At 42.0% G+C, this 144,179-nt stretch overlaps 7 protein-coding genes and 1 long non-coding RNA gene across 11 annotated transcripts in view; 4 read left to right on the top strand and 4 right to left on the bottom strand.

Moving 5' to 3' along the window:
- Positions 1-21,055: 21,055 nt before the first annotated feature.
- LOC124288173 (TBC1 domain family member 7-like) lies at positions 21,056-34,276 on the bottom strand. The gene is made up of 6 exons (XM_046724755.1): positions 34,005-34,276; positions 32,081-32,265; positions 31,666-31,806; positions 31,026-31,177; positions 24,996-25,125; positions 21,056-21,665 (listed from the first exon to the last, which is right to left on the bottom strand). The coding sequence occupies exons 1-6, from the start codon at positions 34,189-34,191 to the stop codon at positions 21,546-21,548; spliced, it is 915 nt and encodes a 304-aa protein (XP_046580711.1). The 5' UTR covers positions 34,192-34,276; the 3' UTR covers positions 21,056-21,545.
- A 3,529-nt stretch (positions 34,277-37,805) lies between these two features.
- LOC124288152 lies at positions 37,806-60,980 on the top strand. 4 transcript variants are annotated; one of them, XR_006901401.1, is made up of 9 exons: positions 37,806-37,948; positions 40,347-40,504; positions 55,264-55,416; positions 55,894-56,012; positions 56,161-56,339; positions 58,502-59,834; positions 60,143-60,204; positions 60,448-60,509; positions 60,767-60,980. XR_006901401.1 is itself a non-coding variant. In XM_046724723.1 (6 exons), exons 1-6 carry the CDS (start codon positions 37,842-37,844, stop codon positions 58,626-58,628), a joined length of 843 nt encoding a protein of 280 aa, XP_046580679.1. In that variant the 5' UTR covers positions 37,806-37,841; the 3' UTR covers positions 58,629-59,884. The 4 variants fall into 4 exon arrangements, 1 of the variants encoding a protein (XP_046580679.1); XR_006901400.1 differs by having other exon boundaries at positions 60,644-60,980; XR_006901399.1 differs by lacking the exons at positions 60,143-60,204; positions 60,448-60,509; positions 60,767-60,980 and adding an exon at positions 59,897-60,013.
- Positions 60,981-64,392: 3,412 nt separating this feature from the next.
- LOC124288151 (leucine-rich repeat protein SHOC-2-like) lies at positions 64,393-96,200 on the bottom strand. Its single transcript, XM_046724721.1, has 20 exons — positions 96,096-96,200; positions 95,276-95,994; positions 87,713-87,841; positions 86,714-86,782; positions 82,720-82,749; positions 82,183-82,368; positions 81,110-81,205; positions 79,163-79,283; positions 78,816-78,924; positions 76,871-76,964; positions 76,287-76,391; positions 75,479-75,593; positions 74,619-74,743; positions 73,926-74,013; positions 72,534-72,603; positions 71,323-71,390; positions 70,432-70,601; positions 69,163-69,897; positions 67,899-68,987; positions 64,393-67,718 (listed from the first exon to the last, which is right to left on the bottom strand). The coding sequence occupies exons 2-18, from the start codon at positions 95,507-95,509 to the stop codon at positions 69,865-69,867; spliced, it is 1,842 nt and encodes a 613-aa protein (XP_046580677.1). The 5' UTR covers positions 95,510-95,994; positions 96,096-96,200; the 3' UTR covers positions 64,393-67,718; positions 67,899-68,987; positions 69,163-69,864.
- Positions 96,201-97,949: 1,749 nt separating this feature from the next.
- Positions 97,950-105,698, top strand: LOC124288155 (60S ribosomal protein L32-like). The gene is made up of 4 exons (XM_046724725.1): positions 97,950-98,071; positions 99,968-100,069; positions 102,279-102,431; positions 105,504-105,698. Exons 2-4 carry the CDS (start codon positions 99,977-99,979, stop codon positions 105,660-105,662), a joined length of 405 nt encoding a protein of 134 aa, XP_046580681.1. The 5' UTR covers positions 97,950-98,071; positions 99,968-99,976; the 3' UTR covers positions 105,663-105,698.
- A 7,630-nt stretch (positions 105,699-113,328) lies between these two features.
- LOC124288154 lies at positions 113,329-123,067 on the bottom strand. The gene is made up of 7 exons (XM_046724724.1): positions 122,983-123,067; positions 121,289-121,392; positions 120,753-120,826; positions 120,270-120,407; positions 119,998-120,112; positions 115,931-116,003; positions 113,329-114,574 (listed from the first exon to the last, which is right to left on the bottom strand). The coding sequence occupies exons 2-7, from the start codon at positions 121,385-121,387 to the stop codon at positions 114,450-114,452; spliced, it is 624 nt and encodes a 207-aa protein (XP_046580680.1). The 5' UTR covers positions 121,388-121,392; positions 122,983-123,067; the 3' UTR covers positions 113,329-114,449.
- Positions 123,068-125,763: 2,696 nt separating this feature from the next.
- LOC124288159 (probable serine/threonine-protein kinase fhkB) lies at positions 125,764-127,050 on the top strand. Its single transcript, XM_046724737.1, is given in 5 exon segments — positions 125,764-126,080; positions 126,134-126,371; positions 126,373-126,545; positions 126,599-126,731; positions 126,733-127,050. Coding segments are annotated over 5 exon segments (1,179 nt in total).
- A 6,218-nt stretch (positions 127,051-133,268) lies between these two features.
- LOC124288172 lies at positions 133,269-134,092 on the top strand. The gene is made up of 3 exons (XR_006901403.1): positions 133,269-133,500; positions 133,722-133,796; positions 134,046-134,092. It is a non-coding gene; the product is annotated as an uncharacterized LOC124288172 (long non-coding RNA).
- Positions 134,093-136,310: 2,218 nt separating this feature from the next.
- Positions 136,311-144,179, bottom strand: part of LOC124288171 — a 99,718-nt gene continuing 91,849 nt past the window's right edge. The window contains exons 6-7 of the mRNA XM_046724753.1: positions 141,004-141,243; positions 136,311-136,693 (exon numbers count right to left, since the gene is read on the bottom strand). Coding sequence (XP_046580709.1) covers positions 136,376-136,693; positions 141,004-141,243 — 558 coding nt within the window. The 3' untranslated portion in view covers positions 136,311-136,375. The remainder of the gene's footprint in view (positions 136,694-141,003; positions 141,244-144,179) is intronic.

Genomic DNA, 144,179 nt, shown 5'->3' with positions numbered 1-144,179 from the left:
GAATGTGTTTAACACATATTTTTCTACTTCTTTTAGTTGTATCAAAGAGGTTTAATTATTTCAAATAGATAAAAACGAAAACAGCAATACAATATATGAGTGCATCGGTGATATTAAGTACCATTGGAATCAAACAGAAATAGATTCATCGTTCTTTTTTAAAGTAGTTCTGATGTTCATGCGCCAATATGAAATCCTAGCACGAGTCGCTATTCGGCTTGTACCGAAATAACACGAGTTGTTCACGAATGGGTCTTGGGGGCTAGAATGTTAGTGTGTACGTCTTTGTGAGTGGTTTAATGGTTTGATTATGTCCACAAAACAAGAGTGGATATGGTAATGTTTAAAGACAGACTTGAAATAACCTGAAGATCACACACCAATTACAGCACAGAATTTCTCTGCGAGTTCTGGGGCAGTGTCCTCGAACGTTTGGAAATCCGACAGGTGGATCACGTGACCTTCGTCAGATGCAATAGTCTCCAGCTCCTTCTGATATCGAGCCAAGACGGCAGGGATAGTTTTCACATAGATCTCTATTCCAACTGTATAGATGGTGATGCTGCTGTCTTTAGCCCTCTGCGCCGCTGCCAACGTCCGCTCGGGACGTGTGGAGAGTCCGTCTGTCACTACGATCATGATCCGAGGTACGACCTTCCTACCCTGTGCCAGCAGCATGTCGGTTCCCGCGTCTATACCGTGGTCCGTGAACGTAGAACGGGCAGGGTACGCCATTTCGGTGATCTTATTGTCCAGGAAGAGCCAGTCATGGGTCATGTTGACTCTTTCCGTGACCGTCGTGCTGTACAACACAACGCCGATGTGAACGTCCTCGTTCGTCTGCAGCGTGGTGTTGATGAACTCCATCAGGGCTCGCTTCACAGTCACGAAATTACTGGCGCCAATACTCTCCGATCCGTCAACAACCAACACCGCGTCATAAATGGAATGACAACCTGCAACAAAATATCATATTGTAATATATGGCGGAAACCATCTACAACAGAAAATCATGTTGTACTATAAGGCGGAGACCATCTACAACAGAATATCATACTGTATTATAAGGCGGAGACCATCTACAACAGAATATCATACTGTAGTATAAGGCGGAGACCATCTACAACAGAATACCATATTGTACTATAAGGCGGAGACCATCTACAACAGAATATCATATTGTACTATAAGGCGGAGACCATCTACAACAGAATATCATATTGTATTATATTTAGGGAGAATCTACAACAGAATATCATATTGTACTATAAGGCGGAGACCATCTACAACAGAATATCATATTGTATTATAAGGCGGAGACCATCTACAACAGAATTTCATATTGTATTATAAGGTGGAGACCATCTACAACAGAATATCATACTGTAGTATAAGGCGGAGACCATCTACAACAGAATACCATATTGTACTATAAGGCGGAGACCATCTACAACAGAATATCATATTGTACTATAAGGCGGAGACCATCTACAACAGAATATCATATTGTATTATACGGCGGAAAAATCTACAACAGAATATCATACTGTATTATAAGGCGGAGACCATCTACAACAGAATATCATATTGTATTATAAGGCGGAGACAATCTACAACAGAATATCATTTGTATTATAAGGCGGAAATATCTACAACAGAATACCATATTGTATTATAAGGCGGAGACCATCTACAACAGAATATCATGTTGTATTATAAGGCGGAGACCATCTACAACAGAATATCATATTGTACTATAAGGGGGAGACCATCTACAACAGAATATCATGTTGTATTATAAGGCGGAGGCCATCTACAACAGAATATCATATTGTATTATAAGGCGGAGGCCATCTACAACAGAATATCATGTTGTATTATAAGGCGGAGACCATCTACAACAGAATATCATATTGTACTATAAGGCGGAGACCATCTACAACAGAATATCATATTGTATTATAAGGCGGAGACAATCTACAACAGAATATCATGTTGTATTATAAGGTGGAGGCCATCTACAACAGAATATCATATTGTACTATAAGGCGGAGACCATCTACAACAGAATATCATATTGTACTATAAGGTGGAGACCATCTACAACAGAATATCATGTTGTATTATAAGGCCGAGGCCATCTACAACAGAATATCATGTTGTATTATAAGGCGGAGGCCATCTACAACAGAATATCATGTTGTATTATAAGGCGGAGACCATCTACAACAGAATATCATATTGTACTATAAGGCGGAGACCATCTACAACAGAATATCATGTTGTATTATAAGGCGGAGACAATCTACAACAGAATATCATTTGTATTATAAGGCGGAAATATCTACAACAGAATACCATATTGTATTATAAGGCGGAGACCATCTACAACATCATGTTGTAGAATATGGAGACCATCTACAACAGAATATCATGTTGTATTATAAGGCGGAGACCATCTACAACAGAATATCATATTGTACTATAAGGCGGAGACCATCTACAACAGAATATCATGTTGTATTATAAGGCGGAGGCCATCTACAACAGAATATCATGTTGTATTATAAGGCGGAGGCCATCTACAACAGAATATCATGTTGTATTATAAGGCGGAGACCATCTACAACAGAATATCATATTGTACTATAAGGCGGAGACCATCTACAACAGAATATCATGTTGTATTATAAGGTGGAGGCCATCTACAGCAGAATATCATATTGTACTATAAGGCGGAGACCATCTACAACAGAATATCATATTGTACTATAAGGCGGAGACCATCTACAACAGAATATCATGTTGTATTATAAGGCGGAGGCCATCTACAAGAGAATATCATGTTGTATTATAAGGCGGAGACTATCTTCAACAGAATATCATATTGTACTATAAGGCGGAGACCATCTGCAACAGAATGGTTTGTTGTGCTATGAGGTGTAGACATTATAAACTGTAATAACCTGTAGTAATGTTTATGGGTTGTTAACCACTCTTAATTATTACCAGACGATCACAAACCGATAAATATGATTTGTCTATATGAACAAAAATGTGACAGTCTTATCAAACTCTGTGCTACAATATATTACTGTATGCAGGAAAGCCTAACACAAAACCAACTCCAAAACACACTCCCTCCTCTGGAATGTTGTGTAACAAGAGACGAGACTTTGACTTGTCGAGATGATTTCCATTACAAATACCATTGCTTCGCCACACCTAACAACATGGCTCGTTAGCTATTGTCAGTAAACAGTGTTACTTGCCGTGTGTTGGGAGACTACAACATACTGTGTGTTGGGGTGGGGGTAGGGGGGACTACAACATGGCGTGTGTTGGGGGACTACAACATGATGTGTGTTGGGGGACTACACATGCCGTGTGTTAGGGGACTACAACATGCCGTTTGTTGGGGGACTACAACATGGCGTGTGTTGGGGATTGACTACAACATACCGTGTGTTGGGGGACTACAACATGCCGTGTGTTGGGGGACTACAACATGCCGTGTGTTGGGGACTACAACATGCCGTGTGTTGGGGGACTACAACATACCGTGTGTTTGGGGGTACTACAACATGCCGTGTGTTGGGGGACTACAACATGCCGTTTGTTGGGGGACTACAACATGCCGTGTGTAAGGGGGACTACAACATGATGTGTGTCAGGGGACTACAACATGCCGTGTGTTGGGGGACTACAACATACCGTGTGTTGGGGGACTACAACATGATGTGTGTTGGGGGACTACAACATGCCGTGTGTTGGGGGACTACAACATGCCGTGTTGGGGGACTACAACATGCCGTGTGTTGGGGACTACAACATGCCGTGTGTTGGGGAACTACAACATGCCGTGTGTTGGGGGACTACAACATACCGTGTGTTAGGGGACTACAACATGCCGTGTGTTGGGGGACTACAACATGCCGTGTGTTAGGGGGACTACAACATGCCGTGTGTTGGGGACTACAACATGCCGTGTGTTGGGGACTACAACATGCCGTGTTGGGGGACCACAACATGCCGTGTGTTGGGGGACTACAACATGCCGTGTGTTGGGGGACTACATGATGCCGTGTGTTGGGGGACTACAATATGCCGTGTGTTTGGGGACTTCAACATGCCGTGTGTTGGGTATTGACTACAACATACCGTGTGTTAGGGGACTACAACATGCCGTGTGTTGGGGGACTACGACATGCCGTGTGTTAGGGGACTACAACATGCCGTGTGTTGGGGGACTACAACATACCGTGTGTTAGGGGACTACAACATGCCGTTTGTTGGGGGACCACAACATGCCGTGTGTTGGGGGACTATATGATGCCGTGTGTTGGGGGACTACAATATGCCGTGTGTTTGGGGACTTCAACATGCCGTGTGTTGGGTATTGACTACAACATACCGTGTGTTAGGGGACTACAACATGCCGTGTGTTGGGGGACTACAATATGCCGTGTGTTTGGGGACTTCAACATGCCGTGTGTTGGGTATTGACTACAACATACCGTGTGTTAGGGGACTACAACATGCCGTGTGTTGGGGGACTACAATATGCCGTGTGTTTGGGGACTTCAACATGCCGTGTGTTTGGGTATTGACTACAACATACCGTGTGTTGGGGGACTACATGATGCCGTGTGTTGGGGGACTACAATATGCCGTGTGTTTGGGGACTTCAACATGCCGTGTGTTGGGTATTGACTACAACATACCGTGTGTTAGGGGACTACAACATACCGTGTGTTAGGGACTTCGAGTGTTGTTTTACTTGTCAGAGACTCATAGCATTCTGCTCTACTAATGGCTGTTTATTGTCAGGAAGTATGCCTTTGATTAAAAACAGTTGGAGCTTCGTGTTGTAAGTTTAACTTCTAGTGTATTTTGTGTTCTGAAGTTGGGAGCAGTTTTTCCTTTGCGGAACAATTCTCCGCTGGTTTTTGGCAGCAGTTACCAAGATACGCTGCTTCACCTGCCCTTAACGAGACGAGGAACACGCCCGTTCATAAAACATCAGTTGAAATATGTTCCATCAGAGCGACACAAGATAATACCTATGTACAAGTTACACCGAGTCACGTGAAAGTATCCACCCGCTTGGTTTCTTCTCCGGTCCTGTCCGACACGCCTTCTACATTCAGCCTCCACCGACATTTCGGCTTGGCATACTTTGAGTACATCTCCAGTAATAGAACGACCAGTTAATTAGTTCACAGAACACAACGTTATTCCGCCCTGATGGCCTGGCTGGACAACCTATTGAAACGTGAAAACCCTGTCAGTTGTCCCTACTCTTACTTGTAGTGGTTATAACTGTATGTATTCTACATGCCTAGCTGTAGGTAATAACAGTATGGATTCTGCATGCCTGTAGGTTATAACAGTATTATTCTACATGCCCGTAGGTTATAACAGTATGTATTCTGCATGCCCGTAGGTTATAACAGTGTGTGTTCTGCATGCCCGTAGGTTATAACAGTATGTATTCTACATGTCTGCAGGCCATAACAGTATCATTCTACATGCCCGTAGGTTATAACAGCATGTATTCTGTATGCCTGTAGGTTATAAACGTATGTATTCTGCACGTCTGTAGGTTATAACAGTATGTATTCTGCATGCCTAGCTGTTGCTTATAAATGTATCCATTTTACATTCCTGTTGGTTAATACGGTTATATCTTTCACCATTGTATGTTAATACAGTATGTATCCTACACCATTGTATCTTAATACAGTATGTATCCTACACCATTGTACGTTAATACAGTATGTATCCTACACCACTGTATGTTAATACGGTTATATCTTTCAACATTGTATGTTAATACAGTATGTATCCTACACCATTGTATCTTAATACAGTATGTATCCTATACCATTGTACGTTAATACAGTATGTATCCTACACCATTGTATGTTAATATAGTATGTATCCTACACCATTGTGTGTTAATATAGTATGTATCCTACACCATTGTATGTTAATATAGTATGTATCCTACACCATTGTATGTTAATATAGTATGTATCCTACATCATTGTAAGTTAATATAGTATGTATCCTACACCATTGTATGTTAATACAGTATGTATCCTACACCATTGTATGTTAATACAGTATGTATCCTACACCATTGTATGTTAATATAGTATGTATCCTACACCATTGTATGTTAATACAGTATGTATCCTACACCATTGTATGTTAATACAGTATGTATCCTACACCATTGTATGTTAATACAGTATGTATCCTACACCATTGTATGTTAATACAGTATGTATCCTACACCATTGTATGTTAATATAGTATGTATCCTACACCATTGTATGTTAATATAGTATGTATCCTACACCATTGTATGTTGATATATAGTATGTATCCTACACCATTGTATGTTAATATAGTATGTATCCTACACCATTGTATGTTGATATGTATGTATCCTACACCATTGTATGTTAATACAGTATGTATCCTACACCATTGTATGTTAATATAGTATGTATCCTACACCATTGTATGTTAATATAGTATGTATCCTACACCATTGTATGTTAATACAGTATGTATCCTACACCATTGTATGTTAATACAGTATGTATCCTACACCATGGTATGTTATGTTATCCTATACCATGGTATGTTAATATGTATCCTACACCATTGTATGTTAATACAGTATGTATCCTACACCATTGTATGTTAATACAGTATGTATCCTACACCATTGTATGTTAATACAGTATGTATCCTACACCATGGTATGTTAATGCAGTATGTATCCTACACCATTGTATGTTAATATACAGTATGTATCCTACACCATTGTATGTTAATACAGTATGTATCCTACACCATTGTATGTTAATACAGTATGTATCCTACACCATTGTATGTTAATACAGTATGTATCCTACACCATTGTATGTTAATACAGTATGTATCCTACACCATTGTATGTTAATACAGTATGTATCCTACACCATTGTATGTTAATATAGTATGTATCCTACACCATTGTATGTTAATACAGTATGTATCCTACACCATTGTATGTTAATACAGTATGTATCCTACACCATTGTATGTTAATACAGTATGTATCCTACACCATGGTATGTTAATACAGTAGTATGTATCCTACACCATTGTATGTTAATACAGTATGTATCCTACACCATTGGTATGTTAATACGGTATGTATCCTACACCATTGTATGTTAATACAGTATGTATCCTACAACATGGTATGTTAATACAGTATGTATCCTACACCATTGTATGTTAATACAGTATGTATCCTACACCATGGTATGTTAATACAGTATGTATCCTACACCATTAATACGGTATGTTAATACATATATGTATCCTACACCATTGTATGTTAATACAGTATGTATCCTACACCATTGTATGTTAATACAGTATGTATCCTACACCATTGTATGTTAATACAGTATGTATGCCAATACCTACATCCTACATTGTATGTTAATACAGTATGTATCCTACACCATTGTATGTTAATACAGTATGTATCCTACACCATTGTATGTTAATACAGTATGTATCCTACACCATTGTATGTTAATACAGTATATATCCTACACCATTGTATGTTAATACAGTATATATCCTACACCATTGTATGTTAATACAGTATGTATTCCATATCCCTATTGCTTACGACCTTACACAGTCGCAGGATGTATCGTACACCTGTGTTGGTTACAACCAAATACAACTTCATCTTTGCTACGCTGTTGTTGGTGATAACTGTTTTTGCTGTATAAATATTGGTTGTAACCGCCATTACAAATCCGTTCTTCTAGTAAAGACTTGACACCAATAGCCACAGGGCCGCTCCATATGAAGTACTCACTGCTGTTGATGGCAGACAGATTGGTCTGGGCTGCAGCATGCGAGGCCAGGGTGGCCAGCAGCAGGTATATCAACATCGTGAACAGCGACTCTGGGGAAACACAGGGACACATGTACAAGACACAGGTATAATACACACTTACAAGAGAGGAGCAAGACAGTGGAGTTTAACACTGGTAAAACGTAGAAGACAGGAATATAACAATGGAATGAAATTCAGGTATAAGATACATGTTCAAGACGGGAACACGACACAGGTTGAACATACAGGTACAAGACGGGAACAAGACACAGGTAGAACATACAGGTACAAGACGGGAACAAGACACAGGTAGAACATACAGGTACAAGACGGGAACAGGACACAGGTAGAACATACAGGTACAAGACGGTAACTTGGGACTCAGGTAGAACATACAAGTACAGGACGGGGAACAAGACACAGGTAGAACATATAGGTACAAGACGGGAACAAGATACAGGAACATACAGGTAGAACATAGGAACAGGACACAGGTAGAACATACAGGTACAAGACGGGAACAAGACACAGGTAGAACATATAGGTACAAGACGGTAACAAGACACAGGTAGAACATACAAGGGTACAAGACGGGAACAAGACACAGGTAGAACATGCACAGGTACAGAGACGGGAACAAGATACAGGTAGAGACATATACAGGGTACAAGACTGGAACAAGATACAGGTAGAACATACAGGTACAAGACAGGGGAGGAACAAGATACAGGTAGAACATACAGGTACAAGACAGGAACAAGACACAGGTAGAGACACACAGGTACAAGACGGGAACAAGATACAGGTAGAACATACAGGTACAAGACGGGAACAAGATACAGGTGGAGAACATACTGGGTACAAGACAGGAACAAGATACAGGTGGGAACATATAGGTACAAGACGGGAACAAGATACAGGTACAGAACATACAGGTACAAGACGGAGAACAAGACACAGGTGTAGAACATATAGGTACAAGACAGGAACAGGATACAAGAACATACAGGTACAAGACAGGGAACAAGACACAGGCAGAAACACACAGGACGGTGAACAAGACACAGGGAACAGCACAAACATACAAGACGGGAACAAGATACAGGTAGAACATACCCTGGGTACAAGACGGGAACAAGACACAGGTAGAACATACAGGTACAAGACGGGAACAAGACACAGGTAGAACATACAGGTACAAGACGGGAACAGGACACAGGTAGAACATATAGGTACAAGACGGGAACAAGATACAGGTAGAACATACAGGTACAAGACGGGAACAAGACACAGGTAGAACATACTTGGGTACAAGACTGGGGAACAAGACACAGGTAGAACATACAGGTACAAGACGGGAACAAGACACAGGTAGAACATACAGGTACAAGACGGGAACAAGATACAGGTAGAACATACAGGTACAAGACGGGAACAAGACACAGGTAGAACATACAGGTACAAGACGGGAACAAGATACAGGTAGAACATACAGGTACAAGAGACAGGGAACAAGACACAGGTAGAACATACAGGTACAAGACAGGGAACAAGACACAGGTAGAACATACAGGTACAAGACAGGAACAAGACACAGGTAGAACATACAGGTACAAGACAGGGAACAGGAACATACAGGTACAATAGAACAGATGCAGGTGGGAACATATGGGTACAAGACAGGAACAAGATACAGGTAGAACATACAGGTACAAAGACAGGAACAAGACACAGGTAGAACATACAGGTACAGAGACGGGAACAAGACACAGGTAGAACACAGGTACAAAGACGGGAACAAGATACAGGTAGAACATATAGGTACAAGACGGGAACAAGACACAGGTAGAACATACAGGTACAAGACGGGAACAAGACACAGGTAGAACATACAGGTACAAGACAGGGAACAGGACACAGGTAGAACATACAGGTACAAGACACAGGAACAAGACACAGGTGGGAACATACAGGTACAAGACGGGAACAAGACACAGGTAGAACATACAGGTACAAGACGGGAACAAGATACAGGTAGAACATACAGGTACAAGACGGGAACAAGACACAGGTAGAACATACAGGTACAAGACGGGAACAAGACACAGGTAGAACATACAGGTACAAGACGGGAACAAGACACAGGTAGAACATATAGGTACAAGACGGGAACAAGATACAGGTAGAACATACAGGTACAAGACGGTACAAGACAGGTAGAACATAAGTACAAGACAGGGAACAAGACACAGGTAGAACATACAGGTACAGAGACGGGAACAAGACACAGGTAGAACATACAGGTACAAGACAGGAACAAGACACAGGTAGAACATACAGGTACAAGACAGGGAACAAGACACAGGTAGAACATATAGGTACAGAGACAGGGAACAAGATACAGGTGGGAGGACACAGAACAGGTACAAGACAGGGAACAAGACACAGGTAGAACATACAGGTACAAGACAGGGAACAAGACACGGGAACATGCAAGGTACAGAGGGGAACAAGACACAGGTAGAACATACAGGTACAAGACGGGAACAAGACACAGGTAGAACATACAGGTACAAGACAGGAACAAGACACAGGTAGAACAGCCACAGGTACAAGACAGGGAACAAGACACAGGTAGAACATACAGGTACAAGACAGGAACAAGACACAGGTAGAACATACAGGTACAGAGACAGGGAACAAGACACAGGTAAGAACATGCACAGGTACAAGACAGGGAACAAGACACAGGTAGAACATACAGGTACAAGACGGGAACAAGACACAGGTAGAACATACAGGTACAAGACGGGAACAAGACACAGGTAGAACATACAGGTACAAGACGGGAACAGGACACAGGTAGAACATACAGGTACAAGACGGGAACAAGACACAGGTAGAACATACAGGTACAAGACGGGAACAAGACACAGGTAGAACATACAGGTACAAGACGGGAACAAGACACAGGTAGAACATACAGGTACAAGACGGGAACAAGACACAGGTAGAACATACAGGTACAAGACGGGAACAAGATACAGGTAGAACATACAGGTACAAGACACGGAACAAGACACAGGTAGAACATACAGGTACAAGACAGGGAACAGACACAGGTAGAACATACAGGTACAGAGACGGGAACAAGACACAGGTAGAACATACAGGTACAAGACAGGGGAACAAGACACAGGTAGAACATACAGGTACAAGACGGGGAACAAGACACAGGTAGAAATACAGGTACAAGACAGGGAACAAGACACAGATAGACCATACAGGTACAAGACAGGAACAGGACACAGGTAGAAATACAGGTACAAGACGGGAACAAGACACAGATAGAACATACAGGTACAAGACAGGAACAGGACACAGGTAGAAAATACAGGTACAAGACACGGGAACAAGACACAGGTAGAACATACAGGTACAAGACGGGAACAGGACACAGGTAGAACATACAGGTACAAGACAGGAACAAGACACAGGTAGAACATACAGGTACAAGACAGGGAACAAGACACAGGTAGAACATACAGGTGGGACAGGGAACAAGACACAGGTGGGAACAGGTACAAGACAGGAACAAGACACAGGTAGAACATACAGGTACAAGACGGGAACAAGACACAGGTAGAACATACAGGTACAAGACAGGGAACAAGACACAGGTAGAACATACAGGTACAAGACGGGAACAAGACACAGGTAGAACATACAGGTACAAGAGAACAAGACACAATTAGAACATACAGGTACAAGAGAACAAGATACAGGTAGAACATACAGGTACAAGACAGGAACAAGACACAGGTAGAACATACAGGTACAAGACAGGAACAAGACACAGGTAGAACATATAGGTACAAGATGGGAACAAGACACAGGTACATGGGTACAAGACGGGAACAAGATACAGGTAGAACATACAGGTACAAGATGGGAACAAGGACAGGTAGAACATACAGGTACAAGAGACACACAGGTAAAACATATAGGAACAAGACACAGGTAGAACATACAGGTACAAGACGGGAACAAGACACAGGTAGAACATACAGGTACAAGACGGGAACAAGATACAGGTAGAACATACAGGTACAAGACGGGAACAGGACACATGTAGAACATACAGGTACAAGACTGAAACAAGACACAGGTAGGGGTGTTGGTAAACACCTATAGTTCACTGTGTGTACTTCAACGTTCTCTAACGTGTGTGCTGTCTGGGCGTCTGGCGGCGTGATAGTTATTACTTTATATCATGTATTGTAATATATGTCGACAGAGAGTTGCGTTGTTGAAAACATTGCACTTTGTGTATTCTGTGATGAAATACCATCAATGACAATATGTTATGCGAAAGAGAAAGGAAATTTTCATTTTGGTAAAAATGCCGTATTTTATAACCCCAAAAAACACTCATTGTTTGTTTGTTTGTTTGTTTTATGGCATATCCGGGAAGATTCATTGTGGGAGAGGTTCCTATCTGGACTTCTGAGCTCTGTGTTCTTGTTCTTCTGACAAACACCTACAGTCTTTCTAGTTAATTGGGATTGTATCAAACTTAGAGTCCTGTTTTGTATTGTGTCTAAATATAAGTGCAATTAATTATTTCGGCAATTACTTCGAATGTTGCTGAATTCCCATTCTACAACAAATTATATTAAAATTTTACTGAAACATTTCAGATAATAAAGTGGAAAACATGCATTCTACTTAAATCAAAAAACCAGATCATTCACTGTACTTTAAGAGGAACGAATCATTCACTGTATACTTTAAGAGGAACAGAATCATTCACTGTGTACTTTAAGAGGAACGAATCATCACTTTGTGTGTGTACTTTAGGAGGAACAGAATCATTCACTGTGTACTTTAAGAGGAAAGAATCATTCACTGTGTACTTTAAGAGGAACGAATCATTCACTGTGTACTTTAAGAGGAACGAATCATTCACTGTGTACTTTAAGAGGAAAGAATCGAATTTTAAGAGGAAAGAATCGTTCACTGTGTACTTTAAGAGGAACGGTAAAGAATCGTTCACCGTGTACTTAAAAAGAAACAAAATCATTAATTGTGTTTGTAATTGAAGAGAAACCAGTTAGTTTATACTTAATATCAAAGGAGGGACCAAATCATTACCTGTATCCTTAATGTTTACTTAAATAGGAATATTGAACATATATTTTAAAAGAAAAGAAATTAAATACACTGTAATTAAGAAATCAATAACGCTAGACCAAATCACTAACTTTGTGCTTAAAGAGAAATCAAATCGCAATATGCGTGCTTAAAGGTTATCCCCGGTTTTCTATAGCATGTTGTCTGATAAACGTGACATAACACGACGTAACCCCGGAGGTTACCTTCTGAAGCGTGTTGAAAACTCTTTACACTGAGTATTCTGTCAGCTTGAACTACAGCCAGACTGAGCGATAGTCAGTGAATGGTCTATCCTCAAATTTACAAAACGTGACTGAAATAAACGGTTTTTTCCATTTCTCTTCCTAGTGTGATTGAATTTGGTTGTGTTGAAAGTATTCAATAAGTGTATACAAATGTATTTCTAAGTATATATGAATATAATGTTTCTAGGGATATGTATCTTGTATAAGTATTAGTACATGTTGTGTAAGTATAAGCGCGAGTACAGTGATATTAGCGCGAGTACATGTTCTGTAAGTAGCGCGAGTACATGTTGTGTAAGTATTAGCGCGAGTACATGTTGTGTAAGTATTAGCGCGAGTACATGTTGTGTAAGTATTAGCCGGCCATTTCTGAAAGATAACCTGACTGACCAGAGTCAGTATTATTAAACATTTGTACCAATGTTGTTTCATGGAACCAAGAAATATGTAACGTTTCATAACGTCCCAACACCCATGGTGCCTCAACATGGTCAAGTCGAAACGACTAGAATTGAAGTCAGACTGAATTTGCGAAAAATAATGAAACGTCATCCGACGTTTTCATTTTTGACACCATAACACGGTGAATCATGAATGGTTTAACAGTTTAGCTTAACGTGGCAAGTGAAACATACACTTAGACATTGTATTAGACGTTGTATTAGACATTGTATTAAACATCGTATTAAACATTATAACAAATGATGTGTGAAAAAACGTACTAAAAAGACCATAACAGGAGCTTACACACTTACCTGCTACGCCTAAGCACAGTAGTTATACTCAATGACTAAATAGACGCAACTGAGTTCTCAAACGGCATGCATTTGTAGTACATAAAGTTAGTCCTTTCACTGATCACACCGTCGAGGCGTTGTATTGACAAGCGGCATGAGATAACTGCATACATATACACCTCCAGATCGTGGGAAGGATCTGCTACACATGACCGTCAATGGTCTAATTGAGATTTTATTACGGCATGAATGTTGCCTTGCGCCATTTCTACTACTCTGACAAAGCACGGTCCCCAATACACGGGGCTGTTTTGTTCCCCCTGACTCAGTGAGGTGGAACGACAGCACGAGTTGTTATTGGCCCGTGTCTGTGGAGGATCAAGGTGTGGGGATGGCACATTCTTACACGTGACCACTTCCGTGAACTAACATGTTGAACTAACAAACGTATGAATTCTGTTTATGGTGTTCACAACACGTGCACTAGCATAGCTGACTCATTGTTGACAGGGAAGCACGGTAATATTTGTTTGAAGGAATTCTAATGACTAAATTTGTAAAACCCCTTCTGTTTTCTGGAAGGGCAGCGGGAATTAATCTGTTACTATTGAGCTACAGATGAGGATGAGGATGAGGATTTGGAGATTTTACGTGCGCTTTCCGACATGATGCGAATTTCTCTACAGACTTTTGACGTGGGTATTATATATCCTAGCCAGAAATAATAAATACTCAATCAGGAAAACGTGAAACATGTTACAAGAGAAAAATATGAACCCCTTGTCATACAGTACACGTATGCAGGAGGTGAATGTGATGAACCCCTTGTCATACAGTCTACGTTCGCATGAGGCGACCATGATGAAATCCTTGTCATATAGTCCACGTACGCATGAGGCGACCGTGATGAAACCCTTTGTCATACAGTCCACGTACGCATGAGGTGACCGTGGCGACCGTGGTGAAACCCTTGTCACGCATGGGGCAGCGTGGTGAAACCCTTGTCATACGTTACGTACGCATGAGGCGAGCGTGGTGAAACCCTTGTCATACAGTCTACGTACGCATGAGGTGAGCGTGATGAAACCCTTGTCATACAGTCGACGTATGCATGAGGCGACCGTGATGAAACCCTTGTCATACAGTCTACGTACGCATCAGAAACGCCTTTGGTGTTGGTGATGTCATCTATGATCTATATCAACATCTTCCACAGTGGCGGTAGTTCATTTCCTTATCTTGGATCATCTTCTATACTCTTGCTCCCCTCATAAAACCGCTGCCCAAAGTTTATCGATGGCACTGCCAAAGGTTTACGCCATGCCCCCCATGTATGGCTGATGTTGTGAGGCTTCCATTTCGAGATACTTGATGGAGGCACTGTAGCCAGTTTTGTCCATTTTCACCAACATAATATACCCAGTCCGGTTGATGCCTGCAGCAGTATGGTAACAGGTTGTGTATTTGGTTCAGATGCAGACTTTAGGATGGAATTGTACTATCAATGTAAACTATTAATGGTATACTATACATCACAGTGATACCTTCATATCGTACTTCTCCGTGATACTGGCTCTAATACATCTTAGTGAGTAGTGATACGTGTGGTGTTCGAAGAATGTACAGCATGGTCGATGTTGAAAGAAAGGCATCAGGAAAGGTTGTGAAACCTCATCTCGAGACTTCTGTGAATGAAGGTTGTCCAAACAATGACTCCCTCCACTCCTTCAACTTAGCTTAGTTGTAAGAAGAGGAACGACTTACTTGATATTACTTACAAATGTATGTAGAGGTGATATTACCAAAGACAAATGTATGTAGAGGTACGACTTACTTGATATTACCAAAGACAAATGTATGTAGAGGTACGACTTACTTGATATTACAAAGTCTATGTATGTGATATTAACTTACTTGATAACAAAATGTATGTAGAGGTACGACTTACTTGATATTACCAAAGTCAATGTATGTAGAGGTACGACTTACTTGATATTACCAAAGTCAGATGTATGTAGAATATTACGAGACTTGATATTACCAACTTACTTGATATTACCAAAGTCATATTAGCACTTGATATTACCATATGTACAAATGTATGTACTTGTAGAGGTACGACTTACTTGATATTACCAAAGTCAGATGTATGTAGAGGTACGACTTACTTGATATTAACAGATGTATGTAGAGGTAAAGATATTCAAGATGTATGTAGAGGTACGACTTACTTGATATTACCAAAGACAAATGTATGTAGAATTTTGATATATTACCAAAGTCAGATGTATGTAGAGGTACGACTTACTTGATATTACCAAAGTCAGATGTATGTAGAGGTACGACTTACTTGATATTACCAAAGTCAAAAGTCAGATGTATGTAGAGGTACGACTTACTTGATACCAAAGTCAGATGTATGTAGAGGTACGACTTACTTGATATTACAAAGTCAGATGTATGTAGAGATACGACTTACTTGATATTACCAAAGACAAATGTATGTAGAGGTACGACTTACTTGATATTACCAAAGACAGATGTATGTAGAGGTACGACTTACTTGATATTACCAAAGACAAATGTATGTAGAGGTACGACTTACTTGATATTACCAAGTCAGATGTATGTAGAGGTACGACTTACTTGATATTACCCAGTCAGATGTAGATGTATGTAGAGGTACGACTTACTTGATATTACCAAAGTCAGATGTATGTAGAGGTACGACTTACTTGATATTACCAAAGTCAGATGTATGTACAGATGTATGTAGAATTTACGACTTACTTGATATTACCAAAGTCAGATGTATGTAGGAGATACGACTTACTTGATATTACCAAAGTCAGATGTATGTAGATTACCAAAGACAAATGTATGTAGAGGTACGACTTACTTGATATTACCAAAGACAAATGTATGTAGAGGTACGACTTACTTGATATTAACAAAGACAAATGTATGTAGAAGTACGACTTACTTGATATTACCAAAGTCAGATGTATGTAGAGGTACGACTTACTTGATATAACCTAAAGTCAGATGTATGTAGAGGTACGACTTACTTGATATTACCAAAGTCAGATGTATGTAGAGTACGTACGACTTACGACTTGATATTACAAAGTCAAATGTATGTAGAGGTACGACTTCACTTGATATACCAAAGTCAGATGTGTAGAGGTACGACTTACTTGATATTACCAAAGTCAGATGTATGTAGAGATACAAGTAACTATATATTACCTAAGTAGGTTTTACTTAATCATAGCACAGACAGATAAGTAGTTTTGATGTTCAGAGATAGCCAACGAACTGATTCGAAATATTTTACTCCAAAATTTTGCCATCCACTAAATCTAATGTGTCAACTATTTGTAAAAACGTTTGGAAGGCGTTGACAGAGACGGACACTTCTACACCCAGGTCACTACCCTACACCGTCCCCTGTGGTACACACTATACACTATCTGCTATACAGTTGGTCACACGGTCAGGGGGTCAATGTTTCCTAACTGGTTAGTCACCACTTACACTTGTCTTCCTCCCGCAGATCGAATAGGGTCACACAGATACATATGTAAAGGATTCACCACCATTCAGGTCGCCGGGCGGACAGAATGGCATGTGTTCCCAATTCTAATGCGCTTTCAACTACAGGCTGTCATACTCGGCGCCTTTTAACAGAGAGACAGATTATGTCTAATAATCTCCTCTAAATAGGTGATTTTGGTAGGAGTGGTTTTATGACTTATGCTAATGTGAAATGTGTTTGGTCCAAACCTACTGGTGTAGTTACTGATAGAAAATAGACGATTTACAGAAACACGATATTAAAACCTACTTTATCCGCAGCCAAAGAATCCATTGTGGTATCGATGATTGTTTGTGGGGACCTATTCAGGACCGTGACGATTCCAAAATGGGTAAACTCGGTGCATTCCTCTCTTGAAGGCGTCGGCCCGTGAGGATCCGGGGTAGAATAGGTATTCAGCAACCCATGCTTGCCACAAAAGGCGACTATGCTTGTCGTAAGAGGAGACTAACGGGATCGGGTGGTCAGGCTCGCTGACTTGGTTGACACGTCATCGGTTCCCAATTGCGCAGATCGATGCTCATGCTGTTGATCACTGGATTGTCTGGTCCAGACTCCATTATTTACAGAACGCCGCCATATAGCTAGAATATTGCTGAGTGCGGCGTAAAACTCAACTCACTCACTCACTCTTGAAGGCGTCAAGAAGTTCTAAGAGGCTTATTGTCATCCTAATTTGAAGAGAACATTCTACAGTTACCATATTAATAAAATGTGCGAAATCATGGCTATCGATTTTTATAGATTTACAAAGATACTTGCATTAAGCAACAATTGTTTTCTATAGCTCTGGAAATATTACATTGTTTTGATGGCAGTATTAACAAATGACTTGTATAACAAATGACCCGTCTCCATTGGGACTATACTTGGCAATAAACATGCAACAAGATCGATGGGTGGTATGTCACACCAACATTGTCTCTGACCGTGTTCACACTACAATGACATAGAGAATGTGTCAACAGATGCGTGTATCACAATATCTGCATTTTCTTTCAACTCGGTGTTCAGGCTGAACTCAAATTGATCCCAACTGTGGCAGCAGTCATGAGAGGCGGACACTCACCTGCAGGCCTCCAAGGTTTATGGTGGGTAGTGTCAGGACGGAGAACACGTGACGTGTGTCCGGATCAGCTGACTGTCTGTGTTGCCAGCCGCAGCGTCCATGTTACTCTGTTTCTTTTGTCTTCCCAGGTTCCCCGTTTCCGAAACACTCCTGTGTTGAGTTCATCTCCAGATGATCCTCTAGGGAAACGTTTAATGTAATTGGGAATGAAATAAAGATGGGTCTTTGCACATTTGTGTTTTTATAGCCGATTGAGAATATGTTCTTTGGGGTTATTTGATGGTGGATCTGAAGATCAAAATGTCTAATGCAACCCACTTGACGGACCTGAAGCCGCTGTGAACCAAGCACGGACCAGCGTCACTGTTTGGGTAATACACATGCTCTTCATACTACATACATGGTCACTAGTATAGTGACATCAGGAGAGGGAACGTAATTCAGGAGTAACGCCTGTCTTCTTTTATGTTCTGCTCTTGTGTAATTGACGTGGTCTCGGTCAAAAAATTTATTCTATTTCACCGAGGATGTTTCATATGATCTGCTACCATGATATTACAGATGTTCTCAGGGTGACTTTGTGCACCATCTGAAGCTGAACTGGATGTTCTGCTCCTGGACGAGGTAGAGACCAACAGTTAGTGTCAGGACTTTTTTCTGTCAACTACAGTATGATAGTGCATGGTAGTGATAACACATGGGTGTTGGTTGTTTGAGGAAAACTGTTCGTCTTTATTTAAACATTCCCCTAAACCCATCAATAAATGGCAAGTTTCAGTCTTGTCCATCAATATCGAAGCGTGCATGCGATACTGGCGCTCATGGGGTCTTCGAAGAAGGTTTGAGGACCATCCTTCCGTTCCTCCACCTGAACGGCTTCTAGATCTCTAGATAAATGTACATTTCAAAACGCTACTAAAACGACCAACTATGTAACAATTCCAACAAAAACTTAACTGCCATAAGATATCTATCCAACCGAGTGACTGAAGTTGCAGTCAGTACTGATATTCCAGTATTTACTTCCTAATTACTGATGACTCACAACTAACACTTAAATCTGATGATTTGATGGGATTATAGGGAGTAACATCAACGCCCTAGTTCAACTCCTGTTCAGGGGACTTACTGAGCAGAGACTTTCCAGTATAGCTGCTGTGGTGGACATAAAGATCTTTATTACACACATGTTCTGAATATCTTTATAAGATAATTTTGGCTATTTGAAACAGGTGTTGTGTAACCAGTTGAAAGTTATCCAATGAGTGTTGTGTAACTTAACTAGATAATTCAAACGACAGTGGCATCACAATGCCCAACTTTCTTTCGCTACTTCGATATCATAAATTAACATTACATAGGTGGATCCATTTTTAATTGTTTATTTTCATCCGTAAAGTAGTCATGACAGAGTTATCTCCCTTTCATTGTGTTAACATCGTCTGCTTGATTTGTCATAATGGATCACACTATTCCTGTGCCGTGTGTAATAAATAGATCGCAAAACTCGTGGATGTTGAATATGGCAAATATTCCAACTCAATACATTTTAAACGTTTTGAATCATTCACTGGCTTGCAGTCGTGAATAAATCAAAACATTTAAAAATATTCAGTTGGAATATTCACCACCCACTCGTGTTGTAATCTGTATGTATTATATTTGTAAATACACAATGGCAACCTTGAGGCCACATACTCAGCCCACTTTTCACTCATGACATACTTCACTGAATTCAATTTCACACAAATTATTCAAACTGTTGAAAGTGAACTTTTAACACAGCAGATCTTTTGAAAATTGGATTGAAACACTTAACATCAATTTGATAAGAAGCATATTCGGGGCCATTCATAAAATGGTTTAGCTTCTTATAAATTCACCATCAGAAAATATATCAAAAGAGTATCCATATTTGATGAGAAAAGATATCAGCCAACAGTGTTGCAACCAAAGACCACTTAGATGCCCCACTACAAGTAAAGGCCATTAGTCAACAATACAGTGAATGTGCTGCCCAGGGCTGAATGGTACAATGTCCACCTCAACCACCCACTAGCGGCGTCTAGGCATGCAGTGCTATACTGAACAGTATGCCGACAACACACAGTTACAGACAGATATTTCATGTACTCTATAAAGGAAATCATTAATCTCTCTCTCTCTCTCTCTCTCTCTCTCTCTCTCTCTCTCTCTCTCTCTCTCTCTCTCTCTCTCTCTCTCTCTCTCTCTCTCTCTCTCTCTCTCTCTCTCTCTCTCTCTCTCTCTCTCTCTCTCTCTCTCTCCATCCATTGCACCAAATGTCAGTGGTGAAAAGGAAAATAAGTTTTAATTTGAGCATCATAACTTAATTTGAATGAATGTACTTTTGCGACACACTCTGCACTTTTCCAATTGTGTGTCTGTCAGTCCATGACAAACAGGTCAGGCCGATCGGCTTCACCAACAACCAGGTGGTGATGGCCATCCAATCCCCAGTCAGCTTGGACAGGAAGCCAGTTGTGGCAGCCAGATGGTTCCTCACAGGACCATACCTTCCTGAGTGCATCGACTCATATTGATATATCAACAATCACATGATAGACCGGTGGAAGCAAACAGCAGCTGATATATCTTGAATTAAACCTGGTGTATATCTTGATTCACATCAGGCATATATCTTGAATCACACCAGTTGTATATCTTGAATAATCTGGTGTACCTGTGCACCTGGATGGAGAGATGAGATGTGACAGATGGGGGTGACACAAGGCAGACACAGGTAGATGTAGACAGTTACAGGCTGAGGACGGCCCACCCATCAGGTTCCAGTCTTGTCATGGACAGGGGAGTCAGACTTGGGCTGCATCATATGGAATCCATGTTTCTGCCACAACTCGACAGCATCACTCACAAGCTTGTCACCACAGTCCTCAGGGATCTACATGGGATAAAACAAACATTGGATCCTTCCTTTCCTGAATCCACTGATCCATGCAGATCCCTTTCTTCCTACCTGAATCCACTGGGTCCACTGGTCCTTCCTGAGATCCATACTGAGTCCTTCCAGATCTCACTGCTGATCCTGGCTGAGATCCTTCCTGAGATCCTGGGCTTCTGGATCACTGCAGATCCTGCTGATCCTTCCACTGGTCTGTTCACTGCTGATCCACTGCTGGGATCCTGTGCCACTGCTCATCCACTGCTGGGATCCTTTTCCACTGGATCCTTCTCTGGGTCCTGATCCATACCAGATCCTTCCTGGGTCCCTGCCACTGCAGGTCCGGTCATACCACCACGGGATCCACGGTCCGGCTCCTTCCGGCTCAGATCCTTCCACTGCAGATCCACTGCAAGATCCTTTCCGGCTCCTGCTGATCCTGGGTCTGGGTCCGTTTCACTGGTCCACCGGATCCATACCGGATCCTTCCATCCACTGCTGATCCACGGGTCCTGGGTCCTTAATCCATCCTCCAGAGATAAGTCACCATATCTCCACATGACAACCCATCCTCCAGAGATAAGTTACCATATCTCACATGACAACCCATCCTTCAGTTATATAGTGACCATATCTCATGAAAACCCATCCTCCAGAGATAAGTCACCATATCTCACATGACAACCCATCCTTCAGTTATAAGTGACCATATCTCACATGTCAACCCATCCTCCAGAAATAAGTTACCATATCTCACATGAAAACATCCATCTTCAGGAGATAGTGACCATATCTCACATGATAAGTTACCATCCTTCATGACAGTTATAAGTGACCATATCTCACATGACAACCCATCCTCCAGAGATACATGACCATATCTCACATGAAAACCCATCTTCAGGAGATACGTGACCATATCTCACATGTCAACCCATCCTCCAGAGATACATGACCATATCTCACATGACAACCCATCCTCCAGAAATAAGTTACCATATCTCACATGAAAACCCATCTTCAGGAGATAAGTGACCATATCTCACATGAAAACCCATCCTTCAGTTATAAGTGACCATATCTCACATGACAACCCATCCTCCAGAGATACATGACCATATCTCACATGAAAACCCATCCTCCAGAGATACGTGACCATATCTCACATGACAACCCATCCTCCAGAGATACATGACCATATCTCACATGACAACCCATCTTCAGGAGATAAGTGACCATATCTCACATGAAAACCCATCCTTCAGTTATAAGTGACCATATCTCACATGACAACCCATCCTCCAGAGATACATGACCATATCTCACATGAAAACCCATCTTCAGGAGATAAGTGACCATATCTCACATGTCAACCCATCCTCCAGAGACACGTGACCATATCTCACATGACAACCCATCCTCCAGAGATACATGACCATATCTCACATGACAACCCATCCTCCAGAGATACGTGACCATATCTCACATGACAACACATCTTCAGGAGATACATGACCATATCTCACATGAAAACCCATCCTCCAGAGAAAAGTTACCATATCTCACATGAAAACCCATCTTCAGGAGATACATGACCATATCTCACATGAAAACCCATCCTCCAGAGATACGTGACCATATCTCACATGACAACACATCTTCAGGAGATACATGACCATATCTCACATGACAACCCATCCTTCAGTTATAAGTGACCATATCTCACATGTCAACCCATCCTCCAGAAATAAGTTACCATATCTCACATGAAAACCCATCTTCTGGAGATAAGTGACCATATCTCACATGACAACCCATCCTTCAGTTATAAGTGACCATATCTCACATGACAACCCATACTTCCAGAGATAAGTGACCATATCTCACATGAAAACCCATCCTCCAGAGATAAGTGACCATATCTCACATGACAACCCATCCTCCAGAGATAAGTTACCATATCTCACATGACAACCCATCCTTCAGTTATTAGTGACCATATCTCACATGAAAACCCATCCTCCAGAGATAAGTTACCATATCTCACATGACAACCCATCCTTCAGAGATAAGTGACCATATCTCACATGTCAACCCATCCTCCAGAGATAAGTTACCATATCTCACATGAAAACCCATCCTCCAGAGATAAGTGACCATATCTCACATGAAAACCCATCCTTCAGTTATAAGTGACCATATCTCACATGACAACCCATCCTCCAGAGATACATGACCATATCTCACATGACAACCCATCTTCAGGAGATACGTGACCATATCTCACATGACAACCCATCCTCCAGAGATACATGACCATATCTCACATGACAACCCATCCTCCAGAGATAAGTTACCATATCTCACATGAAAACCCATCTTCAGGAGATAAGTGACCATATCTCACATGACAACCCATCCTTCAGTTATAAGTGACCATATCTCACATGACAACCCATCCTCCAGAGATACATGACCATATCTCACATGACAACCCATCCTCCAGAGATACGTGACCATATCTCACATGACAACCCATCCTCCAGAGATACATGACCATATCTCACATGAAAACCCATCTTCAGAGATAAGTGACCATATCTCACATGTCAACCCATCCTCCAGAGATACATGACCATATCTCACATGACAACCCATCCTCCAGAGATAAGTTACCATATCTCACATGAAAACCCATCCTCCAGAGATACGTGACCATATCTCACATGACAACCCATCCTCCAGAGATACATGACCATATCTCACATGACAACCCATCCTCCAGAGATACATGACCATATCTCACATGTCAACCCATCCTCCAGAGATAAGTTACCATATCTCACATGACAACCCATCCTCCAGAGATACGTGACCATATCTCACATGACAACCCATCCTCCAGAGATACATGACCATATCTCACATGACAACCTACCTTCCGGAGATGTTGACCACTCTCACATGACAATGGTAGGAAATAATTTAGGAAACGTAGCAGATACAACAATGGTGTATGGTCTTAGAATCATTTACAGACATATTGATCTGAAAAAGTATTATTTTATTGTTTATTGACCTGTTTACACAAGAGTAGCAATGTTGTGGTGCATATATGAAACAAAACACAAGATTACTGATACTCCATTAAATTCCATTCAGTACTCTAAATATACTCTTAAGGTTTTCCAGTACTCCAACGTTGAAAATATAAAGAGTACGTACTCCTGATCTTGAAAAATTATCTGGAGCCCTGTATATCAATATCTCAAAGGGTAATTTATCGTTCTCATACGTGACCATATCGCACATAACAACATGACAACGTACCTTCCTAAGATAGGCGACCATTTCATCTGTAGTGTTCATACTCAGAAGAGGTCGTCTGAAGGTGAGGAAAATGGCGACTGCTACAAACACCAGGATCGATGGGGATCCCCCCAGCACCTTGTCCCACACCCTGTAGACAGAGACGTTGCTATGTTACCTCACACACAACACTGCCCAGCACCTTGTCCCACACCCTGTAGACAGAGACGTTGCTATGTTACCTCACACACAACACTGCCCAGCACCTTGTCCCACACCCTGTAGACAGAGACGTGGCTATGTTACCTCACACACAACACTGACCAGCACCTTGTCCCACACCCTAGACAGAGACGTTGCTATGTTACCTCACACACAACACTGGCCAAAACCTGTTGTTGCTATGTTACCTCACACACAACACTGACCAGAACCTTGTCCCACACCCTGTAGACAGAGACGTTGCTATGTTACCTCACACACAACACTGACCAGCACCTTGTCCCACACCCTGTAGACAGAGACGTGGCTATGTTACCTCACACACAACACTGACCAGCACCTTGTCCCACACCCTGTAGACAGAGACGTTGCTATGTTACCTCACACACAACACTGACCAGCACCTTGTCCCACACCCTGTAGACAGAGACGTTGCTATGTTACCTCACACACAACACTGACCAGCACCTTGTCCCACACCCTGTAGACAGAGACGTTGCTATGTTACCTCACACACAACACTGCCCAGCACCTTGTCCCACACCCTGTAGACAGAGACGTTGCTATGTTACCTCACACACAACACTGACCAGCACCTTGTCCCACACCCTGTAGACAGAGACGTTGCTATGTTACCTCCTCAACACACAACACTGAGGCCTATGTTACCTCACACACAACACACAGAACATTGTCCCACACCCTGTAGACAGAGACGCTATGCTATGTTACTACCTCACACACAACACTGCCCAGCACCTTGTCCCACACCCTGTAGACAGAGACGTTGCTATGTTACCTCACACACAACACTGACCAGCACCTTGTCCCACACCCCCTGTAGACAGAGACGTTGCTATGTTACCTCACATACAACACTGACCAGCACCTTGTCCCACACCCTGTAGACAGAGACGTTAGACAGAGACGCTATGTTACCTCACACACAACACTGACCAGCACCTTGTCCCACACCCTGTAGACAGAGACGCGTTGCTATGTTACCTCACACACAACACTGACCAGCACCTTGTCCCACACCCTGTAGACAGAGACGTGGCTATGTTACCTCACACACAACACTGACCAGCACCTTGTCCCACACCCTGTAGACAGAGACGTGGCTATGTTACCTCACACACAACACTGACCAGCACCTTGTCCCACACCCTGTAGACAGAGACGTTGCTATGTTACCTCACACACAACACTGACCAGCACCTTGTCCCACACCCTGTAGACAGAGACGTGGCTATGTTACCTCACACACAACACTGCCCAGCACCTTGTCCCACACCCTGTAGACAGAGACGTGGCTATGTTACCTCACACACAACACTGACCAGCACCTTGTCCCACACCCTGTAGACAGAGACGTTGCTATGTTACCTCACACACAACACTGACCAGCACCTTGTACCACACCCTGTAGACAGAGACGTTGCTATGCTATGTCCCACACCCTGTAGACAGAGACGTTGCTATGTTACCTCACACAACACTGCCCAGCACGTTGTCCCACACCCTGTAGACCTTATGTTACCACACAACACTGCCCAGCACCTTGTCCCACAGTGGACAGAGGCGTGGCTATGTTACCTCACACACAACACTGCCTCAGCACCTTGTCCCACACCCTGTAGACAGAGCACCTTGACGCTATGTTATGTTCTCACACAACACTGACCAGCACCTTGTCCCACACCCTGTAGACAGAGACGTGGCTATGTTACCTCACACACAACACTGCCCAGCACCTTGTCCCACACCCTGTAGACAGAGACGTGGCTATGTTACCTCACACACAACACTGACCAGCACCTTGCACCTTGTCCCACACCCTGTAGACAGAGACGTGGCTATGTTACCTCACACACAACACTGACCAGAACCTTGTCCCACACCCTGTAGACAGAGACGTGGCTATGTTACCTCACACACAACACTGACCAGCACCTTGTCCCACACCCTGTAGACAGAGACGTGGCTATGTTACCTCACACACAACACTGACCAGCACCTTGTCCCACACCCTGTAGACAGTTACCTCTCACACAACACTGTCCAGCACCTGTCCCACACCCTGTAGACTATGTTACCTCTCACAACACTGACCAGCACCTTGTCCCACACCCTGTAGACAGAGACGTGGCTATGTTACCTCACACACAACACTGCCCAGCACCTTGTAGACAGAGACGTGGCTATGTTACCTCACACACAACACTGACCAGCACCTTGTCCCACACCCTGTAGACAGAGACGTTGCTATGTTACCTCACACACAACACTGACCAACCTTGTCCACACCCCTGTAGACAGAGGGCGTTGCTATGTTACCTCTCACACAACACTGACCAGAACCTTGTCCCACACCCTGTAGACAGAGACGCGTTGCTATGTTACCTCACACACAACACTGCCCAGCACCTTGTCCCACACCCTGTAGACAGACGTTGCTATGTTACCTCACACACAACACTGCCCAGCACCTTGTACCTCTCACACAACACTGCCCAGACAGAGAGCGTGGCTATGTTACCTCACACACAACACTGACCAGCACCTTGTACCACACCCTGTAGACAGAGACGTTGCTATGTTACCTCACACACAACACTGACCAGCACCTTGTCCCACACCCTGTAGACAGAGACGTTGCTATGTTACCTCACACACAACACTGACCAGCACCTTGTCCCACACCCTGTAGACAGAGACGTTGGCTATGTTACCTCACACACAACACTGCCCAGCACCTTGTCCCACACCCTGTAGACAGAGACGTTGCTATGTTACCTCACACACAACACTGACCAGCACCTTGTCCCACACCCTGTAGACAGAGATGGCTATGTTACCTCACACACAACACTGCCCAGCACCTTGTCCACACCCTGTAGACAGAGACGCTGGCTATGTTACCTCACACACAACACTTGCCCAGCACCTTGTCCCACACCCTGTAGACAGAGGCGTGGCTATGTTACCTCACACACAACACTGACCAGCACCTTGTCCCACACCCTGTAGACAGAGACGTGGCTATGTTACCTCACACACAACACTGACCAGCACCTTGTCCCACACCCTGTAGACAGAGACGCTTGGCTATGTTACCTCACACACAACACTGCCCAGCACCTTGTCCCACACCCTGTAGACAGAGGCGTTGCTATGTTACCTCACACACACACACTGCCCAGCACCTTGTCCCACACCCTGTAGACAGAGACGTTGCTATGTTACCTCACACACAACACTGCCCAGCACCTTGTCCCACACCCTGTAGACAGAGACGTGGCTATGTTACCTCACACACAACACTGACCAGAACCTTGTCCCACACCCTGTAGACAGAGCGTGGCTATGTTACCTCACACACAACACTGCCCAGCACCTTGTCCCACACCCTGTAGACAGAGACGTGGCTATGTTACCTCACACACAACACTGCCCAGCACCTTGTCCCACACCCTGTAGACAGAGACGTTGCTATGTTACCTCACACACAACACTGACCAGCACCTTGTCCCACACCCTGTAGACAGAGACGCGTGGCTATGTTACCTCACACACAACACTGCCCAGCACCTTGTCCCACACCCTGTAGACAGAGACGTTGCTATGTTACCTCACACACAACACTGCCCAGCACCTTGTCCCACACCCTGTAGACAGAGACGTTGCTATGTTACCTCACACACAACACTGACCAGCACCTTGTCCCACACCCTGTAGACAGAGACGTGGCTATGTTACCTCACACACAACACTGCCCAGCACCTTGTCCCACACCCTGTAGACAGAGACGTTGCTATGTTACCTCACACACAACACTGACCAGCACCTTGTCCCACACCCTGTAGACAGAGACGTTGCTATGTTACCTCACACACAACACTGCCCAGCACCTTGTCCCACACCCTGTAGACAGACAGAGGCGTTGCTATTACCTCCTCACACACAACACCTGCCCAGCACCTTGTACCTCACACACACCCTGTAGACAGAGGCGTTGCTATGTTACCTCACACACAACACTGACCAGCACCTTGTCCCACACCCTGTAGACAGAGACGTTGCTATGTTACCTCACACACAACACTGACCAGCACCTTGTCCCACACCCTGTAGACAGAGACGTTGCTATGTTACCTCACACACAACACTGCCCAGCACCTTGTCCCACACCCTGTAGACAGAGACGCTATGTTACCTCACACACAACACTGACCAGCACCTTGTCCCACCCTGTAACACTGCCCAGCTATGTTACCTCACACACACACTGACCAGCACCTTGTCCCACACCCTGTAGACAGAGACGTTGCTATGTTACCTCACACACAACACTGACCAGCACCTTGTCCCACACCCTGTAGACAGAGGCGTGGCTATGTTACCTCACACACAACACTGACCAGCACCTTGTCCCACACCCTGTAGACAGAGGCGTGGCTATGTTACCTCACACACAACACTGACCAGCACCTTGTCCCACACCCTGTAGACAGAGACGCTTGCTATGTTACCTCACACACAACACTGCCCAGCACCTTGTCCCACACCCTGTAGACAGAGGCGTTGCTATGTTACCTCACACACAACACTGCCCAGCACCTTGTCCCACACCCTGTAGACAGAGACGCGTGGCTATGTTACCTCACACACAACACTGACCAGCACCTTGTCCCACACCCTGTAGACAGAGACGTGGCTATGTTACCTCACACACACACAACACTGCCCAGCACCTTGTCCCACACCCTGTAGACAGAGACGTGGCTATGTTACCTCACACACAACACTGCCCAGCACCTTGTCCCACACCCTGTAGACAGAGACGCGTTGCTATGTTACCTCACACACAACACTGTCCCAGCACCTTGTACCACACCCTGTAGACTGTAGAGAGACGTGGCTATGTTACCTCACACACAACACTGACCAGCACCTTGTCCCACACCCTGTAGACAGAGACTGCCCAGCGTTGCTATGTTACCTCACACACAACACTGCCCAGCACCTTGTCCCACACCCTGTAGACAGAGGCGTTGCTATGTTACCTCACACACAACACTGACCAGCACCTTGTCCCACACCCTGTAGACAGAGACGTTGCTATGTTACCTCACACACAACACTGACCAGCACCTTGTCCCACACCCTGTAGACAGAGACGTTGCTATGTTACCTCACACACAACACTGACCAGCACCTTGTCCCACACCCTGTAGACAGAGACGTTGCTATGTTACCTCACACACAACACTGACCAGAACCTTGTCCCACACCCTGTAGACAGAGACGTGGCTATGTTACCTCACATACAACACTGACCAGCACCTTGTCCCACACCCTGCAGACAGAGACGGCTGGCTATGTTACCTCACACACAACACTGACCAGCACCTTGTACCACACCCTGTAGACAGAGACGTTGCTATGTTACCTCACACACAACACTGCCCAGCACCTTGTCCCACACCCTGTAGACAGAGACGCTGCTATGTTACCTCACACACAACACTGTTATACGATGTAGAAAGCTGTTAGTGAACACTGATGCCAATAGTGCATCCATCTCACCACAGTAACATGGTGTTCTCTACAGGAATTACATAAGGTATTTACCTGAGACAAGGTGAGCATCTACCTGAGACAAGGTGAGCATTTATCTGAGACAAGGGTAGCATTTACCTGAGACAAGAAGTGTTGTGACATTAGACACGGTAAGTATTCACCAAAGACAAGGAATTTCTTCCAGAGACAAATGTTACCAATCAGTCAAGGCCTGTATGTACTTGTAAGGAGGTTAGTATTTACCTTTCAAATGAAATGTCCGGTAGAACACCTGCAAAACAGCACCTGAACCAGTCCATCAAAGGGAGAGAACTCAGTACGTTGTTCTCCTGCAGATGAAGGAGCAGCTTCTTGTCAACATCTTCCTTCTTCAGGCAGAGGACGGTCTTCTCCGGCTGGAGGAACAAGGAATCATTGTAATAAACAAGACTGTGTCAGACAGAGGGAATGATTGTAGAAAACAAAACTGTGTCAGACAGAGGGAATGATTGTAGAAAACAAAACTGTGTCAGACAGAGGATGGTTAATGCAGTGCTTAAAGTTTGTGACAAGAGGAATACACATGAACATGAAAGAGTAATAAAGTCAGTGACATATGCATCCTCGATAATCTCCAGGGTATACGTTACGATCACTCTCCACTATATAATCTCCAGGGTATACGTTACGATCACTCTCCACTATATAATCTCCAGGGTATACGTTACGATCACTCTCCACTATATAATCTCCAGGGTATACGTTACGATCACTCTCCCTATATATAATCTCCAGGGTATGCGTTCGTTACGATCACTCTCCACTATATAGTGATCGTAACGTATACCCTGGAGATTATCGAGGATGTGACATATGCTGCTGCACAAGAAGTTAACAAGCTCACCATGAGAGGAAGATTTTCGCTGAACTTGAGGAAGTATCTGTAGAAGCGGGATGTGATCCAGTATCTGTCGATGTCAGCATCAGCAACGTTACTAACAGCACCGGCCATCAACATGAACGCAACATATGCTGGATCTGAGTACTGCACAAAACATAGCTATCTCAGTGACACGGTTACCATGGTTACAACACATCATCAAAAAAAATCATGACAGCAAAACAAAATCAAACAAGTTGAAGCCAGGGAATGGCCTCAGATGGTTTCCAGACATAGTTGATCGAATGCTACAGTGTGACTTTAAAATGGATGGATGGATGGATGATAAATAATATAAATAAATAAATAAATAAATAAAATAAATAAATAAACAAACAAACAAACAAATAAATAAATTTCTCCTACTTTTGATGCATACCAGATTTTTTTCCTCAAATGGCAGGTTTCCTTCTTCTAAAAGATACAGTTTAAGAAAGACTTCTTCAGTGGGTGTGTCCTCGTTCACTCTGCGCAGCACCGTGAGACAGTGGAGTCCATCCTGGTACATGGCCCGGTGTTGCTGACTGACATATGTGTGGGACGGCTGGTGGGAGGGCAACACGCCTATAGACAACAAAACACTGACAATGTCTGAATAACAACATATAAACAATGCTTGAAATGGGGCTGGTGTACTGAGGCTCATCTCGACACTAAGTCAGCGGTAGGTAAAAATCTCCAAAAACAATTACCACAAAACAAAAGTCCCAGTCAGAATTGATATTCAAGTATTTTCAGCATACATACCAAATAAAAAGAAAGAAATGATTTAGAAGGTACGCCATGAAAAGAAGAACATGTTAGAATTGAGCTCCTTCAGTCAGCAATTTCAACAGAGACGTTCACATGGGCTTGTAATGCTAAAAACTGCCATCAAGGTATATACTGTCACAAATGGGGTCCTAGTACTATATATATCCTTTCATATAGTACTGTACCTTGATGAGGCTTTTTTTATATAGTACTAAGACCCTGTTAGTGACAGTGTAAACCATGATAGCAGTTTTTAGCATTACGAGCCCCTGTGACATATAAATTCATTTTGAGAGAATTTTATCAAAAAACATATAAGATTTTTAACTGCAAATGCAAATCCCATATTTCATTACATTTTGCATAAAAATGGCAGAGAAATTGCCACAAAATAATTTTTTTATATGCCTGACATAGTGGCCATATTGAAAAAAAGCCTCAAACCATTCAACATTAACCACAGTTTAATATTTAGGCAGATCACTGGTGGGTTTCATTGGTACTGTAGTATATATGATGAGTTTATGCTTGAACAACTTATGTTAAGGGGATCACTGTTGTCATAGGTTCAGTTGCTTTTTGGAACGAGTTTCCTACTTTAAACAAGTCGGTTTGTAGTGCACCCCATAGGCGGATCCAGACATTTTCAGGGGGGTCCGAACCCCTGAACCCTCCTTGGCTCCGCCAATGCAAAACATTAACTTCAATGTGGTCTTTAGTCATTTTCAAGAGAGGGGTTAAAACCCCTTCAACCCCCACCCACCACCCTCTGGATCCGCCACTGCACCCAGATGTAAAAAATCATTTCTTAATGTCATTTAGCACAGTGATAAAGAATAAAGAGAAGTTGTTATCCATAAAACGTGTCATGAACAGCAAGGATATTTTATATCAGTTCACTGCATGCAACTCTTCTGAGTATATACATGCACAACACATCAAACAGAATTGTAAAATATCATTATCAGATGAGTTTGCAGGGCTCCAGATAATTTTTCAACATCAGGAGACATCAGGAGAGTACTGAATGGAATTTAATGGAGTATCAGTAATCTTGTGTTTCATATATGCACCACAACATTGCTACTCTTGTGTAAACAGGTCAATGAACAATAAAACAATACCTTTTCAGATAAATACGTGTGTAAATGATTCTAAGACCGTACACCATTGCTGTTGTGCGTATCTGCTAAGTTTTCTAAATTATTTCCTATCGTGTCGTGCATATTTTTTATCCGTACATACGCCGATACGGCCCTTATCTGGAGCCCTGGTTTGTACATCTGGATACACCTTTCTCAACAAGATGTTTTCACGAAAACCACGATGGGCGATATTTTATCAATGAAGGAAAGGATATAAGGATAAAAATAAATGATGCATCACAAAAGCACAGATGTGTCGTGCAAGGCCTAAATAACACAAGGGTTATTCTTCAGGTAGCCGAGGGCTGCAATGAGGTCCTACATGTGGTCCGTTGGCAATGTAGGTTTTAACATTGTTGACTTTAACAAAGTATTTAACAAACTATAAATCGCTTGAAACTTTACCCAGGAGAATTTTCCAAACATAATGTCTGTATTTAGTGGGCACTGGAAATCGGAGACAAAACTGGGACAGTTTTTCCACATCCATCGGCTGCTCTTTCAACAAGATTTCAATGGATTTCTTTTCCTCAACAGCTCGAAATCCGCACTTGTCGTAATAACATGATCTAAAATTTCGTTCCTCCGTCATACTGGGAAATGTCAGTTCTTGTGTCGAGTTCAAACACAGTTGATCTGACAGTGCTGATCAACTTCGTGTGGCAGAAACTACCGGAAGTACAACGTAACTGGTTTCACACTTAATACGCGTATCTGGTTGTGCGCTATTACCAATATACGCTAGACAGGAGCCGAGTCAGTGCTTCAGTCGGTGCCTGGGTGCTGTTGTTCAAAACAACCTTAGCGCTAAGACTACCTTAAGTCTATGTTAAGGTATGGGAGTTACGGTCACCTTAGCGCTAAGATTGTTCATTAATTATTATAAGTGCCAAACTTCGGCGTGGTTTAATGCGGAAGGTGTCGTTTTTCGTCAAAATGAGGTGTTCAGCCCGGGTGTGGTTGCTTCAGGAGAACTCATGGTGTTTTTAATTTTGTTTCTAATCCAAAGTATAAGCATAACACGTTACATATGTCGTAACACTTTCACTTAATGGAAGAACGGGTGTTTTATAGGAAAGAAGTAAATATTTTGTCTAGTTACTATAGGGATCGTTCATGATTTATGGATGTGTGCGTGTGTGTGATGATGATGATGAATTTTATGGAGAAGCACGTACAATATGTGAATGACCCCCCCCCTATAATTTAAGTACAAAGTACACACACACACACACACACACACACAAACACAAACACAAACACAAACACACCTCCCTAGAACAAAATGGGTGACACGCACATCCCACTTACCCACCCCATAAAATCACTTAGGCATAAATTATGAACGGTCCCTTATAATTCACAGCTCAAATTCAAAACGATTTTCTTCACTGATTGAAATACCTCTTAATGCCGAAACAAATTCCAGTGTCTGAATATATTCTAAACTGATATCGCTACGAAAATAGATCGTACCAAAAACAAAGATTTAGAATTTATCTTCTTTGTTGGGAAATAAGAGGCTGGCCATATATGGATGTGTGGGGGATGGCGGGCTTGTTGAATCTAGAGCGAGTCATGACAAAATGTCAGTTCACAAAACATTTAACATTACTAAGGGACTTTCAATAGTATGGCGATGATATGTCGAAGGTTGAATGTTTTTACGAGTGCGTAACTTGAGCTTACATCACCCCTGACAATCCGGAACGGCCATCTTAATAGGTAACAAGGTTTACTAACACCCAAACGCCAGTTACGACACTTCCTCATGTCCACACCAGATTCCCACGGTCGTACGTACACTTACGGGCGCTGAACAAGCTGATCATACTTACGGGCGCTGTCCAAACTGATAACGTGTACTTACGGGCGCTGAACAAGCTGATCATACTTACGGGCGCTGTCCAAACTGATAACGTGTACTTACGGGAGCTGTACAAGCTGACCGTACTTACGGGCGCTGTCCAAACTGATAACGTGTACTTACGGGAGCTGTACAAGCTGACCGTACTTACGGGCGCTGTCCAAACTGATAACGTGTACTTACGGGCGCTTTACAAGCTGATCGTACTTACAGGCGCTGTACAAAGTGATCATGCTTAGAGGAGCTGAACAAGCTGATCGCGTATACTTACAAAAGCTGAACAAGCTGATCGTACTCACGGGCGCTGTCCAAACTGATAACGTATACTTACGGGCGCTGAAGAAGCTGATCGTACTTACGGCCCCTGTCCAAACTGATAACGTATACTTACGGGCGCTGTACAAGCTGATCGCGTATACTTACAAAAGCTGTACAAGCTGATCGTACTTACACGCGCTGTACAAACTGATCGTACTTACGGGCGCTGTACAAGATGATCACGAATACTTTCGGGCGCTGTACAAGCTGATCGTACTTACAGGAGCTAAACAAGCTGATCACCTATACTTACAGGAACTGAACAAGCTGATCGTACTTACAGGCACGGTACAAACTGATCGTACTTAGAGGAGCTGTACAAGCTGATCACGTATACATACAGGAGCTGTACAAACTGATCATACTTACGGGGGCTGTACAGGCTGATCATACTTACGGGGGCTGTACAAGCTGATCACGTATACATACAGGAGCTGTACAAGCTGATCATATTTACGGAGCTGTACAAGCTGATCGTACTCACGGGGGCTGTACAATGTTCCAGCTGTATGACGGCGGTGTATAAATACTCGAGTCTGGACCAGACAATCCAGTGACTGACATCATCAGCATCGATCTACGTAACTGGGATGCGATGACGTATGTCAACCCAGTCGGCGAGCCTGGACACCCGACCTCGTTAGTCGCCTTTACGACAAGCATGGGTTGCTGAAGACCAATTCTTACCCGGATGTTCACGGGTTTCGTTGTGATCAAGTAGAACTAACTATAAATCACCCGTCCAAGTCTGTAAAGTGACATTCCAAATACATGTATATCATATGTTACATGTATCATGTTTCATTGGACCACTTTGTAGATTTGCAGTTGTCAGAGGGATAAATAGAGTCTGTGGTCCAGACTACCAGTTGTCAGACTTCCAATTTTTGTGGAAGCCACGTTGGCTGAGTGAGAAGATCGCTGATTCTGCGTGCCGGGGAAAAGGCGTCTCACTCTGAGCGGGTGGGTTGGAATCCCTGATGAGACTCATGCTGTTATTACGGCTGTCAAAATATGCGAATTTGCCATTAGACGAACGAGTAGTGTACTTGGTTATCTATATGTACGTGTCCACCGATTTGTAAACGGATCGACCAAAAGCTGTCCACGCCCAAGCTAACACAAAACATTTTCGAAACATTTCCATATGTTTTCAAAATAGTTTTTCAACAACATTTTTGTCAGAACCAGAGACCACATACCGATATGGGCTCTGGTCAATACGTTTCCGTAACGTTCTGTTTCAAAACGATTAAAAATGTTAGTGAAATTGTTTTAAATGCCATTGAAGAACATCATGCTATGTGAACAACATGGGCGAAAGTATTTCACATTTTATAACACTGAAGAAATGTTATTAAAGAACATATTAACGAAATATTGTCACCATGTTTTAAAAGCATTATGGACACGTGTGCCAAATAATACAATAAACTGTAAATGTCTGAGACTACTGGACATGTTATTAAAACGTTTCCAGAATCTTACAAATTCACGTCAATAAAACGTTTTCAGAAGCCTTTCTGGAATATTTTGCAAAACATCATTGAAATGTTATAACCAAATATTCAGAAAAAAGATTACTAAAATGCTTCTGGAACTATACAAATTCACGTTAACAAAACACTTTTTGAAAACATTTGCTAACCATTTCGCCCAAACATTTTGAAAACATTATAGCCAAACGTTTTCGAAAATGTTTCTGAAACGCTTTTGGAGCCATACAAAATCACGTGAATAAAACGTTTTAAATAACATTTCTGGAACATTTCGCGAAATGTTTTGGGGATGATTTCATAACAGTTTTCGTGTTGGCTGGGGTGTTATCTAGTCAATGTATTTTGTAAAACAGCTGACATAAAATATAATTGTTTGAGACAGCCACGAACGATCTGACAAATACCAAGGCGAGACAGTGATCAGCAGTGTGACAATGACTCAGCCAGATTGTGGCATATATATGAGCATTGTACGTAAGCTTCGATAGATATACAGGCGTACATCACAGGGCAGTTGACACATGCCACCAGGTGGCGTTGACACAGAAAACTCCAAGCATGGCGGACGGTTCTGAGATGCGAATTCTGAACGGGGACAAACCCCCGGACAGTACGTCACTATCAGCCAATGACCTTGCAAAAAAGTTGCAGAAGTCTATGCTAAGGTGAGTAATTTATCTACATGGGTGTTTTCGTTGGTAAATTTTCATGACAGAGGATAAATGCTAACTCAGAAAGGAATGTCAACAAGGTTCGCTGTTTCACCTCACCTGTAGATGAGTGCAGACGCTACTAATTAATTTCTCACGGGATCTTCAATGCGTTGCTCAGATTTCACATACCAATGGTACTGTATACCGATGACTGCTCTACCAGGCAACATTTATGTGATAAGTTACAGTTACCAAGATATAATTTACTAGAAATATATTGTCAGTTATGTTTGATCTACGTTGGATAACTATTTCGTTAGGCTAGTATTCGTTTTGAGGATATAGTACGTACATTCAGGGATACTCTACAACAGGGATAGGTCACTCGCTTGCTTTCTTTACCATTTGTACTAATTGCGTGAGCTGATGTCATGCTCCAACGCACCAACTTGATGCCTGTTCAGCGCAACATTCGGCTGACTTTAGCATGTTTCAGCCAGTGTCCAGATAAGATTTAGCTCATGTGGGTTCTTTCTTTCTTTCTTTCATTTTGGATTGTATTATGAATGTTGAGGGGGTATTTCATTTTCCGTTACCCACTGCTTTCAAATATGTGCGTATTTCAGTCATTTTACTCACCTAAGTATTATGTCATTGAGCATGTTTACTAAGCAGGTATGTCCTGCCTTGTATCATATCTAATCAAAACCAACTTAAATATAATGGAAATGATTTCATAAAAAAATCACTTATCCAATACTGACAGTACAACACTAGTCCTATACTAACAGTACAACTTGATAGCAATCGATATCTTTTTGATTACACAAGCGATTTTTATAAATATATTCCGTACGCATTTGTTTTAAACTTTTTGTGTATTTTACATTTTAAATGCGTAATTGGTACGCAACAATTATTTTTCAATGCGTAATTGGAAATTTTCTATGCGTATTTTACCCGGATACGCAGCTTATCTGGGCCTCTGTTTAGTGACACTCAGGAGCATCGGACGAATATCATAAAGAACTGTGATCACAGTTGGACCAGAGACCATATAATAGAATGACCCTGTGCAGTTCATGGATGTGCTTTGACATCTTATACTGCCCAAAAAAGTACTGATATAATAACAAATTTGTGTTGGGTGGACAAGCCTGCCTCATAACACCTGCTATGACCCTTGATTAATGAGAGAATCCATATCAATATTTGCTTGGCATAGTTTTGTGTTGTTAACTCCAAAGACACCCTCTCACCATTAATCTCATAGCACTGGTGTAAAACACTTCTCTCCAAACACTAGCTTTGCTATTCACTTTATATTTATAATATTTTACCAAACATGTTCTACATATACCTGGCTAAAACTGTTGGAAATTTATAATATATTTACCAAACATGTTCTACATATACCTGGCTAAAACTGTTGGAAATTTATAATATATTCACCAAACATGTTCTACATATACCTGGCTAAAACTATGCTGGAAATTTATAATATATTTACCAAACATGGTCTACATATACCTGGATAAAACTATTGGAAATTTATAATATATTTACCAAACATGTTCTACATATACCTGGCTAAAACTATGTTGGAGATTTATCATATATTTACCAAACATGTTCTACATATACTTGGCTAAAACTATGTTGGAAATTTATAATATATTTACCAAACATGTTCTACATATACTTGGCTAAAACTATGTTGGAAATTTATAATATATTTACCAAACATGTTCTACATATACTAAAACTATGTTGGAGATTTATAATATATTTACCAAACATGTTCTACATATACCTGGCTAAAACTGTTGGAAATTTATAATTTATTTACCAAACATGTTCTACATATACCTGGCTAAAACTATGATGGAGATTTATATTTTAACAACAGCTTCATACTTCACTGACAGGGAACGTACAAAGATAATTCACATTTATTGTTATAACAACAGCTTCACACTTGTGTGCTGGCGATTAGGTGCCTGACTTTGAGGGTGTGAGTTCAAATCCCGGAATGGACTCAACCCAATAAAAGTACTAGAATCTGTACTTTACTGAGAAAGTGTAATCCCAAATATAACATATGTTAAACAGCTTCTCTCTTCAATGATTGGGAACTTACACAACAGGTTTGCTGCTAGACTAAGGCTTAGTCTCTGAATATATATAATTTTGATAGTAACAAACAAGCCCATTTATATTGAAAAGGAGCCCTAGGGAGACCAGAGATTCAGAGGAAATCTAGACTTGCTTTATTTAGGGCTTTAGCACTGCAGAGAGGGCTTGGCAGTAGGGAAATTAATGTGGTTCAGGGACTGTGAGACAGACTAGTTTGCTGCGGACAGATCCACAATTTCTGCTGGTAGGTTGTTAATACACGTTGCTGTTGCAGGTTGAAGGGGGACTTCATGACGGGGGAGGGCCGTGGCGTCAACTACACTGATCTTGCCAATAGTGATGTTTTCAAAGAATACAAGACTCAGGCTGCATTGCTGCACAATGTCAGTCTGGAGACTTTATCACAAAATCAACTCAAGGCTTTCTTCATCAGTATCCTTCTCATCTTCTGCTCACTGCTCAGTAGTACACAGCCACGTGTCTTGTTGGCATGGAGATGTTTGTATAGTCAGATTATAAAGTTGAATAAGACACCACCTGATTGGTTGAGTGGTCAGGCCGTTTTGTTCTTTAGGTACTTGTGCCAGATGGATGCAGCATTAGATGACAAAGGTCTACTGCACCATTCCTCAGTTTTACATTACAATACACTTCACGATTCCTGCAGTTTGAGACAAAATACAATTCTCCATCTGAAGAATTTAGACAAAACCTTTCACCATTCCTCAGTTTTAAGTTACAATACATTTCACCATTCCCAGAGTCTATTTTGTTACTGCATGTTTCAGAACAGCCAATGTGATCAGCCTTCCATATTTGGGTGCATCATGTTTCACCTGACCTGTTTGTATGATCACTGATAAGAACTGTACTTCAATGTTTATTATGTCATAATTCACAGTTCAGGTCAGGGTTTGATCTGTGCTGGAACGTCCATGTGGCATGTGTTGTTCACTACAAGGACAGAGGCTACTGTTAGAGACTGCTGTTAGAGCCTGTTATCACATGACTGAGGCCTGTCAGCTAGGGATGAGCATTGGTTGAAACACTGTGTTGCAGTATATAGTGATACATAGTGTGATACATTGGGGGCTGATATGTTTGTCACGGACTGTACATGCAGGTCGTATTTCTCAAACTGAATTAACTACCTCAGCACACAAAATGTCTGCCACTTCATGTGCAGCCATGAGATAGTCAGCAGTACTTTTATTGGGGTTTGATTTCAAACTTTTCAAATGCAACAATTTCTTGTACCTTTTTTCTTGCTTTCTTTTAGTACAGCCAGACATCTTTATCTCACAAATTGTCCCTATGATAAGATTAATAATGAAAACTGCTGCTGATATCATCTTGTCAGGAATTACCTACAACTATGTATCTGGTCGATGTCTCTCAGGTGGAACATGGCAACACAAGTCACACACCTGCAGCAATCCACCACAGTGACATCAGTGGGTTACCATGGTTACATAAGTCACACACCTGCAGCAATCCACCACAGTGACATCAGTGGGTTACCATGGTTACATAAGTCACACACCTGCAGCAATTCACCACCGTGACATCAGTGGGTTTTTACACCCGGTCAAGGTGGGCTCGATCCCGACACCTCAACCTCGCTGGATCACTAGCCTGGTGCCTTAAACAGCTCGCCCACCGCGCATAAGTCAGACACCTGTAGTGATCCACCACAGTGACATCAGTGGGTTACTGTGGTTACATAAGTCACACACCTGTAGTGATCCACCACAGTGACATCAGTGGGTTACCATGGTTACATAAGTCACACACCTGCAGCAATCCACCACAGTGACATCAGTGGGTTACCATGGTTACATAAGTCACACACCTGTAGTGATCCACCACAGTGACATCAGTGGGTTACCGTGGTTACATAAGTCTTCTACCTGCAGTGATCCACACTAATGATATCAGTGGGTTACCATGGTGACCCTACAGAGAGAAATATATGCAGCCCACTAACACTGTTAATATGCCCGTGGAGTTTACTGTTAATATGCCCGTGGAGTTTACCAAACAATCGACCATTGCTGCTGAGATATATGACTATAGGACTGTGTTTGGGATTTAGGGTGCGGTGAACAAGTAACATCAGTGTATAACCAGCCCACATAAATCAGGGCACCTGTTTGCTTGTTATCTGGGCCTCATGACAGCCCCCAGGCTATTACCTCTGAGTATGGTACACTTCACTCGAAATCATAAAGATTTTGTGTCAACAAATTGATGCCGCTGTCACCCATTTGCCATGAAATATATGAGTGTATATCTGCTTTAAGATTATAAAACCTAATCATCAAATGATATAATACAGACTATGTATTGGTTATGGTGTGCACAGAGACCGCGATTCCGTCGAATAATATTTGAAATCCTCACAAACCTATCTTCAAATGCTTGACCTAAAATCAAAGGCAGGAGTTTCCAATGGTGCAGATGCAATGAGTTTGGCTGTGTCACTGTTGAAAGTTGTACAAGTAATGTTGCATCAGTCAGTATGGACCTTGGAATGTTAGTCAGTATGGACCTTGGAATGTTAGTCAGTATGGACCTTGGAATATAAGTCAGTATTATTTGTGCACATTATATTTTAGCAATATTCGTACATATACAAAATCGCTCAAACAACCTTTCGATGCCTAAAGCTCAGAATGAATGGAACATACCTGCAGGGCCGACAAGGTCTATATCGGAAGGTGTTTCGCTTGTCTGGGATTCACAAATTACATATGTTCTCATTTTGTCATCATTTTTCAGCTGTGACTGCCCATTCCAACCAATGCCAGAATCTGCCAGTTACTGACCAACTCATTTTAAAGACTGTCCTTCCTTACATATACTCGTTATCTCCTGCTCGGGGGATATACTATTAGGCTCCGTCCAAATTGGAAAATCTTAAGAACCGTTGACTAGATTCTTTTCATACTTGGTACCTAGGTTCATCACAGTATAAGAAAGGTCCCAGTCAGGTTTGGTGATCTTGACCTTCATTTCAAGGCCACAAGGGGTCTTTAACGTTTTACCCTTGTCAGCGAGATATCTCAAGAACCGTTCACTTGATTTTCTTCATATTCAAAACCAAGCTTTACCTAGGGAAGGCGCAGGGCCCAGTTGATTTTGGTGACCTTCACTGAATTTTCAAGGTCACAGCAACACTTTGAAGAGTTCAGCATGTTAAGCTGCATGTTAAGCTTGTCAGCAAGATACCTCAAGTACCGTTCACTGGATTTTCTTCATATTTGACATCAAGCTTCATCCAGGGAAGGTGCATGGCCCAGTCGATTTTGGTGACCTTCACATAGTTTTCAAGGTCACGGCGACATTTTGAAGATTTCAGCATGTTAACCTGCATGTTAAGATTGTCAGTGAGATATCTCAAGAACAGTTCACTGAATTTTCTTCATAGACTTTCAAGATTTGAATGTTTTTCAATAAGCAGTTATTACTATTATTGCATATTTCATACACTAAGACATTCATGTCAAGGTCAGAGTCAGTTTTGAAAATATTTGTGTGTTTGAACAACTTCAGAACAAGATATCAACAGGTTGACTGGTCATGTTTTTGTTGACATTTAACTTCATCTTAAATTACGACCTTCACTTTCATTACTTTTTAAGTTTGATTTGATAATTTGCGGTGGGGCATTATGTCACCTTAGTGACAATGCTTGTTCTGGTTCAGTACAGTCTGATTGTAGAGTAGCCTAATGGTTAAAGCGTCCACTCGTCACGCTGAAGACCCGGGTTCGATTCCGCTCATGGGTAATGTGTGTGGGCTCAGTGTGTGAAGCCCATTTCTGGTGTGAAGCCCATTTCTGGTGTGCCATGACATGATATTGCTGAAATATTGCTAAAAGCGACGTAAAACCATACTTACTCATTCACTCTTCTCACTTTTTTCCTGTGAACTTCTCCTTGATTGACTTCTGACTTTGTGGGCGTGTCAAGGTGTGCGCAAACATGATACACGTCACACCACCATATGCACTTCACCTGGAATGTTTTTCAATCTGATCATTTCTGCCTGCTTTTATCTATATTATTGTTTTGACAAAACAATTGTAAATGTCATATTGTTTTCAATATCCAATTTAATTATGAGGATTAATTGAGTAATTTGTTTTCTTCAGTTCATGGTAGTTTGATAAACCATTGTTCAAACTGTATGAATGTACTTAGTGGATTCTTAAATCTGATCCCTGTGTATCTACCCTGACAACAGTGTCCTGTGTATCTACCCTGACAACAGTGTCCTGTGTATCTACCCTGACAACAGTGTCCTGTCCAAACTGTATGAATGTATGTAGTGGATTTTTAAATCAGTGCCCTATGTATCTACCCTCATGACAGTGAGATTGACAGTTGACAGATGGGAAACTTTTTATCTCTCCAAGATAAACATGGAATCTTGCCATGACTTGGCATCTTCTTCTGGGAACATGTGAATGTTATCTGGCTGAAGTCGGTCAGATTCGTATTAAGGAGACAGTGACCCTACTGAGGAAGTAGCCTGGTTGTTGATGAACATGAACAACACTGTCATCTCTTTACATTGTGCATGGGCCTCAATCACTTTGTGACATGTCAGGCCTCTTGATACAGGTTAGACGTCTTGATACACATGTCAGGCCTCTTGATACACATGTCAGGCCTCTTGATTCTCATGTCAGGCCTCTTGATTCTCTTGTCAGGCCTCTTGATACACATTCCAGACCTCTTGATTCTCATGCTAGACCTCTTGATTCTCATGTCAGGTCAGGCCTCTTGATTCTCATGTCAGGCCTCTTGATTCTCATGCCAGACCTCTTGATTCTCAGGTCAGGTCAGGCCTCTTGATTCTCATGTCAGGCCTCTTGATTCTCATGTCAGGTCAGGCCTCTTGATACACATGTCAGGCCTCTTGATTCTCATGTCAGGCCTCTTGATACACATGTCAGGCCTCTTGATTCTCATGTCAGGCCTCTTGATTCTCATGTCAGGTCATGATTCTTTGTCAGGCCTCTTCTCATGTCAGGCCTCTTGATCACATTCTCATGTCAGGCCTCTTGATTCTCATCTTGATTCTCATGTCAGGCCTCTTGATACACATGTCAGGCCTCTTGATACACATGTCAGGCCTCTTGATACACATGTCAGGCCTCTTGATACACATGTCAGGCCTCTTGATTCTCATGTCAGGCCTCTTGATTCTCATGTCAGGCCTCTTGATTCTCATGTCAGGCCTCTTGATTCTCATGTCAGGCCTCTTGATTCTCATGTCAGGCCTCTTGATTCTCATGTCAGGCCTCTTGATACACATTCCAGACCTCTTGATTCTCATGCCAGACCTCTTGATACACATGTCAGGCCTCTTGATACACTTGTCAGGCCTCTTGATACACTTGTCAGGCCTCTTGATGTCAGGCCTCTTGCTCCTTGATTCTAATCAGGCCTCTTGGTGGGGTAGGCCCTAGTGGTTAAAGCGTTGGTTAAAGCATTGGCTCGCCACGCCAAAGACCCGGGTTGAATCCCCACATGGGTACAATGTGTGAAGCTCATTTCTGGTGTCCCCCGCCGTGATGTTGCTGGAATATTGCTAAAAGCGGCGTAAAACCAAACTCAGTCAGTCAGTCAGTCTTGATAATCTTGTCAGGCCTCTTGATACACTTGTCAGGCCTCTTGATACACTTGTCAGGCCTCTTGATACACTTGTCAGGCCTTGATACACTTGTCAGGCCTCTTGATACACTTGTCAGGCCTCTTGATACATACATGAGGCCTCTTGATAGACAGGTGGTTATGACAAGGGGCTGGTGAGATGAGGTGGGTGTGACTAAGGGGCTGGTGAGATGAGGTGGGTGTGACAAGGGGCTGGTGAGATGAGGTGGGTGTGGCAAAGGGCTGGTGAGATGAGATCAGTGAGACAGGGGTCTGGTGAGATGAGGTGGGTGTGACAAGGAGCTGGTGAGATGAGATCAGTAAGGCAGGGGTCTGGTGAGATGAGGTGGGTGTGACAAGGGGATGGTGAGATGAGATCAGTAAGGCAGGGGTCTGGTGAGATGAGGTGGGTGTGACAAGGAGCTGGTGAGATGAGATCAGTAAGGCAGGGGTCTGGTGTGAGATTAGGTGGGTGTGACAAGGGCTGTGTGTGAGGCTGATGTGTGGGTGATGATGATGATACCATCCACCTTCTATCCAGCTTCTGTCCAGCTTCTGTCCAGCTTCTGTCCAGCCTCTGTCCAGCTTCTGTCCAGCCTCTATCCAGCCTCTATCCAGCTATGGCAGTGTGATACCACAGGAAGATGATCCTCACTCACGTCATTGTTATTGTCGGTGTTAGAGCAGATTACGTTTCAGTGAGTTCCTGTCTCCACTCACTGACTCATCACACGACATTGTACGGTCTCTGTGTTCTGTCATCTACTGCTGGCAGACCCCCGAGGCAATCAGTGTCCTTCATCATCCATTATTCAAGCTGATAAGGCTGAATGTACTGGGGATGCTATATAACCGTAGGTGTATGGAGTGAACGTCACAGTGTGTAATTGATCTCCAAGCAAGATGAATATTCAGTTCAAGGTGACACAACCTATTTAACATTGGTTGGTTTGGGCAGTTTAGCAAGCAAACAACTACTGTGTGTTTTCAGATTGTTCCATGCATATGTCCTTTCTACACAGATATATTTTCCAGATGTCAGACACAATTTGCTGATGTTTGAGTACAGTTCAGACCATATATATTCTTACCAGCTTGGATGTTTGTGCCACTGGTCATTACTGTCATTTCACTGTACATGAGGGTCATAAGTCCTGCTATTGAGTCTAGAAATTTACAACTGTGGTGACTGACTGTATTGTTATGATTACACAATGTGATTAATGGTCAATTGTAACATGAGACTCTATTGTTGTGTGAAGCATGTGACCTGCTACATGGGTTCAGATGCTGACAGACCTCCCTCTGATAATATTGTGAAGCAGTGTAACTGGTGACTAAGAGGTGACCTCCACAGCCTCACCTCCACAGGTTGACATCCATAGGTTGACATCCACAAATAGATCATGTGTGTAGGGTATACAGACATTATGGGTAGACAAATAGATCAGGTGTGTAGTGTATCCGGGCATTATGGGTAGACAAATAGATCAGGTGTGTAGTGTATCCGGTCATTATGGGTAGACAAATAGATCAGGTGTGTAGTGTATCCGGACATTATGGGTAGACAAATAGATCAGGTGTGTAGGGTATCTGGACACTATGGGTAGACAAATAGTGCAATGGTATTTATATTTCAACACAGAACAAATATTTACTACAATGACAAGATAGCTGAACTATGAACAGACCTTTTTGTGTTCCTAAGAAGTAAGAACAAACATATGCCGATAAGCGGATCAATCACAGGGAATAATGGCTGTGTTGGGCCACACATGCATATATTAGCATTTTGATGGACATTTTATTGCAAGTTTAAAATCAGCTGAAGTTGTGTAGATGTAGGTGGGCAGCCTCTGACAAGCCAGTCAGTAACGAAGGAGACGGCTCTAATTGGGTTCACTGCTGTCACAGCTGTATGTCCATTGACATGTCATGCTTCAGTAGGCCTGAGTGGAGAGCTTGTGTGCATGAAGACCGACAGTGAGTGAAGTGGTGGTACCGGGAGTGTTGGTGATTGGATCCATGTCATTTGTCACGCTTACCACCCTTTCAGTTTATCAGAGATAAGAAACACAACAAGGAATATATGTGCAATGCTTTTTTCAAAATATCAAAGCTTACTGGTTTCCTGAATTTACGTATTGCTGCTTGCTATGGATACCATTATCATCATGCATAGTCTTGGGTACAACCTTTGTGCTACTTATGTATGGATCATAAATATCTGTAATTGTCAAAGGAAAAGCAGAGATTTCAATGTTTTTCCTTTTAACCTGATATGTAGCATCTACGACTCAAAACCTACCTCTTCAAAACATTCTACAACTGCCAAATATTCTGATGGTTATTTTGACAAACTGTCATATTTTCATCATCAACTCTAGAGACTCTTATATGTGTAGCGCTTTGAGCTCTGGATGGACTATGGCGCACAAGAAATAGCCATTTATTATTAGGGCAGGGTTAGAATGAGCCTTCAGTAACTCATGTTTATCGTAAGAGGTGACTATCGGGATTGGGTGGTCAGGCTCGCTGGCTTGGTTGACACATGTCATCGGTTCCCAATTGCGCAGATCAATGCTCATGCTGTTGATCACTGGATTGTCTGGTCCAGACTCTATTATTTACAGACCGCCGCCATATAGCTGGAATATTGCTGAGTGCGGCTTAAAACTAAACTCACTCATGCAGTCATTTACTCGCCCACTCATTTATTATTATTATTATGATCGAAATGTGTCATTAGACAAGTGTACACTTGTGAGAGAAAGCTGTATCAGTAAATAGTACTAAACAGTCGGATGACCTTTTGATGAGTTGTTTGTTGTAATGTCTGGGTGTTTGGTGGTTATAAACAACAGTTATGTTTCCATACTCAAATAACTAGAGGTCTGTTTTATGTCAAGTGTGTGTATGGGTGGGGATTTGTGGATGGAGGGATGTACGTATTAACACATATCATGAAGTAACGTCTAGATTGTGCCAAAATATCCACTGTCACTTCACTGCAGCAACTTCACTGATATTTGGTTGTTTTTTATTTGATTGTTATCACTGCACTTAGCAGTATTCCATCTGTGTGACGGCGGTCTGTAAATAATTCAGTCTGGACCAGACAATCCAGTGATTGGCATCATGAACGTGGATCTACACAATTGGGATGCAATGACATGCATCAACCAAGTCGGCGAGCCTGACAACCCAACCTCATTAGTTGCCGTCATGATAAGCATGGGGTGTTGAAGACCAATTTGAAAACCTGTATTATTTTACTTTATAGACAACACTGACGTATGCTTGTCGTAAGAAGAGGCGACTAACGGGATCAGGTGGTCAGGCTTGCCAGCTCGGTTGACACATGTCATCGGTTCCCAATTGCGCAGATCGATGCTCATGCTGTTGACCACTGGATTGTCTGGTCCAGACTTGATTTTTTACATACCGCCGCCATATAGCTGGAATATTGCTGAGTGCGGCTTAAAACTAAACTCACTCACTCACTCACTCACTCTCTCAATGTATGATTACATGATATGATATTTGTATAGCGCCAATATCCAGCTCAGCTCATCTGCTCAAAGAGCTTTGTTTTTCCATCGATCATTGGATGTCAATCTCAGTGGCACATCATATTTTTCAATCTCAACTCATTGGGGATCATACAACTCCTGCAGCCATCTAGGCGCACCACGTTACTGTGGCTTTTCCATCCTTACGAGGTACCCATTCACAGATGGGTGGACTGGGACACATAGTCACAGTACTTTGTCCAAGTTTACTGCACGTTGCTGTACCCGCAACTAGGTGTTAGCACATATTCATGTGGCCACCATCTGGTCATTTACCAACAGATTCGTGGGTTCTTTTAACTGCACAGGGCTGTGTACTGTACACTAGGGGTTGTGACAACACTGAAAGAGCCTGCACACAAAGTTGACTCCAATGTTCAGCTCTATTGTGTGTAAAACCAGCCATTATTTCCTTCAGACTCAGAGAGATATTGCTATCAGCATGTTCAGCTTGTTTACCAATCCTGATTTCTTCAGACATAGGGGCGGTGGGGTAGCTTAGTGGGTAAAGTGTTGGCTCATCACGCCGAAGGCCCGGGTTCGATTCCCTACCTGGGTACAATGTGTGAAGCACATTTCTGGTATCTCCCCACAGTGATATTGCTGGAATATTGCTAAAAGTGGTGTAAAACCATACTCACTCACTCAGAAATAGAATCCTGTTAAACCAAGTATAGATGATTTGGTGTTACATTATGGTAGAAAACAACTTAAAGTTTGAACATAAAGGGTTATTACAGAATCTCAGGGTCATATTATGCTATGGTGGGTTTCTGAGAGTTGTTTGAACATAAAGGGTTATGTTACAGAATCTCAGGGTCATATTATGCTATGGTGGGTGACACCAATTGTACGGCATGCCCCAAACTTCCTGAGGTTGGTATCTCTGCCCCGATAAGTGACAATGGCTGAACTTTGTAGCATATAAGGACGTAATTCTAGCCCTGCTGCAAGGCTTACCACATGATAAGTTCATGGATGTATACTAATTGTATCCTTTAATAGGCAAGTCTAGAAGGGTGCCAGACTTTTATGGGGACAACTTGTTTTTATTATTGATATACTGTACTTAAGAAATACAGTAAGCTCTACCCCATGTATAGTGTAATCTACCCCATGTAGTAGTGTATGTTTTATTACACTATTAGAAAAAGTAATAATCATAGTATTATAGACTGTGCAAGTCGCTGTGGAGCATTGTTGGTTAATGCTACACATTCAGATATATGGAGGTACTGTACACTCTCGGCAACATTCCAGATATATGGAGGTACTGTACACTCTCAGCAACATTCCAGATATATGGAGGTACCTACACTCTCAGCAACATTCCAGATATATGGAGGTACTACCGTCGCTGAAAACTGGCGAAGCCTAATTGAGCTGTTTACTCAGCAACATTCCAGATATATGGGGTACACTCTCAGCAACATTCCAGATATATGGAGGTACTGTACACTCTCAGCAACATTCCAGATATATGGAGGTACTGTACACTCTCAGCAACATTCCAGATATATGGAGGTACTGTACACTCTCGGCAACATTCCAGATATATGGAGGTACTGTACACTCTCAGCAACATTCCAGATATATGGAGGTACTGTACACTCTCAGCAACATTCCAGATATATGGAGGTACTGTACACTCTCAGCAACATTCCAGATATATGGAGGTACTGTACACTCTCAGCAACATTCCAGATATATGGAGGTACTGTACACTCTCAGCAACATTCCAGATATATGGAGGTACTGTACACTCTCAGCAACATTCCAGATATATGGAGGTACTGTACACTCTCGGCAACATTTCAGATATATGGAGGTACTGTACACTCTCGGCAACATTCCAGATATATGGAGGTACTGTACACTCTCAGCAACATTCCAGATATATGGAGGTACTGTACACTCTCAGCAACATTCCAGATATATGGAGGTACTGTACACTCTCAGCAACATTCCAGATATATGGAGGTACTGTACACTCTCAGCAACATTCCAGATATATGGAGGTACTGTACACTCTCAGCAACATTCCAGATATATGGAGGTACTGTACACTCTCGGCAACATTCCAGATATATGGAGGTACTGTACACTCTCGGCAACATTCCAGATATATGGAGGTACTGTACACTCTGGAGGCAACATTCCAGATATATGGAGGTACTGTACACTCTCAGCAACATTCCAGATATATGGAGGTACTGTACACTCTCAGCAACATTCCAGATATATGGAGGTACTGTACACTCTCAGCAACATTCCAGATATATGGAGGTACTGTACACTCTCGGCAACATTCCAGATATATGGAGGTACTGTACACTCTCGGCAACATTCCAGATATATGGAGGTACTGTACACTCTCAGCAACATTCCAGATATATGGAGGTACTGTACACTCTCGGCAACATTTCAGATATATGGAGGTACTCGTACTACTCTCGGCAACATTCCAGATATATGGAGGTACTGTACACTCTCGGCAACATTCCAGATATATGGAGGTACTGTACACTCTCAGCAACATTCCAGATGTATGGAGGTACTGTACATACACTGTCAGGTCTAGCTGCCTCACAGTCAAGTCATCATCTGTACAGACAACACTATCAGGTCTAGCTGCAGCTCATTAGCAGCGATTCAGCTTTTAAGTATAATGGGGATATACTTTGTACTGATTGAGGAACTGCAGAGCCCATGGAATCAAATGGGCTGTGTTAGTACGAGGCTTTGATTTGTAGGCAATAAGCAGTAGGTTTGAGAATAATATAACATCTGGCATATCCATGCTCCAGTGGCTTGTAACAATGGCCTGTTTTCACTGTTGGAATAACTAGACGATATTTCATGTGTCTTGTGGGAAAATACTGGCTCTGTTGGTCCCTGCCTGGCGCTTCGTATTAATGGGTACAACAAGGACTGGTCGGCTCGGAGTCAGTATAATGTGTCTGAGTGGGGTATTCATGCTTCACTGCAGCATGGTATCTCAGTGGGCTAGCGCTATAAAACCAGCTTAAGTCTGGGCTAGTACAAGCATCCGCACATACACATACACGCATGCACGTCGTCATATGAGCGAAATATCCTCAAGCACGACGTTAAACCCAATTTCACCTCACCTAATGTGGTCTTAATTTCAGAATTTTAACCAGGTAGTGTTTATCAGATAGTAGGTACACATGCTTGTACTTAACCCGTTGCTGTCCAACTTCTTAATGCCTCTACAGGAACACAAGTAGGTTATCTCTACTTCCCTTGTAGTCCCTGTTGTTGGGCTGCTGCTGTAGAAACTGGCTGATTTATCAACACATGAGTTGTAACTTGTGTAGAATCACAGGCACCTCATATCACAAAGTGATTGTGGATGAATAGAGACTGCATTTACAGCTTTTCTGATAACGAATGGACATTGAACTGAATTTACAGTGGCAAGATATTACATAAGTTATGTTGATATTTGTGGTTTCTGATCTCTCTCCTCTGTAAAGAAACAGATAATTGAATTTGCAATGATCCACAAGTGCATCATCGTTATGATCAGGTTGGATAAACCTGACAAGTGAGTTCATGTTTTATTAAAATAAAGGTTTTTACCTTGTCAGTGTGAAAGCATTGTACATTCTTCTGAATATAGTTTCCGTCCTGGAACTTTCCAATATATCAATAGTTTCAGTGAATGAAATATTAAAATGCATCATCTCTTATTCAGTTCCATTATTTCTTCCAAAGATTAACTGTTGCCTTTAGTACAGCAGCAATACCCGCTATGGTCGTTCAGCAGTCGATTTGTTCGCATCACAAACCTTAATTACCTCGTCTGTGTGGTTTCACCGAGTGATTGTTCAGGACGAGATTCCTATACAGTCGGGCGACATGGCTGTATATATTCATTTCCATTGTTGGAAAACTACATTCTGAAAAGACATTCTGAGTCCCCCTCCAATTTCATCTTGTTATTCCCCGCAACGCATTTTGCGGTGGGTATTAAAATGGACTCCGTCCATGCGTGCGTCCGTCCCGTGCACATTTGTCTTTTCTGGAGCAGAACTCTAAAACCGTTCAATATTTCTTCACCAAACTTGGCACATAGATAGATCTGGTGGTGTACTGGTGCCTTTTGGTAGTTTTGGAATTCTGAATAAAATATTTTTTGGCGTTTCCGTGGCAACAAGTTTGACTTAGCCTGAAATTGGTGGTAGTGCTCTTTTCTGGAGCAGAACTCTAAAACCGTTCACTATTTCTTTACCAAACGTGGCACATAGATAGATCTGGTGGTGTACTGGTTCCTTTTTGGTAGTTTTGGAATTCTGAATAAAATATTTTTGGCATTCCCATGGCAACGAGTTTGACATAGACTGCAATTGGTGATAATGCTCCTTTCTGGAGCAGAACTTTAAAAACCTTTCAATACTCTCCTTCCACTTTTCTATATACACACCTAAATATTTGACATAATCATAACTCGTAGACATAATCATGAAGAGTATTTTGCCATTGAGGGGGATATTGATGACTTTGTCTTCTTGTTGATTCTTACAACACCCAAAGTGAAGCCTGGAGAAACAACAGTCCCAAGGTTTCCAGCTGTGACAGCCATTTGTCCTTCAACTTAGTTATATTTCGGTTATTGATTCATCATGAGTACAGTTCATTATTACTCTACTTCCCAGACGTTTTAAGAACTGTTTGTTTCCACTATCCATTGTGGGTAGCCTAGAACTATAGACAAGTCCATTCCTGATGGAATACGTGTACATATTAACCATTGTGGGTAGCCTAAAACTATAGACAAGTCCATTCCTGATGGAATACGTGTACATATTAACCATTGTGGGTAGCCTAAAACTATAGACAAGTCCATTCCTGATGGAATACGTGTACATATTAACCATTGTGGGTAGCCTAGAACTATAGACAAGTCCATTCCTGATGGAATACGTGTACATATTAACCATTGTGGGTAGCCTAGAACTATAGACAAGTCCATTCCTGATGGAATACGTGTACATATTAACCATTGTGGGTAGCCTAAAACTATAGACAAGTCCATTCCTGATGGAATAACGTGTACATATTAACCATTGTGGGTAGCCTAAAACTATAGACAAGTCCATTCCTGATGGAATAACGTGTACATATTAACCATTGTGGGTAGCCTAAAACTATAGACAAGTCCATTCCTGATGGAATACGTGTACATATTAACCATTGTGGGTAGCCTAAAACTATAGACAAGTCCATTCCTGATGGAATACGTGTACATATTAACCATTGTGGGTAGCCTAAAACTATAGACAAGTCCATTCCTGATAGAATACGTGTACATATTAACCATTGTGGGTAGCCTAAAACTATAGACAAGTCCATTCCTGATGGAATACGTGTACATATTAACCATTGTGGGTAGCCTAAAACTATAGACAAGTCCATTCCTGATGGAATACGTGTACATATTAACCATTGTGGGTAGCCTAGAACTATAGACAAGTCCATTCCTGATAGAATACGTGTACATATTAACCATTGTGGGTAGCCTAAAACTATAGACAAGTCCATTCCTGATGGAATACGTGTGGGTACATATTAACCATTGTGGTAGCCTAGAACTATGGGTAGACAAGTCCATTCCTGATGGAATACGTACCGGGTACATATTAACCATTGTGGGTAGCCTAAAACTATAGACAAGTCCATTCCTGATGGAATACGTGTACATATTAACCATTGTGGGTAGCCTAAAACTATAGACAAGTCCATTCCTGATGGAATACGTGTACATATTAACCATTGTGGGTAGCCTAAAACTATAGACAAGTCCATTCCTGATGGAATTAACCATTGTGGGCGCCTAAAACTATAGACAAGTCCATTCCTGATGGAATACGTGTACATATTAACAACCATGGGTATGTTCTTGTTATGTAAACCTTGACTATCCTCCCAGACATCTATAATGCTTTAACCATCCACGGCTTAGCGGAGAAATCGGTGCTGCCTGACTCGGTGCTAAAGGTGAATCAGTTCTGGAAGACCACAGCTTACAAGATTGCAGGGCTGGTCTTTAACCTGGACGATATTGAACATGGGGTGCTGAGAGGTAGGTCTTTACCCTGGACGACATTGAACATGGGGTGCTGAGAGTTAGCGCTTTTAAAATGGAATTTGCCAAGTCATGTTATTGCAATTGCATGTATTACATGTATAAGTTGCTTTAATAAAACTGATCACGTGGCCAATAAGCAAAGAAGGTTTTTGTGTAGTTTTTCATTAATATATCAAGTGAAATATTCTAAAATTCTCACTTTTAAGATAATCTTCGTTTTTCCTGCTTTATCTGGCAAGGTGACTGAGTTGGAATCCTTCGTAAATCCCTGGGGACACTGCAGGGATCTTCATGACTGAATCATTCCGCTGTAACACAGTTGCATGCCATCAGTTCAATGTAGACTGTTGCTCGGTGCTGTTATCAACCACTCCAGGGTCGGCCCTAGCTCGACAAGTGTAAACATTTTATTTATCAGTTGTACAACAAAACAGTGTGATTTTAGTGATACAGTGGTTGATTTGTTGCCAGGCAACAAGGCGCATCCTGCCTCCACAGAACTACAGTTTGGTCCAAAGGACCCCCGCTTGAAGTACAAAATGCTGACAACTGACCCACGGATACACTTTGCTTTAGTCTGCGGGGCTAAGGTAGGTAACTCTAGACAAACTTTATTTTAGGCTCTCAAAATATCAGAGAGGTGAACTTAATTCTTGCAAATCGTGATAAGTTGACCAGCCAGAGTTGTTGGTGTCAAAATGTCAAAAAGAGGCTGAGTATCTGAATCTTGTCTTGCAGTCTTGCCCAGCTATCCAGGTGTATGGAGAGGACAACCTGGAACAGGCGCTGGAGGGAGCCAGCAAGAATTTCTGTAAACAAGAAGTATCAATGTTCACGGAGACTGACGAGATCTGGTTGTCCAAGCTGTTCCAGTGGTATCGAGAAGACTTTGGCAAGATCGACACAGATGTCATAAGGTAGGGAGGCAGGGCTTGTGTTCTGTAGTAGTTGGGGGGCCTCCTGGTCTGTAGTAGTTGGGGGGGCTGGTCTGTAGTAGTGGGGGGCCTCCTGGTCTGTAGTAGTTAGGGGGCCTCCTGGTCTGTAGTAGGTTTTTGACCTTCTGGTCTGTAGTAGGTTTTTGACCTTCTGGTCTGTAGTAGGTGGTGGATCTTCTGGTCTGGTCTGTAGTAGGTGGTGGACCTTCTGGTCTGGTCTGTAGTAGGTGGTGGACCTTCTGGTCTGTAGTAGGTGGTGGACCTTCTGGTCTGTAGTAGTTGGTGGACATTAGTTGTGTGATCCTGTGTGTATTCTCCTCATTGATGTGTGATCCTGTGTGTATTGTTATGTAGATGTGTGATCCTGTGTGTATTCTCATTGATGTGTGATCCTGTGTGTATTCTCCTCATTGATGTGTGATCCTGTGTGTATTGTTATGTAGATGTGTGATCCTGTGTGTATTCTCCTCCTTGATATGTGATCTTGTGTGTATTCTCCTCATTGATTTGTGATCCTGTGTGTATTCTCCTCATTGATGTGTGATCCTGTGTGTATTCTCCTCATTGATGTGTGATCCAGTGTGTATTCTCCTCATTGATGTGTGATCATGTGCATATTCTCCTCCTTGATGTGTGATCCTGTGTTTATTCTCCTCATTGATGTGTGATCCTGTGTGTATTCTCCTCCTTGATGTGTGATCCTGTGTGTATTCTCCTCATTGATGTGTGATCCTGTGTGTATTCTCCTCATTGATGTGTGATCCTGTGTATCTCCTCCTTGATGTGTGATCCTGTGTTTATTCTCCTCATTGATGTGTGATCCTGTGTGTATTCTCCTCCTTGATGTGTGATCCTGTGTGTATTCTCCTCATTGATGTGTGATCCTGTGTGTATTCTCCTCATTGATGTGTGATCCTGTGTGTATTCTCCTCATTGATGTGTGATCCTGTGTGTATTCTCATTGATGTGTGATCCTGTGTTTATTCTCCCCATTGATGTGTGATCCTGTGTGTATTCTCCTCATTGATGTGTGATCCTGTGTGTATTCTCATTGATGTGTGATCCTGTGTGTATTCTCATTGATGTGTGATCCTGTGTGTATTCTCCTCATTGATGTGTGATCCTGTGTGTATTCTCCTCATTGATGTGTGATCCTGTGTGTATTCTCCTCATTGATGTGTGATCCTGTGTGTATTCTCATTGATGTGTGATCCTGTGTGTATTCTCCTCATTGATGTGTGATCCTGTGTTTATTCTCATTGATGTGTGATCCTGTGTGTATTCTCATTGATGTGTGATCCTGTGTGTATTCTCCTCATTGATGTGTGATCATGTGTGTATTCTCCTCATTGATGTGTGATCCTGTGTTTATTCTCCTCATTGATGTGTGATCCTGTGTGTATTCTCCTCATTGATGTGTGATCCTGTGTGTATTCTCCTCATTGATGTGTGATCCTGTGTGTATTCTCCTCATTGATGTGTGATCCTGTGTGTATTCTCCTCATTGATGTGTGATCCTGTGTGTATTCTCCTCCTTGATATGTGATCTTGTGTGTATTCTCCTCATTGATGTGTGATCCTGTGTGTATCCTCATTGATGTGATCCTGTGTGTATTCTCCTCATTGATGTGTGATCTTGTGTTTAATCTCCTCATTGATGTGTGATCTTGTGTGTATTCTCCTCATTGATGTGTGATCCTGTGTGTATTCTCCTCATTGATGTGTGATCCTGTGTGTAATCTCCTCATTGATGTGTGATCCTGTGTATTCTCCTCATTGATGTGTGATCCTGTGTGTATTCTCCTCATTGATGTGTGATCCTGTGTGTATTCTCCTCATTGATGTGTGATCCTGTGTGTATTTTCCTCATTGATCGGTGATCTGTTGTGTGTTTTCCTTGTAGATGTGTGATCCTGTGTGTATTTTCCTCATTGATCGGTGATCTGTTGTGTGTTTTCCTTGTAGATGGGTGATCCTAAGTGTAGTCTCAGTGTAGATAGATGATCTTCTGTATATTGCCAGTGTACATGGGTGATCCATGTGTGTTTTCATAGATTTGTGTTCTGTGTGCTTTCTCCTCTTGGTTGAGTGATCCTATGTGTATTTCCCTTGTAGATGGTTTATCATGTGTGTTCTGTTTGCAGATGGGTAATCCCCTACCTGGAGCCCAGCATTCAAGACAGGGCCAACATCCTGCTTCTGAAGCTGGAGACACAAGGAACAGTTGCCATCAAGTTCAATGATTATGATTGGTCACTCAACAGTTCATGATAGTACAACATCTCTGATTGGTTCCCATCTCTGCATTTTGTCCCAACCAATTATGTTTTAATGTCAGCAATATCTGTGATGTCTGCCTACAGCTGCCTTTGTATAACTTCCTGTAACCTTGTTCCCATGGTCTTTCCATCAATATCTTGATCTTAAGTGTGGGGTGACCTGTCCAGGTGTGGAACTTTTAGCAGTGGTCAAACTATTCTTTAATAGGCTTCTTCCAAATGTCACTGGGTTGATTTGGCAGGTCTTGACAAGTTCAAGGCCATGATGTGGAAGTATATTTCATATAACTTTTATCTTTAAGCCGAATGTAAGTATACCCTTTTAGGACAGGATCCAGTTTGAAAGTTTTATGGTTTATCTCTTTATTGTTATCTCTTTGTCAGCTGACAGACATGACCAAGCATCAACGTTCATATTGTTTTAAATCTCGGCAAATCCTACAACATGAACTACTAGGGCTTGTCTGTTGAAGGTCAGGGTCATCATGGAGGTTATTATGAAACATGCCTGCATTGCCAGTTACTGACTACTGTTGAACCATTAGTACTGTGGTTAATGAAGGCGATTTGTGAATCCTACTGCCGTGACTAAGTCCCTCTTTCTGACAAATATTGCTTATCTCACACAACACAACACTCTTCAGTATTGAACACTGCCATGCTGGCTTCCACGATTATCTGTAGTTAGTGTCGCCATGGTAACTGTTTTCAAGTAAATGTGAGATGGCATGGTTCATTGTTCTAGTCCTATGACAGAATTAACATTCAATTTTGTTCAAGTAGCAAGTATAATTATTCATTATAATTCCATGTCTCTATCTCGTCTGAAAAAAAGTTTGTTCCAATATTAAAGAGACAGATGATGATGGAGATACCTTATTTATCTTTTCATCTGTGAGGTGTTGGCACCGAGTGTTACATGTGTCTCCTCTTGCATGTTTGCAATATATACTACTTCCTCATTGTAGTCATAGCTTTCATATACTGTCAGTGTGACAACTGTTAATCATACACACACTTTTGTATCTTCACTAAAATAGAACAAAAATACTATAGCAATTGTTGAAAAATGTGTGTATTGATATAATGGAGTCATTTGAAAATCCATCTTAGACTGTATGGAGTGTTCCAGCGCCCCCTGGAGGCAACATAACACATACGTTACATCAATGGCCACACCTACTGTCCTCCCTCAGAGGTTGCTACTACGGCATGATGGGTGTGTTTGTCTCTGGCCACACCTACTTTCCTCCCTCAGAGGTTGCTACTACGGCATGATGGATGTGTTTGTCTCTGGCCACACCTACTTTCCTCCCTCAGAGGTTGCTACTACGGCATGATGGGTGTGTTTGTCTCTGGCCACACCTACTTTCCTCCCTCATAGGTTGCTACGGCATGATGGGTGTGTTTGTCTCTGGCCACCTACTTTCCTCCCTCAGAGGTTGCTACTCACGGCATGATGGGTGTGTTTGTCTCTGGTCCACACCTACTTTTCCTCCCTCAGAGGTTGCTACTACGGCATGATGGGTGTGTTTGTCTCTGGCCACACCTACTTTCCTCCCTCAGAGGTTGCTAGGTTGCTACTACAGCATGATGGGTGTGTTTGTCTCTGGCCACACCTCACGGCATGATGGGTGTGTTGTCTCTTCCTACTTTCCTCCTCAGAGGTTGCTACTACAGCATGATGGGTGTGTTTGTCTCTGGCCACACCTACTTTCCACACCTACTTCTGGCCACACCTACTTTCCTCCCTCCCTACTACAGCATGATGGGTGTGTTTGTCTCTGGCCACACCTTCCTCCTCCCTCTAGGTTGCTACTACGGCATGATGGGTGTGTTTGTCTCTGGCCACACCTACTTTCCTCCCTCAGAGGTTGCTACTACAGCATGATGGGGTGTGTTTGTCTCTGGCCACACCTACTTTCCTCCCTCAGAGGTTGCTACTACTTTCCGGCATGATGGCATGATGTGTTTGTCTCTGGCCACACCTACTTTCCTCCCTCAGAGGTTGCTACTACAGCAAGATGGGTGTGTTTGTCTCTGGCCACACCTACTTTCCTCCCTCAGAGGTTGCTACTACGGCATGATGGTGTGTTTGTCTCTGGCCACACCTACTTTCCTCCCTCAGAGGTTGCTACTCCGGCATGATGGGTGTGTTTGTCTCTGGCCACACCTACTTTCCTCCCTCAGAGGTTGCTACTACGGCATGATGGGTGTGTTTGTCTCTGGCCACACCTACTTTCCTCCCTCAGAGGTTGCTACTACGGCATGATGGGTGTGTTTGTCTCTGGCCACACCTACTTTCCTCCCTCAGAGGTTGCTACTACAGCATTATGGGTGTGTTTCATGATGGGTGTGTTTGTCTCTGGCCACGTCGTCGTCGCCGTGTACTTGCACATTTGTCTTTTCCGAGCAGAACTCTAAAACTGTTCAATATTTCTTCACCAAACTTGGCACATAGATAGATCTGGTGGTGTACTGGTGCCTTTTGGTAGTTTTGGAATTCTGAATAAAACATTTTGGCGTTTCCATGGCAAAAGTTCGACTTAGCCTGAAATTGGTGGTAGTGCACTTTTCCGAGCAGAACTCTAAAACCGTTAACTATTTCTTCACCAAACTTGGCACATAGATAGATCTGGTGGTGTACTGGTGCCTTTTGGTAGTTTTGGATTTCTGAATAAAATATTTTTGGCGTTTCCATGGCAACAAGTTCGACTTAGCCTGAAATTGGTGGTTGTGCTCCTTTCCGAGCAGAACTCTAAAACCGTTCACTATTTCTTCACCAAACTTGGCACATAGATAGATCAGGTGGTGTACTGGTGCCTTTTGGTAGTTTTGGAATTCTGAATAAAATATTTTTGGCATTTCCATGGCACCATGGCAACAAATTTGACTTAGCCTGAAATTGGTGGTTGTGCTCTTTTCCGAGGTGAACTCTAAAACCGTTCACTATTTCTTCACTAAACTTGGCACATAGATTGGTCTGGTGGTGTACTGGTGCCTTTTGGTAGTTTTGGAATTGTGAATAAAATATTTTGGCGTTTCCATGGCAACAAGTTGACTTAGCCTGAAATTGGTGGTAGTGCTCTTTTCCTCGAGCAGAACTCTAAAACCGTTCACTATTTCTTCACCAAACTGGACACATAGATAGATCTGGTGGTGTACTGGTGCCTTTTGGTAGTTTTGAAATGTTGAATAAAATGTTTTGGGCTTTTCCATGGCAACAAGTTGACTTAGCCTGAAATTGGTGGTAGTGCACTTTTCCGGAGCTAAATTCTAAAACCGTTCACTATTTTCTTCACCAAACTTGTCACATAGATTAGTCTAGTGGTGTACTGGTTCCTTTTTGGTAGTTTTGGAATTGGTGATAGTGCTCCTTTCTGGAGCAGAACTTTAAAAACCTTTCAATACTCTCCTTCACACCTAAATATTTGACATAATCATACCTCGTAGACATAACCATGAAGAGTATTTTGCCATTGAGGGGGATATTGATGACTTTGTCTTCTTGTTGATATAGTGTCGAGGGTACTTTCTGATATACATTGAAGACAAATTAACACTTTCCAAATCTTGAGGTATTTTCATTTCTGTACATTAGAGGTGAACCACTTGTTTCTAGCCCTGGATCATGTTACCATTCTCTTCATTAAAGACAGGGTGCAAATGTATGATTCATGTTGAGTTTATCTTCAGCCCCTGAAATGTGCTCCTGGTGTTGCAAAGACACGGTAGTTGTGGGAGAGACGATCATTGAATTATTGTGCGTTCTTAAGACGTACTATATTGAACGTTCACCAAATTACAGACACATTCTCCACTCATGTTGCATTACACTTGAAGGAATTCACCTTGCAGAGGGAGCTCCCTTCATTTCTCAACACCCTGATGTAGCAGATACACTTTGCAAAACTCAACTGGCTAACAATAACAATTTGGTTTCCAGTACCTACTGACTATAAAGGGGTGGTCGGGGTAGCCTGCTAGTTGTCATGCTGAACACCCGCGTTCCATTCCCCACATGGGTACAATGTGTGAAGACCATGTCTGGTGTTCCCCACCATGATATTGCTAAAAGCAGTATAAAACCATACTCACTCACTTTAATTTTGCCAAAGGTGAACAAATTTTGCCAAATACCTATTGCTACAGAATGTGTGAGTGATACACGGTCTTATAGCCAAATGAATCTCTGTACGTGTTATCTCCGCGTCTCCTTGAGTCCTCAAGCACCGTGTTGGGATCGGGTGGTCAGTTTCGCTGACTTGGTTGACACATGCCATCGTTCCCAATTGCGCAGATCGATGCTCATGCTGTTGATCACTGGATTGTCTGGTCCAGACTCAATTATTAACAGACCGCCGCCATATAGCTGGGATATTGCTGAGTGCGGCGTAAAACTAAACTCACTCACTCACTCACTCAAGCACCGTGTTGCCCTGAAGATAGTCCGGCTTGTGCAAGGGACAGTAACACTTCATCAGTGTTCAGTGCTAATATGGTTATGAACTGAAAAATTTAAGCACACGAAGCTAAGAAAGTAAATTATTGTCAATTCTGTTTTAAGGGAAGAGGTCTTTCATGATTGTACTAGAAGTTGATTTGAGATGTACTATTTTTATTGTGATTGGGCCAGGGATATTGCCTATATATGTTACAGCTTCATATTGTTATGTTTTTGTTTATATATTGGTCTGTATCATGTATTTTATGTAATCTTCTATGGACAAGCACTGTTCACACTTTTATACGCATTGTTCCAGTTGCTATAAAGACTTTAGTTGGGGTGGCCGAGGCCACAGTTACCTTACTGCCATTGCTGTCAGAGGCTACATGCTAAACTTTGTACAAACCCACATCTGTAGGTGATGGGATGATGTGGAGGAACTGGCCCACTTCCTATCTCTGGACACTATGGTTGACTATGCATTTACTGGCACTGTGGCACAAGTCTTCCTGCTTCATGGTGTATAGCAACACTTCGTGTAAACACTTGATGCCTGTGTAATCATGTGATTCATATATAATCAAGCACAGACTTGCTGAGACTGTAATCACCTCAAAACATAATAAATATCTGCCTACAATTGTCTTCACACCAAACTTGCTCATTGTGTTGAATCCGTTTCAGATTGCTGGAGGCAGGTTCCATCCCACTCATCCTGAGTCTGTCTGCCTCAAATCAAAACAAACTACTATTTTGAAAAGTTGACATGCTGCTTAAACACCAATGATATCGTACCCAGTTTCAATGTTGCCAGTCTCTGATACCGACAGCATCTCATGTGAAAACTCAGATCTCTTCCATGGTAATGTACCCATGAAGATCTACCGTACCTTAAATGTGACCTTCAGAAACCCATGCTTGTCGTAAAAGGCGACTAACAAGATCGTGTGGTCAGGCTCGCTGACTTGGTTAACACATGCCATCGTATCCAATTGCACAGATCTATGCTCATGTTGTTGGTCACTGGATGTCTGGTCCAGACTTGATTATTTTCAGACCACTGTAATATAGCTGGAATATTGCTGAGTGCAGCGTAAAACTAAACTCACTTAATCCATGGTAATGTTAACTTTGAAAGATTTTTTGGGCAATAGCCACTCCCAGACGCTTGAATGTTTTATGCCACAAGGGGCAATATTCCAGAGACCTGTAAATCAAGAAATTGGGACGGGTCTAACAACCCGATCCCTATTCTGTCCAGACACAAGGTGCTAGGAGCACGCTGAATGAAAAACAGATCTACAACAAGTGATATTTGACATAGCATAAGTTTATTGTTGTATATGTACATCTCCAGCATACAGCCTGGGACAGCCTCACTCCACCCACACAGGACAGGGGACAACACTGGCAATCAGTATGGAACACAGCAGATGATTGGCTCAAACCTCTCTATCACATGGTTCATGAGCCAATCACTGTAAGATTCTAGCACTCTTTTGATTGGCTGAGATCAAAACCAATGAAACCCTTTCTCTGATACCAAGCACAGGGTGAAACACTTACACAATAATTCTGTCCTTAGTAACCTTGTCCAAGGACAACATCTTAAGAAGTAAAATATACAGTGTCCAACATTTGGTAGGGATGATGTATTTACAGACTTCTAGAAGTCAGAACACCCACTCGTACCAAATGTTGCAGCACGGCCTGGCACCACCAGGCTGACGAGACACATTTGTGTACCCTATCTGAATTCCACCAAGACAAGCAGGTCGGTTCTAACAAAGTGTATGGCAGTCATGTAACAGTTTTGTCATCCTTCAGAAAATATGATTGTGAAGAGAATGAAATGAATCGTTTTGAAAAATGATATGATATTGTAGCACTTTTTTGATAATGACACATTATTCAAACAATGACTCGACTCACATCGTAGTAGCACCTCCCACCCTCTTACCCTTTAAATATGGTTCATGGCAACACCTTTTTAATGTAACAATTTACATAATTGTATATTCTAAACAATTTCAAACAACTTTTGTTTGAGAAGTGTATGAGCTTCAGAGTGCCTTACATCCTAGGAGCTGTTTTCCAACAACAACAAAATCCCACTTCAAGTTATTCAGGAAGAGACAAAATGTTAATTGCTTATCCTAGAAACTGACTCAGCAATATTACCATGCAAGACTAAACACCAGACAGCATTATGGAAACAGCGGGGTTACAACATAGCACATACTGTCTACACAGGCCACGGGGCAGCACTGGTCACCCACACAGAAACAGGAGTACTCAGGACAGACCTAAACAAATGTCTTACTTATACCTTCATTAAACTGAAGCCCTTCCACAGGAAATGCTTACAACAATAAGACCTGCAGTGGCTACACACATCCGTGATTCCAGTGTTGGCGCAAACATCCTGACCTCGGTGTTAACCTGCACCAACACAAGAGCCTTCAGTGTCTGCACAAACATCTCAACCTCCACAGGTTCCAACACCTAGCTCTGACAAAACCACCCATGAACTATCAGTGCCTAGTAACCCGATACCCTGTCCACACCACACAGCTTTACATAAGGTCACCTACCGTCAGAACAAATCAGATGTATTTCCAATAAGTGAAATAATATAATGTTCCTATAACAGGCACTAGTTGAGGCAATCATTACCTGCAATCATTGATTCTTAGATTACAATCCATACAATACGCCTGTAACAACAATAACTCAACAATGTATTCACTACAATGCTTACTTCACACGCAGGCTGCATGGAAGGGAAATCCCCTCCCAGACAACCAGTCAGCCTTCGTGTAGCAATCTTAAAGTTGGGGAACTTACTGACAATAAACGTCCAGTTTAACACTTGTCTGGAAGTTTGGATGTTTGTTTTGGCTAATGATCCAGTCATAGATATCTGGTTCATTAACAGCCCCAGTTTTCAGTTGATGGCATGATTTACAAACCAAATTTACCGTCAACTTGTATTGGCAGATACTTTCCAAATCATGTTTTTAATAAATCTGGTCCAGTAAGTTGATACACTTTTTGAGGTAATATGTTAGGTGGAATTTGCTCGGCCAGTTAGGAGGGTCATGGTGGGGATGTAATAGTTATTGATGGAGCCCTGATCGAGCCACCAAATCCCAGCCTATTCAGGCAAGGGTTGAAACTAGACAGTTGTTGTCAGTTAAGTCCTGTGTCTGGGAAGATGTAGTGTCTGTCGTCCTTGATGCACCAGTCTAAGGATATGCCCATGTTGGGGCTGTAATGAAACACTTGATCATACGATACATATCTCAATATCAAGCCTTTGATATGATGAAACAATATGGTACATGAAAACCAGATGTTTACATGTACAGGGAAAATTTCCAGCAAGGGAAATAAATAGTACCCCAACTAAAACATTCAACATGCAAAGTGGCTTGAGCCCTTTTGTACATACAAGTAGAAAAATGTATTGAAACAATTTTGTTACATACCATTTTTTGCTTGTATATATATGTATCACTTGGTATTGATACAGGAAGCAGAGCGTTGCATCATGGCACCCAGCATCAACACAGCAGCCACGGATGGTACCACAGTCCTCCATGCACCCATCTTGCAGGGATGGAATGCTCTTCCTACATTGCACAAGCAGGGGACGAAAGACGAAAGTGGAAAGTGCAACGCACACAGGACATTATGAGCTGCAGTGAATACTGAGTCGAAGGTCACCTCAGTAGTTTATCACAGGCGTCAGGTCTCACCATAAAGTCAGGTCTCAGCTCAATAGTCAGGTCTCACCACAATAGTCAGGTCTCACCATAAAGTCAGGTCTCACCACAATAGTCAGATCTCACCATAAAGTCAGGTCTCACCACAATAGTCAGATCTTACCATAAAGTTAGGTCTCACCACAATAGTCAGGTCTCACCACAATAGTCAGATCTCACCATAAAGTCAGATCTCACCACAATAGTCAGATCTCACCATAAAGTCAGGTCTCACCACAATAGTCAGATCTCACCATAAAGTCAGGTCTCACCACAATAGTCAGGTCTCACCATAAAGTTGGATCTCACAACAATAGTCAGATCTCACCATAAAGTCAGGTCTCACCACAATAGTCAGGTCTCACCATAAAGTTGGATCTCACCACAATAGTCAGGTCTCACCATAAAGTTGGATCTCACCACAATGGTCAGATCTCACCATAAAGTCAGGTCTGACTACAATAATCAGATCAGCTGTTGGATCTTGCCATGGGAGTTTGATCTCTCCAATGAAGACACATATCACCAAAGATGTCGGATCTTGCTATGGGAGTCTGATCTCACCAGAGAAGTTGCGTCTCACCATAGGAGACATCTGGTCACAGGAGTCAGGTCTTGCCACTGCAGTTTGATCCCGAAGTTTAGAGTCTACTCTCAGCATATGTCTTGCATCTTTTCAACACAGCTTACAAAACATCATTATTTTCTGATGTCAGAGAGGTTGACGTTTCTTGCAGCAGAAACAATGTTCCTTATTCCTAGATTACATTTAGAAAGTTTTTGTGAAATGTACTGAGCTTAAATCTTGCCAATGCATCTCAGTTACCTGTGTACACACATCACAGGGTGACCTGTACATCACAGACACCTGTATGCATCACAGACACCTGTAAACATGCATCACAGACACCTGTACGCATACATCACAGACACCTGTACACATGCATCACAGACACCTGTACACATGCATCACAGACACCTGTACACATGCATCACAGACACCTGTACACATGCATCACAGACACCTGTACACATGCATCACAGACACCTGTACACACAGAATGATCTGCACACATGCATTATCTTGTCAAGGTGAAACAATAACATCTTGAATTTGGCACAGGTGTTTCTCCATGATGATTTCCTAATGAACCTAAGTTAATCACCACAACGACAACAGCTGATCAGGCTAGGGAGGGTCCCCGTCTGTTTCGTACCCTGTTTCAACAAAGATGGAAAGCAAGACCAGTGAAGCAAGCCAAGACAAGCTGTAACAATACAAAGTGGGTCACTTACTGCAGGCCGCCAAACATGAACACAGGACACTTGTCCTACAGCCACGGGACTACACATACCCAAACAGAATACTCAGTAAACCCGAATTCTTTCCGCTAACAATGGTTTGAGCACTCTTTTACATAAAATCAGAAAACAGAAATTTCATTTGACCATGTAACATACCTTCTTACAGGTACATTGTCGTGTATGGATACACAGCCTTACAACACACAGCCTTACAATACAAGCACCTCACCTTGAAACATTGTCTTGATACAAGTATCATATCGTGGCACACAGTGTCTTGATACAAGTATCTCACTGTGGCACACAGTGTCATGATACAAGTATCATATCATGGCACACAGTGTCATGATACAAGTATCATACCATGGCATACAGTGCCACGATACAAGTATCATACCATTGCATACAGTGTCATGATACAAGTATCATACCATTGCATACAGTGTCATGATATAAGTATCATACCACGGCAAACAGTGTCAAGATACAAGCACCTCACCTTGAAACAGTGTCTTGATACAAGTATCTCAACATGGCACACCGTGTCAAGATACAAGTATCATATCGTGGCACACAGTGTCATGATACAAGTATCATACCATGGCACACAGTGTGAAGATACAAGTATCGCACCATGGCACAGAGTGTCAAGATACAAGTATCATACCATTGCATACAGTGTCAAGATACAAGTATCTCACCATTGCATACAGTGTCAAGATACAAGTATGATACCATGGCATACAGTGTCAAGATACAAGTATCATACCATTGCATACAGTGTCAAGATACAAGTATCATACCATGGCATACAGTGTCATGATACAAGTATCTCACCATTGCATACAGTGTCAAGATACAAGTATCATACCATGGCATACAGTGTCAAGATACAAGTATCTTACCATTGCATACAGTGTCAAGATACAAGTATCGCACTGCTGCACACAGTGTCAAGATACAAGTATCATACCATGGCATACAGTGTCAAGATACAAGTATCATACCATGGCACACAGTGTCAAGATACAAGTATCATACCATGGCATACAGTGTCAAGATACAAGTATCATACCATGGCACACAGTGTCAAAGATACAAGTATCATACCATGGCATACAGTGTCAAGATACAAGTATCATACCATGGCACACAGTGACAAGATATAAGTATCATACCATGGCACCGTAACCCAGTCTTACAGTGCATGGTTAGTCTATACAGCTTGAGAGACATTGTGTAATACTTGAGAAGATAATATGCTGTCAACTGCAGGGGACGGTACAAGTGAGCCATCAACGCCTGTCCCTCCCTCCCACGCACCACATCCCCCCACCATCCATACTGAGCGACCTCTCTCAGACCCTGTGTCCTCATTAAACAAATGATATTTTGGTTAGCAAGTTGTACATGTCATTATGGGAACAACCCCTGCCTGCCGCCGCCGAGTAGACACAGCCAAACAAGTCAACACTGGTCCAAGGGAGACAATTTGCACTTTCCAAGGGGAAATAATCACAGATTTCTTCACATTTCCTGGAGAGTCTTGCCAACATGAAACATAAGCTTTGGGTATAGGACCAACAAGTGGTAGGACCAACAAGTGGTGTTGGTCAGCAGTCAATATTGAAATGCCCCGTATACACAGTCACCATCACAGCCTCTCTGCCTGCTCTGCCCGCTCCGCCCGCTGCTCCTCGGTCAGCTTGTTATGGGCAGTACGGACCCTGGAGCTTCAGGTACTGTAGACAAACATAAACCTGATTAACACATGGCATCTCAACACACCACAGTAATTCAGTGAGGCAAATGTATTATCATTAACATTATTAACAATAATCACTGACGATGTAGATGTGAATGTGGATGTGGTCTGGAATGTAGTTGTTGACGTTGAGGTGAAAATTAATGCGGCTGAGGACGTCCATTTGGATGTGAAAGTGGACATAGATGTGAAAGTGGGTGGTGCAGGGAAAGCGGTTAATGATGTGGACGTGGATATGGTTGAGGAGGTCCATGTGGGTGTGGATGATGATGTCAATGTGGATGTGGATGTGGATGTTGGTGTGGACGTAGATGTGAAAGTGGATGGTGAAGGGAAAGCGGTTGATGATGTGGATGTGGTTGAGGGCGTCCATGTGGGTTTGGATGTGGTAGTGGATGTGATCAGATGTGGGTGTGGATGTGATCAGATGTGGGTGTGGATGTGATCAAGTGTGGGTGTGGATGTGATCAAGTGTGGGTGTGGATGTGATCAGATGTGATCGCAGACTGACCTGTATTACAAGAGAGGGGCCTCTGGCAACTATCTCCGCTGGGATCTGACTGAGGGGGCAGTTCTCGATGCTCATGATCTGCAAGTTGGCACAGTATGCCAGGTCATACGGCAGACTGTGCAACTCAGGGTTGTCATTTATGTACAGGGATTCTAAACTCTCTAATGTACCTGCAAAGTAACAGATTCAGTTTAACACACAGTGTCTAGAAGAAGAGTTGAGCATTCATCAGAGTAAGTAATGATCAGTCTACCACACAGTGTCCTATACAACTGTGAGAAATTCAAAGTAACTAGCTCACAAAACACTTCATCCAGACAACACAAGGTTTGAACCACTCACCTATCTCACACTTCATCCAGACAACACAAGGCTTGAACCACTCACCTATCTCACACTTCATCCAGACAACACAAGGCTTGAACCACTCACCTATCTCACACTTCATCCAGACAACACAAGGCTTGAACTACTCACCTATCTCACACTTCATCCAGACATCCAGACACAAGGCTTGAACCACTCACCTAGGTTTCTCACACTTCATCCAGACAACACAAGGCTTGAACCACTCACCTATCTCACACTTCATCCAGACAACACAAGGCTTGAACCACTCACCTATCTCACACTTCATCCAGACAACACAAGGCTTGAACCACTCACCTATCTCACACTTCATCCAGACAACACAAGGCTTGAACCACTCACCTATCTCACACTTCATCCAGACAACACAAGGCTTGAACTACTCACCTATCTCACACTTCATCCAGACAACACAAGGCTTGAACTACTCACCTATCTCACACTTCATCCAGACAACACAAGGCTTGAACCACTCACCTATCTCACACTTCATCCAGACAACACAAGGCTTGAACCACTCACCTATCTCATTTGGTAAGGATGTAAGGTTGTTTTCTCCAGAACCAAGATACTGCAAGTTCTTCAAGAACCTGCCAACATAAGACCACATGCAGGTGAACAGTGTAAAGATGCTCTGGTAGTTACTTTATGACAAGACAATATTTCCCTATGTAGTTGCCAAACATCTCATTACTTGTTGGAGATAGCAACACGCCATGAAGGAACATCTGCAGGTCTAACCTGTCTCAACATGTTCCCACAAGGAAAGGTCTGATGTCACAATGGCACCAAAAGCAAACTCAAAATGGCCTCACATCAGAATTGTCCCAAAGGGTAAACACAAAACAACCTCACAATGGTCAGAATGGTCCTAATGGCTTAGTAAAAAGGTCTACAGAAAAAGTCAAAATGGCCCCCTACAATCAAGGACAATAAATTCTGTTACTATGTGAATGGTTACACCTGTATAGTGGCGTGGAGAAACTGCCTACTGTGATTGTATCTGATCCTTACACCTGTATAGTGGAGCGTGGAGAAACTGCCTACTGTGATTGTATCTGATCCTTACACCTGTATAGTGGAGTGTTGCAAATGTAACAATTCACTCAATTATTACAGCTTCCAGTTCCCTGATAGTTATACAGAATCAATGCTCAATTAAACATTTCCAGACTGACGGGCAAGCAAATATTTCAAGAACAATATCTCAAGACTTTACCCTCAGTGGCGGCATGATGAGATTATTTGTTAACTAGACATGGGTCCAATTAGTCAAAGATTATCAGCTTGTGGAAGTTGAGCATTTAAATGCAGTTCATCAAACACACATTTTCTTCTGTTTTATTTAATTGAAAAAACTTCTGGACAATGTTGATAGGACTAGTTTGGTTTTCAGTGGGTCTGGTGCTTCCTAAAAGCCCTGTGATCTGGTATAAACCTTTATCATACACTGACAAGAAACAGTTCCTTTCACTGCAGGTCTGAAATGACTCTTGAAGGAAGACTCTCCGTGTAACAGTAAATTGTTCTGACAGAAGTATAGCCCACACAGTGACTGGCTAGACAGACTTACCCGAGTGTCCGTGGCAGACATGTCAACTGATTGGACTGCACGAAGTATAGCCCACACAGTGACTGGCTAGACAGACTTACCCGAGTGTCCGTGGCAGACATGTCAACTGATTGGACTGCACGAAGTATAGCCCACACAGTGACTGGCTAGACAGACTTACCCGAGTGTCCGTGGCAGACATGTCAACTGATTGGACTGCACGATGAGTCGCTGGAGATCACGCAGGTTACCTGGAACGTGAAAGGTCAACCTCAGAACACGATGCTCCTCTACTAACATACAGTATTGATACTGTCAGCGCTACAGGCTGATCTATGCTAACAAAACAATATCTATCTAAACAGACTTTGGTCCTTAGAAAATGTAGGGTTCAGATTTTCAGAAAAACAGTGTATACTGTGCTCAAACTGCATGAAATACTGAAGAGATACCTATTTCACATAGAGGCGGTGGGGTAGCCTGGGGGATAAGGCGTTTGCCAGTGATGCAGTAGACCCGGGTTCGATTCCCCACATGGGTGCAAAGTGTGAAGCCCTTTTCTGGCGTTCCCCGGTTTGACATTGCTGGAATATTGCTAAAACCATGCTCACTCACTCACTGAACTTCACATACACTTCTCACACCAGAATTTATGGAGATCGTGTCTTAGTCTCAAATGTGTGTGGTTATTTAGATTCAAAGTATGTACACATTCCATTATTTGGTAGGTTATATTTTGTTTACGCCTGACACACCAAAGCCCACACACATCCCAGCATTAGGACCGCACGGAATTACCGGTATATCGCAACGCACCTTTCAAACGATACGTATTGCAATTATTTTCTCAGAGCCAGTATATTGGGTAATAAAAATTGATGTTTTGTGAACATATCGATGATTTCAGTTAAAATCTATACAAACTTTCATTCAGATCAAAGTTTTCCATTGTTATTGATTGACAAAACAGCATACTTAATACACAAAATATTTTATAAAAAAAGAATATACAATCCCTAAGGTTTAAATCTAATTTCAAGATTTCTGTTATCTCAACCGTAACATATATTTTATGGCTCTGATGTACAATCATTGTCACTCACTGTCAAACACTGAAGCTCCCAATATATCGCAATACATATCGCAATACGGCTACCTGAATTGCAATATATTGCAATACAATTTATTTGCCAATACACAGCCCTACCCAGCATACATACAAACCTTACCCAACCGACTTACCCACCACACCCTCACTAACATCCCATCCTAACACATCACCCAACACCGACTTACCCACCACACCCTCACTAACATCCCACCCTAATATATCACCCCGCATCATTTACCCACCACACCCTCACTAACATCCCATCCTAACACATCACCCACACCGACTTACCCACCACACCCTCACTAACATCCCATCCTAACACATCACCCCACACCGACTTACCCACCAGACCCTGACTAACATGCCACCCTCTAACCCAACCCACACTCAACCAACCCACCCCGACTCAACATCCCATCCCCCCATACCAACAAAACTCACCCACCCAACCAGACTCACCAATTTCAGGAGGTAGCTGCTCCAGTCTGTTCTCCTCAAGGTCCAACACTCGTAGCTTTTGCAGGTTTCCAATGGCTGATGTTAACCTCTGGCGATTGAAAATACGTCAATACTGTAAACTACCGCTTTGCAACATTCACTGAAGTCAGTGTCAACAGGGTGAGACACCTACCGACAGAGTAACAAGGTGAGACACCTACCGACATAGTAACAAGGTTGGACACCTACCGACATAGTAACAAAGTAAGACACCTACCGACAGAGTCTTCGACACAGGGTGGGACAGCTACCCACCGACATGGTAACAGGGTGGGAAGCTACTCACAGACATGGTAACAGGGTGGGACAGCTACTCTAAGACATGGTAACAGGGTGGAATCTACCCTAACACATGGTTACAGGATGGACATGAGACACCTACCCATAGTAACAAAGTGGGACACCTACCAACATAGTAACAAGGTGAGACATGGTAACAGGGTGTGAGACACCTACCGACAAAGGACACCTACCGACAGAGTCAGGGTGGGACAGCTACCCACCGACATGGTAACAGGGTGGGAAGCTACTCACAGACATGGTAACAGGGTGGGACAGCTACTCTAAGACATGGTAACAGGGTGGAATCTACCCTAACACATGGTTACAGGATGGAATCTACCCTAAGACATGGTAACAGGGTGGGACACCTACCCTCAGACAGTTGTTGCTGAGGATGAGGACCTCAAGCTTCTGGAGGTTCTGGATGTCGTCAGGGATCTTGGACAGCTGGTTGGTTCCCAAGTTCAACTCGACCATGTTCGTCCATGTTCCAAGGTCTACAATGGAAGTAACTCATAGCTATATCCAGGGACTCTGTAAGGTTCTTTAGCAATATAATATGTCAATGCAGGACAGTACACATGACTCCGCCATGCACCGGATTAAACAGTGCCGATTACTGTATAAACACAGCTCTCTTCGTGCCGAGATCCGGAATTGACAGCCGCGGAGTGCAGAGTTTTTAAATGATGATAAATATACTAGCCACTTACAGGACTGAGATTTTATGCTGGTGTTGACAACTTGCCGGATTGGACAGCTGCCGGTTTTGACAGCTTCCACAGTATCTTTTAAGTGGCAAATCTTGCCCATTATCAGTGACACCACTCACACTCACAGAGTAAAACCAAAAACATTTCCAAGGGAGTTTTGACAATTATTAGGTCAGATTTAATGCCATGTTGGGAATTATTTTCAACTTTGTTGTAGTTGAGGACATGGTGTCCCTTAACTGCTTGGATCACTGATAAAGTTGCATGAATCAATGTACGCACCAATTGTCATATGGACTCCTTGCCCAACAGCGAGGCTGGGCAAACAAGGCTGGACAAGCCAGGCTTAAGACAGACAAATACTTAGATAATACTTGGCTTATAAAAGATGGGCCCCAATCAGTCAGGTCCGGCCAAGACAGGTGTCAGTTAGGGTTAGACAGGATTGGTTTGACAAGATAGAGGGAAAGACAAGACAGCTAGATATACGATAGGGTTAGACAGTCGTCGAAGACTTACCTAGTGGGAGAGATGTGAGTTGATTGTCTTTCATGTTCAGCTTGGTCAGTGAAGTGGCGCGGGAGAAGATGCCGAACTGAATCTTGTTTATCTGGTTGTGCTCCATGTTGATTGCCTAAAAACAAACATCTTACTGTTAGGTCATCTCTGTAGATGTGACACTCTGTAATGTGGACTACACTCTGTAATGTGGACTACACCCTGCACTGACGACACCCTGCACTGACGACACCCTGCACTGAGGACGACACCCTGCACTGAGGACGACACCACCCTGCACTGGCGCCACCACCCTGCACTGACGACACCCTGCACTGATGACACCCTGCACTGGTGACAACACCCTGCACTGGCAGCGACACCCTGCACTGGCGATGACACCCTGCACTGGCGATGACACCCTGCACTGGCGACAACACCCTGCACTGGCTGACTTACACCCTGCACTGGTGACAACACCCTGCACTGGCGACACCACCCTGCACTGGACGACGACACCCTGCACTGGCGGCACTTACACCCTGCACTGGCGGCGACGACACTCTGCACTGGCGACGTTGACACCCTGCACCGGTGACGACACCCTGCACTGGCGACAACACCCTGCACTGACGACGACACCCTGCACTGGCGACAACACCCTGCAGTGACGACGACACCCTGCACTGGCGACAACACCCTGCACTGTCACCCTGCATGATTTCACTCCTCTCAACAGAAGGGTTACAAAAAACATAACGCAAACCATAGAAGTAAGTGGAAAATGTGTGGTTTTGTGTCACCTAAAATAACAGCTATGTTAACTCACATAAACTGAACAGAACTGTGACGGCCCCCCTGATGGGTATGACTGGAACGCATTTCTGGACAGCGTGATGCTCGTCAGGTTTGTCAGACTAGACAGCAACCCTTCCTGTAACAGAAAGATTCATTGTTAAGCTTGCAAATTGGTTCTTAACAAATATATGTACATAAACCCCCATGTACCTACAGACACATTACTACTACAAGTATGCCACAATGGCACAACTGATGTGGAATACAGCAAATACTGGTTTATAATGCTTGTTCATGAAAGCAAATCATCTAAGGGAGATAATCCCAAGTTGCCTCCCTTTGACCATGCACAGGTCTACAGCAGTACACAGATTAAGCAGTTGATTTCAAGAGATAATAGTGTGTACTTCCTCAAGCCACTACAATATACAAGGTAGCAACTCTAAAGTAGCCCATCAAGCATGAACAACCAAATGATGAGGACTAATGCAATGCACACTAACCCAACACAACCCACACAAAGGAAGCCCTATTCCAGACAGCTACAGCTAAGTGCTGAGGCAGTATTAATACTGCACTATTGCCGTATTAAGGTGCAGTATAAACAGTACTCACTGGTAAGCTTGATATGTTGTTGCCCTCAACATTGAACTCGTCCATGTGTACACAGTGGGCCAGGGACCGGGGAATAGAGGTCAGCCTGTTGTACCTGAAAAATCATCATCATCATCATCATCATCATCATCATCATCATCATCATAACTCAGCCTTCATCAATATAAGTTTTATTTCCTTCTAGCTTTAAAGCTACCTACATAAGGAAGTTAAATGCATTGAAAACGTTCTAGTGACCTTATCATCATCATCATAACTCAGCCTTCATCAATATAAGTCTTATTTCCTTCTAGCTTTAAAGCTACCTACATAAGGAAGTTAAATGCATTGAAAACGTTCTAGTGACCTTCAATTGATTTCAGGTAATTACAACACCTCAGAGTGTTTGCTTGTTGGAAACATTTGTGTTAGCTCTTCCACCCTATAGCTGTGCAAACAGGCAATGCAAAATATCATCCCACAGAGTTCTTCCTCAGTTCTGCTACAGTAACAAACCTGTTATCCCACAGTAAAGGTTCTCCCTCAGTTATCCCACAGTAACAAACCTGTTATCCTACAGTAAAGGTTCTCCCTCAGTTATCCCACAGTAACAAACCTGTTATCCTACAGTAAAGTTCTCCCTCAGTTATCCCACAGTAACAAACCTGTTATCCTACAGTAAAGGTTCTCCCTCAGTTATCCCACAGTAACAAACCTGTTATCCTACAGTAAAAGTTCTCCCTCAGTTATCCCACAGTAACAAACCTGTTATCCTACAGTAAAGTTCTCCCTCAGTTATCCCACAGTAACAAACCTGTTATCCCACAGTAAAAGTTCTCCCTCAGTTATCCCACAGTAACAAACCTGTTATCCTACAGTAAAAGTTCTTCCTCAGTTATCCCACAACAAACCCTGTTATCCCACAGTAAGTTCTCCCTCAGTTATCCCACAGTAAAAGTTCTCCTTTATCCCACAGTAAACCTGTTATCTTACAGTAAAAGTTCTCCCTCAGTTATCCCACAGTAACAAACCTGTTATCCTACAGTAAAGTTCTCCCTCAGTTATCCAACAGTAACAAACCTGTTATCCTACAGTAAAAGTTCTCCCTCAGTTATCCCACAGTAACAAACCTGTTATCCCACAGTAAAAGTTCTCCCTCCGTTATCCACTGTAACAACCCTGTTATCTCACAGTAAAAGTTCTCCCTCAGTTATCCAACAGTAACAAACCTGTTATCCCACAGTAAAAGTTCTCCCTCAGTTATCCCACAGTAACAAACCTGTTATCCTACAGTAAAAGTTCTTCCTCAGTTATCCCACAGTAACAAACCTGTTATCCTACAGTAAAAGTTTTCCCTCGGTTATCCCACTGTAACCCTGTTATCCCACAGTAAAAGTTCTCCCTCAGTTATCCCGCTGTAACAACCCTGTTATCTCACAGTAAAAGGTCTCCCTCAGTTATCACACAGTAAACAACCCTGTTATCCAACAGTAAAAGTTCTCCCTCAGTTATCCCACAGTAACAAACCTGTTATCCTACAGTAAAAGTTCTCCCTCAGTTATCACACAGTAACAAACCTGTTATCTTACAGTAAAGGTTCTCCCTCAGTTATCGCACAGTAACAAAACTGTTATCCTACAGTAAAAGTTCTCCCTCAGTTATGTCACAGTAACAAACCTGTTATCCCACAGTAAAAGTTATCCCTGTTATCCCACAGTAAACAACCTGTTATCCCACAGTAAAAGTACTCCCTCAGTTATCCCACAGTAACAAACCTGTTATCTTACAGCAAAAAATTCTCCCTCAGTTATGTCACAGTAACAAACCTGTTATCCTACAGTAACAACCCTGTTATCCCACAATAACACCCAACAATTATCATGGAGTCACATCCAACAGTTCAGCCACACTCATATCAGACAGTTAGCCAACAGTCACTTGGAGTAACCCAAGTGTTATCCTGTACCTTAACCCGAGTCGTGTGAGGAGTCGCAGCTTCCCAATCCTCTCCGGGATGTCCAGGAGCTCATTGTGCTGGAGATCCAGGGAGTTCAGATTTGTACAGTGACAAATTTCTGAAAAGACAAAACGTACTAAACTGATATCCACATTCATCTGATACGTAAAAGTATTCAACACAGTATTTACGAAGTGTTTACCCACGAAGTACCAAGCCATCACCTTCAGGACAGTGTTACATACCATGTGCTTCTTGGTCAATTACATGTCTGCCAAGACAAAACAATGGCCATCAGTCTGGCTCTACACCACGAGGGGTCCTAACTAACCATATGGCCATGTCAACAGTCTCACCTTCGGGTAGGTGCTCCAGGTGATTGTGGGAGATGTCGAAGGTCACCAGGTTCTCAAGCTGACCAATCCCTTGAGGCAAGTCTCGAATTCTGTTTTCTCTTAAACTAAACTTGGTTAATTTCTGTAAAACAAATAAACTTGCAATTTCAGGCAACATAACAAAATATTTAAGTGTCTCTTCATATTAAAACAAGAGTCATCAGAAGATGACAAATCCCCCCCAGCCCCCATAAATTTGAAAGAAACAAATCAACTGACAATTACTTAAAGTCCAACTTGATTTTTTTGGACTAGGTCTAAATTGTTTCCATGGAAATCATGAAAAATAAAAATGCCAAAAATCTGCAAATAGCAAAAGGCAAAATACTTCAAGATCTGTTTAATACATCTGTCAAGTCTTGTAGAAAGATATTGAACAGTTTACGAGTTGTGATCCGGAACGAAACCAACCCCTCCCTTTTGAGACTAAGTCCAAATCGTTTCCATGGAAACCAAGAACAAATAAAAATGCCAAAAATCTGCAAATAGCAAAAGGCACCACTTTGGGATCTGCCTCACATATCTGCCAAGTTTGCAGAAAGATATTAAGAATGTTTTTGAGTTGTGCTCCGGAAAGGAAGCCCACCCATCCCTTTTGAGACTAAGTCCGAATCATTTCCATGGAAACCAAGAAAAATAAAAATGCCAAAAATCTGTCAATAGCAAAAGGCAACACTTTAGCTTATGTCTGATATATCTACCAAGTCTTGAAGAAAGATATTGATCGGTTTTCGAGTTGTGCTTTGGAAACGAAGGTCACCCCTCCCTTTTGAAATTAAGTTCAAATCATTTCCATGGAAACCCATCACCGGTAATCTCCAGGGCATATGTTACGATAACTCTCCACTATACCCTGGACCCATCTACGGCTTCGCCCGATGATTTTATTACCTGACCAGTGAGAGGGGCCATCGATATTAGAGGCTGCCAGCCCAGTTGTCACCGAAGTCCTCACTCCTTTACCTTTCCTCGATAATTCCTCTCTGATCTGGTGCAGTAAAGTGTTCTTGCCTGTGCCCGCTTGGCCCAAAATCAACAGATTATGGCCATTGATGGCCCCTCTCACTGCCCTGTCTGTCATAGTTGTTTAGTTGTTTTCCCCATACCCGAGTCCTTTTGAGACAAAGTCTGACTCGAAAAACCCCTTTTTCTATTCAAATTTCTCTTCCCTGTTGATATCCAAATTAGTTATACTTGACAATATAAAATCTCATTCAAAAGCACCTCGCTGCAAACCCACACTTCGCATCAATACAACCTGTATCGAATATGCTTTATGCCCGCAGCAGGCGCCGATTTCTCGAAACAAACTTAAGTCTGAGTTTTGACTTAAGTTAGAGTTTTTACTCAAATTTGAGAAACTGCATTTCCCAGAATGAACTAAAATCGATAGTAAACTCAAACATAGTAGACAGTTTGAGTTTGGTGGATAGATTACTTAAGTTGTTTGGGCTCTTTTATTTAAAAAATGCAGTTGAGTTTAAAATTCAGCTGTTTCAAATCGTCAAACTCAGTTTGAAATTTGAGTAAAAACTTAAGTTTGTTTCGAGAAATCGGGGCCTGTACGGCCTTGTGTCAAGCACCTGTTTAGTTTAATGACATCCCTGGTTAAATAACACTCCTGTTGGTCATACAGCATTGACGGCAAGTCTAGATGGTGTACAACTATCTGGTGGCGTGTTGAGGTCACACAAGTAAACAGTAAACTTGTAGCCTCGAAGACCTTGTGTTGTCAAAGAAGCCCTGGTAAAATGACAGACACAAGTGCTTCCTTACTGTATCTATTCAAAAGAATTACTGTTTGGCTCTGGTTGGAAGTTTTAACAGAAACTTTGGGTTTTGATGGCTCAAGACTGTAACTACTTGGCTAAATTGCCAAGTCAGGTTTGAGGTAAATGTCCAACTCACGGTCAACTGGCTGATCTCTTCATCTACATGCTTGATTCTGTTGTAACGAAGGAAAAGGGTCGTCACTGAGTGCAGCTTGTAGACCACTTTAGGTATCTGCAGAGAAGACACCTCACACTTTAGCACTGTCAAACAGTCTACCTCCTAAACATAGACTTCTTGTTCATAATTCAGCCTTATCAAAAGAAAGAGTAAGTACTTGTTCACAAAGAAGCCAGTTCTGACACTGCTAATCCCATTCTGACACTGCTAATCCCGTTCTGACACTGCTAATCCCATTCTGACACTGCTAATCCTGTTCTCACTCTTCAAATCCTGTTCTCACACTGCCTATCCTGTTCTCATACTGCTAATCCTGTTCTGACACTGCTAATAGCATTCTGACACTGCTAATCCCATTCTGACACTGCTAATCCCATTCTGACACTGCTAATCCCGTTCTGACACTGCTAATCCTGCTCTGACCTGCTAATCCCGTCCTGGCACTGCTAATCGCATTCTGACACTGTTAATCCCGTTCTGGCACTGTTAATCCCCTTCTGACACTGCTTATCCCGTTCTGACACAATTAATCCCGTTCTGGCACTGCTAATCGCATTCTGACACTGCTAATCCTGTTGACACTGCTAATACCGTTCTGGCTCTGCTTATCCCTGTTAATCCTGTTCTGACACTGTTAATCCCGTTCTGGCACTGTTAATCCCGTTCTGGCACTGTTAATCCTGTTCTGGCATTGCTAATCCCGTTCTGACACTGCTAATCCTGTTCTGGTACTGCTAATCCCGTTCTAGCCCTGTTAATCTTGTTCTGACACTGCTATCCTCGTTCTGAAACTGCTATCCTCGTTCTCACACTGCTATTCTGGTTCTGACACTGCTAATCGCATTCTGACACTGCTAATCCCGTTCTAGCCCTGTTAATCTTGTTCTGACACTGCTATCCTCGTTCTGAAACTGCTATCCTCGTTCTGATACTGCTATTCTCGTTCTGACACTGCTAACCGCATTCTGACACTCTTAATCCCGTTCCGACACTGCTAATCCCGTTCTAGCATGCTAATCCGTGTCACTCACCTCTTGCAGTTTATTATGTCTGAGATCCAGGACACGCAGGTCACGAAGGTATTCCAGTGAGTCCGGCAGACTGGTGATGGAATTCTCACTCAAGGCCAATGTCTGGAGGTTTGTTAGATTACCAATCTCTGGCGGAAGCACAGTCAGACGGTTGCCATAGAGATACACCTCAACAAGCTGTGTCAACTGCAAGAGAACAGAAGATTGAAAGATTGGTCCTAAACAAAGATGTTTCTTTCTACAACCTTGAACTTCCTTAACATATTTATGGGATGGTGTTACTGTTTAGTGCCAAAAATCAGTCTTCCTCCACCCGCAAGTGAATGCTGTTTTCAGCATCTGATGATTTAAGTGATCTAAAACCTTTCAAAATATGTGAAATGAGTTCTTCTCTTTCTATATTCTGAAAACCATAAATAGTGTTGTTTGAAATATACACGGCTCCTGAATATGGGTCACCTCAAGGCAGGCATGATTCACTGTATGTATCAGAGCATGCATACACAAACTGTCATACAACAACCAAGAGATACTTACATCTTTAACACTGCTAGGGAGTGCAGAGATCTGAAACAAACAGATTACTATAAACAATGTAATGCAGCTACAGATCTTTTTACGAGCATAGCACATTCGTAACTTATCTCACAACAAGTGTGGTGAAGTCACACCCACCCATCTCACAACAAGCATGGTCAAGTCACACCCATCCATCTCACAAGTGTGGTGAAGTCACACCCACCCATCTCACAACAAGTGTGGTCAAGTCACACCCATCCATCTCACAACAGGCATGGTGAAGTCACACCCACTCATCTCACAAGTGTGGTGAAGTCACACCCACCCATCACAACAAGTGTGGTCAAGTCACACCCACCCATCTCACAGCAAGCATGGTCAAGTCACCCACCCAGCATGGTGAAGTCACACACCCATCTCACATGGTCAAGTCACACCCACCCATCTCTCACAACAAGCATGGTCAAGTCACACCCACCCACTCCATCTCACAGCAAGCATGGTCAAGTCAACAAGCATGGTGAAGTCCACCCATCTCTCTCAACAAGCATGGTGAAGTCACACCCACCCATCTCAACAAGCATGGTCAAGTCACACCCATCCATCTCACAACAGGCATGGTGAACAACAAGCATGGTCAAGTCACACCCACCCATCTCACAACAAGCATGGTCAAGTCACACCCACCCATCTCACAGCAAGCATGGTCAAGTCATCTACAGCATAAGTATGGTCAGAGTCACACCCACTCCATCTCCCATGGTCAGAGTGCCGCACCCCATCTCACAACAAGTGTGGTCAAGTCACACCCACCCATCTCACAACAAGTATGGTCAAGTCACACCCACCCATCTCACAACAACAAGCATGGTCAAGTCACCCACCCATCTCACAACAGGCATGGTCAAGTCACACCCACCCATCTCACAACAAGCATGGTCAAGTCACACCCACCCATCTCACAACAAGCATGGTCAAGTCACACCCACCCATCTCACAACAAGCATGGTCAAGTCACACCCATCCATCTCACAACAAGTGTGGTCAAGTCACACCCACTCATCTCACAACAATCTCACAACAAGCATGGTCAAGTCACACATGGTCAAGTCCACCCATCTCAACAAGCATGGTCAAGTCACACCCACCCATCTCACAACAAGCATGGTCAAGTCACACCCACCCATCTCACAACAAGTATGGTCAAGTCACACCCACCCATCTCACAGCAAGCATGGTCAAGTCACACCCACCCATCTCACAACAAGCATGGTCAAGTCACACCCACCCATCTCACAACAAGCATGGTCAAGTCACACCCACCCATCTCACAACAAGCATGGTCAAGTCACACCCACCCATCTCACAACAAGCATGGTCAAGTCACACCCACCCATCTCACAACAAGCATGGTCAAGTCACACCCACCCATCTCACAACAAGCATGGTCAAGTCACACCCACCCATCTCACAACAAGCATGGTCAAGTCACACCCACCCATCTCACAACAGGCATGGTCAAGTCACACCCACCCATCTCACAACAAGCATGGTGAAGTCACACCCACCCATCTCACAACAAGTCACACCCACCCATCTCACAATGGTCAAGTCACACCCACCCATCTCACATGGTCAAGTGTGGTCAAGTCACACCCATCCATCATGGTCAAGTCACACCCACCCATCTCACAACAAGCATGGTCAAGTCACACCCACCCATCTCACAAGTGTGGTCAAGTCACACCCACCCATCTCACAACAAGCATGGTCAAGTCACACCCACCCATCTCACAACAAGCATGGTGAAGTCACACCCACCCATCTCACAACAAGTATGGTGAAGTCACACAAACCCATCTCACAACAAGTATTGTCACTAATGTGACATAATCCCCCGCCGCAAATTATCAAATCAAACTTAAAAAGTAATGAAAGTGAAGGTCGTAGTTAAAGATGAAGTTAAATGTCAACAAAAACATGACCAGTCAACCTCTCTTGATATCTTGCTCTGTAGTTGTTCAAATGCACAAATATATTCAAGACTCACTTTGACCTTGACATGAATGTCTTAGTGTATGAAATATGCAAAATTAGTAATAAAGAAATTGCTTATTGAAAACATTCAAGGGAAGTCTTGAAAGTCTATGAAGAAAATCCAGACAACCCTTCTTGAGATATCTTGCTGAAAATCTTAACATGCAGTTTAATATGCTGAAATCTTCAAAGTGTCGCCGTGAAGGTTACCAAAATCGACTGGGCCTTGCACCTTCCCTAGATGAAGCTTGGTGTCAAATATGAAGAAAATCCAGTGAGCGGTTCTTGAAATATCTCGCTGACAAGGGTTAAACGTTAAAGTCCCCTTGTGACCTTGAAATGGTGATCTAGTCTGTCCTACATAACCTAAGGGAGACAATCGTAGTGTACTGGTGATCTAGTCTGTCCTACACAACCCAAGGGAGAGAATCTAGTCAATGTCCTGCCCTACACGCCTAAGGGAGACAATCATAGTGTGCTGGTGATCTAGTCTCTCCTACATAACCTAAGGGAGACAATCATAGTGTACTGGTGATCTAGTCTGCCCTACATAACCTAAGGGAGACAATCGTAGTGTACTGGTGATCTAGTCTGTCCTACACAACCTAAGGGAGACAATCGTAGTGTACTGGTGATCTAGTCTGCCCTACATAACCTAAGGGAGACAATCATAGTGTACTGGTGATCTAGTCTGCCCTACATAACCTAAGGGAGACAATCGTAGGGTACTTGTGATCTAGTCTGCCCTACATAACCTAAGGGAGACAATCGTAGGGTACTGGTGATCTAGTCTGCCCTACATAACCTAAGGGAGACAATCATAATCTACTGGTGATCTAGTCTCTCCTACATAACCTAAGGGAGACAATCGTAGTGTACTGGTGATCTAGTCTGCCCTACATAACCTAAGGGAGACAATCGTTGGGTACTGGTGATCTAGTCTCTCCTACATAACCTAAGGGAGACAATCGTAGTGTACTGGTGATCTAGTCTGCCCTACATAACCTAAGGGAGACAATCATAGTGTACTGGTGATCTAGTCTCTCCTACACAACCTAAGGGAGACAATCGTAGGGTACTGGTGATCTAGTCTGTCCTACATAACCTAAGGGAGACAATCATAGTGTACTGGTGATCTAGTCTCTCCTACACAACCTAAGGGAGACAATCGTAGGGTACTGGTGATCTAGTCTGTCCTACATAACCTAAGGGAGACAATCATAGTGTACTGGTGATCTAGTCTCTCCTACACAACCTAAGGGAGACAATCGTAGTGTACTGGTGATCTAGTCTGCCCTACATAACCTAAGGGAGACAATCGTAGTGTACTGGTGATCTAGTCTGCCCTACATAACCTAAGGGAGACAATCGTAGAGTACTGGTGATCTAGTCTGCCCTACATAACCTAAGGGAGACAATCGTAGTGTACTGGTGATCTAGTCTGCCCTACATAACCTAAGGGAGACAATCGTAGTGTACTGGTGATCTAGTCTGCCCTACATAACCTAAGGGAGACAATCGTAGTGTACTGGTGATCTAGTCTGCCCTACATAACCTAAGGGAGACAATCGTGAGTGTACTGGTGATCTAGTCTGCCCTACATAACCTAAGGGAGACAATCGTGAGAGTACTGGTGATCTAGTCTGCCCTACATAACCTAAGGGAGACAATCGTAGTGTACTGGTGATCTAGTCTGCCCTACATAACCTAAGGGAGACAATCGTAGAGTACTTGTGATCTAGTCTGCCCTACATAACCTAAGGGAGACAATCGTAGTGTACTGGTGATCTAGTCTGTCCTACGTAACCTAAGGGAGACAATCGTAGTGTACTGGTGATCTAGTCTCTCCTACATAACCTAAGGAAGATAATCATAAGGTACTGGTGATTTAGTCTGTCCTACGTAACTCAGTCATGGGATAGTTGAGTCCTATCCTGCCCCTTCATCTGACTGATGAACCTTCTGCCCGACTCACCTGAGATTTGCTCAGATCAAGCCTCTTTGCTCCCTCTTCTTTGCACTTCTTGAATTCTTTGGCAATATCCTGAAATATGTGCAATAGTTGCCATCAAAGTTTTTCATTATATGCCCCTCAAGATAAGCATGTCCTAAACAAATTCCTGTTTACGTGATATATATGCCTGCCCATGAATTAGAGATTGGAACAGCCAACACCAAAACTGTGTTTAAGTGCTTCCATGACACCACCCAGAACAACACGAAACATCTGTTAAATATTGCTACCAGGGAAACTACATGGAGCAGGAATTTACCTAGGATGTTAAGTGCCCTTGGCAGACAAACTTGGAACACGTCAAAATTTTGTTCAAAACTAAAATTTATATTCAATGCAAGGTGCAGAGGTACACAATAAGGCCTCTTCATGGTCATTGGTCAAATTATTAGTGAAATCTCACCTCGGCAAAGTAATAACATTAGTTAAACCTATAATATCAATACTTGACAAAAAGTTAGCTCCAATTTGGGAACTTTTAAATTGCTTCAGGATCAAATCCAAACATTGACCTCCATCCATGTCCAGATAAATTCCCCTGGGAAAAAATACACTAAAAAACACCCCACAAACAAAATGTATTCTGTGAAAGGAAGCACTATTTAAAATATGTATACTTTATGCTCTTGACAGTCAACAACCATATGCTGTCTAAATATTCTACCTTTGCTATAATTCTACTGAACTGTTAGATCATTTGAAAACAATTTATCAAGAATTTCAGTTAATGGTCATTTTATCAATGAATTTTATGTTTATTGTTGTAAACCAAGCTTGTCTGTTTGCTGAAGTTATTCTGTTTTTCCTGCGGTTGATGATTTTGATTACTTAAACTGAGGTACCAATAGTCTCAGTATGGTATTAGTAAAAGCTCCCCACCTTGAGAATACTCTATGAATACATCAACTGATTGGCACATAACTGTAACAGCTGCAAGAACTTGTGAACACAGTAACTCACCAGGTCCGCCTTGACCGAGGGGCGTGCTGGGACAGTGGGCTTTGCCTTGTTCTGTCCAGTTATCACCATCACCTGCTTCTTGGGGTTTGCTGGCTCCACCGCTATGGAGCCCTGGCTCCCCTTCTTCTCCTGAAACAGAGATGGTGTCAGAAACAATAGAAGTGGGGTCGGAAATAATTGAGGTGAGGCGAAATAAGCATGCCGTTTCACATACATTTTCACCAATCTTACTGTAAACAGTTTTTAATGAATGAAAATGGGACCAAATTTAATCCAGTGAAATGAAATCTAGGAAGATTGCTTCATCACGTGTTTTCTGACATCATACTTTTTCGGATGGTAGTATTTACGTGTGCTATAATCCAGTGTGTAACATCACAGCAAACATCGTAAGTACTCAAAGTGATGGCATGTCATCACAATAAAGTTGTCTTTCATAAGTTAGTACGATGTTCCCCTGTTCATGCAATTAATCTAAGAAAACCCTGAATGTTTCTACAGCATCTGAAAACCCATAATACAAGGATATGTACAATGAACACTTTATTTATTGTGATCCATGTTGAATTTCACTAGTTTATGTCACAATTAACCAGAGCACAACAGCAGATTTGTTGATATGCTATTTCTGATGACTTTGAAGATGAGTGATCGCTGGTGAGCTTTTTTATGAGAGCCATAGATTATGCCGCAGTTAAACCGAAACCACGGTATCGCAAAGGGTGTTATTGAGAGGAATGACTCTATTGCTTTCATGAGAGAAAAGCTCTAGGGTAATCAGAAACATAATAAAACATGAAACAAATATGCAAAAGGATGCTTCTATGAAAATAAGAATTTAGGCCAACAATTTCCAAACTCAGTCTTGAGCAACTTGATGTAAGTTCAGTAGTTTCTGCCCTGATCAGACAACAGCACTGAGTAAAACAACATTGATCAAGGGCCATACATACTGTATGCTCAAACTTTAAAACCCTGCATCTCCGGAAGTAACCTACATTAGGTCATGAGCAGTAATATCAGAGTATTCAGTTTCTAATATAACTAGGTTTTAAGAAAACATATCCCAATTGCATGTAAAATATGCACTTAAATGACATCAAGAGATAACACTTGAAACATACTGAAGAATTACTACGACCTATGTGGGACCAAACTTGAGTATGCTATGGAATATACCGCAAATATAGGGCACATTGGATATACTGAAGTATTACAACGACCTACATCACTGTATATCAATGTTTAGTATATGGGAACAAACATCAAGAGAGGACGCTATGGAATATATCGCAAGTATAGGACACATTGGATATACTGTAAATATTACTACAACCTATATCACTGTATATGGGAACAAACATCAAGAGAGGACGCTATGGAATATATCGCAAGTATAGGACACATTGGATATACTGTAAGTATTACTACGACCTACATCACTGTATATCAATGTTTAGTATATGGGAACAAACATCAAGAGAGGACACTATGGAATATATCCCTTATGGAAAGTATAGGACAAATTGGATATACTGTAGTGAGTGAGTATAAATTTACACTGCTTTCAGCAATATTCCAGCAACATCACGACAGGGGGAAACCAGAAATGGGCTTCACACATTGTACCCATGTTGGGAATCTAACCCAGGCCTTTGGCTTGAGGAGCGAACGCTTTAACCACTAGGCTACCCCACCGCCCGGGATATACTGTAAGTATTACTATGACCTATATCACTGTATATGGGACCAAACATCAAGAGAGGACGCTATGGAATATATCGCAAGTTTAGGACAAATGGGATATACCGTTAGTATAAGTATGACCTACATGGGACATCAAGAGAGGGCGCTATGGTATATATCGAAAGTATAGGACATATTGGATATACTGTTAGTATTACTATGACCAACATGGGACATCAAGAGAGGGCGCTATGGTATATATCGCAAGTTTAGGACATATTGGATATACTGTTAGTATTACTATGACCTACATGGGACATCAAGAGAGGGCGCTATGGTATATATCGCAAGTATAGGACATATTGGATATACTGTTAGTATTACTATGACCTACATGGGACATCAAGAGAGGGCGCTATGGTATATATCGCAAGTTTAGGACATATTGGATATACTGTTAGTATTACTATGACCTACATGGGACATCAAGAGAGGACACTATGGTATATATCGCAAATATAGGACATATTGGATATACTGTTAGTATTACTATGACCTACATGGGACATCAAGAGAGGGCGCTATGGTATATATCGCAAGTTTAGGACATATTGGATATACTGTTAGTATTACTATGACCTACATGGGACATCAAGAGAGGGCGCTATGTGTATATATCGCAAGTTTAGGACATATTGGATATACTGTTAGTATTACTATGACCTACATGGGACATCAAGAGAGGACACTATGGTATATATTGCAAATATAGGACATATTGGATATACTGTTAGTATTACTATGACCTACATGGGACATCAAGAGAGGGCGTTATGGTATATATCGCAAGTTTAGGACATATTGGATATACTGGTAGTATTACTATGACCTACATGGGACATCAAGAGAGGACACTATGGTATATATCGCAAATATAGGACATATTGGATATACTGTTAGCATTACTATGTCCTACATGGGAGGACAGATAGGATATATAGGGTACAAAAATTTCTGTCAACAATGGTCTTCTGTACCAAAATGCTTTGCATATTATTCTTTAAAATAAATTATCTTATTAAATTTTGCAACTAAAATAACATGGCAATACTGGAATATATTACTTAAAACCAGTGGATTATGATATAATTTTTCCAATCACTGCCACAAATTTATATTGGGAATGTTTTCACTGAATCATCAATATCACTGGTGCATTGGTGGAAACACATGCACAGCTGGGTCCCGTTTCGCAAAGCTCTCGTAAGCCTAAGATCTCGTAACTTTTCTCGTAGCTTTCACACTTCCTATCTTAGGCTTACGAGATCTTTGTGAAACGGGCCCTGATTGCTATTTCTGGCTTACTTTACCGGACAATACACATGGTAATCTTAAAATCTGCATATAAAACAATGCCTAGCAGAACAAGTGGGTGAGTGACTTTCGGTTTACGCCACTTTTAGCAATATTCCAGCAATATCACAGCAGGGGAAACCAGAAATGGGCTTCATACATTGTACCCATGTGGGGATTCGAACCCGGGTCTTCAGCGTGATGAGCGAACGCTTTAATCACTAGGCTACCCCACCGCCCCCCTAGCAGAGCAAAAGATATACCATCAATGGCAAATCATTATGTGATGTTTTATCTCTAATATCAAATGTTTATTGACAGTTCCTTTATACGTGTTAGTTGACATTCGCTGAAGGGATACGATGTATTTTTTTTTTTTGTGGCACATCATACTCAAAATTCATTTTTTCCTCACCACGAAACCCCCTAGATGGGGGTAAATGTTATATACATGGGTGTGCACTTTAAACAAGAAACTGGAACTCAGACAAGTGAGGACAGATGGGATACACCTGCTCGTCATATACCACTGCTATTCAAATATTCTTTCTTAAAACCCACCATGCAGAAAGTTTCATACACAAAATAGTTTGTTTAAAATCAGTCATCCAATGATGCCATACTAAGCTATGCACAAAACATGGAGATCATTAAAGCATCAGCCCTATCTAACATTGGAGTAGAGTATACATACAAAACCACATAAGATCATATTGTTTTCTTTTCTCCTTAGTCCTCCATTGCCATCCTACACAAAAATATAAAAACTGTATACATGAATTTCTAACTTTACCGGCCTAACACTGCTAAACCTGACATTGTTGTAAACTTGGAGCCTGTATTTTCAGAAACTTCAGGTCATAATCACAGAAGAGCATTTTGTTACAGCTTATCTTTTAGTTATAGTAAGCAATGGACACCAACTTTTACTGACTTGAGATCAGTAATATAAGTGGAATCACACACCCAAACACCAACTGACACGGGCCACATAATGTTACACAAACACCAACTGCTCAGACACCAACCCTCTCCCCACCTGCATAGATAAAACACACTCACACAACCTGCATAGTCAACCCACTAACACAACCTGCATAGTCAACCCACTAACACAACCTGCATAGTCAACCCACTCACACACAACCTGCAGTCAACCCACTCACACACAACCTGCATAGTCAACCCACTCACACACAACCTGCATAGTCAACCCACTCACAACCTGCACAGTCTACCCAATCACACAACCTGCAGTCAACCCACTCACACAACCTGCACAGTCAACCCACTCACACAAGCTGCAGTCAACCCACTCACACAACCTGCACAGTCAACCCACTCACACACAACCTGCATAGTCAACCCACTCACACAACCTATAGTCAACACTCACACAACCTGCAGTCAACACACTCACACAACCTGCATAGTCAACCCACTCACACAACCTGCACATACAACACACTCACACAACCTGCATAGTCAACCCACTCACACAACCTGCACATACAACACTCAACCTGCATAAACACACTCACACACAACCTGCATAGTCAACCCACTCACACAACCTGCACATACAACACACTCACACACAACCTGCATAGTCAACCCACTCACACAACAACACCTCAACCTGCACATACAACACTCACACACAACCTGCATAAACACACTCACACACAACCTGCATAGTCAACCCACTCACACAACCTGCATAGTCAACACTCAACCTTCATAAACACACACACACACAACCTGCATAGTCAACCCACTCACACAACCTGCATAGTCAACCCACTCACACAACCTTCATAGTCAACCCACTCACACAATCTGCATAGTCAACCCACTCACAAAAACCTGCAAAGTCAAAACACAATAACGCACGCACGCACGGACACACACAGCAAGTGAGTTTAGTTTTACACTGTTTTAGCAATTCCAGCAAATTCATGGTGGGGGAAACCAGAAATAGGCTTCACACAATGTAACCATGTGGTGCATCGAACCCAGGTCTTCAGTATGACTAATGAACGCTTTAACCATTAGGCTACCCCATCGCTCTCCCACTCACACTGCTTGCTGAGACAACATATTCACACACAACCAGCATAGACAACCCACTCACACTGCTTGCTAAGACAACATATTCACACACAACCTGCATAGACAACCTACTCACACACAGCTGGCACAGACAACATATTCACACACAACCCACTAGTACAACCAGTAGAGACAACCCAGTCATACACAAACTCTGTTAATAAATGTGAAACTTGGGACTGAACATCACCAGACATGATCATTTACCATTTCAGCTGTATTTCCTGTTATGCTAGGCAGTGTTTTATCCATACAAATACTGTAAATCGACAAAGTTCTCCGTCATCAATCTTTTGCGTGATCAACAACCCAGCCAGTTCTGCGTCTTGTTTGTTTTGCGAGTCCTCCTCTTGTAAAAACAAGTCGAATTGTTGACAATACATCATATTGCTTCGCGTGAACGAACATACAAGAAAAGACCAAAGACGTCAAATTTGCAATTAAACATCGCTAGAAAAGATTATTTACCTATTCAGTTCTAATTTGTTTTTGCTAGGCAATGTCTTGTATGCAGGGATTAAGATTACTGTGTGTAATTGTCTCGTATACAGCGCCAGAAATAGCAATCAGCTGTGCAGTGCACACGTTCCCCTACTGGTGATTTAGTTAAAACGTACCCGATAATATTCCAACATGAATTCTGATGATCTTAAAAAAGATAGTATCTCTAACTATTGTTTTTATAAAGAGAAATATATTCTAGTATTGTGTCATTTTCATCGCAGGTTGTGCTCTATAAATGTAAAATATTTATAACCATAACTAAGGTTATGCGACAGTTTTTTAGTGAATTGCTGGCTAGTTTTTATACATGGAACAATTTAACCTGTCACCGATGAGGTTTCGCGCGATCTCGCTATTTCCACCGCGAAAGCAGTTTGTTGACATGTGATCGTCCAGCTACACTAATTATGACTTTTGGCGAAACAGAATATGTATGCGTATCCATTTACTGTCAACTATACTTCATTTCGAGAAGTGAGTAGACGCAATATGTTAGTGATTTTTGTGAAGTAAGTACATTGTATTGTGGAATTACCGGTAGGCGAACATCTGGACTTCTTGACATGGTCTGATCACGTTCTTTACATGGACCAGGAATAATTGCTTATCAAGATCATTCGCAATACTAGCAAAACTTTCCTGCCTGCAAACTTTGTCGATTTACAGTAGTCATTACCATGTGCATTTGCACCATAAATTAAGATGGAGACAGCTATCAGCTGTGTATGTTTTCCCAATCTACCAGTGGTTTAGTTAACATCCAGTTATGTAACTTCAAAGAAATCTTATGCAATGATCAGAAGAAATAGTATCCGAGACAATTGTTTTACCAGGCATAATATAGTATCTTAATATAGTGTTTGTTTTAATACAGCTTTTCTTCAAATTTGTAATAATTACATATGTACTACCTTGACAGGTGTCTCGATACACTTTGTAAATGACATAGTTTGATGAGTCACCATTGGACTTCCCACAGTAAATGCCACTTTGATTGTGAAAAACAAAATGTTGACACATAATTGTCAACTACAACAAACATCACCTTAACAAGTCAAAGTATGACACTGATGACATATGTATCCACTCTGATAAGTAAGAGTCTCTATAATACAGAAATCAGATCATGACTGCTGTGAATAATAATGTGGTAAACAAAGATGACTCCTTTAGAACTGGGTAAGCAGAAGCTGCAAGCATATCGGGGGAATGAGGTGAAGTGAGTATGCTTAACATGTTTAACACAATCTCAACAAAGTTGAGAAAAAAGGAACTCAGTTTATTAAAGAAATCTCAAACATAATTCACAAGTCAAGATATTCTGAACACTATTCCATCATCAATATTGCTGACTGACTGACTGAGTTTGGTCTTGCGCCGCTTTTAGCAATATTCCAGCAACATCACGGCGGGGGACACCAGAAATGGGCTTCACACATTGTACCCATGTGGGGATTCGAACCCGGGTCTTCGGCGTGACGAGCCAACGCTTTAACCACTAGGCTACCCCGCCGCCCCTCATCAATATTAAGTTACACACATTCAGTACTGATTTGTTGATATAGTATTTCCAACGTAAAGATGCACGATTATGGGGGAAATATCATTTTATTTACAGGAGCTACTGATTACCCTGCACTTTAATTAATCAACGGTATCACAGAGGGAGTTCTTGCGAGGGATGAATACAAGGAAATATAATATGTACCCTAAGGAGATATTACTTCTCTTTTAAATAACACCGAAATAAGACGGATTATACCTAATAAACAAACAGTGATATTTTCTCTCACAGAAACTGGATAAATAACAACTAACGACAGTGAATATCGCCAAATCAGTGGTGTGCTTGCTCCCTGATCACAATTACATGTATGACCAATACACGAAAAACCCTGACAGAATTACCTTGGGAATTTCTTTGGCTTGATATTGTTCCCTGATGGAAACATTGTCCATTGATGCAACTACATCATCACAGCCGTCATGGCCATACTGTGCTTGGCGGTGACTTTCCAAATCTGGTGAATCGGAGCCAGTTCCATGAGTAGACATGATGGGGATCACACTCTCCCCTCTGTAGTCAGCTAGTCGTTCTGCTGCAACTGAGTTATCTTGGGCCTTGTTGGTTTTCCGAGACATTTGCACAAACTGATAGTGTTCACTTCATTTAAAACTGGCATGTGATTTGACAGTATTTAGTCAGGAACAACTGGTCCACCTACTTAAGGTATTATCTCCTGTTTCAGGGGCTGGTCTTTGGTTGAAGCTCTGTTATGACAGATCACTGTGTGATACCTGTCAGAGTTACATAATGATCAATATTTTCAAAGTGTTGAATTGTCTCAAATCCGAGCAGTTGTTCTGGAGACAAGTGTCGGCATAAGGGCTGTCATGCTCTAGGCTGACTTCAGGACATATTTCAAGCCTGCATGTAACATTTGACAATATTACTAATTGGTCTATTTCCTTTGATGTTCTTTGTAATCTTCATAAGTTCAAATGGATGAAGATTTTACGAGTTCTTAAAAGTCCCCATATCGTAATGTTTGAGAGACTGTTTTGCCAATGTTCTTCTCAGACGGTGTGGAGTCAAGTCGCGGTGACACCATTTAGCTCATCGACACCTGCACAGAAAGAAATAACATTAGCGATCGCGTGCACTCTCGCATGAGGCCAAGCACCTGACAAAAGGGAAGATCAGATTTCAAAGAAACGAATGTCATACCTCAATCGTGGAAAAGAAACTGCACATAGGCAAAGCGCTGACTGAAATCTCACCCTACACACAAAATATTGCCGACTTCACAGTACCTTCTGAACGATGCGCATATTATTGCGCAGAAGTAATACTAGAGCGGAAGTTACGTCAATGATTCAGGGTCAGGGAAGGTTTAAACCCTTCATTATCTTACATATCTTACGACTTTATAATAATAAATGATTAACTTAGCTTGCATCCTGCCGAAGACTTGCCTCGTGTGAATTATTATGCAGATTTGTTTTCTTTTATCGAAGCAATCAAATGTACATCCACGTGATATCTATAATATACAATATGTACCCCTTTCAGAAGCTCGATCATGACCACTGTCTGAGAGAAAAGTGTTTTATCTAACACATACTGAAAAATAAACGTTTTCAAAATAGACATTATTTTGCAGATGAGCCTGTACATCGCTCGATCATTAGCTTTACTTTGTTTCATCAAACTTGATTGTCAAACGAATAATGTACAATCGGCATGACGTCATAATATCCTAATGTAGTTGTACAATATGACGTCACAAGAATACGACGAGCACCTGTTCGTTCACAGGACCTTTCAGCCTTGAACCTATTTTTCAGTATAATTTCTTCCACCAAGCACCACAAACATTTTAGTATTATATACGAACAGATGCGTTAATGAATCAAATTGTTATTCCGAAGCTGTTATTAATCATAGCAATTATGAAGCATTATTATTTAATAGGGGTGTGACGATACTGTGAGACCGCGATACGACATCTATCCAGATAATACAGGTGTGATACTATTTACAGTAAGTCTATTTCATGAGTTCGCATTCTCTACCCTATTATAATTACTACCTCTATCACTTGTTTTTAAATTTTAGACGGCGGATTGGATGTTATATGAGAGAAACACATAAGCTTGGGGGCAGGGCAGATTCTACAAGTTACAGCTGAATAGAAAATAACTTCTTTGAGATCCATTTAGAAATTGAGTTTAAGAATATATGGATGAACAGCTTCTTCATTAAGGTTATACAGAATTTGTTTATCCATATATTGTTATCCTTCCAAACAGAAAATACCAATTAATCTGCATCAACTGGCTTCTGATGAAGGTTTGGTATTAATTTCTATTCACAGGCTTTTACTAATTATATTGTTCCAACGACACCTCGTCAACAATCGAAGAAGAAAAAGAAGAGTGAGTGAGTTGGATTTTACGCCGCATTTAGCAATATTCCAGCAATATTACGGCGGGGGAACACACGCATTGTACCCATGTGGGGAATCGAACCCGGGCCTTCCGCGTGACGAGCGACTGCTTTAACCACTAGGCTACACCACCGCCCCAGAAGGACAACAGCCAGAATGGCGAGCAGAAAATAACCTTGACTTAGCAAAACCGACGCCGTATCCCGATTCGTTTATATGTGTAAATAGAGATGGTTTAACTTTTATACACAAATTAACTACAATGGTTTGAAAGAATTAATTGTATTTTGAATATCACATTATCATGACTGCGGTTATAATTGAAAAAAAAAACACATTCTAAAAACAAAACAAATTTGAGCGCTCACTATCCCCTCCTCTGTGTGTGTGTTGGACAACATAATCGTGTTATAATGTATTAACATGCACATGTATCTGTTTTGTGTAAACACTGTACAGCAGACCAACGTTTGAGAAACAATTCCATTTAAGTTGAAAACAAGCCCGAGTGATGTGGGAGTTTCAGGGGGAAGCTTCCTATAGGGCTTTTGCAGTACAAACAGGAGAGTCAGGAATCGGAAATAATATTGTTCAAGGACTATGTGAGACAGACTGTGTGAACAGTTGAAATTATAAGAAGCGATGTTTGTTTTCATCTCTCAGCGGTTCTGTCCCTTAGTTACCATTTATAGGTGGCGCAGTCTAACCTACTTCCTTTTCCGGCATTCGGCCATCAACACAGGGTCGCAGACATGTATGTGAAATTTAATCGAATAATATCAGAATACCAACACCACATCCAATGTTAAAATGAAGTCATCTGATTGCACGATATCACAGCAGGGTTATGTTTGAATTCATTAAAATATATTAATGGAATTGTTTGCATAAAACACCAATGAATTCCCACATGCTGTGCCCTCACTGAAAGTCCCATATATTTTTGGCATTTGAGATTCGACGTGATTATCGCTTCTCTTTGTCAGGATTCAAGGTTTACACATACTCTAAGTAGTAAGGAAAGCGTTTTTCAACATCCTACAGTCTTGTCATTATTTTAGATAGCAAGTTAATTTATTTGTTTACCTGGAAAGCTAGGATAGCCAAGCCTCTGCGCTTAAAGATTTATCAGTTTAAACTATTGTTGTGGTCAGTATTCGACCAGCTTCTCACCATTCAAGTTGTTATGAATAAGGATGCTGACGTTTCATAATTTTCAGTCAGTATGTTAGACCAGATTAACTTGTTATTTACTGTTTATTGGCATATATCTAACAGCACAGGGTAGTAGTATATGTTCATTTTTACATTATGTGATCAGTCTTCCAAAGTACTAGGGATGTCACGATACATATCACGATACCCATACCCATGTTATGATTCCATACGTATAACGATACCTATTTTCGCGTCATTATTGCGTAAATTTAGTTACATTTTGAACATTAATATTTCATATTTTATAATTGTCCATGAAAAGATCAACATTTTTTATTCTCGGATATTATCATTGAAAAATAATCATTTATAACTCTCATAACATAAAAAAACATGATACAATTGCAAAATGTAAACGAGACGTGAACATATTTAAACCGATACTTTCAAAACTAAATATCGATACAGTATTGAATGTATTGATAATTGTATCGTCTTAGAAAAAGTATTGATGTATGGTGACATCCCTAGAAGGTACCAAAACAAATTCTGTAAAACTCTTTTAAAACGGTAATGATTTAACATAATTCCAGTATTGCTTTCACGACAACTGACAGGTCGACAACATGTCTTTTTTCCCCCAAACATTATTTTTAAGCATTCTGATCTTGCCATAGTTCAGATGCCAGAGCTTGCTATGATAGGAATATTGCTGGCAAATATTTGAAATTAATCATGTTGGGCTATTTATCATCATCACATCTCAGATGTTTAAAAGTTCCTGAGATTTAAATACTGTAGCAGAAATCATCAAGGTTCCCAGATCTAATTTTGAACGCTGCTGACAGTGGTAAATAACAATCTTTCAAGATATGTAATTGTTGTTCTCTTTGCTTGATGTGCCTTTCAAATACCAAATGCTAGTACAAAATGGACCACAGTAAATCATGTTTTGCTGTCTTTACTAAATATGAGCCGAGTATATTTGTTTCCATTTATCTGTGTTGGGGCTGTGGGGTAGCCTAGTGGTTAAAGGGTTCGCTCGTCACGCCGAAGACCCGGGTTCGATTCCCCACATGGGTACAAATGTGTTAAGCCAATTTCTGTTCTGGAATATTGTTAAAAGAGGCGTAAAACCAAACTCGCTCACTCCATTTATGTATTGCCTATCTTCAGAAGAAGCAATTAGCAACTGTATATAGTACGCTGACTAGGCACCAACAAATTTGTTTGTGATTCTGACACAATTAATATGTATTGATTATAAATAACAAGGAATAACGATTTCAGATTACTTTTATTGTTTGAGCTTTCTTTGAAATTCGTTTTTATCTTAATATCTCGTGAAAACTGATAGTGTGGATGGACATCAAACATCCAGATGACCATGTTCCCCACCCTTAACCTGTTACATCACTAAACTTTAATCAAGTTGTTACCTTGGTAGTGATGCAGACACATGATTAATATTTTATGTTTGTTTTCCATCTAGAAAAGAAAGATGGCGATCCGACCCCTAGTTAAGCACAAGGTTCCTCGAAAGAGGAACAAGAAGTTCATCCGTCATCAGTCCGAGCGGTACATGAGAGTCAAGGTGAGCAATATCACAATGGTGTGGAATGCGAGCTCCTTAATTAGGCAACAACAACAAAAAATGTGTAGGTAGGGTTATCTTCTTTTTTTCTTACATTTTGTTTTTAAATGCACTTGCATATTTTTCATAAAATCACATATTTATGTAATATCAGGCACCGGTTTTGAAAGAAAAAAGGAGAAACCAGTTTAAAATTTTAATAACTGAAGCATCAACACTTTCTAAATTTCAAATTTATGACAAACAAGAGTAAGTGAGCACAGGTCACATACAGTCGCCCCCAACAGTACATACTGTTGGAATAGCAAAATGTTTCGCTGTCTTTTAGAATACCGAAAAAAAAGTTGAGGGTTGGGAAGTTTGTGATGGGTCGGTCGGGAAACCGTAAACACACATATAAATTATTGGCCTTACGGACTTTTAACTGAGCGTCTTTTATGTTAAAACAGTATATACATTTGGATTAAACTCAACAGTCACACCTACTGACCTGTTAAATGTGATTGTTAACTTTCAATTTATGCCTGAGTGATGTCAACTTAGATTGAACTCACACAGGCATTGGAAATTATCAGAGAAAAGTTTCAGATGCAGAAGTAAGATGAAGTTTGCTGTAGCTGTCAGTGCTTGTGCAATGTAAAGTGTAAAGTAAGGATTTTTGTTTCAAAAATTGGCACTCGAAGACAAGAACTACCATAACTGTAGATGTTACTATGCCAAATGAGGTGAATAAAAAATGAGAACGTATAACCTGCTAACTATTTGGTCTCATCATGGTAGAAGGCTTGTTGAATCTAGCTAACTATTTGGGCTCATCATGGTAGAAGGCTTGTTGAATGCAGCTAACAGTAGCAGCAAGACACTTACATTGTCAGAATTCCTAATTCTGTTTCCTTTTCATGCTTCCACTGTCAGTACTGTATCTATCGTTTTCTATTGAGTCACACGAGTTTGAAATTACAATCACTTTGAGCTTTCCACCAACATCAGCTGTTAGCTGTGATAGATATCAGAAATAGAATATCAGGAAATCAAAGCCACTTGCTCACTCACTTAGAAGATGTTACACAACTGTGACACACATTCTTTGTGTGAATGAGCGCCTTTATAGTGATGAGGAATGTCAGTCAGTCATTCCCCAGGCTTATCACACTAAAAGACAATCAAGATGGTGCTTGTTTCTTCCCTGCCAGGTTCTAAAGCTGTTTAATTGCTGCACAGTATTTCAGACAGCTAGCACTGTAATAATGACAAGCCAGTACTTGCATACACTCATGCTGGTAGCTATGTTGGTGCAACACTCTAGAACACAACTGTAAGCCCCATTTCACTAAATAAGACTTCCTTGGGTATGCAGGGTTTTACACAACGCACAAATGTAGAGGATGGACATTAAAAAAGTCCAGAAAGTCTGGCAGACAGCGTAGATACAGAGCATCCAAAGTAGGAGTGTGTGTGTTATTTCACCCATCAGTCATAACCACAGTCCACACAATCACTGATTCATTCCAGACTCTGAAGTAATTGTCTAAAATGTACGGTGCACTACACCATTTTAATACTTTACAGAGCCCTCTGTTTAACAACCCATGAAGGTCCGGGTTAGAATTGGTATTCAGCAACCCATGCTTGTCGTAAAAGCGACTATGCTTGTCGTAAGAGGCGACTAACGGGATCAGGTGGTCAGGCTCGCTGACTTGGTTGACACATGTCATTGGTTCCCAATTGCGCAGATCGATGCTCATGCTCTTGATCACTGGATTGTCTGGTCCAGACTCGATTATTTACAGACTGCTGTCATATAGCTGGAATATTGCTGGGTGCGGCGTAAAACTAAACTCACTCACTCACTCACTGACTGACTAGGTTGACACATGCCATTGCATCCCAGTTGCGAAGATCGATGCTCATACTTTTGATCACTGGGTTATATGGCCCAGACTATTATGTACAGACTGCCGTCATATAGCTGGAATATTGCTGAGTGTGGCATATAACAACCAACCAATCTTTAAACCAGCAAGGACTTGTAACCTTGGTTCGCCCACTTTTGTAAGTCAAGGTAAAACCCTGGGTATGTTTGCTTCTCCCATCCTTCACCTTACCTGTGTCTGAGAGATGAACTCCTACTTCTATGTGTGTGTTTGGTGTACACCAAGCAGTATTGACAACAGTCAGACACTTTGTTCATGCATTTTTATCTCCACAGCAAGCATGGCGCAAACCCAAGGGTATTGACAACAGAGTGAGACGTCGCTTCAAGGGGCAGTATTTGATGCCAAACATTGGTTATGGAACATGCTACAAAGTAAAGCATGTCTGCCCTGATGGCTTCAAGAAGTTCCTGGTACACAATGTCAAGGTAGGCTGTGGTCTGCATTACTTTCTCTAGTGCCTGATTACATAGCGAGTGGACTACCTAAACTAACCATTATAGAAATTAGTTTCTTCCTGAATACCATTATATGTAACTAAGTCCCAGTACCTTGTCAGATTACCCACACTGTGATGTGAAGGACACATGATCGGCACACTCTTCATATGTTGGTACCCGTGAAGGTCCGGGTTAGACTATTGATCTTCAGTAATGCATGCTTCTCGTAAGAGGTGACTAACGGTATCAGGTGGTCAGGCTCGCTGACTTGGTTGACACATGTGATCGATTCCCCGTTGCGCAGATCGATGCTCATGCTGTTGATCACTGGATTGTCTGGTCCAGACTCGATTATTTACAGACCGCCGCCATATAGCTGGAATATTGTGGATTGTGGCATGAAACTAAACTCACTCACTCGTATGTGGGTCGTCAGCTCTGGTCGTATGTGGTGTGTTGGCAGTCAGCTCTGGTCATGTGTAGTATTTTGGTACTTTCGGTGCTGGTCGTTTGTAGTATGTTGGTAGTCGGTGCTGGTCATATCTGGTCGTGTGTGGTATGTTAGTAGTCGCATAGATGCCAACCTCTACGATTATATCCTCAAAGTACGCCAATACGATTGCACTAATAATTCTGCGAAATTTGAAGAAAATTCATTAAAATTTGGATATATAGACGGACAAAAACATTTATTTTCATCGATTAAATACATTTTCACCAAAATGAGACAAGAAGAAATATAATGCTGATAATTTGGAATTCTGCTGTTGGGGTTATGTGAAATTAAAGCTTCACTCCTGATTAGTGTCATATTATCTTTCTCAGAATCCATTATGATTTTAAGTATTTAGTTGACTGCTAATTTTATGGTCAAACTGCTAACTTTGATCCTTGAAAGTACTATTTGCAACACTTTGGGGTTGGCATCTCTGTAGTCGGCTCTGGTCGTGTGTGGTATGTTGGTAGTCGGCTCTGGTCGTGTGTGGTATGTTGGTAGTCAGCTGTGGTCATGTGTGGTATGTTGGTAGTCAGCTGTGGTCGTGTGTGGTATGTTGGTAGTCGGCTCTGGTCGTGTGTGGTATGTTGGTAGTCGGCTGTGGTCGTGTGTGGTATGTTGGTAGTCAGCTGTGGTCGTGTGTGGTATGTTGGTAGTCGACTCTGGTCGTGTGTGGTATGTTGGTAGTCGGCTCTGGTCGTGTGTGGTATGTTGGTAGTCGGCTGTGGTCGTGGTGTGTGGTATGTTGGTAGTAAACTCTGGTCGCGGTGTGGTATGTTGGTAGTCGACTCAGGTCGGTGTGGTATGTTGGTAGTCGACTGGTGTGTGGTGTGGTATGTTGGTAGTCAGCTGTGGTCATGTGTGGTATGTTGGTAGTCGGCTCAGTCGGTGTGGTATGTTGGTAGTCAGATCATGTGTGGTATGTTGGTAGTCGGCTCAGGTGGTCGTGTGGTATGTTGGTAGTCGGCTCTGATCGGTGTGGTATGTTGGTAGTCAGCTCAGGTCGGGTGTGTGGTATGTTGGTAGTGAAACTCTGGTGGTGTGTGGTATGTTGGTAGTCGGCTCTGGTCGTGTGTGGTATGTTGACAGTCAGCTCTGGTCGGTATGTGTGGTATGTTGGTAGTCGGCTCCAGGTCGTGTGTGGTATGTTGGTAGTCGGCTCAGGTCGTGTGTGGTATGTTGGTAGTCGGCTCAGGTCGTGTGTGGTATGTTGGTAGTCGGCTCTGGTCGTGTGTGGTATGTTGGTAGTCGGCTCAGGTGGTGTGTGGTATGTTGGTAGTCGGCTCTGGTCGTGTGTGGTATGTTGGTAGTCGACTCTGGTCGTGTGTGGTATGTTGGTAGTCGGCTCAGGTCGTGTGTGGTATGTTGGTAGTCGACTCTGGTCGTGTGTGGTATGTTGGTAGTCGGCTCTGGTCGTGTGTGGTATGTTGGTAGTCGACTCTGGTCGTGTGTGGTATGTTGGTAGTCGGCTCTGGTCGTGTGTGGTATGTTGGTAGTCGGCTCTGGTCGTGTGTGGTATGTTGGTAGTCGACTCTGGTCGGTGTGGTATGTTGGTAGTGGTCTGGTGTGGTCGTGTGTGGTATGTTGGTAGTCGGCTCTGGTGGTGGTGTGGTATGTTGGTAGTCGGCTCTGGTCGTGTGTGGTATGTTGGTAGTCGACTCTGGTCGTGTGTGGTATGTTGGTAGTCGGCTCTGGTCGTGTGTGGTATATTGTAGTCGGCTCTGGTCGTGTGTGGTATGTTGGTAGTTAGCTCTGGTCGTGTGTGGTATGTTGGCAGTCGGCTCTGGTCGTGTGTGGTATGTTAGCAGTGAGCTCTGGTCGTGTGTGGTATGTTAGCAGTCGGCTCTGGTCATGTGGTATGTTAGCAGTCGGCTCTGGTCGTGTGTGGTATGTTAGCAGTCAGCTCTGGTCGTGTGTGGTATGTTAGCAGTCGGCTCTGGACGTGAAAAAAACCCAAGGGAATTTTTGTTTAGCCAATAACTTGATTGGATTGTTGTAATATTTGGGGATGACCCTCTTTATAGGAGAGGTGCATTGCAAAGAGTTCATTTTAATATTATAAGTTTATCAAGAATTATCACAAATTACATCTCTTGAACTCAGAGTCCATGTCAAAATGTTCAACAAGTAACTTCACAATCACGAGTGAATGAAAGTTGCTTTTTAAACGCTGCATCAGCAATTTTGCAGATATTCACAGCCATTACAATCTTGATCCTGCACCTTTCCTATAAGTAAAGAAGCCATTACCCAAATCTGAAACAATCCATTAAATGCTTTACAACCATTTAATGGATTCGGGGGTATTAGTGATCCTTGCTTACATGTTTAACTTGTATGTTGGTATCATGTTTGCCCCCTTGTTGTGCATGCATTTAGTTGACTGTTATTTAACTTTAAGACAATTGTGATATGGTTAGAATACTACGGACAGCTGTGAAACATTCCAAGTGTGTCAAGAACTGTGTAGACCAAAGTGGATGTGAATTCATGGTTCATATACAGGATACATCCATATTGTGATGCCTCTGTAGTAACGTTGGACAACCTCTGTCATGTTGCAGGAACTGGAGGTGTTATTGATGCAAAACAGAACATTCTCAGCTGAGATAGCTCACAACGTCTCATCTCGAAAGAGGAAAGAGATTGTTGAGCGTGCCCAGCAGCTCGCGATCAAGGTGACCAACCCCAACGCCAGGCTCAGGTCACAGGAAGACGAGTAAACTGTGAAAAAAAAGTAATAAAAAACTTATACCCAAGTTCCAGTTTCGTGTTGTTTGACTGCAGTTTTACAAGTAGTAAGTAAATCACTGCATTAGGACGCCTGGGGAACTGAGCTGGATGTGTTTTACAAGTAGTAAGTAAATCACTGCATTAGGACGTCTGGGGAACTGGGCTGGATGTGTTTTACAAGTAGTAAGTAAATCACTGCATTAGGACGTCTGGGGAACTGGGCTGGATGTGTTTTACAAGTAGTAAGTAAATCACTGCATTAGGACGCCTGGGGAACTGAGCTGGATGTGTTTTACAAGTAGTAAGTAAATCACTGCATTAGGACGTCTGGGGAACAGGGCTGGATGTGTTTTACAAGTAGTAAGTAAATCACTGCATTAGGACGTCTGGGGAACTGGGCTGGATGGGTTTTACAAGTAAGTAAAAGTAAGTCACTGCATTAGGACGTCTGGGGAACTGAGCTGGATGTGTTTTACAAGTAGTAAGTAAATCACTGCATTAGGACGTCTGGGGAACTGGGCTGGATGGGTTTTACAAGTAGTAAGTAAATCACTGCATTTGGATGTCTGGGGAACTGGGCTGGATGAGTTTTACAAGTAGTAAGTAAATTACTGCATTTGGATGTCTGGGGAACTGAGCTGGATGAGTTTTACAAGTAGTAAGTAAATCACTGCATTTGGATGTCTGGGGAACTGGGCTGGATGTGTTTTACAAGTAGTAAGTAAATCACTGCATTGGACGTCTGGGAACTGGGCTGGATGTGTTTTACAAGTAGTAAGTAAATCACTGCATTAGGATGTCTGGGGAACTGAGCTGGATGTGTTTTACAAGTAGTAAGTAAATCACTGCATTAGGATGTCTGGGAAACTGGGCTGGATGTGTTTTACAAGTAGTAAGTAAATCACTGCATTAGGACGTCTGGGGAACTGGGCTGGATGTGTTTTACAAGTAGTAAGTAAATCACTGCATTAGGACGCCTGGGGAACTGAGCTGGATGTGTTTTACAAGTAGTAAGTAAATCACTGCATTAGGACGTCTGGGGAACAGGGCTGGATGTGTTTTACAAGTAGTAAGTAAATCACTGCATTAGGACGCCTGGGGAACTGAGCTGGATTGGTTTTACAAGTAGTAAGTAAGTCACTGCATTAGGACGTCTGGGGAACTGGGCTGGATGGGTTTTACAAGTAGTAAGTAAATCACTGCATTAGGACGTCTGGGGAACTGGGCTGGATGGGTTTTACAAGTAGTAAGTCACTGCATTAGGACGCCTGGGGAACTGAGCTGGATGTGTTTTACAAGTAGTTAGTAAATCACTGCATTAGGACGTCTGGGGAACTGAGCTGGATGAGTTTTACAAGTAGTAAGTAAATCACTGCATTAGGACGTCTGGGGAACTGGGCTGGATGGGTTTTACAAGTAGTAAGTAAGTCACTGCATTAGGACGTCTGGGGAACTGAGCTGGATGAGTTTTACAAGTAGTAAGTAAGTAAATCACTGCATTAGGACGCCTGGGGAACAGGGCTGGATGGGTTTTACAAGTAGTAAGTAAATCACTGCATTAGGACGTCTGGGGAACAGGGCTGGATGTGTTTTACAAGTAAGTAAATCACTGCATTAGAACGTCTGGGGAACTGAGCTGGATGAGTGTTACAAGTAGTAAGTAAATCACTGCATTAGGACGTCTGGGGAACTGGGCTGGATGTGTTTTACAAGTAGTAAGTAAATCACTGCATTAGGACGTCTGGGGAACTGAGCTGGATGTGTTTTACAAGTAGTAAGTAAATCACTGCATTAGGACGTCTGGGGAACTGGGCTGGATGAGTTTTACAAGTAGTAAGTAAATCACTGCATTAGGACGTCTGGGGAACTGAGCTGGATGTGTTTTACAAGTAGTAAGTAAATCACTGCATTAGGACGTCTGGGGAACTGGGCTGGATGTGTTTTACAAGTAGTAAGTAAATCACTGCATTAGGACGTCTGGGGAACTGGAGCTGGATGGGTTTTACAAGTAGTAAGTAAATCACTGCATTAGGACGTCTGGGGAACTGGGCTGGATGAGTTTTACAAGTAGTAAGTAAATCACTGCATTAGGACGTCTGGGGAACTGAGCTGGATGGGTTTTACAAGTAGTAAGTAAATCACTGCATTAGGACGTCTGGGGAACTGGGCTGGATGGGTTTTACAAGTAGTAAGTAAATCACTGCATTAGGACGTCTGGGGAACTGGGCTGGATGGGTTTTACAAGTAGTAAGTAAATCACTGCATTAGGACGTCTGGGGAACTGAGCTGGATGTGTTTTACAAGTAGTAAGTAAATCACTGCATTAGGACGTCTGGGGAACTGGGCTGGATGGGTTTTACAAGTAGTAAGTAAGTCACTGCATTTGGATGTCTGGGGAACTGGGCTGGATGAGTTTTACAAGTAGTAAGTAAATCACTGCATTTGGACGTCTGGGGAACTGAGCTGGATGAGTTTTACAAGTAGTAAGTAAATCACTGCATTAGGATGTCTGGGGAACTGGGCTGGATGTGTTTTACAAGTAGTAAGTAAATCACTGCATTAGGACGTCTGGGGAACTGGGCTGGATGAGTTTTACAAGTAGTAAGTAAATCACTGCATTTGGACGTCTGGGGAACTGAGCTGGATGTGTTTTACAAGTAGTAAGTAAATCACTGCATTAGGATGTCTGGGAAACTGGGCTGGATGTGTTCTACAAGTAGTAAGTAAGTCACTGCATTAGGACGTCTGGGGAACTGGGCTGGATGTGTTTTACAAGTAGTAAGTAAATCACTGCATTAGGACGTCTGGGGAACTGGGCTGGATGAGTTTTACAAGTAGTAAGTAAATCACTGCATTAGGACGTCTGGGGAACTGAGCTGGATGGGTTTTACAAGTAGTAAGTAAGTCACTGCATTAGGACGTCTGGGGAACTGAGCTGGATGAGTTTTACAAGTAGTAAGTAAATCACTGCATTAGGACGTCTGGGGAACTGAGCTGGATGGGTTTTACAAGTAGTAAGTAAATCACTGCATTAGGACGTCTGGGGAACTGGGCTGGATGTGTTTTACAAGTAGTAAGTAAATCACTGCATTAGGACGCCTGGGGAACTGGAGCTGGATGGGTTTTACAAGTAGTAAGTAAAGTCACTGCATTAGGACGTCTGGGGAACTGAGCTGGATGTGTTTTACAAGTAGTAAGTAAATCACTGCATTAGGACGTCTGGGAACTGAGCTGGATGTGTTTTACAAGTAGTAAGTAAATCACTGCATTAGGACGTCTGGGGAACTGGAGCTGGATGAGTGTTACAAGTAGTAAGTAAATCACTGCATTAGGACGCTGGGGAACTGGGCTGGATGGGTTTTACAAGTAGTAAGTAAATCACTGCATTAGGACGCCTAGAGGAACTGGAGCTGGATGTGTTTTACAAGTAGTAAGTAAATCACTGCATTAGGACGTCTGGGGAACTGAGCTGGATGAGTTTTACAAGTAGTAAGTAAATCACTGCATTAGGACGCCTGGGGAACTGAGCTGGATGTGTTTTACAAGTAGTAAGTAAGTCACTGCATTAGGACGTCTGGGGAACTGAGCTGGATGTGTTTTACAAGTAGTAAGTAAGTCACTGCATTAGGACGTCTGGGGAACTGGGCTGGATGGGTTTTACAAGTAGTAAGTAAATCACTGCATTAGGACGTCTGGGGAACTGGGCTGGATGTGTTTTACAAGTAGTAAGTAAATCACTGCATTAGGACGTCTGGGGAACTGAGCTGGATGTGTTTTACAAGTAGTAAGTAAATCACTGCATTAGGACGTCTGGGGAACTGAGCTGGATGTGTTTTACAAGTGGAGTACAAAGTAAATCACTGCATTAGGACGTCTGGGGAACTGAGCTGGATGTGTTTTACAAGTAGTAAGTAAATCACTGCATTAGGACGTCTGGGGAACTGAGCTGGATGTGTTTTACAAGTAGTAAGTAAATCACTGCATTGGGACTGGGCGTCTGGGGAACTGGGCTGGATGTGTTTTACAAGTAGTAAGTAAATCACTGCATTAGGACGTCTGGGGAACTGGGCTGGATGTGTTTTACAAGTAGTAAGTAAATCACTGCATTAGGACGTCTGGGGAACTGAGCTGGATGTGTTTTACAAGTAGTAAGTAAATCACTGCATTAGGATGTCTGGGGAACTGGGCTGGATGGGTTTTACAAGTAGTAAGTAAATCACTGCATTAGGACGTCTGGGGAACTGGGCTGGATGGCTTCTCAGCTGTGTGTGTGTGTGTGTGTGACAAGTTTGGACAGATATTTAAGTCTGTGACTTGCATGGTTACATGTCAAGCCTTCCTGGTTCATGTACAGTCGAAACTGCCTAAGTAAAGACCGCTTATCTCAACAGACCTGATAAGTAAACACTTTTCTTTGGTCCCGGCAACTTTCTTCATTAATTATCACTATTAGAGTCTGGTTAACTAAACTCGGATAAGTAAACAATACTGCTTAACTAAACGTCTTCTCACGGTCCCTGGGAGTAAATTACTTAACAAAAGAGACTGGATAACTAAATTAGCGTTCACCACATAATCCGACATCAGTCTCCAGTCAAACAAACATCCTACTTACAGCTCGCTGGCGTCAAGCAGTTGACAATACACTGCAACAGCCCTGATAAGTTGTTCATTGTTACATATGCATACATATACATGCATATGGTTGTCATTTGCAGGTTTTTATAAGTTTGGATAAGTAAAATACCTGATAAGTAAACAATTTTGGTGAGTCCCTTGGAATTTTACTTATCAGGTTTCCACTGTATCATGATATAATGCATACTTTGAACATTGCTGCCTAGGGCAGTATACAACTGAAATATTGCATATCAGAGAGACCGGCTGATTATTTACACACACACTCACACACATCCAAACTGCACACCAGGCTGACAACTACAGCCTCCTGTACTGCATACCCGGTTGACTAAAGCCTCCTGTATTGCATACCAGGGGATAAACATTAAAACAAGTATGTGTTTCAGCAAAGTAACAATTTATTTCTCAAAAGTCTGGATTCAAGAAAAACATTTTTTTATAAATGTCAAGAAAAATGATTCAACAGATGTGAAATAAAAGCCCATGTCAGAAATATCAAGGCTGTACTATTAAATAAAATACATCTAAAATTATTTCAAAACCAAAAATATGTTTGCATGTGTGAGAAGTTAATTATCTGATTTCTGTGTTTTTAAATGAAATGAATAAAAAGAGTAACTTCTAGATGCAGAAAATAAGTCCTTTTAACTGTTCGACATGTTGGCGTGACTCCTGTTATATCTTCACACACGACAGTTAGTTCTGCTGGGCATAAACACACTCAGGATATGTATCTTCATCACGAGTAATGTACCATCACACAACCCAAGATTAAAAACAAGAACACCACATAAAACTGAAGAAACTGCAACTTGACAGTGTTTCTTTGTTAAATAGGTGAAATTGGGTTTAACGTCGTGCTTGAAAATATTTCGCTCATATGACGACGTGCATGCGTGTGTGAATGTGCGGCTGCTTGTACTAGCCCAGACTGAAGCTGGTTTTATAGTGCTAGCCCACTGAGATACTATGCCGCAGTGAAGCAGAAATACCCCACTCAGACACATTATACTGACTCCGAGCCAACCAGTCCTTGTTGTACCCATTAATGCCGAGCGCCAGACAGGGACCAACAAGTACCATATTTTAAGGTCTTTTGGTATGACGCGGTCGGGGATCGAACCCGCGACCTTCCGCTCTCCGGGCGGACTCTCTAACCACTACACCACGGAGGCGGTCTTTGTTAAATAGACAGTTGTTGACTGACAATAGATGTTGCCAAGTAACAAACATTCTTCAAGAATTATGTTTAAAAAATCATAGACAATACAATAAATACTGGTGTATAGTAAAATAGAAACATATTGAAATCCAGATGATTCATAAAATTACCAAGTCTGTTGAAAGTTGGAAGATGATGCTAATATTCATCTTCCTAAGATGGGCATCATCTGGAATGATTTTACCAGAATTTTAATAATAATAAGGTTAAAATTAGTATAGCACCTGAATCCAAGGTTTGCTCTAAGGCGCTTGGTCGAATGCTCTGTTAAAAAGAACTGTTTTTAGTTCTTTTTTGAATGGAATGATGTTTTTCAAGTTTTCAGGTAGTTGGTTCCATAACAGAGGACCTGCTTTAAAGAATTCAAGAGCATTATACAAAACAAAGTGAACAAAAAACAATAGTATGAAAAACCTGATGATTCGAGTCTCACTGCCAGCTAAGGATTTCCCAGCTTAGTAATGGTGATGATTATTATTTTGTCAATATAGGGGACGTTGTCAGAATCAAAATCTCTCGAATATACTGGCATGTCATCAAAGGTGGGCACATAAGACGGACAAACCATGACGTGTGTCGGACAGACAAACCATATAGTATGAACAGAAATTGAGAATTTTAGGAATATGTTTAATTGGATTTCTAGTATAAACAACCTTGACCAGCTATCAAGTGCTTGGTTTCATTCAAGAGAGACAACTTTGTATCAGCGCCCAAAGTACAGTCCGAAATATAACGTGTGGGGTGGCATATCTGTGTTAGGGGCAACGCCCCTCTGTGTATTTGAAGGGAACAGTGAGCGGTACACAGATATTCTCGAGGGACATTTACTTCCATCTGCTCACGTGTTCTATGGAAATGTTTGGATTTTCCAGCAGGACAACGGCCCAAAACATCGTTCAAAGCATTCAAAATATGACATTATTAGATTGGCCAAGCTATAGCCCTGACCTAAATCCAATAGAAAATGTTTGGGGACTTATGAAGGAAAGTGTCAATAAGAAAAATCTGACAAATATTGCTGAAATGAAAGAAGAGGTGGTCCGATATTGGGACAGCATGGACCACGACCTTCTAACTTCTTTGATCAGTAGTATGCCCCGCCGCATTGAAGCCTGCATTGCTTCCCATGGTGACTTGACAAAATACTAACTGTTCACCTGTCTTTGAATCTGGAGTTATGTTCTGCTAATATTCACATTTAATATGTGAGTAATGAGTGAAATTTTTTTTACAATCTTAAATTCTCAATAATTTCTGGTTGTACTGTATATATATATGACGTGTCAGACACAAATCATGATAGGCGCCGGACAGACAAAGCATGACGTGCAGGACACACAAAGTATGATGGGCACTGCAGATACATATTACTACACAAGCTCATTCATCTTCAGTCGTGAGGTAATAACTGCTGCTTGCTGTGATCCTGGTGTACTGGGAGTAGGGGTAAAATGGTACGCTCTTACCATGGTACGGTACGTATTGCGGTACAAGGCCCTTGGTTCGGTCCGTTTCGGTTCGGTATATGAGATATGGTCATAATGTTTTTAACAATACACAAATCAGATCTTGTCAAATGTGACTGTGTGGATGACATTTCACAGATAAATAAATTAACAAATTAACACAACACAGGTGTCATAAGACAGTTACAGTCTGTGTGACTGATCATTGTCATTGTTCTAAATCTATCTCTCGTTTCAGTTGGTTAAACATTTAGAGACTTTCCACAGTCCTTGGGAAGTACTGCTACACAATCTTCGTACATTCCAGAATTTTGTTTTATTCAGTTTTCAGATTCATTCAAAGTATGTTTCAAAGTTCACTCAGAAATGTACTCCTTTTTGAAACAATCTTGTTTTAGCTTGAGTATTACGCTGCTTTCTCTTTTTATTGGTCGTTAAATGTTCATTGGTCTGATATATGGGTTAGGCATCTGACTTTGTGTGCTGGCGATTAGGTGCCTGACTCTGAGGATGTGTGTTCGAATCCCAGATGGGACTGAACCCAACAAAAGTACTGGAATCTGTACACTACTAAGAAAGTGTAATGTTACTTAAAAAGGTTAATAAAATGACGGTCGGAAAACCAAAAAGACCCACTAATTTTTCGATTGCATTACAGTATACTGAACTGAAGGCAAAATACCGCCATTCTACTAATACCGCGGTATACCGTTTCACCCCTAACTGGGAGATCAATAGAGGCAGCAATAAGTTCATGGGCCATGGTGACTACATCAGCCGAGTCTTTAATGATGCCAAGTTATCACATTTGGCCAGGAAAACACAACTTGATAGTTCCTGTTATCACAGCTGCTTCAAACAACCAACTAGAATGTAACGGTATAAAACAACCAACTAGAATGTAACGGTATAAAAACTATCATGCAGTAGGAAACAATATTGCTGTTTCCATCTCTCAATAAAATTTCTCAAGTATCAACATATTTGTTGTTTTGCATATACAATCTTCACCACCATGTAGTGAGTAAAACAACCTAAGGCCAGACCAGACAATTTCTTGTTTTACGGATCCGCCAGTCGTATTTTTTCAAGAATAAGAAAAAAAATAAAACTTAATTTTCCCTGCTCAAAAAATTAAATTCAAATGTTTTTATTGGCCAAAAGTGTAAACTTATAAGAAAAATGTTTTTTAGAATGTTTTTTTGCCCCATATACACTTCATAAATTGCCAAAGTAAAATACTTAGGATTTAGAAGGAAAATTACTTTGACTGGTGATTTTTATTTTTTTCCCTCCTGCCTTTAGTTTTCTGAGGACAAAAATCCGTAAAACAAGAAATAAGATTGGTCTGGCCTAAGAACAAAGAAAGACAAACACTAGGACTAAACCCTAGCTGGTAGGTCACGAGATGTGACTAACTGGACGTGACCACACTAGACGTGAGCTCACTGTGTTGTGAAGGGGACTCTCTGAGCAGAGTACATGACATCGGTCCTGATGGTGTACTTCCGTCCCTCCAGTAGCGTGGAGCCCTCATGTAGCATGTCGTGTTGGAACACCAGGACTGAGCCTGTGGAGAGATGGAGACATTATTATCCATGATGCTATTGCAGAAAATGTTCACAGTAATTCTAACATTCCGTCTCTAAGAAATCTGATGTTTGACTCCAGTACAACACAACTCTGCATGATCAGCTGAGGACACCTTAATAACATGTCCTGCCATGTCATGTCGCTTTCTTGTCTGCCAGTCAAGCTTTCAGATGAGCATAACTGGTTACTGCATCTTAAACATCAGATTGAACAACCAGCTTTGAATGCAGATAAATGAGTACCAGTGAGTTCCACTAAGTACCATCAAGTGTACCCTAGCTTGTGTCCCAGCATGTGTACCATTGGGTACCATACCATACCATCAAAGAAATAGTTTTCTATTTCAGTTCTTTTGTACAACTGTGGTTAAGAAATGAAGCCACATGATATTTGAAAGCGGCATCTGTTTGGCTCAGTTGTTTAGATGCTGGCTGCCAATGATCCCAATATCACTGTAGGTAATACGTAAACGTCTATAGTCCGTTTGGCTCAAAAGCGGACCGATGAATTGCAATCTAACTCGAAAACTAATAAACATAAAATACTCAATGAAACACTGATCATAATCAAAACCTCAGACCAACTCTGTGAGGTATTTTTGCAGAATTTATGTCCTAAAAATAAAAAAGTTGTTTAACAAACTATCATTAAAATATCGACACAGTTCACTATTTGTTATGAGGGAGGAGTGCAGAGAAAGGGACAGCTAGGTGTGCGAGAAAGGATGGAGACGGGACAGCACAGGTTAATGAATCAATAGTGAACTGTGTCGACTTAGATTGCAATTCATCGGTCCGCTTTTGAGCCAAACGGACTATAGACTGGTTTGTTGTTTTGTTGTTTAATGTTGCACTCGGTGATTCCAGCAAAATGGCAGCAGTCTGTAAATAAGTGAGTCTGGACCAGCGGATCCACTCATCACCATCACTATTGTCAATCTATGCAGTTGAGTGAGTGAGTGAATTTGGTTTTATGCCGCTTTTAGCAATATTCCAGCAATATCACGGCGGGGTTACACCAGAAATGGGATTCACACATTGTGCCCATGTGGGGAATGGAACCCGGGTTTTCGGCGTGACGAGCAAACACTTTAACCACTAGGCTACCCCACCGTCCTCTATACAGTTGGGACATGATGCCGTGTCAACCAAGTCAGTGAGTCGGACAACCTGGTCCTGTGTGTTGTCTTATATGACACGCACGGGAAGCTGAAGGCCAACTCTAACCTCCTGGATCATTAGGGACTAGACTAGTAGACTGGGACATATCAATGATAAGTTGTTGAGGAACCTGCACCCAAAAGCTGGCTGCTCTTGTCTGTGATCAGTTCTACCTGTTTTGGGGACCACGGGGATGCTATCCTTTGTTCTGTATGAGAAGAAAGTTGTGCTTCCCCCAACAAATCCCTGAAAGAAAACATTGGAAATGATAAATCTAAAGAATACTTTTACTGTCACAACGGCCTGCCTCCATCATGGACCAGGAATCGGACAGCACCAGGTTCATGGACGTCATATGTAGCATTTCGTCGTAATTGGAAAATAGCACATTCATGTAATGATAACATAAAAATGTTTATCCAGCTAAAAGAACAAAAGTTGTACATTACCCCCACAACAGCCCCAGTCATTCTCCTACTACAGCTGTACAGAGATGTAGTCACACACACACACACACACACACACACACACACACACACACACACACACACACACACACACACACACACGCACACACACACGTTCGAGGCCACAGCTGTACAGTCACACATCCACACACCATGTCCCCAGCTCCACCTCGTTCAAGTACACCTGTACAGTGATGTGGTTGCCTCACCTCGTTCAAGTACACCTGTACACTGATGTGGTTGCCTCACCTCATTCAAGTACACCTGTACAGCGATGTAGTCACACACCTCATTCAAGGACACCTGTACAGTGATGTAGTCACACATCTCATTCAAGTACACCTGTACACTGACATGGTTGCTTCACCTCATTCAAGTACACCTGTAGTGATGTGGTTTCCTCACCTCATTCAAGTACACCTGTACAGTGATGTGGTTTCCTCACCTCATTCAAGTTCACCTGTACACTGATGTAATCACACACCTCATTCAAGTACACCTGTACAGTGATGTGGTTGCCTCACCTCATTCAAGTACACCTGTACAGTGATGTGGTTGCCTCACCTCATTCAAGTACACCTGTAGTGATGTGGTTTCCTCACCTCATTCAAGTACACCTGTACACTGACATGGTTACTTCACCTCATTCAAGTACACCTGTACACTGATGTGGTTTCCTCACCTCATTCAAGTACACCTGTACAGTGACATGGTTGCCTCACCTCATTCAAGTACACCTGTACAGTGATGTGGTTGCCTCACCTCATTCAAGTTCACCTGTACAGTGATGGAATCACACACCTCATTCAAGTACACCTGTACAGTCATGTGGTTGCCTCACCTCATTCAAGTACACCTGTACAGTGATGTAGTCACACACCTCATTCAAGTACACCTGTACAGTGATGTGGTTGCCTCACCTCATTCAAGTACACCTGTACAGTGATGTAGTCACACACCTCATTCAAGTACACCTGTACAGTCATGTGGTTGCCTCATCTCATTCAAGTACACCTGTACAGTGATGTGGTTGCCTCATCTCATTCAAGTACACCTGTACAGTGATGTGGTTGCCTCACCTCATTCAAGTACACCTGTACAGTCATGTGGTTGCCTCATCTCATTCAAGTACACCTGTACAGTGATGTGGTTGCCTCACCTCATTCAAGTACACCTGTACAGTGATGTGGTTGCCTCACCTCATTCAAGGACACCTGTACAGTGATGTAGTCCCACACCTCATTCAAGTACACCTGTACAGTGATGTGGTTGCCTCACCTCATTCAAGTACACCTGTACAGTGATGTGGTTGCTCTCACCTCATTCAAGTACACCTGTACAGTGATGTGGTTGCCTCACCTCATTCAAGTACACCTGTACAGTGATGTGGTTGCCTCACCTCATTCAAGTACATCTGTACAGTCATGTGGTTGCCTCTCACCTCATTCAAGTACACCTGTACACTGATGTGGGTGCCTCATCCCATTCAAGTACACCTGTACAGTGATGTGGTTGCCTCACCTCATTCAAGTACACCTGTACAGTCATGTGGTTGCCTCACCTCATTCAAGTACACCTGTACAGTCATGTGGTTGCCTCACCTCATTCAAGTACACCTGTACACTGATGTGGTTGCCCTCATCTCATTCAAGCACACCTGTACACTGATGTGGTTGCCTCATCTCATTCAAGGTACACCTGTACAGTGATGTGGTTGCCTCACCTCATTCAAGTACACCTGTACAGTCATGTGGTTGCCTCACCTCATTCAAGTACACCTGTACAGTGATGTGGTTGCCTCATCTCATTCAAGTACACCTGTACAGTGATGTGGTTGCCTCACCTCATTCAAGTACACCTGTACAGTCATGTGGTTGCCTCACCTCATTCAAGTACACCTGTACAGTGATGTGGTTGCCTCACCTCATTCAAGTACACCTGTACAGTGATGTGGTTGCCTCACCTCATTCAAGTTCACCTCTACAGCGATGTAGTCCCACACCTCATTCAAGTACACCTGTACAGTGATGTGGTTGCCTCACCTCATTCAAGTACACCTGTACAGTGATGTGGGTGCCTCACCTCATTCAAGTACACCTGTACAGTGATGTGGGTGCCTCACCTCATTCAAGTACACCTGTACACTGATGTGGTTGCCTCACCTCATTCAAGTACACCTGTACAGCGATGTAGTCACACACCTCATTCAAGGACACCTGTACAGTGATGTAGTCACACATCTCATTCAAGTACACCTGTACACTGACATGGTTGCTTCACCTCATTCAAGTACACCTGTAGTGATGTGGTTTCCTCACCTCATTCAAGTACACCTGTAGTGATGTGGTTTCCTCACCTCATTCAAGTACACCTGTACACTGACATGGTTACTTCACCTCATTCAAGTACACCTGTACACTGATGTGGTTTCCTCACCTCATTCAAGTACACCTGTACAGTGACATGGTTGCCTCACCTCATTCAAGTACACCTGTACAGTGATGTGGTTGCCTCACCTCATTCAAGTTCACCTGTACAGTGATGGAATCACACACCTCATTCAAGTACACCTGTACAGTCATGTGGTTGCCTCACCTCATTCAAGTACACCTGTACAGTGATGTAGTCACACACCTCATTCAAGTACACCTGTACAGTGATGTGGTTGCCTCACCTCATTCAAGTACACCTGTACAGTGATGTAGTCACACACCTCATTCAAGTACACCTGTACAGTCATGTGGTTGCCTCATCTCATTCAAGTACACCTGTACAGTGATGTGGTTGCCTCACCTCATTCAAGTACACCTGTACAGTGATGTGGTTGCCTCACCTCATTCAAGTACACCTGTACAGTCATGTGGTTGCCTCATCTCATTCAAGTACACCTGTACAGTGATGTGGTTGCCTCACCTCATTCAAGTACACCTGTACAGTGATGTGGTTGCCTCACCTCATTCAAGTCTCAGTTTGCCTCATTCAAGGACACCTGTACAGTGATGTAGTCCCACACCTCATTCAAGTACACCTGTACAGTGATGTGGTTGCCTCACCTCATTCAAGTACACCTGTACAGTGATGTGGTTGCCTCACCTCATTCAAGTACACCTGTACAGTGATGTGGTTGCCTCACCTCATTCAAGTACACCTGTACAGTGATGTGGTTGCCTCACCTCATTCAAGTACATCTGTACAGTCATGTGGTTGCCTCACCTCATTCAAGTACACCTGTACACTGATGTGGGTGCCTCATCCCATTCAAGTACACCTGTACAGTGATGTGGTTGCCTCACCTCATTCAAGTACACCTGTACAGTCATGTGGTTGCCTCACCTCATTCAAGTACACCTGTACAGTCATGTGGTTGCCTCACCTCATTCAAGTACACCTGTACACTGATGTGGTTGCCTCATCTCATTCAAGTACACCTGTACACTGATGTGGTTGCCTCATCTCATTCAAGTACACCTGTACAGTGATGTGGTTGCCTCACCTCATTCAAGTACACCTGTACAGTCATGTGGTTGCCTCACCTCATTCAAGTACACCTGTACAGTGATGTGGTTGCCTCACCTCATTCAAGTACACCTGTACAGTGATGTGGTTGCCTCACCTCATTCAAGTACACCTGTACAGTCATGTGGTTGCCTCACCTCATTCAAGTACACCTGTACAGTGATGTGGTTGCCTCACCTCATTCAAGTACACCTGTACAGTGATGTGGTTGCCTCACCTCATTTAAGTACACCTGTACAGTGATGTGGTTGCCTCACCTCATTCAAGTACACCTGTACAGTGATGTAGCTCCTTTCCCCGTTGTCCCTCTGATAGACACCATCCTCGTGAGGTTTGAAGTATTCTCCCGGGTTGTAGCGGAGGAAGCGGAGTCTGAAGTTATAGATTATCAACATTCTTCACCTTCCACACAAACAGTTCCAGAGAGCAATGTTTTACACTTATATCTTGACTAATACATTATATAAATGTAGGTTAGTACTGTAGGCTGTGAGTGACCCTCATCTAAAGGAACACTAGGCTGGCTTACCTTTCATTCAAACCCATGACCCTTCTTTCACTGAATACTTCAGGTACAAATTCTTTGATCCTGTCCCAGATTTTCTTGGCCTCTTCTTCCGAGTCCCAGATATTTCGTGAACTGTTCCTGATATCTGTCCTTGTCACCCTGGGGACAGGAAATGACCGTTACCCCCGACTCACACAAGTTACTTCCTCGATTCACATAATTAGTTATCTTCACATGTACAAAGTACAATACTGATTCACATGTCAGATATCTGAATCACATACACCCTGTCTCCAATTCTTGTGACATTTTCAAACTAATAAATTATCTCCCCTTATTCACAAAGGTATACATTTTCAAACTAACAAATTATCTCCCCTTATGTACAAGGCCACCATTTCAGCATTGTCACATTATAATCCCTTATTTTACATGTGAGATATTTTCTCAATGACATTGACATGTCTCCCAGAGATGAGATGTAAGAGCTGTCAGTTAACATACTGTTTAACCCCAGTGTTGACCTGGGCCAAGATGTACCCCCTCCTCTCCGTCTCGTCGATGTACCATTGACACTCCTGGGGAAACAACAAGTACATCCACACTTACTCCACTGTCAATGTTACACTTTCAACATTAACATTGTAAACCAAGAGATTTCATAGCTGGAAAGTACCTTAAGCCAATTTCATAGAATTACAAAAACATCACTTCTCAATATGACCGAAATCGTCAAATCACTTCTCATATACAGATGATATTATCACAAAACCAATACGTGTATGTCACTGATATTATATCACACATTGTATCAGCATCACTGACCTGTAAACACAACATATATTTGACAGCTATGTCATCATATAAAATCCCTTTTTCACCAGTTTCATTAGTGATTAACGATCAATAATGCATATTTATGAGGGAAAATAAAATATCTATTTCAAAATAAATTGTATGTAATTTTTCACACATTTTCACACCGTGTGCAGACATTTTGTCCTATGGGATTTTGTCCTACCCTCATTCTATGCACATACCTCCGGTGTGAGGACATTTTCCAGAACAAATGCAAGTTTGTGCTTTAAATCGTCTGGGAGATTGATTTCCTTGTACACAATCTCTGGCTTGTCGCCCATCCTGACCTGGATACAGAAAAAACAGCATCACAACACTGACAACATACAAACAGCAGGGCCATGCCATCATGAAAGTCGTGTCCACCACCAACACCTGGTGTCAAGGTCACTGAGGCTCCATTTAGTAGCCATGCACATCAGGAGATCCCAACCAGCATCAACCATGACCAGGGTACATACCTGCCTAGCGCTGGGGACTTATTGATTTAATGATTCAGTGGCGGCTTTTGGGGTTGGGTGGGGTTGGGGTGTGTGTGTGTGTGTGTGTGTTTCGAAACCACCCACCCACCCCCTTTTGGGGGGGTAAAATGACTAAAGACCACATTGAAGTTAATGCTTTCCATTGGCAGAGCCAAGGTGGGGTTCAGAGGGTTCGAACACCCTGAACACCCCCCACACCCCCTTTGAAAATTTCTGGATGCGCCTATGTGATCTGTGTATTACCTTCCATTTCTTCACATGTCACCAAGCAGTGCTGTTACCCCTCTTTGCCCATTACCTATCGTGTTGATCATCTGGATTAATTCCCGGCTTCTGTTGGTCTACTCCCATTTGTGAGAACTCCCAGTTGTGAGACTCCCAGTTGTGAGACAGTGGAGTTGGTAATTAGCAAAGAAAACACACCTTACTCCCCTATCTGATAGAATGGATTAACCCCAGCTAGTTTTGGATTAGCTATTTAACTGAATCTTGTGGAGGTAACTTAATGAAATCTAAAAGATAAAGTAATTAACCTACTCAGATAAATGGCTTTAAAAAATAAACACTTTGTGTAGGTAACTTCGTGATCATTTGAAAGAGAAATTAATCTACCTACTCAGATTTACGTGTTTGAAAAATCTAGCAATAACTGTTGTAACTATAATTAATCCAAATGTATTCCATTAACCTGTGACTGCTCTTTCCGATCACCATTATGGCAGGCCTTCAACACGTAGAATATATCACCAGTTCACGATAATCTTTTTCAGTATTTCAGTATCTAATGAAAACAATAAATGCTCTTCAACGAACAATGTCTTCTGTGTTAATTAACTCATTAATGAACCATGCCTCCTGCAGGTACTCTTCAGCAACAGGGCTGTTCCCACTTTCATCGTAGGGATGGGGAAGCACCACTGGTGTGCACTGAACCATTAATTAATGTGTCTCACAACTTGGAGTTCTCACAAATGGGAGGACACCCTTCTGTTTGATCATTGTCATTACCAATCAGCGCCATATAACTACTGGTGTACCCTGTTGAGCGCCCACCATTGTTATCTGATCGCTGTTGTTTCCCATGTACTTATATAGCTATCTGCTACAGTTATTCACCGATAAAATTAAGAACATAAACCGAAACGTACTTTTCTTCTTAACGAAGAAGCTGGCATAATTTTTTTACACATCATTGTTTCATAAATAGGTTTGAAAAATTGACACATTTGGTTGTTTTCACGTCTATCCACTGATTTGTTTTTATAAATCACACATAATCAAACGGTCATGCAGAGACTCGCAGGACGAGTCACGATTTGTACCGCGACATAATACGTCCTTCTACTGTTTGTCACTGACTGTCAACATGCCATACAACATACAAACACGTACTCACCAGGTGTGTGTCGCTGTTTAACTGAGACGGGACAGTAAGTCCACTACGACTTTATGCCTCTGTCATTACTTCCTGCTTGTCCAGGGAATCCCGAACTCTATTTTAAGAATCCTACGCACAAAATATTTTAGGCAATATGATTGGTCAATGCTGACATCACAGGGCATGCAACACGCATTTGGCTGCACGTAGTCGTGTTACGCAAACATGTGGTTTTGTTGTTGATTTGTGTATACACAACATGGAAGGGTGACGCTATAAGTGAACAACATATTAAGGAAATACTATATCGTATTCAACAAAAGGGAGAGGTGATAACAAACCTGGCCATTGAAATGTGAAACTACAGACCGATACATTATCACTAGATATGATTTACCATTTAAACTGTAGATTATGTTGTAATAGACAGACATTATGATAAACATTTATCTTTTTAAACTGAGTGGTACATAGAAATAATGACATTTTCTAACAATTTACCAGTGATTCGGTTAAAAATATTCAAATATAATTATAACTTCAAGAGGATTTGATGCAATGATCAGATGTATTTTATCCTAAATATATATGTTATCAAAATGATATATTCCAATATAGAGCTCTTCTGGTTACACGTTTTGTTTCACATAATAAAACAATAATAACAATAAAACCCTACTATCTAGCTACAAGTGATTGTTATTGCTGGATATGTTTGCCGTTTTAAACAAATAACCGGTCACCGTTTAGTAGATGAGTGAAAATAGAATGCAATAGTCGTAACGTCAACCTATTATTGTACGTTATGTTGATCCTAACATTTAGCAGTACTACAAAAAAAACCAGTCCGTTTGGCTCAAAAGCGGACCGATGAATTGCAATCTAACTCGAAAACTAATAAACATAACATACTCAATGAAACGCTGATCATAATCAAAACATCATACCCACTCTGTGAGGTTTTTGCAGAATTTTTGTCCTAAAAATAAAAAAGTTGTTTAACAATCTATCATTAAAATATTGACACAGTTCACTATATGTTACGAGGGAGGAGTGCAGAGAAAGGGACAGCCAGGTGTTCGAGAAGCACGTTCACAGACAAAGTTATTTATTCATTAACCTGTGCTGTGCCGTCTCCATCCGTTCTTATGTTTATTAGTTTTCGAGATAGATTGCCATTCATCGGTCCGCTTTTGAAACAAACGGACTATAGTTACAGTAGTAGCCTGTTGGAGGAATGTATCCGACAATATCTACATAAAGAACAAATGTCCCACAAAACTGAAGGTTTCAAATAAACTTGTTCGACGTGACATGTATTTATAAGAATCCAGTATTAAATGCATATTGAGTTTCGATGTAATTTAACTTACTTTCGTCTATCATCTGTGTCATATTTTATAAGTCAGCTGAGATAGCGCACGTGACAACTCTGTTCACGCTGTCCATACCTGAGTTCGATTACAATGAGCAATTCATCAATGCTTAATAGTGCCGACCACGTCGTCAACGTTACGCCAGTGTCAGACAGAGACATCGATTTGGCGGTAGCAATGTCATGGTGTGGGGAGCACAAACCGCACGTGTCAGGAGTGACCTTCTTTCCAAACACTCGCCGCGAATAGCTGATGCGGCTTAAGCGATCTTAACTCACTCACTCATTGAGAAAATTATATATGAACAGACAGATTCACAGGACAAGTATTATGATATGAGAATACGAATGCCATCAGTGAATAATAATGTATGAATATGTTTTCTATCCTCGGAGATCGAAGAGCCTGTGAAAGTGTATGCCTCCTGAACACTACGGTTCCATCTGTAGACTTCCCTGTTCACAGCGTCATCAGTGGAGCGGCAGCGCAGCAGACCTGGGGAACCAGACAGAAGAAGGATCGCCATTCCATCTGTGGCAGAAAGGAGATATGAACATGACCAAGAACGCCGCAATGGGGGGTCAGCTCACTGACACTCTTTAGTGTCAGGAATCCTTCACAGGCAGTACAAAACAGGCAGCCATACATAAAGTGCCAATATTCTGCGCAGTTGATTCTATAATTAGAAAAGGGATTTCCCAGACGAAAGGCAGCAAGAAAAATTGGCACCATACTGATCGGCATATTGAGGAACAGCATGGGAGCAGATCAGTCTGTGAGTATTCAGTAGTTGGTTCCATCTGTCAAGGTCTGTCTATAGTGTGTGTTCAGCATGTATGTTATGACATGCAGGCATACATGCATCCCTGGAACTAAATACTTGAAGCCATACATGCATCCCTGGAACTAAATACTTGAAGTCATACATGCATGGAACTAAATACTTGAAGTCATACATGCATTCCTGCATGGAACTAATAAACTGCACTCGTTTCTTTTCTGAGAATCCAGCAATTCCTATGTGTTACTTGTGTGAATACTGCAAAATCCTAACTTAAAAAGAAATATGATAATGGTGCAGTCAAATAAAAAACAATTTCTAATTGACCGTTCATTGTTCTTTATTCAGATTGATGAAAGGCCAGAGATTGTGTACAGGAAGGTTGATCTGCCAGAGGACTCCAAGCACAAACTAGCATTTGTCCTGGAAAATGTCCTGTCGCCAGAGGTACGAAACAAATATAGTAGTAAATATATTGTAGGATCATTAAGCTCACAATAACAATACTTAAAGAGAAATGTTTATAGCCAACACTAGAAAGATAACCTTAATAGAGTATTTGTCACAACCTATATCAGATGTATGTCAAAGGTGATACCCCATTTTGCAGACACCCCAGTTGTCAGACACTTGAGTGAGGATGGAGAAGGCTCACCCCTACAGTAACAATAGACCTGCGTCCGAATCAGTTTACGTAGAGAGTTTCTTAACCAGCCCCACTGTGTCTACTAGTCCCTGTATCAAATATCTACACGTCTTACTACACAACATCTCTGACCACACCCACTACACCCCTAACCACACCCACTACACCTCTAACCACACCCACTACACCTCTAACCACACCCACTACACCTCTAACCACACCCACTACACCTCTAACCACATCCACTACACCTCTAACCACATCCACTACACCTCTAACCTCACCCACTACACCTCTAACATCCACTACACATCCACTACACCTCTAACCACATCCACTACACCTCTAACCACACCCACTACACCTCTAACCACACCCACTACACCTCTAACCACATCCACTACACCTCTAACCACACCCACTACACCTCTAACCACATCCACTACACCTCTAACCACATCCACTACACCTCTAACCACACCCACTACACCTCTAACCACACCCACTACACCTCTAACCACATCCACTACACCTCTAACCACACCCACTACACCACCTCTAACCACACCCACTACACCTCTAACCACATCCACTACACCCTCTAACCACACCCACTACACCTCTAACCACACCCACTACACCTCTAACCACACCCACTACACCCCTAACCACACCCACTACACCTCTAACCACATCCACTACACCTCTAACCACACCCACTACACCTCTAACCACACCCACTACACCTCTAACCACATCCACTACACCTCACTACTCTAACCACACCCACTACACCTCTAACCACACCCACTCAACACACACCCACTACACCCTACACCTCTAACCACATCCACTACACCTCTAACCACATCCACTACACCTCTAACCACACCCACTACACCTCTAACCACATCCACTACACCTCTAACCACACCCACTACACCTCTAACCTCACCCACTCACCCACACACCTCTAACCACACCCACTACACCTCTAACCACACCCACTACACCTCTAACCACATCCACTACACCTCTAACCACACCCACTACACCTCTAACCACACCCACTACACCTCTAACCACACCCACTACACCTCTAACCACACCCACTACACCTCTAACCACACCCACTACACCTCTAACCACACCCACTACACCTCTAACCACACCCACTACACCTCTAACCACACCCACTACACACCTCTAACCACATCCACTACACCTCTAACCACACCCACTACACCTCTAACCACACCCCTCCACTCCACACACCTCTAACCACACCCACTACACCTCTAAATAGCCATACATCACCTGTGGAACATCTGACTATTGCATGTACTGAAGGTGGTAGATATATCAGATACAGCAGGAATGTCAGTGGTGACATCACCTGTGGAACATCTGACTATTGCATGTACTGAAGGTGGTAGATATATCAGATACAGCATACATCACCTGTGGAACATCTGACTATTGCATGTACTGAAGGTGGTAGATATATCAGATATATCAGATACAGCTGACATCACCTGTGGAACATCTGACTATTGCATGTACTGAAGGTGGTAGATATATCAGATACAGCATACATCACCTGTGGAATATCTGACTATTGCATGTACTGAAGGTGGTAGATATATCAGATACAGCATACATCACCTGTGGAACATCTGACTATTGCATGTACTGAAGGTGGTAGATATATCAGATACAGCATGACATCACCTGTGGAATATCTGACTATTGCATGTACTGAAGGTGGTAGATATATCAGATACAGCATACATCACCTGTGGAACATCTGACTATTGCACATCACCTGTGGAGATATCTGACTATTGCATGTACTGAAGGTGGTAGATATATCAGATACAGCATACATCACCTGTGGAACATCTGACTATTGCATGTACTGAAGGTGGTAGATATATCAGATACAGCTGACATCACCTGTGGAATATCTGACTATTGCATGTACTGAAGGTGGTAGATATATCAGATACAGCATACATCACCTGTGGAATATCTGACTATTGCATGTACTGAAGGTGTACTGAAGGTGGTAGATCACCTGTGGAATATCAGATATTGCATGTACTGAAGGTGGTAGATATATCAGATCACCTGTGGGAATATCTGACTATTGCATGTACTGAAGGTGGTAGATATATCAGATACATACATCACCTGTGGATCTGACTATTGCATGTACTGAAGGTGGTAGATATATCAGATACAGCTACATCACCTGTGGAACATCTGACTATTGCATGTACTGAAGGTGGTAGATATATCAGATACAGCATACATCACCTGTGGAACATCTGACTATTGCATGTACTGAAGGTGGTAGATATATCAGATACAGCATACATCACCTGTGGAACATCTGACTATTGCATGTACTGAAGGTGGTAGATATATCAGATACAGCATACATCACCTGTGGAACATCTGACTATTGCATGTACTGAAGGTGGTAGATATATCAGATACAGCATACATCACCTGTGGAACATCTGACTATTGCATATAGGGCTCTCGGTTGACAAGCTGAAACATAGTTTCCGTGTTTGATGATGGTGTTTTCAACTATTGAGTAATAAGGATCTATATTTCCAGACTTCGCTTCCTCCGCTACGAACCTGGAGAATATTTCAGGATCCACATGGATGGGATATACACGAGGAAAAACATGGACCAAAGTTTCATCACTGTACAGCTGTATCTGAATGAGGTGAGGTGGCTACATCACTGTACAGCTGTATCTGAATGAGGTGAGGTGGCTACATCACTGTACAGCTGTATCTGAATGAGGTGAGGTGGTGACATCACTGTACAGCTGTATCTGAATGAGGTGAGGTGGTGACATCACTGTACAGCTGTATCTGAATGAGGTGAGGTGGCTACATCACTGTACAGCTGTATCTGAATGAGGTGAGGTGGCTACATTACTGTACAGCTGTATCTGAATGAGGTGAGGTGGTGACATCACTGTACAGCTGTATCTGAATGAGGTGAGGTGGTGACATCACTGTACAGCTGTATCTGAATGAGGGTGAGGTGGCGACATCACTGTACAGCTGTATCTGAATGAGGGGAGGTGGTGACATTACTGTACAGCTGTATCTGAATGAGGGGAGGTGGTTACATCACTGTACAGCTGTATCTGAATGAGGGGAGGTGGCTACATCACTGTACAGCTGTATCTGAATGAGGGGAGGTGGCTACATCACTGTACAGCTGTATCTGAATGAGGTGAGGTGACATCACTGTACAGCTACAGCTGTATCTGAATGAGGTGAGGTGGTGACATCACTGTACAGCTGTATCTGAATGAGGTGAGGTGGCTACATCACTGTACAGCTGTATCTGACAGAAAGGTGTTGTAGGGAATAGTGTAAGGAGGATGTGGATCACACCAAGGAATGAGGGAGACATTAGTATGACTGGTGACACCACAACGGCAAGTCCACTTTCAAACCATTACTGAACAAATACAGCCAACAAAAATTCCATTTGCCAAAATCTTTACATTAAACCTATTCATTATGTAATTCAGACATTTTTGGGTGAAAAAAGTATTGAAAATGTAACAGTAAAATTGAATGCATTACCCAACAAAATCTTCGGCTCTTATCCTTTAGAATAACCAAAATGGGGGAACAACCACCTTCAAACCCCAAAAACTTGGCTTTCTCATCATCTTCAGTACAAAATCAGCCTTGAAAGAACTAAAGATTTATTGCAGAAGATGTTTCATAGTAGGTGGGATGGTAGATGTAGGGATGGTAGGTGGGATGGTAGATGTCGGGATGGTAGGTGGGATGGTAGATGTCGGGATGGTAGATGTCGGGATGGTAGATGTCGGGATGGTAGGTGGGATGGTAGATGTCGGGATGGTAGGTGGGATGGTAGATGTCGGGATGGTAGATGTCCGAGGGATGGTAGGTGTGGGATGGTAGGTGGGATGGTAGGTGGGATGGTAGATGTCGGGATGGTAGGTGGGATGGTAGATGTCGGGATGGTAGATGTCAGGATGGTAGGTGGGATGGTAGATGTCGGGATGGTAGGTGGGATGGTAGATGTAAGGGATGGTAGGTGGAATGGTAGGTGGGATGGTAGGTGGGATGGTAGATGTCGGGATGGTAGATGTCGGGGATGGTAGGTGGGATGGTAGATGTATCCGGGATGGTAGGTGGGATGGTAGATGTGGGATGGTAGATGTCGGGATGGTAGGTGGGATGGTAGGTGGGATGGTAGGTGGGATGGTAGATGTCGTCGGATGGTAGATGTCCGGGATGGTAGGTGGGATGGTAGGTGGGATGGTAGATGTGGGATGGTAGATGTCGGGATGGTAGATGTCGGGATGGTAGATGTCGGGATGGTAGATGTCGGGATGGTAGGTGGGATGGTAGATGTCGGGGATGGTAGGTGGGATGGTAGGTGGGATGGTAGATGTCGGGATGGTAGATGTGGGATGGTAGATGTCGGGGATGGTAGATGTCGGGATGGTAGGTGGGATGGTAGATGTCGGGATGGTAGGTGGGATGGTAGATGTCGGAGCGGTGTGTACAGCTTCCACTGATACAGTCAACTCCATTCCTGTGCATTATAATGTGTAAATTACAGATTTAAAACAATACCTATGCATATCAGTTCCCATTCATAATCCAGTTAAGTTAAAATCAAAATTTCAAATGTATTCAAAATATAAATCTTTTCATGAACTGGCACTTTCAATCAAATATTCCAACATAGATTATATTTAGCAAACAAATTGAGAAAACTCCTCACATCGCTGGTCTTACTTAATGAACAATGTATATAGAGATGACATGTCGTGAGTCGCTCCGGATGTCCCACCAACATCACAGACCTTTGTTTCACCATTGTTTCACATTGTGTCATAAGTTATTGTCACGTGTTTGTAAATATTGAGGTGCTGAAGTGTAAAGCCAGGCTGATTTTACTGTTTCACTTTTATAATGTTCGTCACTATATTGCGTTTAACAGCCAAAAGAATCTGTTTTGTTGGAAAGTTGAGACTGGTTATTGTCAAGCTTTGCCGTGTTATTTTCAGGGCTTTAAAGGAGGAAGTACAACATTCTTCTCCCATGATTGTTCACAGAAGGTGCCAGTTGTACCTGTGAAAGGTAAAGTTGTCAAACTTATGACTCAGATAAGTGTCAATTGCACACATCTGTCCACTTACTATGAACTCTCAGCTTTTAATCTTCAGTTTTAATTTTTTTTTAAAGATTTCTGAACTCCTATGTCCGCCCATTCTCCCCATTCTCCCCACCCCATTCCTCCCACCCATTCTCCACCTCATCTCTCCACCCCAACCTCCACCCCCATCTCCCCACCCCATCCTCCACCCCATCTCTCCAACCCCCCATGTCCCCACCCCAACTCTCCACCTCCCCCCCTCCACCCCATGTCTCCCCCTCACCCTCCACCCTATCTCCCACCCCACCCTGCACTCCCCATCTCCACACCCCTCCACCCCCATCTCGATATGCCAACTCCATTTGTTGCTGTATTTATTATATTACCTTGAAACTGTCACATTCCTGACAGGATCAGCCCTGATATTCCAACATGACATTCTACGAGGGTTCGGAGGTGGTGGAGGGAATGAAGTATTCTGTGAGGACAGACGTCATGTATTCAGCAGAGCAAGTGACAGATGCATCGGATGAAGTCCCTGCCGGTGAAGTGAACTCCCGACATGATGCAGTCAACTCCTGAAGACATTATTCTGAAACTGATGGAAGCTGTCTCCCCTGAGACTACACTTTCACCAACATCAACCCAGCCTTCCAGTTATCGTGACGTTTGTGCTTGATGTCATGCTTTTCTTCAGACGAGTAACATCAACCCTTGTATTTCCTGTACTGTAAGTGTCCACTATACAGACACATTGTGATAATTGTATTGTATACATGATGCTGCTAAGTATGATGGTAGAGATAAACCAGAAGCAGCTATTCTGTGCTGACAGGTATAATGTCTCTGTCCGATGACAGGTATAATGTCTGTGTCCGATGACAGGTATAATGTCTCTGTCCGATGACAGGTATAATGTCTCTGTCCGATGACAGGTATATAATGTCTCTGTCCGATGACAGGTATAATGTCTCTGTCCGATGACAGGTATAATGTCTGTGTCCAATGACAGGTATAATGTCTCTGTCCGATGACAGGTATAATGTGTGTGTCCGATGACAGGTATAATGTCTGTGTCCGATGACAGGTATAATGTTTCTGTCTGATGACAGGTATAATGTCTCTGTCCGATGACAGGTGTAATGTCTCTGTCCGATGACAGGTATAATGTTTGTGTCTGATGACAGGTATAATGTTTGTGTCTGATGACAGGTATAATGTCTGTGTCCGATGACAGGTATAATGTCTGTGTCTGATGACAGGTATAATGTCTGTGTCCGATGACAAGTATAATGTCTGTGTCCAATGACAGGTATAATGTCTCTGTCCGATGACAGGTATAATGTCTCTGTCCGATGACAGGTATAATGTTTGTGTCTGATGACAGGTATAATGTCTGTGTCCGATGACAGGTATAATGTCTCTGTCCGATGACAGGTATAATGTCTCTGTCGATGACAGGTATAATGTGTGTGTCTGATGACAGGTATAATGTCTGTGTCGAATGACAGGTATAATGTCTCTGTCCGATGACAGGTGTAATGTCTGTGTCCGATGACAGGTGTAATGTCTCTGTCCGATGACAGGTATAATGTTTGTGTCTGATGACAGGTATAATGTTTGTGTCTAATGACAGGTAAAATGTATGTGCTGATGACAGGTATAATGTCTGTGTCTAATGACAGGTAAAATGTATGTGCTGATGACAGGTATAATGTCTGTGTCTAATGACAGGTAAAATGTATGTGCTGATGACAGGTATAATGTCTGTGTCTAATGACAGGCATAATGTCTGTGTCTGATGACAGGTATACTGTCTGTATATGATGACAGGTATAATGTGTGTACTGATGACAGGTATAATGTCTGTATCCGATGACAGGTATAATGTCTGTGTCTGATGACAGGTATAATGTCTGTGTCTGATGACAGGTATAATGTCTGTGTCTGATGACAGGTATAATGTTTGTGTCTGATGACAGGTATAATGTCTGTGTCTGATGACAGGTATAATGTGTGTGCTGTGATGACAGGTATAATGTTTGTGTCCGATGACAGGTATAATGTCTGTGCTGATTACAGGTGTAATGTCTGTGCCTGATGACAGGTATAATGTGTGTACTGATGACAGGTATAATGTCTCTTTCTGTTTACAGGTGTAATCTCTGTGTCTGATGACAGGTATAATGTATGTTTCTAATGACAGGTATAATGTCTGTGTCTCATTACAGGTATAATGTCTGTGTCTGATGACAGGTATAATCTGTGTCTGATGACAGGTATAATGGCTGTGTGTGTCTGATGACAGGTATAATGTCTGTGTCTGATGAAAGGTATAATGTGTGTCTGATGACAGGTATAATGTGTGTCTGATGACAGGTATAAAGTCTGTGTCTGATGACAGGTATAATGTCTGTGTCTGATTACAGGTATAATGTCTGCATCTCATGATAGGTATAATGTTTGTGTCTGATTACAGGTATAATGTCTGTGTCTCATGTCAGGTATAATGTTTGTGTCGAGGACAGGTATAATGTCTGTGTCTGATTACAGGTATTATGTCTGTGTCTGATGACAGGTATAATGTCTGTGCTGGTGAGAGGTACAATGTCTGTGTCTGATGACAGGTATAATGTCTGTGTCTGATGACAGGTGTAATGTCTGTTTCTGGTACCAGGTATAATGTTTGTGTCTGATGACGGGTATAATATCTGTGCTGATGACAGGTATAATGTCGTGTCTGATGACAGGTATAATGTGTGTACTGACGACAGGTATAATGTCTGTGTCTGATGACAGGTATAATGTCTGTGTCTGATGACAGGTATTATGTTTGTGTCTGATGACAGGTATAATGTCTGTGTCTGATGACAGGTATAATGTCTGTGTCTGATGACAGGTATAATGTCTGTGTCTGATGACAGGTATAATGTCTGTGTCTGATGACAGGTATAATGTCTGTGTCTGATTACAGGTATAATGTCTGTGTCTGATGACAGGTATAATGTCTGTGCTGGTGAGAGGTACAATGTCTGTGTCTGATGACAGGTATAATGTCTGTGTCTGATGACAGGTGTAATGTCTGTTTCTGGTACCAGGTATAATGTTTGTGTCTGATGACGGGTATAATATCTGTGCTGATGACAGGTATAATGTCGTGTCAGATGACAGGTATAATTTGTGTACTGATGAAAGGTATAATGTCTGTGTCTGATGACAGGTATAATGTCTGTGTCTGATGACAGGTATTATGTTTGTGTCTGATGACAGGTATAATGTCTGTGTCTGATGACAGGTATAATGTCTGTGTCTGATGACAGGTATTATGTTTGTGTCTGATGACAGGTATAATGTTTGTGTCTGATGACAGGTATAATGTCTGTGTCTGATGACAGGTATAATGTCTGTGTCTGATGACAGGTATAATGTCTGTGTCTGATGACAGGTATAATGTCTGTGTCTGATGACAGGTATAATGTCTGTGCTGATTACAGGTGTAATGTCTGTGTCTGATGTCTGTGTCTGATGACATGTATAATGTATGTGCTGATGACAGGTATAATGTCTGTGTCTGATGGCAGGTATAATGTCTGTGCTGATGACAGGTATAATGTCTGTGCTGATGACAGGTATAATGTCTTTGCTGATGACAGGTATAATGTCTTTGCTGATGACAGGTATAATGTCTGTATCTTGACATTCATTGTTGCATTGTTTGGTTGCTGTTTTGGGCAAAGTAACATCTTGATAACGGTTTTAACTACTTGGTGTATCTGCTCTCTTTTGCCCAGCAGTTTATAGTACTTCATATTCTTCGTCTGGTTAGGTGTTTATAAAGGTCCACTTCGCCGTATGGCATGCTGGCAATAGTGCAATATGTGATGTACAAATGTTTGTGTTGAGATATATTTATAATCCGTTTGGCTCAAAAGCGGATCAATGACACTGATCATTCTAACTGAAAACTAATAAATATAAAAATACTCATTAAAATGAAACACTGATCATAATCAGGAAACATCAGACCAACTCTGTGTGCTGTCTTACTTTTGCAGCTCTCTTTATGTCCTAAAATAAAAAAGTTGACATGGGATATGTCTGATTTAACAAACTATCATTAAAATTTTGACAATGTTCAGTATTGGTTGTATCTGGTGGACATGGGAGGAGGGACTGCTAAAATAAAGGTGGACAGCCAAGTGTCATAGTGGACATGGGAGTCATCGTGGACATAGGAACAAGTTATTGAATCATTTAATTGTGCTGATATGCCATCTCCATACTTTCCCCACACCTGGCTGTTCCTCTGGGATATTATTTTATCCCTGACAATATGTCTGAGTATCTGGTGGATGGGAAATGTCTGATAGTGTATCTGGTGGACATGGGATACTTCAGTTGTATCTTGCTCTAGAATGGAGGACATGACAAGATAGTGCAAGATAGATACAAGTGTTCATGTATTCAAAGCATATACGTTTTCTTCACAATATCCAGCTTTTTCATAGTGTTCAAGAATGCATATATTTACACAATTATTACTTTCACCTGTGGAAGGTGTATGTGTCTAACAGTGTAAACGGTTGTTGACTGACCTAAAGCTGTTGTCATTCTTGTGGTCAGGCTGGGTTCAAACCACTTTGGGTTATGTCTATTTATCTGTTTATGGATGTTGTATTTAGTTGCCATTAAACTTTTACCACATGATGGCATTGCTTTACTTTGATGCTGCCTTTAGCAACACTGCAGTAATGTTACAGCATGGGGCACCAGAAATCAGCTTGACATTATGTTTGGACACAGGTCTTCATCATGATGGGTGACCAGCTGCCACACTGCCTCCATCCAATATACATGTATGATATCTCCTTGATATCAATTATATCCACAGGAGTCGATGAAACTCGATGTGATAGAGTATGTATAGGAGGTTGTCTTGTATACTGGAATATAAGATATTCTAAAATGTGATGTACGTCTGTGTCTTATAACCCATCAGAATCAGGTTATTAACCCTAGATGGTGTAACTAGCAGTAGGTCATTAAACCTAGTTGGTGGCATCAGAAGTAGGTCATTAACCCTAGATAATGTAAATAAAAGCAGGTCTTTAACCATATTTGGTGGCATCAGAAGTAGGTCATTAACCCTAGTTGGTGCCACCAGAACCAGATCATTGACCTTAACCCTGGTGCCACGACACCAATGTTGTTAACCCAACTGGATGAGGGTGTTCGTGATGTGACAGGCAACGATGTTGATCGGGTCATATTCGTAATTATGGAAACAATGAACATTTAGTTGACACGGAAAATCTAACTAATCCTGGTCAATCACTTGGAATTGTCTCAACAAAATTCATGCAAAAGAGTAAACCAATTTATTATATTATATGTCTAAATTTCTTAGGTAGTTTAAATACATTTCACATCACCCCACCAGACTGGGAGAGGTATTTCTTCGGAGTGAGTCCACATAGATCCACTCCATGGCACGGTACGGCGCCAACAGCTTGCAGTAGTACATGCCAGCAAAAGATGAGATGGTGTAGTCGGCAGCTGTCACTAGGGAGGCAGAAGTTACCTCCAGCGCATTCCCTGTTTCCTTCAGTTCCAAGGTCCGTCCCACCCATTGGATGCCAGTGCTAAGTTTGACGTCATCTTTGAAAACCAGTTTCCTCACTGCACGTTTCTGGTAGCGAGTCCTCGCCACACTAGAGGAAGAGCTGAGAGCCAGCTGGAATGCAGCCTGTGGGAAGAGGATCAACAGTCAACTACAACAATCTCCTTATAGCCCAGCGGATAAGTGATCAAATTGTGCACTTCGTGTTACAAGCATGAAATTTGGCATGATTGTAGCTTATACCATTCTTATTAAATAAAGATCGAGAGGCTTCGCAGATTTTTTATAGTTTTCATATTTTGGGGGGAAAAAGTGAAAAATGATACTTTTTCTACTATTTTAATCATAACTTTTTCTAATATTCTCCAATTCTCATAAATCATATATCATATTGTAGAAAATTCATAGCTGATCATTTTCCATATATACATGTCTTGTCTATCTTTAATGGTTAGGTCTATGGAAGTTAAATTATATCATGACAACCCGAAAAAGGGAAAATTGACGGACTTTTTTCAAAATGGCCGCCAAATCGACTACAACAGTAAAATAAGTATGAGATCATCCCATGATCTAACATTTTTATCATTTCTTTGCAAATCAAAACGAAAGCCTCGCAGATATTGGCCATTTTTCCTTTTTGGGGGGAAAATAGGGGGAGAAAAAATAAATTTTCCGAAAAATGTTATCTCAACTCAAGTTTAAGTCCTAATAAATTATGTATCAAGAATATTGCGAGAACAGATGAAAGTTTATTTGAAGGGATATATCAGAAGATTTACATTCATCATCCAAAACTGTGTTCCACAGGAGATGACCGGGGTGGTGTAGTGGTTTCACTGCGCGCATACCAAAAAGACGTTAAAATATGGTACTTCTGGTACCTGCCTGGCGCTTGGCATTAATGGATACAACAAGGACTGGTCGGCTCGGAGTCAGTATAATGTGTCTGAGTGGGGTATTCATGCTTCACTGCGGCATGGTATCTCAGTGGGCTAGCACTATAAAACCAGCTTAAGTCTGGGCTAGTACAAGCAGCCGCACATACACATACAAATACACATACACACGCATGCACGTCGTCATAGGAGCGAAACATTCTCAAGCACGACGTTAAACCCAATTTCACCTCACCTCACCTCCACAGGAGATATCGCCTGTGTGAGATCATTAGATATCTCCTAGGAGATATCGTTTTGACAGTACAATGCTCTGATTTTGTACAATGCTCTGACAATGCTATGACGTCATGAACTGATGACGTCACAATGATATGACATCGCTGCACTGCAAGTCTAATGGTAGTACAGTGTTGAGAGATTTACAGTTTTCATTAAAAAGTTATGAAGAATGATTTTTTATGATAAATAGAATCTCACCCTCGTGTCTACTGATATCAATTATAACAACACTCGTTGATAAAGGTAAAAATAAAATGTGTACCTTTATCAAATCGTGTTGATATGATTGATATCAAGACACGAGAGAATGAGATTCTCTATGTATAATGTATGAGTTTGTTTGCCTATGGATCACCTATAAAAACCATATCAAAATCAACGCAAACATGTTTGATTTCAACATCAATGTCAAAGTAGCTATATTCAACAATCTGTGGCAGGTTACTCAATTATGTCTTGAGTGGAATTGTATCTAGCTTGACTGAATTAGAAAATCAATTAGTCTCTTCCACATTTGCACAGTGCAGTGCACTTTAGAGCTGCTTTTACATACTTGGACCGGTTTGAACATTTTTTACACAGTATTTATTATTATTAGCATATATAGGATATTTGTATAGCAAAAAGTTCTTTCTTGTTGGCATCACACCTCATAAAATCTTGTCAGTTCTGAGGAACACATGAATTGGCTTCCACTCGTCGTCCTTTTCCACTTCCTCTTTTTGTTCTTGCACTGGATTTTACGTTGCGTGTTGATATTTGTCCCAAACAACATACACTCTCTGATTGGAGTTCAGAGGAGTATGCAAGTATTTCAAGAACACATTATAAAATATCCATCCAATGTTATTTGAGCTGCGGGTTTTAGCATGTTTATTACTGCGACTCCATCAAGGATTGATACGTCAACATCTGGTTTTGAGTCAGTTTGTGGTGAAATGTCTTCAAAGCAATTGAGAAGAACTGATTTTGTGCATGGACGTAGAGAACCTTGATGAGATATAGATGGTACGCAAGAGTGATATTCATGTCTGAAAAACTCATTCAGGTTTCCATCCCTTGACTCGTCTGTATATATCTTGTCTTTATGGAAGAAATTTTACATTCATACTGTTGACACAAATGTGGTTGTGTTGGCCATAGCTGCAACAAGCGTTCTCGATCCCTACCAATGTTTCACAGCTTCACAGGAAGTGACAGTGTGTCATCCTTTGGTAGAATAGGAAAGAAGACATCGTGGAATGGATGGAACGCGTTTACTGAAATTACAGGCACCTTTATTTCCCTCGCTCGTCCACCACTTGAAATCACTAATGCACAGATTCATCAGCTTGAGAGATTTGTTGTGCTGCTGACAGCAAGCAACCACATGAAAGTGAATGAAGCAAGAAAGCATTTGTTCCCCACGAAGGGGAGAACATTGGACAATATACCCCCAACAGAATCAGCTTTGATCCAACATATAGAGAGCTGTATATCAGGGGGCTTATGTTTGGGGGCAATCTCTGATGAAATCACAGGAGTTACCAAGCCCTCTGGATAGGGGCTGGCAATAACTTTCTCAGGGAGAGCTTGTACCTCTATTTTCAAGTCTTCTGAAGGCATCAAAGAGCTGCCAGGAATTGCTGAAATGCATTGTGGGCGAGCGGGGGCATGGTGGGCGAGCTGTCTTAGGCACCAGGCTAGTGATCCAGCAAGCTTGCCGGGATCGAGCCCACCTGTAACCAGCTGTAAAAACCTTGGAGTCAACTTTCTGTGCAGACTCTTTAAGTGTTGTCACAACCCTAGTGTACAGTACACAACCCTGTGCACTTAAAAGAACCCATGAATCTGTTGGTAAATGACAAGATGGCGGCCACATGAATACGTGCAAATACCTAGTTGCGGGTACAGCAATGTGCAGTAAACCTGTACAAGGTACTGTGACTATGTGTCCCAGTCCACCCAGCTGTGAATGGGTACCTCGCAAGGATGGGAAAGCCGCAATAACTTGGTGCGCCGAGTGGATGCAAGAGTTGCATGTTGCCCCGGGAGTTGAGATTGATAATACAATGTGCCGTTGAGATTGACATCCAATGATCAAGGGGGAAAAAACCAAGCGCCTTGAGCATGTATCAGTTCGTGGATATGTGCGTTATATAAATATCCTATAATATAATAATAATAATAATGATAAATACTCTGTAAAAAATGTTCAAACCGGTCCAAATGCGTAAAAGCAGCTCTAAAGTGCACTGCACTGTGCAAATGTGGAGGAGACGATTTTCTAATTCAGTCAAGCTAGATACAATTCCACTCAAGACATAAATGAGTAACCTGCCACAGAATGTTGAAATAGCTACTTTGGCATTGATGTTGAAATCAAACATGTTTGCGTTGATTTTGATATGGTTTTTATAGGTGATCCATAGGCAACCAATCTCATACATTATACATGTAAGTAAATCTTCTGATATATTTCTTCAAAAACTTTCATCTGTTCTCGCAATATTCTTGATACATAATTTATTAGGATTTGGAAATCTAAGACTGACTTAAGGTAAAATATGTTGAAAAATTCCACCCACCCACCCTCCTTTTCCCCTCAAAAAATGAAAAATGGCCAATATCTGCGAGGCTTTCGTTTTGAATTTGCAAAGAAATGATAAAAAAATGTTAGATCATGGGATGATCTCATACTTATTTTACTGTTGTAGTCGATATGGCGGCCATTTTGAAAAATGTCCGTCAATTTTCCCTTTTTCGGGTTGTCATGATATAAATTAACTTCCATAGACCTAACCATTAAAGATAGACAAGACATGTATATATGGAAAATAATCAGCTATGAATTTTCTACAATTTGATATATGATGTTTGAGAATTGGAGAATTTAAGAAAAAGTTATGATGAAAATAGTAGAAAAAATTATCATTTTTCACTTTTTTCCCCCAAAAATATGAAAAATATAAAAAATCTGCGAGGCCTCTCGATCTTTATTTAATAAGAATGGTATAAGCTACAATCATGCCAAATTTCATGCTTGTAACACAAAGTGCACAATTCAGTGAAAAAACTGCACTTATCCGCTGGGCTATTTAATGATATATGGAATACCTTGTGTCTTGATATTGATATAGATATTTGGCCGAACATTGTTGTCAAAGTGCACGAAGAAGAATAATTTAAATTCAGCTGGATAAGACATGAGATGTACATGTAGGAGGGCGTGGTCAAGCTCTTTGGTCATGTGGCGCAAGGACATAAGTCTCTCACCTTGTTGATGTACTTGCATGTGACGGTCGGACCAGGTCCGGCCTTGACCCCCGACATAGATTTTACGACTGCCTCGCGTGTCTTCATCTTGGCCTCGAGTTGATCTGGTGATGCTTTGTTTGTGGAGACATCCAGGGGGTTGAGAGGTAGGGAGACGTGGGTGACGGTGTCGACGATGTTGGTGCCTGTGTCTGCCCTTGCCTTCAAAAACGCAGGCTCACCCTCCTCCTTGTTGGTTATCTGTTATACACAGATATACAGTAACTGATCTTTACGTGTTATACACTGATATACAAGACATGATCCTTATGTGTTATACACTGATATACAACAGATGACCTTTGTGTGCTATGCAGTGATATACAACAGTTGACCTATATGTGTTATACACTGATATACAGCATTTATACTATTTGTGTTATACACTGATATACAACAGTTGACCTTAGAGTGTTATACACAGATATACAACAGTTGACTTGTGTGTTATACACAGATATACAACAGTTGACCTTTGAGTGTTATACACAGATATACAACAGTTGACCTTAGAGTGTTATACACAGATATACAACAGTTGACTTGTGTGTTATACACAGATATACAACAGTTGACCTTAGAGTGTTATACACAGATATACAACAGTTGACCTTTGAGTGTTAAACACAGATATACAACAGTTGACCTTTGTGTGTTATACACAGATATGCAACAGTTGACCTTAGAGTGTTATACACAGATATACAACAGTTGACTTGTGTGTTATACACAGATATACAACAGTTGACCTTAGAGTGTTATACACAGATATACAACAGTTGACCTTAGAGTATTATACACAGATATACAACAGTTGACTTGTGTGTTGTACACAGATATACAACAGTTGACCTTAGAGTGTTATACACAGATATACAACAGTTGACCTTAGAGTGTTATACAAGATATACAGCATTTAACTATTTGTGTTGTACACAGATATACAACATTTAACTATTTGTGTTGTACACAGATATACAACAGTTGACCTTAGAGTGTTATACACACATATACAACAGTTGACCTTAGAGTGTTATACACAGATATACAACAGTTGACTTGTGTGTGTTATACACAGATATACAACAGTTGACCTTAGAGTGTTATACACAGATATACAACAGTTGACTTGTGTGTTATACACAGATATACAACAGTTGACCTTTGAGTGTTATACACAGATATACAACAGTTGACCTTAGAGTGTTATACACATATATACAGCATTTAACTATTTATGTTGTACACAGATATACAACATTTAACTATTTGTGTTGTACACACAGATAGATAGATAGATAGATTATCTTTATTTCCTCCAAAAATATGAAGATTGTTTCATGTTACAACAAAGTGTCAAGTTGAATATACAATGACTCAGTAGACAGTTAATTGTGCAGATATTTTAGAATGACAGACTGACATAAACTCAGCCACTAATAACATAACTTCCGCCCATTCTGTCATATTTAAGTTACCAAGTGTTGTACAAGATCCACCAAGTAAATCAGCAATTATTACATCGTCATCATTTTCCCAAAAGTCAACAAAATCAGATATTGATATAATATCACAAATCCTTTCAAACATATCATTTCTCAAATCATTAAGATGTGTACAGGACATAATAACATGTTTAACAATATCAGAAGCTACTATTCCACATATACACTCTCTGGATTCAATCTTTTTACAGCCAATGTGAATAATATGAGAGAGTTTGTAAAAATTAGGCTTTTTAATCAAGGCTAGTTCCCACAGTCTACTTGGATTAAAAGGCTCTCGGATAAGGCAATATCTGGAGAGATCCTCTCTCACTGCTATCTGATGACACAACAGACTCTCGTAAGCATCACAGATTCTGGATTTAACAATATCATTCCATTTTGCTTTAGTACATATAACCCCTGTTGTGATGTATGTATTAACAGCGTCAAACAAGCCATACTTGTTTACGAGCTTAACCATGTACAGGATAGGTGATGGGGATTTACCAATGGTAGTCATACATCTGGATTCAAATAGACGATGAAGAAATAATTGTTTAACAACATAGGCATCATTTAGACGGCAGATTCTACCAAACATAAGCAAACAAGATTTTTCTATATACCCTTGAATTGGCAGTAGGCCCAGGGTATCTAGAACCACAGGAGAAGCAGTGCGTTTAGGCAGACCTTGTACCTTTCTACAGAAATACCTTTGTGTTAACTCCAACACGTCCAATTCTTTTGACGTTAAGCTGCTCCAGACAGTACAACCATATAAAGCACATGGTAAAATGACATTGTTCCATATACGACAAGCACAAATAGGATTGAGTGAACCATAGCACAAGCCAAGGTCATGATACATATTAACCAGTTTACGTGCTTTTTCACATGATGACATTGTTCTATCATACGATTTATTACATGAAGACAACTGAACTCCAGCGTACGTAACAGATTGCATGAGAGGGATGGCCACAGAACCAAGATACAGACTAACTGGTGTAAGATATCTGTCTGTATTGAATACAAGCAAGGCACTTTTACTGACGTTATACTTCAATTTCCACTTCAAACCATAATCGTACACAGCTTCTAGAAGAGTCTGAGAATTATGTGGATTGCTGGAGGTTAAAGTAGTATCATCAGCAAGAAGAATACCTGGACAGTGTCCCCATGGAAGCTGGAGACCTAGACCCGACTTATCTAAACTCTGCATTAGATCGTTGATGTACAGGCTGAATAGCCAAGCGGAAATGACTCGCCCCTGTCCTACACCTTGACTGATTCTAAAGCTATCTGACAGGAAACCAGCATAGGAAACACATGATTGCATGGACAAGTATGACATTCGAAGCAGTCTCCAGATTTTACCTCTTATACCGAGGTTATACAGCTTGAGAAACAATCCATCCAACCAAACTCGGTCAAAGGCCTTCTCATTATCGAGAAATACACAAAACACTGGGGATTTTCTTTCTCTATAGTATGAAATGGTTTCTATCAAGGTCAGTGCAGCTGTATCAGCTCCAAGATGTTTTCGAAACCCAAACTGGAGGCGATGTGGATAGTTACTTAGCTTAAGTGAAGTCCATCTTTCAATTCTAGACAAAATGAGACGTTCAAATAGTTTGCCTATAGTTGATG

This window comes from Haliotis rubra, unplaced genomic scaffold (genome assembly GCF_003918875.1).
Source record: "Haliotis rubra isolate DU_JTF1 unplaced genomic scaffold, ASM391887v1 Scf413, whole genome shotgun sequence".
NCBI lineage: Eukaryota > Metazoa > Mollusca > Gastropoda > Lepetellida > Haliotidae > Haliotis > Haliotis rubra.
The sequence above is the reverse complement of the archived record's forward strand: the minus strand, read 5'-3'. Positions and strand labels throughout refer to the sequence as shown.

Bases quoted from the DNA above. Each gene is read 5' to 3' on its own strand.
- LOC124288173 (XM_046724755.1), bottom strand. From the start codon at position 34,191: ATGACGGAGGAACGAAATTTTAGATCATGTTATTACGACAAGTGCGGA. The intron at 32,266-34,004 runs GTAAAGTTTCAA...TGTTGTCTATAG, and splicing joins TGTTTGGAAAATTCTCCTGG to GCGTGTTGCCCTCCCACCAG. The intron at 31,807-32,080 runs GTATGCATCAAA...TGTTTTGTGCAG, and splicing joins CATTTGAGGAAAAAAATCTG to TACTCAGATCCAGCATATGT.
- LOC124288152 (XM_046724723.1), top strand. From the start codon at position 37,842: ATGGCGGACGGTTCTGAGATGCGAATTCTGAACGGGGACAAACCCCCG. The intron at 37,949-40,346 runs GTGAGTAATTTA...TTGCTGTTGCAG, and splicing joins TTGCAGAAGTCTATGCTAAG to GTTGAAGGGGGACTTCATGA. The intron at 56,340-58,501 runs GTAGGGAGGCAG...TTCTGTTTGCAG, and splicing joins ATCGACACAGATGTCATAAG to ATGGGTAATCCCCTACCTGG.
- LOC124288151 (XM_046724721.1), bottom strand. From the start codon at position 95,509: ATGTCTCGGAAAACCAACAAGGCCCAAGATAACTCAGTTGCAGCAGAA. The intron at 76,392-76,870 runs GTGAGTACTGTT...TTTCTGTTACAG, and splicing joins ACAACATATCAAGCTTACCA to GAAGGGTTGCTGTCTAGTCT. The intron at 74,744-75,478 runs GTAAGTCTTCGA...CTTCCATTGTAG, and splicing joins ACTCACATCTCTCCCACTAG to ACCTTGGAACATGGACGAAC.
- LOC124288155 (XM_046724725.1), top strand. From the start codon at position 99,977: ATGGCGATCCGACCCCTAGTTAAGCACAAGGTTCCTCGAAAGAGGAAC. The intron at 100,070-102,278 runs GTGAGCAATATC...TTATCTCCACAG, and splicing joins AGCGGTACATGAGAGTCAAG to CAAGCATGGCGCAAACCCAA. The intron at 102,432-105,503 runs GTAGGCTGTGGT...GTCATGTTGCAG, and splicing joins TCCTGGTACACAATGTCAAG to GAACTGGAGGTGTTATTGAT.
- LOC124288154 (XM_046724724.1), bottom strand. From the start codon at position 121,387: ATGGGCGACAAGCCAGAGATTGTGTACAAGGAAATCAATCTCCCAGAC. The intron at 120,408-120,752 runs GTATGTTAACTG...TCCTGTCCCCAG, and splicing joins GTCAACACTGGGGTTAAACA to GGTGACAAGGACAGATATCA. The intron at 120,113-120,269 runs GTAAGCCAGCCT...CTATAACTTCAG, and splicing joins GTCATGGGTTTGAATGAAAG to ACTCCGCTTCCTCCGCTACA.